General features: G+C 44.1%; 2 protein-coding genes across 3 annotated transcripts; one reads left to right on the top strand and one right to left on the bottom strand.

The window, feature by feature from the left end:
- Window positions 1-18,768: 18,768 nt before the first annotated feature.
- Syx6 (Syntaxin 6) lies at window positions 18,769-80,663 on the top strand. The gene is made up of 7 exons (XM_084585824.1): window positions 18,769-19,000; window positions 20,042-20,211; window positions 29,928-30,022; window positions 33,126-33,188; window positions 47,499-47,600; window positions 78,636-78,837; window positions 80,233-80,663. The coding sequence occupies exons 1-7, from the start codon at window positions 18,966-18,968 to the stop codon at window positions 80,307-80,309; spliced, it is 744 nt and encodes a 247-aa protein (XP_084441950.1). The 5' UTR covers window positions 18,769-18,965; the 3' UTR covers window positions 80,310-80,663.
- Window positions 80,664-94,162: 13,499 nt separating this feature from the next.
- LOC146172419 (uncharacterized) lies at window positions 94,163-97,025 on the bottom strand. 2 transcript variants are annotated; one of them, XM_084585949.1, is made up of 2 exons: window positions 96,837-97,025; window positions 94,163-96,354 (listed from the first exon to the last, which is right to left on the bottom strand). In XM_084585949.1, the coding sequence occupies exons 1-2, from the start codon at window positions 96,863-96,865 to the stop codon at window positions 96,081-96,083; spliced, it is 303 nt and encodes a 100-aa protein (XP_084442075.1). In that variant the 5' UTR covers window positions 96,866-97,025; the 3' UTR covers window positions 94,163-96,080. The 2 variants fall into 2 exon arrangements, 1 of the variants encoding a protein (XP_084442075.1); XR_014702560.1 differs by having other exon boundaries at window positions 96,216-96,354; window positions 96,833-97,025.
- Between the last annotated feature and the right edge of the window lie 31,658 nt (window positions 97,026-128,683).

Below are 128,683 nucleotides of genomic sequence, written 5' to 3'. Positions count from 1 at the left end.
GAGACGACGACAATGAACACACATCTTCAAATCTATGTATGCCGCAAAGAAAATAAAAAGCAAATATGTATATAAGCCTGCAACGGGGAAGAAAAAATAAAGTTAAAGATATGAGATGCGGCCGTCAATTACAGTCCAAGAAAACTCTGTCGCAGCGCCAGAACGGTAAAGCATTGCACAAGTGGAAACAAAACGATTGTATAATGTCCGCAAAAGCATGCTTGGCTTTAAGTTCCTCTTTTTTTTTTTTTTTTTGGATTGTTAACTTTCGGTTTTGTTTAATTACGTATGTTTATTATTTGCTCAGGTGCTTTGGTGTAAACATTAAGTCTGATATCCCTATGCGTGTATTTCGTCGTGTTAAAGAGAGATCTCGCCCCAAACAAGTGTCTCTGTACATACGCATGCGATCTTGAGCACGCGCGCTACGCTGTGGACAAGTATTCGGCAATAATAATACTGGCGCCATAGCGTTAGAACTGGAAGCGCATGCCGTTTATTGGAGCTCAACAGCGGTTAAGCACATTAGCGCTTGATGAAGGCGATGCCTGTTTAGCTGTGCGCCTTTCAGTGATGAGCACTTATTACAAACGCAGTGTAGCCCGGCCTCCCATCCTCGGCCCAGCACTTCAAAGGTGACCACGCGCTGTCTAAAAATAAATTCTGATCTCTGTGATTGTGCTTTTCGTTCGATTTCCCCTGGGTGGAATTTCGCCTTCCGCTTCTTCTTCAGCTGATATCCCCGATGTATGGAGAGCCGCAGAATCAGCGGATATGGCCAGCGCTGCTTCTTCACGGTGATTGACTACAGTGACTAAAAGTGCACCATCCCAAGCGATAGTAGCTTGAATACCGTGAACGAAATAGAGATTTGGCGACTGGCGGCTTGTGTCCAACTGAGTGTGTGGACTGAAAGTTCAGGTATTTACCAGTGTGCGTCGGTTTTCGATACACTGAGGTTCCAAGCATGGTTGTCTTTCTCTGTACGGGGACATCAATAAAAGGAATTTTTCCGCCGGCTTCTTTTTCCACGGTAAATTGCACTGATGGCTGAATTGAATTTAGATGAATTAGGAAAGGTTGCACATCTTCGCGGCGCATAATGCTGAAACAATCGTCCACATAGCGTAGGAATAGCTTCGGTGGTGGTTGGAACATGGAAATGACTGCTATCTCAATGGCTTCTAATGCGAGGTTGGAGCAGACAACGGAAATGGATGCTGTCATTGCTGTGCCGAAGCGCTGCCAGTAGAAAGCGCCGTTGAATACAAAATGCGTGTTGTTGAGGCAAAATCTCAAGAGGCGGAATAGGTCGTCCACGTCGAAGGGAGTCCTTGAAGACAAAGAGTCGTCTCGAAAAGTGTTTCCTTGCAGCACTGCACTACAAAGTCCACAGGGACGCACGTAAATATAGATTTCATGTCAAATCACACCATGCTTTCCTCATCTTCAATTTCTACGATTGGTCGCAGTGGTACACCTCGCTTGTGCACTTTTGGAACTACGTAGATTGCGGGAGCAGAGCCGTTGTGACAAAGAAGCTTGTTGTACAAGGGTTTCTTCTCAGGAGATACTTGCTACTTCAGTAAATAGCTTCTGCAGTTCCGATTCAATTTTATTTGTTGGATCACGGTTGAGCTTCATATAGACCAGCGTCATGTTTGTAAACAAAGGTGGCGCTGCGATCGGCAACGACATGGGGTGTAGGTAAAAGTAGCATCTGTAGTAAAAGCGCAGCGTGCCTACACTGCGCCTAGCGACGCTGCCTTCGAAATCAGTTCGCTCGTGCGGATATTCTGATTGGACGGGTAAAACTGCGCGAAAAAGACGGGACGTAAAACACACAGGCACAAACAAGTCGCAGACTTCAAAATATTCTGAAGTATTACTTCTTCAAAATATTGTGAAGTGTAAACTTCGCTTCTGCGTAGAAATAGTGTGGTTTATGCCTGGAGAGTATTTCTGCACGTTATCAGCCGATTACTGCTGGAATTACCTGGCCAAGAGCGCTGCATTGGCTTCCTTTCCTTGGCCTCAACAGCGCGCGGCTACGGTGCGTAGGCGACTGCAGTGAGTGATTAAGTTAATTTAAAACGAGAAAGCGCAATATACAAGAAAGGCTAATAGTCAACATTGCTCAACTCCCGGGCATATTCCTAGAGCATGCAAGGAGGACGACGATGTGAATGACTGGAAGTGTGGCTTCAAATGCCGACTCTTTTGACTGCGCGCCTTTCTATCTGTTTCAAGCACTTTTACTTAAGGAACAATATTATCGGCAATAGCGAACTAGAAATTACATTTCTAGCTCACTTTACCGCCAACTTAAGTGATAGAATTTCATATTTAATAAGAACTCAGTCTTTTAGTAATTGTAACACGTTCGCATAGTGCGCTGCCAACTTGTTTTCGCCTGCTCGATAAAAAACACGTTTGACGTCTGTCTCATCTTACATACGTAGCCAAGGTCATTCACAGGTTAGTATATACATGAAGGCCTGTGAGAATGCTCTCATTTTTTTTTTCTCTTTGCTCTCTAGGAGAGACGCATGAGTGCAGATGCAAATTAAAGTTCTCCACGATCGCTTGCAGCGAAATTTGCGCGATCTGCTGATGTTTTTGAATATACTTGGAAACCTTTTATTCGAATGCGCGTCATCTATTATGATTATTTTACACCCCTCATAGCCGATTCCACTTTGGGACATTATACTCCTTGTATACATATATACCTAAATATCCTGCTCGACCCGAGTATGGTTGTACGTGGATATTTAATTCGTACGTTCGTCAGGATCTTAATGACCTTCAAAACAATTTAAGACTATGAGAAATAACGCTGCGGGACTGCCCGGATCATAACGATGTTACTATAGAACCGGTGATAAGAGTCAGCTCGAAACTCGCGAAATGAAAAAGAAAAGCCACTTTACAATGAACTCCACGGGCCTGTTATATCGGCAACATCGCGCGGGAGTGACCGCTCAAGGTAACTGCAGTTACCTTCGCAGCAGCTTTTGTGTCTTTTTCTGTGTGAACATATGCACGGGCAATACTGCAGGTGAATGAAACTAGTGCAGCTTCTCTGCCGGATCATACGCACACGGAATATCGCGTCTAAACTTCTTAGGACTTGATAGTATATCAAAACGGGCACGAGCTGCAGGCGTTTATTGTTATTGTGCTCTTCGTCGTGCCACCGAAAAGTAATCACGACAATTAAGGATTGCAAACGAACTCATCTAGTTGCAGTGCAGAAGTGCAACGCATGTTAATCCGTCACCGAAGTCTACTTGTCGCGCTCAACACCGCTGCCTTTCGCTCTCATCTTTTCCGACCTCGAGAAACAGTTAAAACAAGTGCCATTTTGTTTTTTGTGCCTCGTGGTGCAATCAACCGCAGCACAGCTTGCAGAAATATCGGGAATTATGCCCGAAAACGCAGCAAGCGCCGCTCATCCACTGCAGACGGTTCGGGCTTTATCCTACACCACGAAAGTCTCTGCTGTCGCCAGCGCCGCCGCATCTCCACTGACGTCACGGGCTGACGCTGCGTCTTCAAGAAGTGCAGGTGCAGACATCTTCGCGATGTAGTCGGAATGGTCGAAAATGACGGTGGCGTTTCCTTTGTTGGTGGGTAAGATTGCGATTTTGCCGTTCGGCTGCAACTGTTCGATGGCTTTCTTTTCTGACAGCGACAGTGACCCTGTCTTCGCCTGCGACAATTTTCCATGGGCTCCAATGGCACGCGAACGTGCTTCTCTCGTCGACTGGGCTGAACCTGCCGAACCACTTGTTCGACCGCACACATCATCCTTGCAGGATTAGGGGCAGCAATGACATGAAGTTCAGTCCACGGCTAAGCAGGGAATGCTCAGCGGAATCCAGTTTCAGCGAGGAAAAATGTTTAGTTTGTTTGTAAGAATGAATCGTGAGTTATCATTCTAAAGAACCGCATTTGTTAAAGAAGCAAAAAGGAGGCAAGGGTTTGCACTTCTGATTCTAATTACTTTCTGACGATTCACATCACATCTGCATGTGAACAGTAGCGTTAAACGATGATTGCGATCTGTTCGCAGAGTGCAATCTCGCAATGGGCCGGACAGACAGCATCGGCGCGTGGTTGTACTTGCGTGTCTCGTTTTCTTGCACAAAGGTACGCCCAATGCCTTCTGTGCTAAACATTTCAAAACTTATCAGCCGCACGCGCTGATGATCCTATTCGAACGAGCAAGTGAGTAAGAGCCCACTGATGTGTCGCAGCTAGATTGTGACGGTTTTGCAAGATGCTATCCCGCACGGCACTTGCCTGACATGTTCATGGATGTACCGCACAGCTGGGTATGGGCGCATCCAGATAAGTAACGCACTGAGCGAGGTTTGGCTCGATGCGTCCAAGCAAGTTATCATCGAAGATGTTGTGGGGGCCTCGTGATTTTGCGCCCGTTGATACCTCGTCATTTTACGTCTTATTGTAAATTAGAAATGAAACCGACGAGGCTCTTCTAAGAAAACAAGTTTCAGGACATGCTTTTCTGATGAAGGTATGGGTGCGGTGGAGCTGCAGTTGCGCTTTCAAACATACCTCAGCCGTCAATTCACTAAATTTGCATTGTGAGCGTACTATAAAAGGGAAAAGTTCTCTATGTCTGCAGAATGTCCTATAACTCAAGCCGCATTCTGCACGAGTTTGACCTCCAGCTTAATAGCTCCACCAGTGCCTTGCATGCATCGGAGAGCTCGGCAACCACGCTTCGCTTACTGTTCATTTGCCAGGTGACAACTTTGCACTGCTTCACTCTTTCCACAAAATTCTTTGTTTCCCCAAGCTACCGTACCCGGCAGGATTTGGCACACAAAGGCTTGAGCCCTTTTTTCACAAGAATGGCTTTTGAGGCGGGGCAGGAGGCCTGAGACGGAGGTAGTTGACTAGTCCATTGTTATCTGCCCTAACCTGTCCATTAATTGTTATCTGGAATATGCCCCCCGAGGTATCGTTGAGGGCCACGTAGTTTCTGCTAATATTAGCACATACTACTTGTCAAAATGCCTTACTCTATACCACAGCAAGTTTTCATACGAAGCCTACGCTCCCCACAACGGATGTGCAGCATCGTTTGTGGGCGCATCTGGTACGGATTCATCGCGGCTGGTACGGATTCATCGCGGGCGTATCTGGTACGGTTGCTATAGTAAAACCCCAGATGGTCATTCAAAAATAAATGACATGCCATAATGACTTTCATGAAGCTGCGGAGAGCTGCGATCAACACTCAGCGCAACGGCGGAGCCGCACCGGCAGTTTCCCCCGGTCCTCAAAATGTCGTCACGCGATGTCTTCGCCAATCACAGTCGGCGGCGCGACCCGCGGTGAGCCCCGTCGCACGGGCTGCGTATTTCTGGTGAAAAAAAGGCAATTTTTTTTGCCTTACTTCAATCCGATATTCGCAGCATGAAAAACTTTCTCCTAAAACCCCGATTTTTGCATAAAGTGCCGCAGTGTCCCTTTAAGCCATCCGCTCCATTGTTGGTTGGCCCGTCTCCGCCGCTGCCTTTGTTACATGTCAAATTTGGGTAATTTGGGGAGTTTTTGAACCGTAAAAATAGTTACGTTTTACTTGATGCAAAGGTTACAAAAACAATATGTATAAGAAATTCGCCCCGCCGCGGTGGCTCGGTGGTTAAGACGCTTGGCTACTGAACCGAAGCACCCGGGTTCGAACCCGACTGCGACTGCAGTGTTTCAGTGGAAGTGAAACTGTGCGATGCTAGTGCACAATAAAAATCCTGAAATTTATCCACCAATGGAGAGAGAACAAGATAATTATTCACAATGAAGCACAGGATCCGGAGGAGCTGTGTGTTGCCTTTTGTGCTCGTTTAGATTTCGCCGTGCAAATCAGTACTATTTACTACTTACTTGTGAAACGTTTATTTCCTTCATCAAAGAGGGGGGACGCGAGCTGTAGAAGATGGTGAATGCCGTCCTCGGTTGGTCAGCAGCCCCAGTCCGAGCCGTCGCAAGGGCCAGCCGCCTAGCGAGACGGCGTGTAAGGCGAACACCCGATGGGGGAAGGCCTCCCAAGGCTCTTCGGGGGGGGGTGGTGAGGACTGGACTGACATGGCCACACCATGTGGGATAAAAAGCAACGACTCTATTCACAGTGCGTGGATTCAGGTTTCACATTTGGGTCGTAGCGAGCAGCCTGGGCCGGAAACCAGAAAGTGTTGGTCTGCAGCTGTAACAGAACGCGTTCGTCGGCCTTCGACAGCCCCTTCGCTTGAGGTAGGTACTGTTGGTGCAGAGCTTCGCAGTCATCAATCATTTCACGGAACCGCAGCAGCGGTCGACCTAGCTCGTCATCGGGGGATCGGAGGGGTGCCCGTAGGCTAAATGCGCGGGCAATGGCATCTGCCGCTTCGCTCCCTGGTAGTCCCTGATGTGCCGGCGGCCACACGATGCGCCTAGGCTGGGGTTTCACGTCGCGGACCACCTTGTAAAGCAACCGGTGATCCAGTGCGCCCACCTCACCGCGCATATAACTTTCACAGGCGAACCTCAAGTCGGTAATTACAGTTCAGCATTGGGTGGCCAATGAGCTTTCACAGTTGGGACGCATGGTGACGGTGAACATATGCGCACACAAAGGATAACAGTGATATTCCTGAAAGCAGCGAATGTGTTCATCTGAAAATGGGAGCACTGAGCACCAAGCTTACGAGGTTGCTTTGATGGTTAACTAGCACAGCTGTGACCCTGTGCCAAGCATCTCATCTCGATCTATGGGTAGAAATTTATAGAACTGGGTAACACAGGTAGAAGAGGCTCCCGCTGCCTCTGTTCAGCATCCCAGCCTGAGGGAGTGGAATCTTAAACCATGCATATGCCAATGCCTCGATCCTCGAAGTGGGTCCAGCGCCAGCCGATGATGAGCTGTGGTTCGGCGCAGCATGCAGGAAGTACACCTCGTCGGGGTTCACGTCTGTTGTTTTCTGAAATGATGACACATACCCACACAGGGGGTTCGGCCAAGAATTGCGGTGCAGAGGTATTTGTTTTTGAGATGTATAATTACATCGACGAAAATAAAAAGATTGACAGGAAAGAGAGAAAGAAAGTAAAATATGAAACACCGAAATAAAAAGGAGAAATCATAACGCACGCCGGAGGTACTGCGGGATGTGTAGCTACTGATAAAAAAATGAAAGCACATTAGCAAGGCAGACGTTTAGATTCTATTAAGTTTTGAATGTTAAACAGACCTGTGGCTGTAACCAAGTAGGCTTACGTCTTCTCTCACGCTCGTGGTGTTGTCCCCTTCCTGCTGCAGTCCTGGACCGGCTCCCGCTGTCTCTTTCTCTTTTGGTGTATAGATGATAGACGAATGGAGAGACGATGCGATAGGGCTGGTTCGCATATATCACCATCTTTGCGACAACGCATGGAGTTATGAATTAGGCCCGTGAGTGCCTGGGTCTCTTGGTCAAGAGTGAACGAGTGAACGTGCATTTCCGCTGGCCTCAAGTAGAAAATGAACACTATCTTTTCCTGCAGAGTGAGCTCAGGGCTCTTCTGGTCACGAATCCAAGAAGTGATTTTTGCAACCATATTATGACCTATATCTTTCAGAAATTTTGACATGCATATCCCCAGGCTCTATCGCTTGAAGCAGAGACAAGAGGTATTGCAGAATAGTAACCGTGACCTTTAAGTTTGGAGTCTGTATCCTCGCTAACTGGTCACGAGGAAAACAGTCCTTAAGGATGGAGAGAATTTTCTGAATCTTCGTCTTCAACGAGCTCAAAAGATCGCTTCCCTTTTATAAAAGACGAGCCAGTAGAGTATATGCATGAAGCCGGCCGTGCAATTACGTCTGCACTTGGATGTGTATCAGCTCACCCAACGCCTCTAGAAAGAGCTCAAACGCCTTGGAGGGGGGGGGGGGGGGGGGGATGGGGCATGAGCACTTTGATATTCCACTCCACTTCCACTCTGACTCTGAGGACTACAGCGCAGTAGCAACACAAACAGAACTCCTCAGAACGATGAGCCAACAAGTCAGCCACTACGCATTAAGCCATTTCCACTGTTCATAAAAAGCTAGAACATCATTACATAACTTTAGCTTTTGTGGCCTTAACATTTGGTTTTGCTCCAAATTCGTTTTGTCCAGTGCTTGATTGTGATACCCATTATTCAATCTTCACCTCTTGTTTTATATGTCATATTTTGTTTCACTGACCCATTTCGTCGTTCAAGTCCTCCTAAGATGTGTTATTCCCCAGACGGCACACAATGTCCTGCAGATACCAATCATTCACAGCCGAATATGGACATCCACCGGAGTTACGACGTACGTACGAAAGCGGATTTCCAACCCTGTATTCCCAGCGGACGGCCGCTGTATGTCTGCCGTTGGATTTGATTTTAACCAACTCTGATATAACTTGCAGTCGTCATGCTCGCCTGAACTACAGGCATACATAAACATGCAGTCCTGCTATTGGATCAGAGTATGTAATATCCTAACTGAAAAATCAACCGTGGTCCTTTGCTGGCCCAACGTGGAAGTACAACTCGGCCTCCCTTGGCCCGGGCTTGTCAACGGGGCTGGACCGACGTCGTTATTGGTTATTGGTCTTATACCGGCCGACCTAGTTGGCCTTTCGTTGGCTCTACCTATGGCCGACACCGAAATGCAACCAGGTCAACCATGGCCCAAGCTTGGCTGCTGAGGTTGGTGCGAGGTCGGGAGTGGTCATTGGCCTTACGTTGGCTGACCTATGCCGATTGACTCAAGGCCAGTAGCGGGACTTTACCTGACGTTCGACACTGGCCCTATATATGTTGACCCATCGCGACAAGCAGCCGAGCGTACCTTCACCCACGCCTGGCCAGCGAAGGGAGGGCCGAAGTTGGGATTGGTTATGGGCCTTACACCGGCGGCTGTCCACATAGGGCCAAGGTCGGATGCCAGCCTTGTATACACTGCCCAATGCTTAGCTAATTGACATATTTTTGGTTTGCTTAGCCACAGGAATTGTTAAAACTGAATTTGAACTATAAGTAATTTGTACATACCGGCGTCTTGACGAAGAACAGCGCGGCAGAAACACGTACGAGCGATAAAGCCAGTACAATGAATCATATCAAGATTGACATTGGAAAACAAAAACTGCTGTCACATTTTTGTCCAAAAGCTCACAAGTGTTGGCGTTATTGTTTCCTTAATTCGACCTTGATATTTCAAAGCAGAAATACGTTGATGCAGAGACGGGAGGGGGGGGGGGGGTACATTTTAAAAGCATGTACTAGGTCAGGACTGTCATATTGCCCAGTCTCCTGCAGATTTTCCCATCAATTATGCTATGACAACTGGCTCAATTAGTGCAGAGCAGCATTTGGAATAAATGGCCACCTAGAAATTTTGCCATGTACGAAACCACGCTTATCATACAGTCGTATTTCACCTTTGCCTCCGCGGACACATGTGCGGCCGCCAATGCTGAGAAACAATGCTTTGAATCTCAGCCAGGCGCAATACCATTTGCAGTATTGAGGGGAGACGTACCGATAGGGAGTTTTAGTAAAGAGAATACCGTCATCACTGAAAATTTGTGATTGCTTCATACAATTTGGATGAGCACGATGGGGTCCTTCCCGGTTAATATTAACACTACTAATACAGTATTGGCCAACTCTCTTCTGTTTACTTTTTTATGGCTATGACTCAAGCGTATCGCACAGTCTCTTCCTTCAGAGTCTTCCCCTCCGTGGACGCTATGCACTCGTACGCCAAGAAAAATGTATGCTCAATGCTAAAAAAATACTCATTGATACCACAAAACTGCGCCTGCTTAAATTGAGTTCAATGATTACATTTCATCGACGGAGAAATTCGTTGGGCCAGTGATAGGCCCTAAGTACTAATAAAAAAGATCGCAGCTAATATGCGGTAATGCATCAGCGACTGATTGTTTCGTCCGATATTCCGCCTATTTCGCATGACTTGCGGCTGACTCTATTTGGCCAATCTCGTGGGCTGCCAACCATGGCTCGACGGTGGACCTGGTATATTCTAGGCACTATAACCTGGGGCCCTGTTCTCGACACACAAGGTCGCCGTTCGAAGCCATCTTTTTTTTCTCTGATTGGTTCTCAGAACAGTCACGTGTTTCAAATTTCTGGCGCGAAATTTCGGTGTGTCGAAATGGCTTTTTGCGGTGACGTAAAAATGATGTGAGCGTGAGAAACAATTTTTTAGCAGCGGTATTCATGATACATGGAGGGTATATATAAGTAACTGTGGAGGGAAAACAGTTATATATGATAGAAAGGGATGCGCACTTACGCTTGTAATACGAATGGGCTGGAATGAGCAGCCCACTGTCAAGAGCCGACTCCTGAAATCTGATTGGCTGCCGTTCTGTGGCGGGAAATACGTCATGCATAAACATTTAATGGTGACGTCAAAATGACGTTTCATTACGCAAAGGATGTTCTGCCATTGCTGTAAATGACCAAAGTTGGGCGCCGCATTTTGAACCACTTTAGGCGACCGCGAAAAAAACATGGCGAATTCGACGTGCACTCAAGGCGGCTGTTAGCTCACCGCAGTTTGGTAGAGAGTTTGGAGGGCGGTGAAGTAAGCTGACACATCTTGTTGTAATTGCAGAAAGCACTGAAACGACGTCATAGGGGAACTTTTCAGCTGCGTCATCTTTTAGAGGATTAATAATGAAGCCGCAGATTTACAGCTGCACGAGGGTCGTAGCTACCCTCCCGTTTCAAATGCTTTGCTCTCATAGAGAAACCATCGATCCGCATCGTCGTTGCCAAGCGCAGCAATGCGGCCCGCTAACTCAAGCGGTTGATATGCGCGAGACGAGGCGCATTTTCAGAGAGCAACAGAAAGGAAGTTGGGCGAGTTGTAGGTTGTTCATGGTGGTTTCGTGGGCGCTCTTTAAAACAGAGACAAAGAAAAGAAATAAAGGCGCCAGTCCCATGTTTTCTTCTCTTTGTCTCTGTGTTAAACAGCGCCCACCAACCCTCACGAATTTCAGAGAGCACCGCGATGCTTTCTAATTATCTCTCTGATCGGTTCGTGAGTACAACCTGAGGGGTAATATGTTTCGATGGCTGTGCAGAAATTTCGCGCGACACTGCCTAAACACTGCCATTTTTGCCTTGCACTATGCACACACTTCAGGATTTTCAGATAATAGCAAGTAGCGATAAGATTGCCTTCCTGAACATACAGTGCCAAGCAGTTGAGAACAACAGCCAATTAAGGAACACAAGAACTCTGTATAAGACAATCAAAGATATCAAAGGAAGCGTCTGTGCTAAGATGGGCGTGATAAAGGACAAACGAGGCAAGGACCTCACTGAAGCCTCAGAGATAAAGAAGAGGTGGCAGGAATACACAGAAGAACATACAAGAAGGACCCGGATGTGCAAACCCAACATAAGACGGTTGTGATTACTGATCCCGAGTCGGGCATCCTGAAGAGTGAAGTTGAATGGGCCTTAGCCAGCCTTGCTAAGAACAAAGCTAGCGGAATTGATGGCATTCCAGCTGAGTTGCTTCAAAACCTCAACCATGACGCTGTTAACATTCTGCATATATTATGTCAGAAGATTTGGACAACCCTGCAGTGGCCACAGGATTGGAGGAGGTCAGTTTACATCCCCATTCCAAAGAATGGCAGTGCCAAGGATTGTTCTAACTACCGCACGATCGCGCTTATTTCGCATGCTAGCAAGGTGATGTTGAAAATCCTCCAAGGTAGGCTGCAGCAGTATGTGGAATGGGAGCTTCCGGACGTGCAAGCTGGGTTCGCAAGGGCAGAGGAACTAGAGACCAAATTGCCAACCTTCGCTGGATCATGGAAAAAGCAAGAAAGTTCCAGAAACCCATCTACTTCTGCTTTATTGATTATGTGAAAGCGTTTGACTGCGTAGATCACTGCAGATTGTGGCAAGATCTCCAAGAGATGGGAGTTCCAATTCACCTCATCTGTCTTCCCAGGAACCTGTATGAAGGGCAAGATGCCTCAGTCAGAACTGGGCATGGTCTTACCGATTGGCTTCCGATTGAGAAAGGAGTGAGGCAAGGCTGCATACTGTCGCCCTGCCTATTTAACCTATATGCAGAGTGCATCATGAGGAAGGCTGGTCTTGACGAGTCTTCAGCGGGAGTGAAGATTGCTGGAAAATGTATCAACAACCTTAGATATGCGGATGATACCACTTTAATGGCAGAAAGTGAAGTGGAACTCAAGAGACTTCTGATGTGCGTACAAGAAGAGAGTGAGAAGTTTGGTCTTAAACTGAACATTAAAAAGACAAAGATCATGGTGTATTGCCCTATCACGTCCTGGAGCATCAAGGGACAAGAAGTGGAAGCTGTGACAGATTTTCTCTTCTTAGGCTCCAAGATTACCCCGGAAGGAGACTGCAGCCATGAAATTAGGAGACGCCTGCTTCTAGGAAAGAGAGTCATAGCTAGCCTTGACCTCCTAGTAAAGAGCAGAGACATTAGCCTGCCAACCAAGATCCGTATAACTCGTGCTATGGTCTTTCCAGTTGTGATGTATGGATGCGAGAGTTGGACTGTGAAGAAGGCTGACCGCCGAAGAATTGACGCGTTTGAATTGTGGTGCTGGCGGAGACTCTTGAGAGTTCCTTGGATTTCCAGAAGATCAAATTAGTCGATATTGTCGACCATAAACCCTGACTGCTCATTGGAGGGTCAAATTCTAAAGTTAAAGCTCAGCTACTTTGATCATCTCATGAGAAGAGAGGAGTCGCTGGAGAAAAATTTAATGTTGGGAAAGGTTGAGGGTCGCCGGAGAAGGGGTAGGCAGCGAACGTGATGGTTAGATGGCATCCTCGAGGCGCTGCTGATGAAGTTATGTGATGTTAGGAAGATAGTGAGAGACCAGAATGCGTGGCGTGACATGGTCCATAGAGTCACGAAGAGTCGGACACGACTGAACGACTGAACTGAACTGATGCACGCACTGCAATTTTAATGAATTGAACAGCCTTTCCACGGTGGGCAAAGGAAGCAAAAATACTCACAGCTTCTATTTTAATAAAGGAATGTATGTTCCATGTACATGGCACATGTTGGCTTGCCACATGTGATGTGTTTCATATATAAAGGTTTCATTTAATATGCATGCGGGCTCCCCATTTGCTTATTTTTTAGAAAAAAAAAAGTACTCTGGAGCACGTTATTACGGTACGCTCTAATCATATGATGTATTTGAGTGACATTTTGTGTTGATTGCTTTTTTTAATACAATCTGAAAATATTCTACCTTCATTATTTGCATTTTATTGTTCCGACAGTAAGGAATACGCGCCCGCGGCGCCGCCTTAGATTCATACCATGATTTCCTCTATCATCTTTCGCTTTCTTTCCATATTGTCCGTTTATCCCCCTCTTCATGTGTACGGTAGCCTGAGAATCGCCTGATTATCTTTCCTGCTATTCTGTTCTTCTGTTTCGTACTCTTTCTCGGACATCTTTTGCGTTTCGCAAGACCTTTTCGCACCCCAGCGCATGAAAATTTAACCGACTAGGTGTAAGACCCAGCGTATGCTTTCCATTTTGTGTGTGTGTGTGTGTGTGTGTGTGTGTGTGTGTGTGTGTGTGTGTGTGTGTGTGTGTGTGTGTGTGTGCGTGCGTGCGTGCGTGCGTGCGTGTGTGTGTGTGTGTGTGTGTGTGTGTGTGTGTGTGTGTGTGTGTGTGTGTGTGTGTGTGTGTGTGTGTGTGTGTGTGTGTGTGTGTGTGTGTGTGTGTGTGTGTGTGTGTGTGTGTGTGTGTGTGTGTGTGTGTGTGTGTGTGTGTGTGTGTGTGTGTGTGTGTGTGTGTGTGTGTGTGTGTGTGTGTGTGTGTGTGTGTGTGTGTGTGTGTGTGTGTGTGTGTGTGTGTGTGTGTGTGTGTGTGTGTGTGTGTGTGTGTGTGTGTGTGTGTGTGTGTGTGTGTGTGTGTGTGTGTGTGTGTGTGTGTGTGTGTGTGTGTGTGTGTGTGTGTGTGTGTGTGGAAGACTCTCTCTCTCTCTCTCCCTCTGACCCTCTCTGCGCTACTTTCCGCGCTCTACACAACTCAAGCCGACACAATATGTTAGAAACTTAAGCAGACTTGGTGACCTGACGGTAGCTGGTCATAACACGGCTTTTCGAAAAAGGTAGGTAGTACTAACGGTCATTGATTCTTTGAGACTGCAAGCGTCGCCCTCAGAGATGGACATTACAGGCTGCGCCGGCATTTATTCGTCAGTGCTAGAGCTACTTTGGAAATCTGGTTGGTTTGTGGGGTTTAACGTCCCAAAGCGACTAAGGCTATGAGAGACGCATACTTTGGAAATCTGTCGATTCCTTCTGTTTACGACCAAGTCCTTAAACGTTTTTGTTCCTGCATTTAAAAGCCGCTGATAAGTGAACGTGAGAGTTCATCGGCGCTTATGAAAAGCAATGCTACTTTCCGCTCCCATTTTGCCCCAACCCACTTCGAATATTCTATTGCCGTTATTCACACTTGCGACCAGAGGAGAGAAGCTCGCCACTACCGATGTTCACGCTTGCAACTGTCGCCTTCTCGAAAAACGAGTTGGGAGTAGGAGAGCTGCAGGGCGATGACAGCGAACGTCGGTACCAGCCGCTTGCCAGACACTTCAGCTTTTTCAGGCGAGAACGCCGACGATGAATAGATTGTGTCAATCACCGTGGTGTCAATATAAAATGTTGCGCCTGTGTGAAAACCCATTTCTGAAAAGTTCATTATACTTACCGGATACTCTGAATACCTTTCCAATCTCCTCCCAGGCCATATCCTTCTCCCTGCCTTTGAATTCCGGGTGCCGTTTGTTGAAAAGGTAGGGGTATTCTTTAATTGCATTGAGAAGGTGCTCGATCGAGTACTGCGCGGGACCTCGCTGATTGGTGAAATGGTTTGCGACTAGTAGTCGCGCGACTAGAAATTCGAGCAGTGCCCGATCGGCCCGCGGCAGTCTCTTTTCGACCGATGCGACCATTTGCGACTGTCGCTTTTCGACCAAAACGGTCGCGCGACCGCTGCTAGTCGCAAGTGTGAACGGGCCTTTACCGTACGTAGCTGATGCCGAATGTTCGACCGCAAGTATGTCATGAGAATCATGACACACTAATACTGCAACGCCACAACATATTTCGTTCGCCTCACTGCAACCCGAGTCTTCCGAATCACGGAATGTAACGCAGAATATCGGTTCTCGCAGGAGCACCGTCGTTTTTCACACTTGGCGCCAATATATATAGTAGCAGACGACAGCGCGCTTTTTTTCTGTCACTTTATTTCTCTTTTTCTTCAGAATGCGTAACCCGATTGTGTGCTTACGTAACCTGGCATCTTCCTACTGCACACGTCACGCGTACGTCACAATTTGAACAAAATGGCGAATTGTCGCGGCGCCACCATAGCGCTGCAGTTGGCTCTTGCTCCTTGCCGGGCGCATCGTCTGCTACATGCGGCGCGGAAGCATGGAGCACCCGGCGTACACGTAGCTGTTACGTGCTGCCGTTGCACTCCACACAGCTGCATTGCAGTTATGACTACATTATGACAGTTTTGGCTTCGGAAGCATACATTACCTCAGTGAACGCTTTTGTGTGATCCGAAAATTAATGCCGTGAAACAGCTGTAACAGCGTTGTAGATTTGCTAGCCAGAACCAGCGTTCTAGTAACGTTCTGCTGTTCGGTTTCATTTCTTTTTATTACGTGATATGGTGAGGCGCAAGTCATTTCATAAAAAAAAAAAAAAATATGACGTAGCTGTTCATTGCGCAGCGTTCAGCGTGCTGTCATGCAATGTTTCGCTTCTTATTTAGCGTCCACCTTCTTTTCCAGTTTCAGTCCAATATACGAGCCATGAGGGTGAGGAATTTTGATTGTTGAGAATACTTTTGTCATTGAGCAGTTAATAGTCACGGCAGTGATATGTTGGGCATAAAGTTCTCATATCATGTGAATTGAGCGTTGATTACAGCTCTTCTGAAGTATGTCAGTGAAGCAAAATTGTGCACGAGGCTTCCAACTCAGAGCTAATGCGAAGAAAGGAGACATATCTAAGAACTGCAGAGAAATTCAAAAGGCTAGATGATCACAAAAACTAAAGCATCTTCAAAATAACTAAGCATGCGGCAGCTGACAAGAAAATGAAAAACGAAAAGATAATGAATGAATTAAGCCTTTATTTGATTGAAGGGATGACTTTCGGCCGCTGTTGGAGTAATGAAGGAGTTAGGAGGGATGGGAGTGTAGCTTATCGCTTCTTCACGGTTCTTCAAGCTGTTTCTCGTTGTTAAAAGGTAAGCATCTTAAAAGCTCAGAAGATGATCTATATCGGCATCTAAAAGCTAGGCCTTCCAGACTTGCAATGGCTGGTACGTCAACCTCCTGCCTGAACTGAGGTATGATATGTCGAACGGCTTCGTAACTGCATTTTTGTGAGGCGGGCAAGCACAAAAGCTTTTAAGCTTCTGAATGAGCTCAAGATATGCTGCCAACCAAGCATATAATAAGCTCATTAATGCATGCATTGAAGTGAATTCGCTGCAAATATGGTTTTTGCGGTTGAAGGTATACAAAATCACATGCTAAAAAAAAAAAGATGGTCAGGGGAAGTTAGGAACGCTAACGCTAATGTCCCTCTAGACACACACACACACACACACACACACACACACACACACACACACACACACACACACACACACACACACACACACACACACACACACACACACACACACACACACACACACACACACACACACACACACACACACACACACACACACACACACACACACACACACACACACACACACACACACACACACACACACACACACACACACACACACGCACACGCACACGCACACGCACACGCACACGCACACACACACACACACACACACGCACACGCACACACAAAAGATTATGCTGCACACTCAAATATTTCCCAAAAGAGGTATAATGTTCTCCTCTTAATTGCGTGTAACCTTGCAATGTCTGTCTATGTTGATGAAGTCATGTTCTGGTTGTTTGCTGCATTTGATTAGCATTCGACATTAGTGTTGTTGACAAAGTTGTATTTTTTTCTCAATTTTTCTTGTTGCGCTAATAAATAACTTAGGTTCGTGCAATTCACTTCTAATGCCCTTTCCGGCGCTGTAGATACCTTGAATATTGTACGTGTTTTTGTTTTAAAACTGCAGTCCAGTGCTAGTTGAAATTACATTAACTTCCCCTACAAGCAATAAAATTATGTCGTTTTTCTTTTCTCTGTGCATGTGTGTGTGTAAATGAGGAGGGAAATATATCAAGGGCGCGACTTGATTACTCGCAATATAAGTGTTTTGAATAGACTCATGCGCTTGTTCAGTCATTTCCTTTTGCATGTGCACACTCCCATTCTCACTGATTCCTCTTTTAGTGAACTCATTAAATGACTCTTCACATCTGACGTTGGTTTAGACGACAAATGAATATTTTTTCTTTACACATTGCTATATACGGGAGTGCGAGAATGCCGTTCCATGCCATACCTCGAAAGTGAGACATTAAGAAAAGCGCTTCTGATTAGGCGACGACGGAGGCCGTTTATGCGTAATCTGTGTTCACTATATCTTTTGACGCGAGTAGCCAGACTTCATGCACTGCATGAACAGGCTGCCCAGGCTAGCAGATTTCTGCGTGTAATTGAGGCAATCTGCGCAGCGCAGTAGTAAACGTGACACCCACTGCGTTACCTTCTAAGGTTATAGTGCTCCTATGCACTGAAAAGTTGGCTAATTTGTCTGCATGACAGGATCTATGCCCTGAAAGAACATACCTATTACAGAACACAGGCCAGGCAGTAACGCAAGAGTGAGCAAGCATTAACAAATGAATTAATGAAGGTAATGCGTTGCTTCATCGCCAAAGCTGTCGTAGTGTAGTTATAATTATACTGCAGCCATGTGCAGTGCAACGGCAGCACGCAAAAGCTACGTGTGTGCTGGCCGCTCCATGCTTTCGCGCCGCGAGTAGCAGACGACGCGCTCGGTGAGGAGCAAGAGTTGACTGCAGCGCCACTAGTTCTCGCGACCGCGACCGCCACATGGGACACTCTCCTCCGCTGGGCGGTATGGGGAGCTGTGAAACTGAGTTTGTTCTAGTAACGTTGCCCTGGCTGGAATATGCTTGGTTTTGTGCTAAAGCCACTGTGGCCTCCGTCGCGGCCGGCGGACGAGAGACTAGCAATATTTCTAGGGACCCTACTTTTACCGACGGCGTCGGTCGGCCGGCGGCCAGTTTCAGTTGGGATGATGCCAGACCAAATCGATGCGATGAAAACTTTTGAATAAACTCGTTTCTTCTTTTTTTTTTTTTTCACTTTGTGTGATGTTCGATCGGTGCGTTCTCTTGTCATGATTGCTTGGCAAAAAATTCAGTGGTCATAAAACATTTTGCATTAACAATGCTGCAGTGTAGATATAATTTCAGGCTGCGTAGACTTGGCGTAGACGCAGAAATCAGTAGGTTCAAAAAGAGCGAAACCGAACCTATCCTCCCGATAATTTAAAATGAGTCAATCCAATCCACCTAAAAAGACGTTTTTTTTTTTTGCTCTTTTTTTTTTGGCAACGTTTTGAGGATTCAGCTAGCAACAATGATGTACCGACCGCCGGCAACACTGGAGTTTGCGTTATGCTCTTATTTTTTATTTTTTTTTTTTGTTTAAGCGAGAACGTCATATAGCGTTCGTCGGTTCGTCTCGTATTGCCGAGCAATAGGTGGAGGTTGATAACTGCCTGTGCCGCTCCCTTCGTGCGGTATCTGTTGTTCTTTTGATAGCACCGAACCTGTCACAAGAACCCCGCATGCCACTACGGACGCCACGACTGTTATGAGTGGATCGCAAAGGCCATGAGTCTTGAGGATCCATTTTTTGTCGTTAAAGAGTAAGTTCCCTGTATGCACATTATGCCGATTGAATTCGGTGTGGCTTTCATGCTTATGTGTCGAAGGGTGCTCTCCGGTTGTTAGTATTTCAGTCACCTCTATTTTTCTTTTCCTAGCACCTGTGCTTGAGTATCGGACGATTAGGATTGGGAGGTAATCCGGCGGTAGGTGTTCGATGCAAAGGAATTCCATTCCGTTCATCTGCTGCGCAGGCTTTTATTCTTTGATCTTTCGTTGTAGTGTAGTGATGTTTTGTTCTTGGATCATCGCTGAGCGCTGCACCTGCTGCGATTCGCATTGTGTGCCGCCTGGAAGCACGTCTCAGTACGTGGTATAGACTCTAGAAAGCAAAACTTAAAAGCAGGAAGCACTGGTTTCAGCACTGAAATTGTCTGCTCTAACGCTGAGCTTTCAGTACTGCTGTTTTTGCGGGTAGAGTGGCCTGTTGACTATCCTGTTTTAACGTGGAAATACGCCGGAGTGATTGCCGTTATCGTTCAGCTTTTGTTTTCGAGAACCTCTTTTTCAAGAGGGTGCGATAACAAATCGAAAGTCCCCGCAAAGGCATTCTATGAGGCGCGATATTAGGCAACACCTCATACTATTGTAGCTCTATGCCCTGCTTTCGTCGTGCGTTGTTCGACTTTTGCTTGTGGGAAGACTACAAATGTCATTCTAAGTTATGGATATTGGTGTAATAAACGAACCTAAACATTCGTCGCAGTCGCTGACCAGCGTGTTATGAGATTATGCTGTAGGCGTTATTGAAGCGACTTACATGCTGAGGATAGTTTTACTGCTCCGACTGGCATTTTTTGAAGTATATTGATTCCGGTTTGATTTTTTTCGTATTGTTGATGTTGATGCACTTTAAGCATATTGTTTGCCTTATTGCTTTTTTCATGCTTCATTTCAGAAGTGTGCATATGGCTATATATTTTCGTCTTTATTTTTTTTTTTAGCCAGGAGTATAGTGCAGTTAATCTTAAAAGGAAATTCATGAAGTACTTGTGCTGATGCATGTTACACTTTATCCTCAGTGAAATCGTCAAGGCCATAGCCAACAACAAAACACTGTTTGAGAGGTGGAACCAGTACCAAGATCCATCAAGCTTACCAAGCAAAGAGGATATTGATTGGACCACGAGTGAGCTACGGAAAGGCTTACGCAGCATAGAATGGGACTTAGAAGATCTTGAGGAGACTGTTGGTATCCTTTTGTTTTATTATGCCCTTTCTCGTGACTTGATAAAGCAAAATAGTCATTTGGCTAACAGCTCGCTTCCTTTATTTGTGTGTGTTGTTGGAGTTTAGTGTACATAAACCTGTACTAAGGTGCTGTGTTTGTTTCTTAATGTTTTTTACTTTAATCTAATGCTTAAAAGCTGCAAAAGGATTGTCAAAGTCAGACATTAGTCAGTTTACATGACATATGCCAGGAATATGCTGCAAATTTGTAGTGATGCACATGTTATGCTAGTTACTATATTTGTACAGCCGCCCTGATTTTTAACAATACAGCGCGAGCGTCGACCAAACTGCTGCTCAGCGCCTTGTAACGGCGATAAGCGTGCAACATGGCGAGAGTTCGCGCACGCACACGAAGAGAGAGTGTCTTCTGCTACGCTGTTCGGATCACAAAGACACACGCCCTGTCACAATATCTGTTTGCGACGTTCCACATTCTTGCGCATGCATGAACTCTCGCCGTGTTGCACGCTTATCGCCGTTATAAGGCGCTGACCAGCAGTTTGGTCGATGCTCGCGCTATATTGTTAAAAATCAGGGCGGCTGTACATGCAAAAAGCAAATTAAAATCTCTATGACCATAAGGTACACCCACTTATGAGGCATGCAGCTGCATAGAAATCTGAATTGATATCGATAATCTGGGATTCTTTAAGGTGAACGAAAATTTATTTATGAAATGGATTTGAATTCTGCTTCTATTGAAATATGGCCATTGTTGCCAGGAGAAAACCTGTAGTAAGTGCTGTACTCCAGAGTGCCCTAGTCACTGAAATAGGAATGGTTCCCACAACTGAGACATAGCCTCAAACATAGGCTACCTTATTCCGCACTGATCATTATGCCATTGCTTGCAGCATTTATATTCCGCTTAATTGTTTTGTTATTGGTACTGTTTTTACTGTAAAATACCATACTTGTCATACTAAATGAGTAAAATCACATTTTGTTAGTTTCAGTGCTGCAATGTCTGAATTTTTTTGCTTACAAATACTGCCAATTCTTTTTAAGATGTTTGCAAGAAGGGGTTTTAAGTAAATGGCTTTTCACTATGCAGTACCACTTGTGCCAGCCTGATTTTTGTTATGAGCTTGTGTAAGACGGGTTCAAAACTGGATGTGTTTGAGGGCTTAGTCAGCTAGCATTACCACATGCATGAACATGTGAGTACATCCTAGAAGTGAGAAGTGATTTACTGTTTTGGTACATTTTGTCTGAGGTGTTCAGTGTATCAGAATGAACATCTTGAACATCTCGCCTTCTTCAGAACTTAAAAGGAAACAATGCCAGTCATAAAATATTATTTTGATTCTATGATCGTTTGTAAGTTACATGTAGCATTGACTTTTATTTTAAAGCTGCCGTATACATTTTTTCACCAACATCTGAGTATGCTATTATTTTGCATAATATGGAAACAAGAAAAATAATGCCAGTTGCTCAATATTTAGTGCACAATTTCCTTAAAATTTACATTGTAACAAACATGCACATGTGCTGATGCTTTCACCCGTGTTTTGTCATGTTTGTTACACTGTTTGTGCCCAATAGTTACCATGGTTTCCTTTGTTTTCATGGAAAGTTGTTTTTGATCATGTGATGGTAGCAGTTTTTATTTTTTGCAATTTCTACTGTTGGTACCACTGTTAAAGGAGTATAGACACATACATTTTCTGTTTCGGGATTTTTGCTTTAAATGATCTACGATGGTCCAAAACAGGGGGACTGTGACTCAAAATGCCCCAACGTGGCTCAATTAATTAATTATCATGGCATTTATCAGGAACAGTTTCGGTTTCGAGCTCTCCGAGCACGAGCACGCAATGACGTCAAAGATATGAGCGCGCCGCACGTGTGCTGCCTGTTGGCCAGACTGGCGACACATACACACACAATCTAATCACGCATACGGGTAACAATTTTCGTCTGTTTGTGATCGCGCGTGATCATCGTCGAGCAGCGTTTCAGCCTAGCATAATTAGTTCGACGTTGTTTCGCCCAAAGGCGCGGGTGTTATTGACATTGCCGGCCACCTTGATTTCGACCGGCTAGCTAGCGGCTCATGTAAAAAAACAGGAGCCAACAGCAGCCGATGGTCGCTTAGGGTAACAAACGATTCCAAGGGAAGGAAAGCGTAGTAGGGGGGCGGCAGAAAGTTAGGTGGGTGGATGAGGTTAAGAAGTTCGCAGAGGTCAAGTGGATGCAGTTAGCACAGAACCGGGTTAAGTGGAGAAATATGGGAGAGGCCTTCGCCCTGCAGTGGGTATAGTCAGGCTGATGATGATGATGATGGTGAACAGCAGCCACGAAAGCTTGGCAGTTGGCATGCAAGAAATATCAGCTGGTTAGACATGTTGAATGAAGGTACTGCTTACTGTGAAGATGCTGCTCTCTCAGCCTGATTTGCAGATGCTGTGAGCTCCAAGCTGGCGTCCGACAAAAAAAAAGTGTTTTAGCAGTAAAAAAAAAAAAATCATGGCCCAGTCAGATAACGTCGGCCATCGTGACCTGCTACCTCATGCCTGCTCACGCGCTGATTGGTCCCAACGCGGCAGGCCTGAGTGGCACCGTCCTGGCATGTGGCACCATCTGGCGCTGTCAAGGCGATCTGAGCATGCAAAGCGGCCCGTCGCGATCAGCTTTGATAGCCTCCGCTATCGGTAATCTATCGTGGATCACTGTTTATTCGCGTGCATAACAACTCCGTATAAATGACAAGGAATAACGAATAAATTGGGAGGATTGTTTGACCAATACCGAGTTGCTGGTAGAGATTACAGCGATACATTTTTTCCACATCCACTTTGCTGCTGCTGCCCGGTGTAACTCGCCTGGCGTCTGCTAGCTCCGCTCTGAAGGCACCTTGCGAATCAAGAATACATTTTTTATGTGATAGGCTTCCCAGTAAAGTGGTGCGAAAGTCCAACGCTTATTACATCGTTAGCCCATTCCGAAGTGCCGTCTGCTGCCGCTTCGATGTGAAACCAGGTAGGCCCAGCGCAGGCGGGGAGCGGCGGCATGGTTCACGTTTCCCGGCACGCCAGCGGGCGGCGCCGTTGCCAAAAGCTGCGCACTTGTGCAGGTATGATCTTGGGACCCGAGTACAGCAGGCAGCTTTAATGTACACCAGGTTCATGTTGCACGAGTGCAGCGTCAATGAAACAAGTAAATAAATTGTGCTTCCCCTTTTCGGAGTCAGATCTGTGTGTCCGTGCGCACGCACAATGTATATTCAAGCATTGCGCTTGAAAAACATGCGGACCGCAAAATCGATGCCAGGTGAAGTAGTTGTAACATGCAGCAACGAAGACAGTGTGGAAAGCCATCGAGTCAAGCAAGCAGAAGCATGGAGCTTTCTCTCGGGTGCCCGGTCGATACAGAAAGGGCAGACAAAGGAAAAATTACATCATAGTTTTTCACTCTTCACGCCACCTGTATGGAACTAGCCAGGCTGGGCTGTTAAAACCGAAACCAGTATAGGGGAAAGAAGAAATTCAGTTGGTTTAGTGGTCGTAAGTGAATACCACTTGGCAAATGTGTGTAACGTCTTGTACATCATTTACAAAGAATAAAACAGGCAACCAAAATTTAAGTGTCCATACTCCTTTAACTACCCATTAATTTAAGTCACTCAGTATTAATTGCAATAAGTGTGGGCTTCAACACTCAAGTAGCTTTCTAGTTATAAGATCATGGCGTAGTCATAAGTGTGGGACACTTCTTGATTTACAGTAGCAAACTAATATCTTGCAGTGTTTTGAAAGCTGAAGTGGGCGGTGACTAGTTTAGAGAATGATATACTGAACAGTTTATGAACGACTGATGCATGGGGGTTGGCCTATTACTATAGGCAGTGGTATGACAATCAAAAATTTATGCCGTGCCGAGCAGTTTCCTTGTGCAGGTAGCATTGTGAACTCTGCCCACAATTAACAGGAGCTGTACTTTTCTGAGCTCTTCATGGTCTTGGCTAGATAGTGTATGATTGTTTGGCTTTTGGTGAGCAGCCGTGGTTATAAGCAGCAAAATGACTGCTTGTTTATTCTGGGTCGCTTACGTTCACTGGTGTCTCAGTGGCTTTGACGTTTTCCTGGTCCCATGTTCTACGGGATTGAATTCTAGCACCAGTGGCCGCGTTTCAATGTATAGGTCTGAAGCTTTGCACCTTGGTGTCCTTCATAGCCCATGTGTTGCACCGAGATTTAAAAACTATGTACCACTTGCTGTCTACACTCAGCTAAGGGCTGGGCTTGTGTGTGGGCCACTCTCCCCAACTTCGAGAGCTGGTAGTTTGGAAAAACCATCTGCAGTGGGCAAGTGTATGTGTATATATACATTTGCTTGTGCGGCATGCACTCTTGGGAGGTTCCAGATGATGACAGCTAACGAATAGCAGATAATAAATGATCGTTGTTATCTTCCAGTATGCATTGCTGTACGGCTGTGCGCCATTTAAAGCAGAATTAAGGTGGCTATATTTGGTGTGGATAGCTGCAATTGATCATAAAGTGGCACTCGCAGGTCAACTAAGCGCATCATGTCAGCTTGCCTGCTTGTGTATTTTGAAATTATCGAGTGCTGTCCCCAGGCATTGTGCTAAAATAGTTGAAGGCTATAATTGCAGAAATTAGTTAAATTTTATAGGAATTAGACTGCCATGAATATTACTAGGGACAATTTTATTTATGAACAGGAGGAGGAGCTGAGTCCGAGCAGTGATGACAGCAATTGTAAATAAAGAACTGAAAGGCATCTGCAGTTAGGCGCCAGATATATAACATCGGCATCGGGCTGTGTCGTAAAAAAAAAAAGTTGTTTCCTTAGAATGAAGTTGCAAAATATAACTGAAAATTTCCACTTTCATATAGGAGATGCATCCTGCCTGAGGTATGAAAGAAAAATGCTGCCCTTAGTTTGGTGTACAGTATTCTGAGTGTTTCCTTTCAGATTTGCAGGTTCCTGAAAGTTTGGTTTCCTCGAACTGTATGCCATGAGCCTAGCATCGGCTGCCTGTCATCGCTTGTGCAAAGCAGCGCTTCTGCTCACTTGCCGCTGGCTTGTTCCTGCTGTCTACCGGCTTTTGCTCGTGCATCTCCTGCAAAAGCTTGACATAATTGGATCTGCCACTATACGCATGCTTTATGGAATAGAATGATAATCGGATGTGCATGCTATTATTATTGGAGGCAGGTTTAGCCATGCGAATCCTGATTTCTTTTCCTGTAGAATTTAAGTGCAATGGGTCATGGGCTAAATATCACGAAAAAAGACTGTTATACCAGTGTGATCAATTTCTGTCTGACAGTGCCCGCGCCTTTTTTTTCATGCATGAGCAAAGTTACGCTGCTACACGTCGTTCAGGATTCCAAACCTGGTATAGCAAGCGTCATTGGTTGGTATGGGCGGCATGGAATACGTGTGCGCTTTATGCTGCCTGTTCATTTCTTTTCTGCATGTCGTGTACTGTGCTGCAGCATGTCACTCTCTTGGCCCAATCCTGCTTGCTCTATTAAAGGCCACTTTACCTTTACAATGCACAAATGTCCTTTTCTTTTGCTTGTGCAGCACCTGTGCACGATGCTCCCAGTCATGCTTACACTGCATGCGCTGCAGCTCAAAAAGCAAAGTTACTGAAGTACAAAAATTTTCTGTGTACATAATTGTTCGCAGTGCAATGGGTATCATAGCATAATAATTCTCTGAAGATAGTAATCTCGTTTTGTTTGTATTTTCTCTCAAGTTTTCTAGCATAGCAGGGGAGTGGTAGTGGTTTGTCAGGTTTATAGTCCCAAAGCAGCACATGGGCTGTGAAGGGTGCCATGGTGGTAGTATCGAGATTAAGCTTGACCATCTGAATGATTTGTAAGTGCACTGTCATTTCAGTGTGTAGGAATGCTTTTGAATTCTGCTTCTGTCTGAATGAGGTGGCCTGTGTCAAGGTTTGATTGAACAACCTTAGGTTCAGTAGCCTAATCTCAAAAGCCTTCAAGCCACTGTGGGGATTAATTTTTGCAGGTTTGTTAACCCTTTCAGAAATGGCAGAAGTCACTAAGTGTGTAATGGTAGAGAGAGCGGCGTCTAGGCTACCATTTTGTGAATGAGAAGAAATGAAATTGTTATAGCCCAGCAGATACCAAAGAAAAACTGCTGACAGATGTTGTGCAAAAATCAACTTCTCTGTGCAATTTATATTTCTTTTTCGTACAAAGGCGAGCCTAGGGAAAAAAGATGGAGCTGTAATTACATGGACAATGCATATTACTTGTAGTATAGTACTAAGTAGCTGAGAAAGTAGTCATAAGTGTATATTCTAAAAGGTATCTTCTTATCTTTTTTTTTTTTTGTAATACTGTGTATTATGGAAAGCATGTCAATAAGATGAAAACAAATGCCAGCTGCTTTGTAAGTATTGGACAGTGACGCTCTCAGACATCATGTTTAGCTCCACTTCATATCGCAGTGCTTTCAGAACAAGCTAATTTGATGCTTTCGATGCGGGATTCCAAATTACTGCTTGAAAGGCGATTATTTTTCCCTCACTCCTCTTTATTCAATCAGCCCAGGCATAGTAACTAACCAAATTATGGTGGCGTCTCAATATTTTTATTGAATATTTGATTGCTTTGCCAAACTCTTGAGCAACGCCTAGAGGTGTAATTGGTTTGGCAATTAATGTAATAGGCTTTCAATTGCTCTTAGGAGTGTGACATGTGAGTAAGCATGTTTGAGAAACAGGCAACTATAATAACAGTATGTAATAGACTTTCAATTCTTAGGAGCGTGACATGTGAGTAAGCATGTTTGAGAAACAGGCAACTACAATAACAGTACTTTGTAGTCTGGTGTCGTGCCTCTTCCCACAACTACTTGGAGGCGCACTTTCATGGCTTGTCATACTGTAGCAAAGTTGATGGTATAATTCAAGAAGTGTAGCTTGTTAGACCAGTTTGTGCATAGTTGAAGGTGAAAACCAGCGAAAAGAGGACGCATTCATAAGAAAGGCGTGCAGAAAAACGACGCCAGCGCCGTCCTTGTGCACTTTTTCCTTGTGAACGCATCCTCTTTTCTCTGGTTTTCACCTTCGAAGTTGATGGTGCGACCATTCTTATAGAGCGTTGATCAATCTTCATCTCTTCCCTGTGCAACTGTAGGAATATCCTCCGCTGGAGAAAAAATGCGAAATCATAGCCTGTAACTTAACCACTGTGGCCACTACAATGTGGTAGGGATGATAAACATGCCAACACTACACAGCGTAGGCAGCGGACTCCACTGCTGTTTTCAGAACTGGCTGATGGCCTTACTGGCAGCACTCATAACATACAAGCACATACCTTCCGGTCAGAGTTAGTGGCGGATTTTGTCTGTTTGGAAACTGTATTATGCAACTTTTCCTTATTGGCTCATTTCAAAAAAGAAAAAAAAAAATTTCTTTCGGACTATCTCGAATTAAATGAGGGGAGCTGCTGTCAATATGTATGCACATGCCTCATGTGACAAATTGCTAATGTTTGCACTCAGTAATTTTTTTTTTTTTTTTTTACAATCTTCCAAACTGGAGTTTGTTTGGATGTGCGAAATGCATTTGGCTTAGCCTGTAATCCGAACGTAGTGTCCCAACATTCTGCTGTTTGTAGGGCTCCGTTGATGAGCCAGTGTTGAAAGAGAAACCGTTGGAATCTGAGGAGGAATTACTGCTGGCATGCGAGAGAGAATATAGAATGACGTCAGTTCTCTGATTTCTGTCCTGATATTTTGCTTACCATCTTACCTTGCCTCCACGTGCGAACTTGTTTGCTTCTTGATTTTATTGTAAGCAACCAGTGGTTGAGGTGTTTGGGCCGCACTGCTAGATGCTTTGTCTGCCATGCCAGTGCATGCAGTGGGTGAACTCACAGGAAGAGCTTAAAAACAAACTCTAAATTGGTTTCTGTTCTTGGTCCAGCTGACCTTTCAGGATTGGCATGCATTGCCCCATGCGTTTTGCTCACTTTATCTGGACTGACTAAATCCTCATTTTTTGAAAGAGGGAATTAAGTATAGCCAAGAAGCTGTATGCTGTTTCCACAGCACTTGGCATAGGTTTCCTCTTCAGTGCATTAATGAGCTAGGTATCATTTATGAATTAAATATATGCTTTACTGTAGAATTGTATGAATAGCAAGGCCACACCATGGAAGCGCAGTCTTCTCTTGTTAATGTGTACAGCTGCACCAAAAGCAAAACAGAGCATGCGAGCAGTGGTGTAATTGGCCCAGCTTGTCTGCCAGTGTGCCTTATCAGGAGATGTGAGTGAGAGAGCGTTGGCATATTCAGCTGACCTACATCTATGTTGTGATGCTCGTCTTATCGGCAGCCTGTGCGACGCTGCACTGCTATGGCAATTCGGCGGTGATGCTTGGTGGCATTGCGCTTTCTGCTTTGTCTTGAATGCCACTACTTTCAACCTATGGGACCGCCGATGGGGTTAAATTTCGACTTCATTTAACCACACTGCAGAACAACACTCACTGCCGAGCGTAGCGCAAACCACTGCAGCCACGCAGATTTAAATTGGTGGTTTTAGTGTCGAAGGATAAAGCGCCGCGCCGCTGAGCGCCACTGATAAGGCAAGCATTGCAGCATTGAAATGGGTCAGTGGCAGGTTCTAATGCACTCTTGCTCTCTTCTTCTCATCTGTTAATTAATAGAGCGCTCTGGCATGCAGCTTTGCCCAGTTGGGCCATCGCTTGCGTGCTCCATTTTATTTTGGGCGCACCTTTACACGCCTTCCAATTAAAACTCCAGAATCAACCACAAAACTAGTAAAGAGGGAAAAATGAATTATTTCTGAAAATCCTTGTTGTTGTAGTTATACTGTTTCGTGTAGCGGCAAGCTATGAAATGCAAGCTATTAAGTTATGAAAAATCTCTACTATTTGAAGTGTATTGCTCTGCTAAAAAAATGCAGTTTGAAGCACTTTGCTGGCCAGGACACGGTCTGTTTGCTACTAAGGCCGTCCTCGGCTTACAAATGACTAGCACGTATCTGTGTTGGGTGCATAAAAGCAGCAGAAGCTACTTTGCATGTGCATGCACCCCCCCCCCCCCCCCCTCTACCTGAAAAAGAAAATAGCCATCACTTAAGCATACGTCCATTGCTAAAAATGCAGGAAAAGAAATACCTAGCTAGGGAACTAGAGGTCTTTGTCACATATCTGCTGGTATTAACACGACAAAAGAACATTGGCCCAAGTAGGCACTGGGCATTTTCATCATGGCATTACCGAGGTGTAAGTATATTGAATAAGTTGTGTCTGTAGAAAAGTTAATAATTTATGTCATCCATATTAATGGCACGTGGCAATTTAATGGTTCTTGAAACCAAACCTTTTTCAGCTATTGGCTGGAATAAAGGATGGTCTTTATCTGCTCATGACTTCGGTGGGCAATAACATAATTGCAAGTGTAATTGCTTTTATTTTTAATTTCCATTAGTTTTCTTTTTTATATCTATTTAATCTATCACAGTATTACAGGTATATATTATGTTAGGCATAAGATGTACACACAGCAGCTTCAGCGCCGCTGTCAGTTTGTTAAATGGAACGCTCAGTGCTCAGAAGGCGATCATTTGAAGCTGAGTAATCACTTCTTTTTCTTCCGATAGCCACCCTTCCTTAACTGTTTTCCTTTCAGCTATTGTTGAAAAAAATCCAAAGAAGTTTAAGATTGATGAAAAGGAAATCAAAAGCCGGAAAGCATTCATTGAGCAGTCCAGGAATGAAGTCAAGGTTGGTTGTGCAAGTTTATTTTTTGATGACAGCTTCGTTGGTAAAGGCACTTTATATGGATCCCTGAATCTGGCAACTAGCTTGGCGTGATGCATGAATAAACCAACAAACTGTAAGCAGAATTGCATAATATTCATAGATGTCGCAGAGTCTCTCTTTTGTGAGAAAGCTAACCTAGAAATTACGCCCAGTACTATAGCCAAAGTACTATAGGGCATTTACAGCCATCAATGCCCAGTAGCGCCATGTCATTTTGTAGTCCGCTAAATTTTGGATTGAGACTGCCCTCTTTCTTGAGCTGAGTGGCAAAGCAATTACTCTCTTTGAAGTCAAGGTTATGAATGTGAGTCATTTTCTTGCCAGTCATGTGACAGGCACTGTTAAGGGCTTTGTCAAATATACCGGGGAAATGTAGTCCGTAAGGAATTGCACTAGTCACAGGACAGAGGGAAGCTATATATAGAAGGCCTGTTTTTGTTTCAAGTTTGCATTTTCTTCCTACAGGGCTACCTTCCTAATGACACAGTTATCAAGTGCCAGAGTCTGCAGATGACAGAATCTCATTCTGTACCAAAGCTGTTTTAGGACAGCATAGCAATTAGAAACCTTTTACACGTTCACAACTCTAAGCATTCTGTATAAGTTTGGCCAGTGTATGTTAATAGTGTTCCGGAGGGTACGAACCATATGTTCAAGCTGTCGTAATCATGATTTTACAATATGCTGGGGTGTAATAGGAGAACACATCTTCAACCATTTTGTTGACCACTATATGGAGCAAGTCAGATTTTTATATTTTGTTCAGGTAGGTAACTGAATAAACAAATGAGCTGTTACATTCTGGACGAAAATGATTGGGAAATTGTAGAGTGTCCCAAGAGGCCTCTAATTCATCATTGTTTGTTAAGACTTTTGTGTATACTTTAGGTTAGTTTTTTCCTTGTTGAAAAGACGGCTGACATAATGTGGAAAAAAGCCATGTTGGGACCTCCGCGTGCACCGTGCAGCAATGCTCTCGTACTGTTGAATATAGCTGCATACAACGGTGCTGGCATCAAAATTAAAAGTGCTTGCAGTATCAGTGTGGAGGCCGAAACACTTAAGCAGTATTCTTAGTTGACGATCGGGTGTTGGTGTCGAAACAAAGACTCAGAGTGCCAGCGGACAACTACGACCGCTGCATAGTGTTTTGGCCTGTGTATTGCTGAAAGCCGAATGGCTGGCTGGCTAATTGCTTCTGCATACTTGGGATTGCTGTGAAGTAGTAACATAGACAAGGTGACACAAATGCTGCATATAGCCACCACATATTGCGAGTGCAAACCACCGTGTTGTTCTTTTCATCACTGAATGCAGCCTCGTCGTAGGTGCTTTTGCCTCGGCACCATTGAGTACATCTACATTCACGAGTTCGCTTGAGCGCACTGCTGCACAATGTGCAAGCTGATTGTCTTTGTTTTTTTTTTTTTGTTTGTTTTTTTTTTAGTTTTTTATTTTGCTTCGTTTTTAGTGTTGAAAGAACTAGCACCTATAGAAAAAAAAGAAAAAACATCTGGATTAGAGGTTTTGTGGGGTTTTCTACAATTGTGTACTAGAATTTTTGCCTGGAACTTGTTATCTTAAATATGAATTTTTTTTCCAGTTTATTTAAGAAATTACCCAACAAAATAACTGTGGCTTGCTACATGGGATGGTTAACTACATAGTTGAGGTTGCGTTGGCTGATGCACCTGGAATATTGATCCAATGTTATTTCAGCTGAACTGTGTCTAGCACTAGCAAACGCTGCCCTAATGACATTATGCATTCTGAATTGCACTTAGGGTTTAAGAATATTTTCCGAGTTTGGGTAGTGTGGAAAAGCCTTGCAGGTTGAGTATGGATGTTGCTTTGCTCGGAATGCAGATGGTAGTATGCGTAATATGCAACACGTGAGAGCTGAGAAATAAAAGGAAATGTAACCGAACAGTTTGCTAGTATAATGTATTTTTTGACGTGTTGGTAATTGTAAAGTACATAGATGCGTGCAAGGGGTGAAAGTTTCATTGTAATTGCATTGGTTAGTGAAGTTAAAGAAACCTTGGCATTGCTAACGTTCCTGTGGAAGCCTGATTTCACTGGTCTGAAACTTTAGAGAAAGAACATTTTTGGCTCCACATTCTTAAAAAATGTTAAATCTGAAAAGCAGCCAACCTACGCACAAGTTTACCTGTCACCAAGTGTGATGTGATGTGCATGCCTGCTGTTTCTGTGCCTTGTTCTAATATCCCTGCTTTTTATTGCAGCTCTGAAACCTCTGAAGTTCTCTGATGTGGAAGATTTCTTGAGTGTTTGGCTCAGGCTGAATTAGATGGCATCATAAAGGCTCTATTCACATTTTGGGATATGTTGGTTGTGGCAAATTATTTTAATAATGGTTACGTGCTTAGTTCTGCCCATTGTTTAGACATACGGTTGCTTTGGTACAGCCTTCCTGTTCGTCGTACTAGGGATATAACTCTGTGAAGTTATAATGAATCAGACAATTGGTGGAACCAGTATGACTTGGTTGTTTTGAATTGTAACCAGGGCTTGCAGCTGATGCATGTGTGCCTTGGTATTAGCTGAAGGCTTCTTACTCATTTCCACTTTCTCATGAAACCACTTGAAAGTTTTGACATGCACACACTGCTTGCTTCTATGATGGACAGAGTATCAGAAGCAAGCTGAGCAATCGCTTGCGCCCCATTTGGTTTACAGAGCAAATGGTTTTATTCCTTTAGCACCATTCTTTCTCCAAGCCACATAGCATGCCTTGCAAAGAATACAGGGCTGTGTCCCTGCACAATTCCCGTACCCTAATCACAGCTGAAATACTTTTGTAGTTACCTCTTTAGTGATCAAAGTTTGCTGTTGGCTTTTATGGTACTGACCTCACCATGCAAGCTACAGCAAATCTTGTAAGTACTTATCTTGGTGTGCAGATCGCTGTGTCCTCAGCTTGGCCTGTTCAAGATTGAAGTAGAAATTGAAACTTAAACCTTATAAATTAAACAATATAGATATATAAATAATTCATAGTTTGGCATCTGAAACGGCTCACCTGTGCTTTTCGATTGTGCAGTGCATGAAAGAAGCAATCCTTGAAAGCAAGGCGAAAAATAAGAGGATGAGACCTTCCAGTATGGTAAGAAACATCGCTCATTATCTTCTGTTTGTGTCTTCTAGAGGCATGTACTAACAACTTGAAAATGGCCCTAGTAACAGCCTTTTCTTGTTCTAATCTCATTTTGTGTATTGCATAGGGTCATCTACTTCCATATTATACACTACTCTACACTGCCGGTGCTCCGTGAAGCACCTTTTTCAGCGCACCCAGGGAACTACCGCGCGAGTGCATGGACAGATGTAGGTGGGGCCTATGATGCATCACCTGCTAAACCATCACGGCTATGCCGAAGGGCACTTGCTTTGCTGCGAAATTAACTTTGCTCTTGCTACGCACGTACAAACTGAGAGTCCAGCTCAATCCTTCACAAGCGCAGCATTGGTGCTTGGCTCTGTGCAGCATATAAGGTAGCAATGAATTCAGCGTATTGTGTTCTCTTCCATTTTTTTTTTTTTGCGTGCTAGCACTTAAGTCAAGTAATGGGCAACACAGATAAAACTTGGTTCATGCTGAGTCAGTGCTTCGTGCTGTGCCAGCACTCCCACCGCTTAGCTGCTTAGCTACTCTGTGCCGAGCAGCGAGAATATTCCTGGAGCTCATGAATGTTTTCATCTGCTTAAGGCTACGTGCCACAAAGTCGGTGACAAATACTTGGTGAGGCCTGACATTTCAAGTGTGGGAGGTTTTCATTTTGGTACTAACCTAGAAGAATCTGACAGGTTGGCCACTTTCAAGGAAAGTTGTGAATAATTATATATCTTAACAGTGCTCCGGCACTTGTGCACTTGGGGAGGAACTCGGGGTAAACATAAAGCTGTGCAACTCAGTGTGCGCATCTCTTCTGGATAAGGGGGTGGCATTGTTTGACTGTGGCAGTGGTGCCGCCCATTTCCAGGCAATCAACTGTTGTCTTGAGCACTGTGCTTGCAAACTTTGCTGACCGTTGGGTCAGTCCCGCATGGTCCTTTTGACTACTGGGCAATGTCAGTGCATGTTAGAGAACCCCCAGATGTTTAAAATTGTCTGATGCCCTCCATTGTGGCGTCCCTCATAGCCCGAGTCACTTCGAAACATTAGATCCTGTAAACCAAACTGAACCAAACTTTCTTACACGTTATTAATTTCCCCCCGCAGGGGGCACCTGTTAAAGCAGGTGTTTGTGTGTTTTGTGCGACACCACGGACCCCGAGCACCCACGCTTAGCCGTGCGTGGCATCGTCGTGTCTGGGGAAAAGGGGATCCTGGTGGTTGAGCCGATGCCGAGTGTTTGGACCCTTAAGGCCCCTCGGTGGAGGCAACACACCACTTTGGCCCACGCTTCCCATAGACGGCACCTTCGGGCTGACCCACCCGGGGGAAATCGGCAGTCGCCTTTTCCTATCCTCCCCTTCATCTTTCACGTTCCTATCTTCTATCCTACAACTCTCCTGTCCTCTACTCTCTTCCGGTTTTTCCTTACTTCCAGGTGGCGAGGGTTAACCTTGTGTGGCTGACTACCCTGAGTTACGCCATATTAGGTTATAGTTACGGTGTACAGCTGACGTGGACAGGACTTGCCTGCAAATTCCTGCCCCGTCCCCTCGTTGGGCTCCATGGTGGGTGGCTGGCGCCGCGGCCGAACATCATACATTATTTATGGCTTCTTCCTCCAAACAAACTGATCGCCTTTCCAAGAAAAGGCGGACCGATGTATCAGCCCAGTTCTTTTCAGCAAAGCACGACACTTTCCCTAAATATCATGTGATCCACAGTGAAAGCCCTGCCAAACAAGCTCGGCTAATATCCCCCTTTACAGTATCTAGGTCTCTCACAACCATACTAGGCCCAGGATACAAAGTTAGTAAACTGGCTAGCGGGGATCTCCTGCTTGAGCTGCAAAGCAAACTCCAGTACAGCAACCTTCAGCAACTTACAACATTTGGGGATATCCCAATAACGGTCAGTGCTCACAGATCCTTGAACACAGTCCAAGGCGTGATATCAGAGAATGACTTCCTGTCACTCACCGAAGAACTTCTAGAAGGTCTTTCTGAGAAAAATGTAATCGGTGTACACAGGATCAAAATCCGGAAGAACAACCAAGAAATACCAACAAAGCACATAGTTCTGACTTTCAACTCCAGCAAACTCCCTGAATCCATTGAAGTCGGTTACATCAAAGTAGACATCCGGCCCTACATTCCAAACCCTAGACGTTGTTTCAACTGCCAAAGATTCGGTCATGGCTCCCAGAGCTGCCGTGGCCGACAAACATGTGCAAAATGTGCCTCAAATGAACACAAATCTGACGAGTGTGAAGCTGCGCCACACTGCGCAAACTGTGCAGGTGAACACGCCGCGTACTCACGGTCATGTCCTTCTTGGAAGAAGGAGAAGGACATCATTACCATAAAAGTCAAGGAAAACATAACGTTTAAAGAGGCACGACAGCGATATCTTGTTAAACAGGGCACTTTTTTGTTCACAGCCAAACCAAACTATTCCAATGTGGTGGAGCATGGGGGCAGCACACCACAACAGGATTTGGTCTCCGCCGAGGGTAAGCCTCAGGCAGGGCCATCCTTGCCCCAGGCAGAAGCAGCGAAAGCTGCCCTGCCATCGCAGAAACAGGGCACACTGGCCCCAGAGCCAACAGCCCAAAAGGCTTCTCCCCCAGAAGGGAAGCCTGCAACCAACACTCCTAACTCTTCCCAAACGTCCAAAGCCCCTGAGGCAATGGACACAACCCCTTCCTCGTCCACGCTGCAGCGGCGGCATAACTCTCTAGAAAGAAAACGGAGAGAAAAACCTCGTATAACAGGACCAGAAAAACCTGAAACCTAAATCCAGGTACATTCCAAAAAAAAAAAAAAAAATGGCGTTCCTTATACACTGGAACTGCCGAGGTCTCATAAACAACTACAACGATATAAAAGACATTTTACATTCATTTTCTCCTGTAGCCCTTTGCCTACAGGAAACTAACTTAGGACCACACCAAAACATTTTAAAAGGACACAACGTTTTTCGCTGCGACCGAAAAGAAGCAAATAGGTTATCTGGAGGTGTCGCTATTGTAGTGCAGAATGGAGTAGCAACACGTGAAATTAGCCTCAAAACCAAGTTCGAAGCTGTTGCTGTCTCTATCATTCATTATAAAACAATAACTATATGCTCACTATATCTCCAACCGCACCTAACTGTAACCCTTCATGATCTGGAAGAGCTTTTAGAACAACTGCCAGAACCATATCTGGTTGTTGGAGATTTTAATGCGCACTCCACTTTTTGGAGAAGCGATCAGACAGACACTAGAGGTCGTATATTAGAGGATTTTATATTATACAATGATGTCTGCCTGCTAAATACAGGAAAGCATACATACTGCTCCCCAAGCACGGGGAAAATGAGCGTTTTAGATTTATCATTTAGCTCCCCATCAATTTTTACTGATTTTAAATGGGACGTCTTTGACAATCCTCTAGGAAGTGATCATTTGCCTGTCCTTATCAGCCTAACACCCTCACCCTCCATCACTCTAAACAAACCCAAGCTGTGGAAGCTGCACCTTGCGAACTGGGCTCTATTCCAGTCTGAAGCCAGCCTGGAAAAGGTCTTTTCTGAAAAACTCAGTGTTGACGAGATAAATGAAAAATTTACGGCCTGCATCATTGACGCAGCACTTGTAGCTATACCACAGTCTTCAGGAGTGGTACTGAAAAATCGCAAAGTCTGGTATTCTCAGGAGTGCAGAGATGCAAAGAAGAAACAAAACAAAGCTTGGGGAACCTTTCGCAGGTACCCTACAAACGAAAACCTCGTAAAATTCAAACAGGCGAAAGCTAGGGCACGGTACATCCGCCGAAACGCTGAGAAGGCTTCTTGGCAAAAATACATATCATCAATAAATAGCTCAATCACATCAAAAAAAATGTGGGAGCTTGTTCACAAACTGGATGGCAACTTCTCCCCGTACACAGTCCCCTTTCTAACATCTCCTGGCACCCAAACAAACTTACAGGAACAGGCAGATATTCTAGGCGATCATTTTTCTGCAATTTCAAGCTCACTACACTACCCAAAATCTTTTATAACATACAAAAACAAGGCCGAAAAACAAAAACTGCCAACAAGTGGAAGTACTAATGAAACATATAACAAGTTAATAACACTACAAGAAATAAACACTGTTCTATCTGCCGGCAAGAAGACTGCACCTGGCCCAGATCAAATTCACTATCAGATGCTTGCACATCTTTCTACACCTGCATTAGAAGCACTTCTGAAATTTTTCAACAAAGTATGGGTATCCGGGAGTATTCCTGAGGCCTGGAAAAAAGCTATTATTGTGCCTTTCCTGAAACCAGGAAAGCCACCAACGGCCCCCAGCAGTTATAGACCCATAGCTCTCACAAGTTGCCTAGCAAAGTCTTTTGAAAGTGTTCTTAATACCAGATTAGCCTTTGTCCTTCATTCCCAAGAACTTCTAGACATACACCAATGTGGGTTCAAAACAGCATGTTCTACCACGGACCATCTAGTCCGCCTTGAAAACACTGTTCGTGAAGCATTTATTCACAAACAGCACTGCCTTGCCGTCTTCTTTGATATGGAAAAGGCGTATGATACTACATGGAGGTTTGGCATCCTCCGTGACCTAGCATATTTAGGCATACGTGGTAGGATGTTAAACTGTCTAAAGGACTTCTTGTCAAATCGCTCATTCCGTGTGCGTTTGGGCTCAACTTTTTCAAAGAACTTTGTACAGGAGAATGGCGTACCACAGGGATGCGTCTTAAGCACAACTCTCTTTATAGTAAAAATGAATTCCATAAGCACAGTTATCCCGAAATCCGTAATGTATTCAGCTTATGTTGACGATCTACAGATTGCATACACATCCTCTAACGTATCTACATGTGAGAGACAGGTGCAGTTGACCATAAATAAACTAGCAGCATGGGCAGACACAAACGGATTTCAGTTTTCTCCTCAAAAAACAGTGGCTCTCCTATTCTCTCTCAAACGAGGCTTACAAACAGATCCTACACTACACCTGAACAAAACGAAATTACCGGTGAAAAACGAACACAAATTTCTAGGCGTAACTTTTGACAAAAAACTCACCTTTCTTCCTCATATAAATGTCCTGAAGAAAAAGGCTTCCAAATCTCTAAACATACTAAAAGTTCTTTCCCGTAAACACTGGGGCGCTGACAGGACATGCCTTAAACACATTTACAGATCTGTCGTACGCTCCACCTTAGACTATGGCTGCATAGTGTATGGGTCAGCTAGACCATCATATTTAAAAAAACTAGACCCGGTACATAACACAGGACTTCGACTCTCATGTGGAGCATACCGAACTTCTCCTATATCCAGTCTGCTTGTGGAAACAAATGAACCTCCTCTTGAAATCAGAAGAACTTCACTTACATGTGCCTATATATTTAAAATCAGATCTCTGCCAAAGCACATCTGCTATTCTCTAGTAACTAAATGCCCTTCTAGAACACTATTCACCAACAAACCCAATGCAGTGAGACCACTGCTCCTAAGATTTGAGCAAATGTGTCAAGAGGTTGAGCTACCGGATTGTTTACCTAGCATTGCCAAAAGACCTAACCCTCTGCCTCCTTGGTACCTGGTCCCTGAAGTTTGCGACCTCTCTCTTACACAGTTCCAAAAAACAATAACCCCACAAGAGCACTTCATACAAGAATTCCTTCAGCTGAAAGAAAAATACAGTAACTTCACAGACTTTTACACGGATGGCTCGAAAACAGATCATTATGTCGGAAGCGCAGTTGTTCAAGGCGAATGGGAGGAAATAATGAGACTTCCACAGTGCGCGTCCATCTTTACTGCTGAATGCTATGCTGTCTCTGTTGCCATAGAGAAAATAATGAAAGAAAACCTCAGGAGAAGTATTATTTACACAGATTCCCTAAGTGTAGTCACAGCCCTTCAGACAAGAAATGCAGTTATACCAATACTTGGAAACATCATACACAGCATAGCAACACTTACAGATGAAGGACGAAGCATAAAAATTTGCTGGGTACCCGGTCATGTAGGAATCCGAGGTAATGAAAAAGCAGATAGGTGCGCTGCCAAAGCTCGAGACAAGAAAATAAAACAAGTGCAGATACCATCTCAAGACTGCATGAAATTGGTACAGAGTAGACTGATACAAAAATGGCAGTCCACTTGGAACACTGAAACAAATAACAAACTACACCTCATAAAGCCTGTAATAGAAGAGTGGAAATCGAGCACCTATCTTGAACGTTCCAAAGAAGTGGCTCTATGCCGTCTTCGCATAGGACACACACATTTAACACATAGTTTCATTTTAACTAAACAGGATAAGCCCCTGTGTGATTCATGCGGACACGAGCTAACAGTCATCCACATTTTAATCTCATGCAGACAACTTGAACAACTGAGGAAAAAACATTTTACACAGTTTTACAAACAACACATTCCTCTTCATCCAGCTTTGCTTTTAGGTGAAAATGCGCTTGTTGATTTGCCCTGTGTTTTCAGGTTTTTAATAGAAGCAAACGTCCTAAACAGAATGTAAGTTTAAATTACATAAATACAACACTCTTAACCATGAAATTGGCGCATGATAGCCTAAGTTGCTTATGCGCCACTAAACCCAACACAACACACAAACACACGTTATTAATTTCCAAGAAGAAGACTATGACTGGCTGGTTTGTTCAGCTTCTCAGAAAATAGTGGGGCAGCACTCAAAAGTTGAGATGCGAATTTCTTTGTTGTTCTCTTCCACCCTGCCTGGTAAATGCTGTTCTATTCATTTTTCTTCTTTCACTACATAGCTATTCAGAATACCGAGCCTTTCAGACTTGTTTGCATCTGCCTCTACTGTGTCATATACTAATTTATGGCACCCACCTTTGAGCTGATAAAGACATTCAGCTATTTGGCAGGAAACTGTGACGGGAAGCAGCTGAGTTGTCGGAGTGCCAGCTTAGCATGGGGTTCTGACTCATGCATGGACTAAGTTTTACTTGTGACAGCCTTTACTTTCACAATTGCACACAAGAAAGAAAGGAAAGAGGATGAGCCAGTGCTACCTTACGTGCTAAATAGGACCAAACGCCAATGCTTTCCTTCTTGGGTACTGTGCCGAGCTCTTGAGCTAATGGGCACGTAGTGAGAATTTCACAGCCAGCCAAACACTCTTTGGTGGAGCCACCATGCTTTGGCAGACGGTGCACCCCCTCCCCCTTCCCTCCTTCCAACCTTTACTGCTACTGCCACTGCACTTGTGTACTAGTTGCCCCCCTAGTGCAGCTTTAGAGAGTTGTTGGAGTGATTGCTCGAAACTGTCTTACATATCCAGCACCGTGATTGACCAAAGCGATCGGCATTTCTTCTTTCTTTCATTGGCTGTTTGCTCAATGTTTGGCACTATCAGTTCTGTGCTTTGCAGGAAGCTGAAAAGTGTAAGCAAGAGGTTGCTTGCGTACTTCTTTTCTGCAGCCCGTAATAGCGTTGCTTTGCCACGGTTCAGTTCTTAAAAAACACTCCGCTATTGGTTACAAGCGATATTCTAATTTGTAAGTTGGGGCTTTTGGTGAAATCTGTCAGTGCGTCTTATACAGCAGTATGCTTTATGTATTGAGTAAAATAATTGACTGCCTTGTGCCATCTTTTGCTATGGCCAGTTTGAAAAGAAAGTTGGTATGTAAGAGTCCTTGGGATGAATTGAGGTTTTCAAATGTTATCGGTCGAGTCTCACAACCTCTACGCAACTGGGCTGATTGTGGCGGCACCTTGAAGACTTTGCTGCCGCTGTATCCAGTTGACCTGGTCTAGCCATACTCTCAAAAGTTTAAATTTCAGCATTACATCCATTTGTCTGGGGTTTTGGCTTTGCGTGGCACACAGTCTGATTTGAGTGACAAAATTGTCCAGGTCTCGCAAAAAGCCACAGGAGCACTCTGAAGCAAACAGAAATGTCACACTGCAGAAAGAGGTCAGGCTGGCCAGAGCTAGAGAATTGTCTGCGGATGATGGCTGCTTCAAGCGTGTATTTTCATTGCACACTGTGACGAAGGAATCCTCAGCATGCTGTGCTCACCAAAAGAACATGTGCATGTTATTCACTGCTTCGACGTATGAAAGATTTTTCTTTTTTTTTCCGCAAAAACACTGTTCGCAGAGGATGCAACTTACAGACTAAAATATGGTTCATAGCTCACAAAATGATGATAGCACAGATTGGCTGCACAGTAAGATGATAGAAAAAAACAAAAAAAACAACAACAGTGGAGTGCTACCATGACATAGTGCTCTGATACAGGCTTGAACCCACTTGAAAGCCGACCATGAAGTGTGTGGGGACTGTCTGAGGAGGGCCCAGGACAGTGAGCTGAAAACAGTAGATCCCCCAAAGGCTGATAACTGAGCATTTGACTTTGTTTACAAAAGTGTTGTTGTGTGAAGTTTCACTTTTCAGTGCATTAGAACTGCAAGACAACATTTTTTACCAAAGTGGCTATAAAGGTTTCCTGATGCATCCATAATACAGGCACTCTCTCTTCTGCTTGAAACACTGCAGATGAATCATGTATTGCATCTACTTTTCTACTGAGTTATTTTCTAGTATGCTCAGCTTTGATCTTGCTCAAGTCTGTCATGTTTTGTCAACCTGTCTTTTCTGTGACTACTCTGAGCAAAACCCTAGTTAGCATCAATTGATGGAACTAGTCTGGATGATACTGTGCTACAAGGCTTGTGTATTTGGAATGCCATGAAAGTAATGCATTGCTGATATATGAGAGTTAAAGTGGTTAACACGTAAGGAGCATAGACAGGAATATGGTGAGGTGTGACATGCCAGGAAATGCGTGTAGCACCCCTGGTGCTTAAGGAGCTGTTACCAGCTTGGCGATGACACTGAGGTAGAAGACATGACATAAGGTCTGCAGCAAGGTTTATGCTCCTATTTAGTGTTTCAGTGCTCTGAAGAAGTGAACAGCCCTTCTAATCTTAGTTGCTATAAGAAAATCCTATTGATTCAGTCTTGTACAACTGATCCGCAAGTTCGAATGATTAAATGTAACTAAAGACCTACTGAAAACCATTTGCATCACAGTAATTTTGTTTAACGAACACCTGCATTATTGTCTATACGTGTGAGATTAAAATTAAGCTACAACAACATTTTGCGGTTTTGCGAAGTACTTCCTTTGAGCACTTCGTCGTTAATGTCGAAGGATTGCTTTAAAATAGTGCGTCCATGGCCCTTTTTGCTATGCGATCAGTAACAGCAGTGGTGCCTCTTCACAAACTCTTTTGTCGTGTTTTCGTCGATAACTGTCAGCGATATTTCGGCGATAACTGTCAGCATCGAAAAATTGCTGGAGTTGCTCTTTAAAGATAGTCATCGTGCTTGCTATCATAGCATGCTCACCTGAGGTGCACGGGTGCCATGTTCTGTGCAGTTCAAGTTCAGGGAGGTGTATTTGGACAACCGCTGGCTTTCACGGGTCATTCGTAGACTTGACCTCCAATCCGAATTACCCAGTCCAAGCCAGTTCATGTCCAAATTGATGACTATCCAATTCTGTAGACTTGCTTGCCCGTCAGGCAAACTTTGCTCCTAGTTTGAATTATCGATATTATTAAATAACGGGGATTGAAATAACAAAGTATCAGTGTATTTTCACTCGTTTGAACACTGCTGTCTGCTCTCTTGGGCTTGAAGAATGACCAAGTGAATGCGAATGTAACGTCAAAATACTTAACTAACTTAAAAGGATTAATGTAACAGCTGTCCTGTGGCAAGATTTCTGTTTGATTTTATGAATGGCTTCTCAAATGTATGTCTGCAGTTTTAGCACTGCTGCTTTGATGTTTTGCATGCATCTTGGGCTACAAAACATTGCTCATACACTTGAAGCTTAAACAAGCATTTGTTTTTGCTTAAAGTTTGCAGTCTGTATTGCTATCACAAAAGAGAACATTGGAGAGTTGAAAGAGATGCAAAAGGGATGCAAGAACAATCCGAGCAGATGTTGCATGCTTTGGCTACTGTGTACACACACAGTGCTAAGGGTCTTACTTTGGTGTTTCTTCATTTCATTGCAAACATTCTGTACATTTATTTGTTTATTTAGTGTTAACACCTCAGATTTCTCTGGAATTGGGTCTTACATGAAGGATGCTCTGAGTGTTTGCATGAAGGGAGATTCAGTGGCAGCCTTTGGGGGATTAGAGTGATGGACAGTGTAAACAGGCTGATTGTTTTAGTCTTCTGTGGTTTTGCGAGGATGAGCGGATACGAGCGATAGTATGTGCTAGGTGAGCATTGAGGTCTTTGGGGTGGCTTGTGTGGCTTGATGGGCAGACTCAGAAAAATGACTGCAGCATCAATTTATGTGTTAAGAGTTGTTAAGGGGAGATGCTACTCGAAGACACTTTTTCTTTAATATTTGACTTAGAGCTATGAAACTCTGGTTAATAATTCAGTTTTTTATGCTGATTTCAAATCTGCAATTAGGTTTATTGTAAGTTGCATAGTTTTTGTTCTGTTCAGTGACAGTGTGTAAAATATACACTCTTTTGCCCCCCTTCTTTGTCATACTAAACTTCCATAAACACACATCGTTGATGGCTCATTTTCATCCATATAAACTGTAGAGTGCCAAAAACTAATAATAAAGTACATATTAAGTATGCTAATGACATGAAAAATTTGAACCTGGCAAAGTCTACATTGTCAAGACACCACCATGTGGTAATTATTTTTTTTTTGTAAATATTTGATCAGTATTTATTCTTGAAAGAGATAATGGCACTCCTCATACCTCAGAGAAAATGTGTGCAAAATTTCATTCAGGTATGAGCATCAGAAGTACCAAAAACATGAAGGGCAAACACTGAAAATTGCCCAAAATTGCATTTTGAGAAAAATGCATTTGAAGTTAAAATTGCATGTTTATTTAAAAAAGAGAGCTTCAATTCCGATCAAACTTTGGAACAAAAGAAGAAAATTGTCCATAAAGCAGCCACTGGCACTAGAAACTTCCTGCAGCATATGTCGCTCCCTCATGACCCTTGCGAGTGGACTCAGACATGCGCTTTTTTTCTTCAGTGTGCGGCGATTTGCGTTCGCTTCCGCAGTCAGCTTCAAGGACATTTGTTTCTGCATTGTTATTTCTCTGGATGTGCCAAGCTATGATGCATTGGCTTGTGGAGTCAAATAATTGAGGAAAATCGCACTAGCTGCTCATATCCAATTCCTATAAAACAGGCCGCCACAGCAGCTTTGACGTTGACGGCGAAGCTTACATCCGAGCTCCCGCTGTCAATCTCTGCTCGCATCCCTGCACGCCATAACTCGCCGCAATCAGTATGTTGTGGAAAGCACACATTGCGGGCAGGCAGAGTTCTCACAGAGTAGTTCAAGAAACGAAGCGAGTCTGCGCTTTGCGGCCGGTTCCCGAATACTGGAAGTCCTGAACGCTGGCTTGGGCAAATCGCGCCGCCCACAAGAACGTTCACCGCTGCCAAGTCAGTAACTACAGATGACGCCTCATCGCAGGCTATTTCCTCACCTTAGAAATGCCCAATCTTTTTTTCCGAGGCACTCACACAATCTAACGCCACTTCAAATTCCTCGGAGGCATCTGAAACGCTGGAGGGATCGGCGTCGGTTCCACTAGGCCTAACTGCCACAGGTCGAGTTGTCACTGGACGAGCCTTCTCTTTCGATTTTCGCCAACATCCTCTATATTTGTGAACAGAACGGTATTTCACTCCTCGGTGACTGCGCTGGTTCAATTGTGCTTCATCCATGACGAAGATAAAGTTGCTGAACGATCGTCACTCGGAAACGCACCTCGACGTAGCATGGAGCCAGCAAGTGGGCTTCGCCACATGCGCGCGCGCGGCGGCCAATGGCGAGGCTCGATTCGTACCACGTGATTTAAAAACGAGTCGCAGCGCTCGAAAAACGCGACGTAGGCATGCTTTTTTTTATTATTGCTTGCGTTTTAGACGCCGGTTAACTGTGGTGATTGGGAGAATGCGGCTTGGCTGATCTCCTCACGTGATCCGCAACGGCGATCAACTGCGCTATGCCGACCGCGGGACGCTCGAAGATAGCATACTTTCGGTCATTTAACTGCCACCGTGCGCTCTTTAAACGTAATTTCAGCCCATTTCCTGTTTAAACTCAGCTTTGATTTTTATTTTCATGAAAGTAGAGATACTAAACTTGACAAAACAAGTAAAAACAAAAAATCAGTCATTTTCGAAAAAACCCGCGTTTTTCGACCCGCATCTCCCCTTAAAAGGCAAACCCTGAAGGTTCAGTGTCTGAATTCGATGTTAGTAACATGAACCTGATATTCAAGTGTGCGTGTGGGGGGGGGGACACTGGAGTGATAAGGGTTCAGAGAGATGTATCTGGGTGCGTAATTTTAATGTGATAGCGTTAAAGGCCCCATTGTCCGAAACCCTTGACGTCGGCATTGGCGTTGTCTGGTCAATGGGTTGGATTGTGTGAACCACGTGACTATGTGACATGGCCAAATTGGCAGACACTGCCAACTCCGGCTTTGCCATTGAGTTGGGAGGGTGGGACCGAAACCCAACTCTCTAGGATCCTTGCATCCCAATTTAGACATGCTGCACCTAGGCTACGTAGGCACATTCATATGGCTCGGTTAAAGCGGTGCTTCATATCTGTGTTAGGTGGTCTTTCGCATACCAGTGTGGTAGCTTGCGACTGTATGAGTACATATATGTGGGATAAGAGGCATATATTAAAAGATTACTGAATGAGCTAAAGCAGCAAGGTGAACGTATGCGAACGAGGATCCATCGGGAAGCCAGCAAGTGAGAGTCATTAATACTGTCGCATCAAACCCTTAAAAGCAGAATTTTCCTCCCAAATTTCTTTTACCTATTGAGGGAATTTGAAAAGTTCAGTTGAGGAAGTTCATAAACTGAGCATACCCATTCAGACTTTCTTTAATGTGAGGTATTTATTGTTTTAACTGAGGTAGGGGCACTACATGTGCTTACAGATAAAATAATGTGGGCATTTCAAACGAAAAAGCTGATCGTTTTCATCCTCAGTACAGCCTTTTTGGCATTATATTATGCCAGCTGAATACACACCGCATCTCATGCATGATTTTTTGGGCCCTTGTGTTTGAGCCAAGGTGCCATATGCTTGTGTCTGCATGTGGCCTTGTACGTACTGAAACTTATTTCACAATAACATTTGTAAGCTGTCACATACTGCTTTGAATGTAGATTGCATTGCTACATTCCGTAATACCCAGAGTCATTGCTGACCCCCTTCCCCCCCCTCCTTAGGCGAAATATTGATTAATGCTAAAACCACTGAGTCATCACCCAATTCAAGGAAATGCAAATTATGGGGCTCGCAATTTCCAAAAGATACTTTCCAGAGTGTCGTGACCACACAAAAAAAAAAGAAAAGAGGAGACAGAAAGAAACAGTTTTGTTCGCACATTCTCCCAAATTTTCACGGCCCCAAGGTTAAAGGAATTCTTTTTTTTTCCCTGTGTTTGCTTTGAAGCACCTCACTGCAGATTGTAACTCGGATGCCTTTCACGCTTGGCTAATGCTCAGTTGCTTATCTTCAGTAGGGTTAGTTGTTGGGCTAGTTGGTATTCTAGATTTAAGGACATAGTTTTCAGTGCAAAGGCACTCGGCCAATGGAAAGAAGAAGGAATACTTCTTTTTTCCTGTCTAATTTTTGGTTGACATTTTCCTTTTTTTTTTTCTTACTTCGTTCACTTTTGGGTGCAGGTTGATCACAGTCATGGCTTGAAATTAAAGTTGAGTGTACCTTATGTCAAGCTACTCTGGATGCAAACAGAAAGAAGTGCATATAATTTAGCTTTTTCTAATTTTTTTGTTTGGTCCACAAGACATTGCCCACTCAACTTTTTAACTTTTTCTGTGTTTTACTGAGGTGGCCGGTGGGGGTTGTGGGGGGGGGGGAAGAGGGGGGTTGGGGTTGGTGGTCGAATTAAATGTGCTGAGTGACGTAGCCATGGGAGTGTTTTGGTGTCTTCCCCCCCCCCCCCCCCCCCCCCCCCCCCCCAAAAAAAAAAAAAAAATCTGAGTGCTGTGTCCCCTCATCTTACCGGTCTTTCTTTCCCCATTTTATTACATTTTTTTTATTGGTGGCATATAGCGTATATCACCCTCTGAAAAATATTTCTGGCTATGCCACTGGTGATGAAGTTGCGTATCTGCCAGGTGTGTGCAATGTTTTGCTTGTTTGTGGTAACATTTAACTCTTAGTGTGCCATGTGCCTACAGGAGCTGTTCAACTCATCACGGACAGCCAAGTACACCAGTCTAAGAAATGAGGTTGAGAGTCCTGTGCGTCGGCTTCTGGATCATACCCAGCAGCAGCAGCAGGTTTGTGAACGATGGTATATTCGGCATTTTTAGAAAGCCTTTATGTCTATGTACAGCTTGTCTAGAAGCCATGAAGGTTAATGCTGTTCTTGTCATCATACTCGAGCACTAGCAATAAACAGCAATTATCCAGCTCTAGCCAATAGTTTTTCTGACTGGTCAAGCTTCTCTACTAAGGTTCCTAGTGTTCACTTTTTTCTTTTTCTTTAGTTTCTGATTCAGCAACTTGTGTCCTGAAAAGTGTTAAATTGAGATATCACTGTAACTGCTATTCTGGACATGGACCGTTTTGATAGCTTGAAAGAACTAGTAGCTGCGATTAAATAAGCTGGTGATATGAGTTGCATAACCGGATAGTACTACGGTTAGTAATGTTTTTTTTTCTTTTTCTTTGGATTGAAAAAGGAGTGTCCGCTCTTGATTGTCAATGATACAAAGAACCCTGCCGTAGTGAACCCTGGTATAGTAAAAGCTTTGATAAAGTGAAATGGCAGCCTCATTTTGCCTTCCAGTAGGCTACTTTTTTTTTTTTTCATTTGTAATATAAAAATGTTTAACAAAAATATGGTTAAGTAGTAGTGGTACACAACTTTTATTCAGCCAAAAATTACAGACTAAACATTTTGACTCATCCAGCTGTGGCGATTTACATGTACTTCTCGTGGAATGAGGACATTGCGGCCTACGCGCAGTCTGCGATCGCAGGCCAAAATTCGAAATGCAATGAGTACTAAAATACCTGAAAACTGATTTTTTTTTTTTTTGAGATGGCTTACCCACAAGACTTGTGAGCTGCTAGGAGAAACCAACCTATTAAGGCTCTGTGGTGAAGCGTGCAAAGCACTTGAGGAAAAAACAATAATTGTGGCTATGGACGTGTGGTCCTCTGAGAAATTTGACAGTATAAGTGCAGTGTCGAGAATGAAAAGGGAAGAATGTTCACAGCACAGGACAGTGCAAACCACGAGGCAGTGGCAGTAACAAGTGGAGGCACAGTGCCTCTGTGTGGAGGGATCTACTGTGATCGATTTTATCATGGTTTTCTTTGCCATTGTCTCCTAATTGACATGGAGGCTGTAGAAAAGAATGTTATGTTCACACAAAGCTTTGGTTTTTGACATAAAATCAAGCTCTCGTTATATATTCGTAGCTGTGTTATACTTGCAGAAACCCAGTACTTTCACAAGACGCAAATGGCGTTGAAAACAGAATGGAAAACGTGATCACTCTAAGTAATTATAGTTTTTGGTTATGATTTTTCAATAAAGGGATGGTAAGAGGTGGATGGAAGACATTTCTGAGTGTTTCTCGTGCAAGCCGGTGCTATACGTCCTGTGCACCTTCTATAGGGGTGCCAGTGAAAACCGCCCAGCGGTCGTATTTCAAAAGTCCTTCCGGTATACGTGTTGCCACTGCTCATGCGTCGCTGCGAGGATTGCGAATGGACACGGTGGCGATGTTTATTCTTTTTTCAGCTCCTGCCAATTTTTTCTGCGTTTACCTGAACCATAAAATTGAGGTTGGCCTTTGTGTAGAAGTAAAAACATTTATGATGCTGCGGCCATCTGATAGAACCTTATGCGTACTAGCGCCACATGCTTCCTATACAAACAAGCGATAAATGATCAGTTTCATTTTTGAGCCCTGCTTTACTGTGGGCATGCTGCATCGACTGATCAAATACTCAACAGAATAATCACTGTCTTTTTTTATTTCTTTTTATTTGCCCCGTCTTTGCTTTGCAAGCTTTAATATGTGCTCATTGTGACTTGCCTCGAACCAATATATGAAACATACTGTGCCACCCGCCATTGTGTCGTGCCAGCACCGCTCTCTTACAGGCATATCGCTTCATCGGCTGAATTTACAAAGCTTCAATGCGATGTCGCTAAGGTTCCCGTGATGCAGAAAATTCGTCATTGTCATCGTTGTCAATAGAAGTAAACGAAACATTTTTATGGAAATTTAGGAACGGTTGGAAATGTTCAGATTGATGCTAAATTTGGCAAGGAAGTTCCTTTCTTAAGGAAGATAATTGAGCGAAAGTGAAAACTGAGTCAATTTTGAGTGGGGATGGAAGTCAAACCCAACACTTTTGTGTTGCGAGACAGACACACGCTCAAAGATCACAAAGGCTTGCTGGTTCAAGTTGAATAATGGTAGACCCACTAAATTCGCGATGTGAGCCAGTTTCGACAACGCAATTGCGTTTTGATCTTAATAGCCGTTGCTTGAATAAGCGCCCTCATGTTTAAAGCATACCCCATGGGCTTAGCCATAACGATGGATTGGATGACACGTTTCACAGCATATACAGTTAGAAATAGGTGAAACGCGGTAAAACGAGAGCTTACCTTTTTTGCTTCATAAAGTATATATGCTGAGGTAAAAAAACAAAATATTAAGAGATGCAGCTCTTAATAAGCGCCGCTTATATGCCATTAAATGCATGTACCATGCGCTTGGAGCTTTGTGTTGAATCAATTAAATCTCGACCCTGACGCTCATCATATCCGTCTTTACTTTGCACTCGGGACCTACGAATGATTTGAAAAATTAAGCATCAAAAATTGTACACCACTGCACTAAGTAAATGAACTATTTTTAACCAACATATTTTGTTCCTTGTACCTAAACATGAATGGTAGCAATCGTCAGAAAATTCACGATGATGCACCGATATTGTTTGAAGTGCTTTCATATTGAAATATGAGACAGGAATGACAAGCGGCTTATTAATGTGAAGTGATTTCTACGTTCTCAGTCGTATTGCTTGCCAAGCTGTGACGAGTAAATATAATCTCCAGCACATTGTTTATAGCTTTCGAATATTTACCCAAGGGAAAATCTTTTGCTGGAGATGCCCCGTAGATTGTATCACAGTGCGTTGCCAGCGGATGCAGTTTATGCAGCGATGCAAACGCCGCAGAAAATGAATTCTTGCCGCGAGGTCTGCATGTATGGAAACACATGGCTAGCAGACGACGCGACCGGTTCTGCTCCCGGCTTAATACGAGACATTCCTCAGAGTCATGAACAAATTATCTAGTGAAGACACTGATATAGTAAAGTTTTTGCTGGTCCGAGCGACTTCTGTAGATGGGGTTTGACTGTACAAATCTGGAAGCTGCAGAGAGCTACAGGTGTTTTATGCTGCCGAGTTTTGTGCCCGTTCAGATTTTTATATCTCCATCTCTGCTTGCCATGGCTGTTGCTCTGGCTTCTCATCTTACCCAGCAGACCGTGTCACCCTCTTTCCATGTTTGTTGTATCTCGCCAGTACATGCTGTGTACTTAATCTCAGTGGCCCAAAACCATCAAGATGTTGTCTTTTTGCAGCAGCAGCAGCAGCTCATAAGTGCAGTGGTTAAGCTAACTGTGAGCATCTCAAAAACAATGAAAAAAAAGGTCCATAAATTCGTAACTTGATTCAAAATATGGGGCTAGGTATTTTCTAAGTCGGGTGGTTTAAGGAAAGAAATGAGCATTGTATTCATAAAAATAAAGGTACTATATATTACTTTCAACACGTGCCAGTACTAGTATTGCAACTTCCCATACAGGCACATCGCTTTCTAAGCTGCTGTGCTTGATTCATCAGGTTACTTGACTAGACAAGGGAAAAAGCACCAGCAAAACTTTGTTTCCAGATTCTACCTTTCAAGAGAATTGAGATGATTAAATTAATCAGAACTCTATGTAACGAACCTCCATGTAGCGAATTCCTCGATATTGTGAAGTTTTTCAATTCCCCAACGCCGCCCCCATTGAAGTGCGTGTTTTTGAAAACTCCATGTAACGAACATGTCACGGGGGTTGACTTTGTTAAAACGAACTTGTGGCGCCCGCTGTCTCTTAGCTAGCGCTGAATTACTGGAAATTTGGCAGAACCCCAAAAGTTTCAGGGTGATAAAACATGAACTGAAGTGAGAGGAATGCCTATTAGTATAGCAACAAGCGACTTCAGTTAATACAATGCACTGTGTTTCAGTGCCGACACCGCGTCTGCATGGCAGACGCAGCAGGCTTCACTGCTTTCGCTTTTGGAACATGGCACTACAATAGTTCATGCTTAAAAGTGGCAAAAGTTAACAGAGCAAAGAAAAATGACGTGAGGTGAGCAGTGCGCATCCACCGCCGCAGCGCGGTTTCTCACAGGCCCCCACGCATCGCTAGCGGGAACAGCAAAGTGCGCCGGTGAAGCGAGGCAATCGGTTCCCTCGACCGACAGTGGGGGGCAAGCGGGAACATGCGTGAAGGCGCAGACAGCTCTTTGCTCGGCGGCGGCGCGAACGTGTGCTCTCCCTCAGACCGATTTCTCCACCTCCTTCACCCCCTTTTTCCGCTCGCTCACAGACGTGCCGCGCCAGCTACGGTGGAGGCTGCCGCTGCAGTCATGCCGCGCTATCACCACGATTGCAAAACATTTCATCGCTTCTATAAATTTTAGTAATTCTAATTTACTGTAAGCACTTTTAGGTGGTTTTCCTTGCATTCAATTCTTAATTTGGCTTTCGTTGTGCATCATCCTTTTAGGTCTTCACGCGAAAACTGCATATAATGAAAACCTGGATGTAACGAAAAACCACGAACATTTTACAATTTCGTTATAACCAAGATTAACTGTATTTTGTTGTTCCTAGCCTGACATTTACAAACGCAATACAGTCTTAACCCGGATTAATTAAACTCTGAGGGAATAGCAAACTAGTTTGATATACCGTATTTACTAGCATAATGCTCGCTTTTTTTTTTTTTTTCTCGGAAAATTGATGCTAAGTTGGGGGTTGCGATAATTATGCGGGGAAAATTTTCGAGCAAATGTTTTGGAGTGCTAAAAAGCAAATTTAAATAGGTGTGAATCTGGATTCTTAGGTCAGCTATTATAAATATAACCAAAACATTACTTTCAAGCAGAACTTACCCTTGTTATAAAAGTACAGGGTCACCAAAAGCACAAATTGCTAAAGCACTTTATTTAACGCACGTAGCCTCATCATCACTCCCCGCATTCCGTGGTATACGGCTCACAGCAGACCATACAGTTCTACTCTTGATCAGAGACTTGATTGGAGTCCGTGTCGACACTTCAATCGCTGTCTCCGTTGACGCTGAAGTGCCTGCTGGCAGCGTGGTTGCTATGCTGTAGCACATACTCACCTTTCAGCCTAAAAGCAGCTGTATAACTTGCGTACCACCCTGCCGCGATGCGTCACCAAGAACATGGTAGATGATGGAACAAAGCAAGTAATACGGACTAAACAAAGGAACAATGAAAACGAGACGCGGAGACACTTCGCAAAGTGGCGACGACTATGAGCATCATGGAGGTAAAAAAAAAAAAAAAAAGGCGAGCATAACCTATGATGATAATAATGATCTACCCAAGCATGCTATCGCCGCCTGGTAGCGCGTGCACACGAGGCTAGCTAGGATTAGTAGCACTCCAAAGATGGTGCTTGTTACTACTAGCAGTACTCTCGCGATGGTAATATTGGTGGTGTGATGATTATGCGAGGCAAAAAAAAAATCGCAATTTTTGACGCCCAATGTTGGAGGTGCGAGCATTACGTGAGTGCAAGCATTATGCGAGTAAATACAGTATCAATGATTGAATATGTAACAAACAAGGGAGGAAGGGCGGCTCTGTTTGTTTCATTCTGCTCCAAACTACTTTTCCTACTCCATCCTGCTCTAAAACGTAGTATTGCTCCAAACTAGCTGTCTTGGTGTTTTGCTTTCAAATTTAGCGGAATACTGGTTCTTTCCCTGTTGTTGTGAGCCACTGTATTGCCCATAGAAAATGTAGTCCGGTCAATTCATTTAAGCAACCATGAGAAGCGCAGCAGGTTGGGGGCATGTTGAGTTATGCGTCCTTGATATGGAGGCTGCCACAGTCAAAACAATGGCAGCACATGGGTGGCAGGGCTATAACACATCTCGTGCTGGGCCTAATAATCATAAATCTAAGAAGCACGGAGCATTGTAAAGATTTGTTTGTACGTAAATTTAAAACCAGCCACGGACGATTGGAGGGAATTAATTGTGCAAAAATGCTGTGCGCACTTGAATCGCCGGTGGAAAGAGCAGTGAGTGAGGTAGGTACTATAAACTCTTGTCAACTGTTAGGAAACTTGTCCATCTATAAAAAAAAAAAACAAAAAAAAAACGAGCTGTTCTAATGGTTTTACTGTGAAAACAAGCAGGTACTTCACTGTTGCTCCTCTTTGACATAACAAGTGTATCAAGCCTACTTCAGGCAAAAGCATACTTGAAGCGTTGTATGGGTTATGCCCTGAAAGTGCCAATGACTGTAAACCTTCTCACGGGTGTTGGAAATCCATACAGGGCATACGTCAACATTCTGAAAATTGAAGAAGCCTCAGCATTGCTGAAGCAAAAACATGAGAAATGGCTGGCAGAAGGCAGGGAAGTAAATACCATAAAAACCCACGTTAAAATTGGGTTTCCCAATTTTATCATGTCAGGTTTTCGCCTCTTATTATATATGGATCCGATCAAATTTCAGCCTAAATTTGCAGTTCCGGCCACATTATTTATCAACCCTATTAGCATCAGACTCCTAGCGAGAGCAGGCGCTATCTAGTGATGGCATCAGCTGACTGTTTCGATGGTTTCGGTTTCATCACGTTGGTCCCGCAATCGTAGCAACTGCGATCGTTGCTCACGACCGGAAGCATGCCAAGCACACCTCATACAAACTCTCGCACCTCATACGAGTCTCTCATGGCCTTTCCATCCATGCTGGCCATGCCCTACAGCTGAATCGCAGACGCTTGACCAGCATTCCCAAGGAGCACATCAGCCACACTTTTGAGAAATGTGGGATACCGACCGAACATGTTTAGAGGTTTAAGAGAACTTGTTTCTAGGCGAGTTGGTTACATTCCATTTTTTATATTCAAAGACGCGAATAACATGGCACAAACACTCTGAAGACGACGGGAAAAAGCACCACTTCCAACTGTTTTATTGAACACATGAAACATACATATGTAGGCTTTATCGTCATATGCGCAAACATATCACCTAAGATCAAATTTAACATGATAACCCACACTCAAGAAATTTCTCTTCTGCTATGTACAGTGCAATTGATGTGTCACCTACGCATGAGCTGGCTTTTCTTTTTTTATATAAAATGCTTCGATCAGTTCCCTAGCTGTCTTGTCTCTACTTTTGCCAAGAATGCTCACGTCAGAATAACATGGCTCACAATCACAGGACGAGCACTCTGTAATATGCTTCAGGAAATGCGTGCCTTCCTTCATTTGTTCCACATTTCGTTTATGCTCTCTCGGTCACTCATTTATACACCGGCCAGTCTGTCCTTTGTAGAAGTGACCGCAGGACAGGTGGATCTTGTAGACCACACCTTCAGCGCATTTCACATAGGGCCTCCTGTGCTTCGTTCCGCAAACCTCGTTCCTTGCTTTCTTTCTCAGTGCGGGAGCAAAGTCCTCCGAGCTTTCTTGGTGCTGAAAAAATCACCGGTACTCCATGGCGGTTAGCAACCTTTTTGAAATTGTGGGCCACTTTGTGTATATACTGCACCACAACAGGTCTCGCCCTTCACAATGGATGTCTGGCCTAGCTCTACCAGTAGCTTTCTTTATTTTTTTGCAGAAGGCTTTCGGCCACGGCTATCACAAGCGAACGAGAGAACTCAGTGGCCAAGAGCCTAGCCAATTGCTGATTAAAACTATCCCATAGTTTGTGAGAGCGTGACTTTCTGAGCGTGGAATCAAGGCATAGCGAAGCAATCTCTCTTTTTACAAGCTTAGAATGTGAGGAATCAAATGGCAGTAGCTGCTTCTTTTCACGTGGGGCGTAGAACCAACACCACCGATCACCACAGAACTCAATTGTCAGGTCTAAAAACTGTAATGAATCCTTAACAGGCAGTTCATTCAAGCCCTTCTCCATGGTCTCTGAATAACGATAAAATACTGTCCACAGTTTGCTGAAAGCTAAAATTTCCTTCTTTGGTTAACAAAATAATATAATCATCGACATGTCTAAAAACTTTAGAAACCTTGTTTTTGGGTAAAACCTGCTGCAGAACTTGGTCAATCTGTGATAAAAAAAAATGACATAGCACAGGTGCCACTCAAGATTCAATACATATGCCTGCTTTCTGCAGAAAAAGCTGCTGGTCGAATGTGATAGTGGTGAGACCTGTCATTGGGCCGTATATACACCAAGTGGCTCACAATTTGAAAATGGTTGCTAACTTCCATGGAGTACCAGTGGTTTTTTTCAGCACCGAGAAAGCTCGGAGGCCTTTGCTCCCACACTGAGAAAGAAAGAAAGAAATGAGGCTGCGGAACGAAGCACCGGAGACCCTATGTGAAATGCGCAGAAGGTGGGGTCTGTGAGATCCCCCTGTCCTGCGGTCACTGCTACATAGGACAGACTGGCCGGTGTATAAATGAGCGAACGAGAGAGCATGAACGAAATGTGGAACAAATGAAGGAAGGCACGCATTTCCTGAAGCTTATTACAAAATGCTCATCCTGTGGTTGTGAGCCATGTTGTTCTGACGTGAACATTCTTGGCAAAAGTAGGGAAAAGACAGCTAGGGAACTGATTGTAGCATATCAAAAAGAAAGCCAGCTCGTGCGTAGGTGACATCAATGGCTCTGTACACGGTGAAAGAGAAATTTCTTGAGTGGGGGTTATCACATTAAATTTGAGCTTAGGTGACGTGTCTGTCTGGCGAATGTGAGCTGCTCTTCGAGCGAACCAGCACCGGCACATGAAGGTTCGCGGCACTATTTGACGCCTGTACGAAGCTGCGTTGGACACAAAAGTGCGGAGTGCATACGATTCACGAGACAACCGCGAAAGGTAGCACAAATAAATAATTTTGTTGATCTTTCCTCACTCGCGTTATACACAGATGGGAACTTTTTTTCCTGTTTTTCCTATCTTGAAATTATATTTCGTATTATATGCGGGCCTGTATTAGTATATGCGAATTTTTGTGGTAAGCTGGAGGAGGAAGAGGCCACCCTTTGGTACAGTTTGTCCTCCCTTCTGAAGGCACTACTGACCAGTACCCAGGAATTTATCACAGATGGCTTATTGATATGAACTAGTGATGGTGCTTGAGTGCATTAGAGTGGGCTAGGCTCCAGTATTCACTTGAATCTATCAAGTCAAAATAGACCAACATTTTAGTCAAACTTGGTGCCCATTTATGAGGTGCGCAGGCATGCACAGGCAAGCACTCGTTCGGCAAGCAAGCAAGCGTTCGTTGCTTGTCTGTTCCGTGTTGTTGCTCAGGTCAGCTGCATTATTTTAAACGTATATACATTTTTTGGCTGTTTGTTCTCCATTGTCAGAAATACGTGCGTAATAAGCAAAGCGTTGAACCTTGAATAAAAAGGAATAAAATTGTTTGTTTTTGCATGTCAGGAATATAAAATGCAAATAATCAAGGTGTTTGACCTTATAAATGTGCTCCAAAACATAACTCGAGTGCTCCAAATCTCTTGTTTTATTGCTCCAAAATACTTGTGCCTGCTTCCACCTTTGAACAAATGGCAATAGATGAGCTTACCTGTAACCTGGAGGTGAGAATGCATTGCACCTATCCTGGTGACATAATACGCTTCTTGGTGTGATGGGCCACCCTTACATGGAAGCGAAAGTTTTGAAAACAGTTTTCCAGTTTCACGGGGTGCCTATGAGGCAGTTTTTTGGTACAGAGCAACCATAAACATCCTTGAACAGATCGTGAAAGCGTGAAATGTCATTTCAGAGTCGCAGTATTTTTTAAACACTGCGAAACACAGGGGGGTGTGAGTTGGAAGGGCGACCCATAGAAACGTATGTAAACACAACTAGCGCAGCGTTTTTCTCGTTTGTCGTTAACCATTGGCAAGAGTTTTGAAGAAATGCGTGACAAACTATGCTACGTCATTCCAGAAGAAATCTGTCTTTAAAACGCTGCTAGAAATATGTGTTGTGCAGCCATACCTACCGCCAACAGGCTCGTTATCACCTGTATGTTCCTCCGGATCCCACAAGCTTCTCTTGTAGCTTGACATGCTGCCATATGTACTGAATTTCTTCAAAATATGCGGCCTAGGGAAAATTATGTTCAAAAACCACTTCTCAAACGTCATGACAAAGGAATGGAAGGGAACGACTTACTGTAGCAGACAGCAGTGGAGATGATGCTCTATACGACCGCGGACGCCGTTGTCATCCGTGGAAGCGGTATGTGTGAGCAGACGGGGCATTTTGGTCGTCTGCTAATGCGCACGGTTCGTTTTATCGTGCTATGTGAGGACTGCCTTCAGAAAAGTTTGTATCGTTTAAGCGGCAGTATTTTAGAGGTAATGTAGCCTGTACAATGGCATGACGGATGGACAGGCTGTTGCAATTGCTAGAAGAACCCAGTGGGCAACTACTTTTTCAGGTGCATGCCGGTCTTTACAGTGCACATTTATCGAGGCACCTTAGAAATTGATTGGCTTCAAAATGACCTAGCATACTCTGTCACACTTTTTCTTTAAAACATTAGCAAACATTTAACCATATGCCATGCTTATTGGTGCTCTCCGAAACCGGAAAATTATTTCGGTAAGCTTTCCTTGCCGGCGTCGTTATGAGCTGTGCTCCTGACTTGTATCCCTGCACATTTCGCAGTGTTTTAAAAATACTCCGCCTCTTTAATGAGGCTTCGTAGTTTCGCAATGTGTTCTACGATGTTCATAGTTACTCTGCACCGAATGATGACATTGCAGGCGCACCATAAAATCGAAAAACTGCTTTGAAGTCTTTTGTTTCTATGTATTTCTACGGGCGCTAAGTGTTCTTTTCACCCCCAGTTGGCCCAGCCTGGCAACAGCAGTGTTACCACATCTTGCTTACATCACAGATCGGTGTTTGTTGCACAGCACAGCATTTTCAGAGGGATAACATAGGTATGTGTTCGATATAGCCAATAAATTGAAGTATCCGAGTCCAGTATATCTGGGCTCGGCTTTGCCAAAAAAAAAAAGGTATGAATGCTAACACCTAATTTGTAGAGAAATGCTAGTATTCGCCATAAACTAGGGGTTTTAATTATATGGACAGAGATCAGGAGAACTGAATCTTTTTGAAACGATGATTAAAAATGATATAAATTGATCAGGACAGTGGTGTAGAGGACACAATACTACCAGAGCGCTTCGGTACTTTTACTGCTCACGACACTTTGCCGAAAGTTTGATATAGGGACAAGAGAGAGTATCAACCTGCTAGGGGAGCCTTTACCTGTCTGAGGGCATTGGAGTGACATGGCCGCTGGCACTCTGCGAATGTTAATAGTGTCGAATGATATTAAAAAAATATCAGGAAAAGGATCAGACCTTGGAGCGAGAATTTCGATGGCAACAAATGCATGGTACTTGTGCTGTGTTTTAGACTGTTGTCATAGAAATATGTTTCTTCCGTGTTCCTGAAGCACCTTGTAGTAGAAATCTGTGTAAGATCCAGTGTCCTTCAAGGACCCTGCCAGATATTGGTTCTCTGAATGATTGCAGTAATTGCAACTCGTGACTGCGCATGTTGCATCTTCCGTGTCTCTAGTGTGTGTATATATGGAAGGCAAACTACCTCATATTCATTGGACCAGCAGTTAGCTTCGAAGAATGTGTGCTACGAATGCACCAGGCTGTAAATTACCAGGGCTTAGATTTACTTCAAATGGCTTTTCAGTGGTTTCTGTCTTGCGTATGCTTACTTTCTCTTCCTGCAGTGCCGTGCCGTGTATAAGCTTCGTTTGTTCTTCATTATTTTGTAGCTTCCATAGTCCTTCTTACTGGTTTTATTTCGTACACAAGTTGTCACTTGCACTGAATTATTTTTCTTTCTTTCTAACTTTATTATTCACCCACATAGGTGCATCTCAGTCTTCATTAGGTGCTGGCCGCATCTCCAGTCACTGAGTCTTATGAACACTTATTTTAAACACGGGCATGGAGGAAGGAAACAACTTAGGAGAGGCCCTTGCCATTCCCAATGCATTGGAGCAAGTGTGGCGGAAGTGACGTCAAAATTTAGGTTTAGCCAAGTCGGGCCATTAGCAACGGCGACGCTGTTGCTATGAAAACTCGGGCCACTAGCAACAGCATTGCTAAGGCCCTGAGGTACGTGAGCGTCGCGGAGATAGAAAATGCAGAGGATAAAGGAGGAGGATGCCGGCTTCAAAAAAGTGACGTCAGGGCCTCTCCTAAGTTCTTTCCTTCCTCCATGAACACGGGTCTTATTGCTCCATCGAATTCAAGCTGTTGGAGAGTGGAGCTCCATAACGGTGGCTGAGAAAGCGGCAACCTGCAGTCATGAAGAAAAATTTTGGTTTATACCCGAAAGTTTCTCGTAGTAAATGTGTACATACCTTAATGTGTAGTTTTCGTATTACACTAATCATTCTCCTGGATGACTGAGGCCAAATGCAAATGAGAAAATCGAGGCAGACCTGCTTTCAGCTATCCGAGTTGAAGGAGATGCTGGTGGAGTGATCTTGTTTATTCATGAAAACTCTATTATTATTATAGTAGGTCACAGAACTCTCTTGCAGAGGTGTGACGTGGCTACTCAACTAGAAGCCGGCTAGCTCCTTGGATGAACCCTTCTCCCCCACTAGCCAGATGTAATGTGTACACACATTCACCTGAGTGATTGTGCTTGTTTTGTGGTGACGAGATGCAGGGGGCTTCTAAAAACCTAAGTGGTCAACTTCTGATGTGGTTGCCACAAAATGTGATGGACAACCCATATTAGATGAAGAAATTTAAATGTCATGCATTATGCTTTCTGCTGTGTTCATGTAGACTTTGAAGAATCGAACCTTGTCAACAGTGAACTTCTGTGTGTAGTCTTCTACCATTTTCAGAAGGCCGAAGAAGCAGTCAAAGCCACTTGCTAACGGCATTTCATTCTTATAAGAGTCAACCAACTTGACATCTAATATGCATTCTTTAACCCTTGATTGTCGAACATTTTCGAAAAAAATTTGCCTCCAGTGTTAAATTTTTTTTTATTGCTGATTTTAAACATACAAAATTGTGGAAGTCCAGATAAATAGGTGAAAAATATTTAGGGAGAGTATTACAGTCAAAGCGTCAATGAAATTAACTAAACGGGAGAGCAGTGACACTCCGTGACTGTCGATAAGCTGAGATAGCACCAACAAATATAAAAATCAGTCTTCACGGGCATCCGCTAGCATCGCAACAAAGATAGAAACCCAATTTCACATGTCTACTGCGATTGCGCAAAGGAACCAAGACCTTATGGGCATGCCACCACAAACAGTGCACAGCATGATGGTCACAATCAGTTTTATTTTTCTCCACAAGATGGTAGCATAGGATATTTTTAATATACTTCCTGTACATTCTAGAAAATGGCAGCACCTCCCAGTAAGTGCATCTTTTCGGAAGGGTGTGAAATTTCAAACCCATGCTCAACACAGTACGCGTAAGGCAAAATCCTTGCGGCATGGAATTTGACCAGATTACCATACAGCAAACGCACTTCAAAGGGTTAAAGATCGGGTGCAGCTGAAGTATGTAATCTTTTTAGATTTCTTTGCGGTCCTGAAGGGTACAAGTATGCAACAGGACACCCTCCATGGTCCCCTTCATTAGCTGCACCATTCTTCATAGCAGCTGTGTCAGGCAGGCCCGCACAAAGTACACACAACCTCAAAGGTCTTGTAGTTCTTGATGACAGTTAGTAAACTTTGCTGTGTAGGCGAGCGGGCTCCGGAAAATATGCTTGGAGGCTGTTGAAAATCCTCACCGTGGCTTGCAGCAAAAGTTTTCAAACACCGCATTACAACGTCACAGCCTCACCTTCAACTAGCCATTGGTCCACACAAACAGTGCCATTTACGTCGCAGCACTTATTGCACTCACACTTTTGGGGAGTCACATGTAAGGCGAAATGTTGTGACCGGCAAAAATATTGAAGGACTCTGGTACAAGCATCTTGTTGAGCTGTGCAAGAAATCACAGTGGAGAGCCAGGACAGTGTTATACAGGTTACACAGTTGGGTCAACTTGTACCAGCTGAGTCAAATTACGACTGTTGTGAGCCATCTCTTTGCTGACCCCAGAAAACTGTTGAGTTGTTGGACAGTTGTTGCTGAGGATAAGAAGCTGTTTGACAGGTACATTACATTGTGAATATTAAAGATTAACCTCAGGTTGGTAAAATTAATCTGCAGCAGCCGTATGCAAATATAAAGTTTTTGAGTATGAAATGAATACTACAAATAATAAGAATTGGGTAGCGAATTGAAAATTTTTTAATGACTTCAAATGCTTTCAAATGGTTACAAGTGTATCAGTAAGGGTGGCTTTGACTGAAGACACTTTTCCGCAGAATGTTGCAGTGAAAAGAAACAAAGATATATATATTGCACGCAAATTTTCTTTTTGTCTATCATCAGCATAATTTACCAATATGAGGGAAGGGAAATCATCTATCAGTAACAGCCCTGAATTTTATTTTATAGCGTAATATCTTCTGCAATTCTTAACGGTTGCATTTAGTGAGAAAAAAATGAACATGCTATCACAGTTTTACCTAATGCTGACATGACTACAGAGCTGATTTGGTTATCAGTAAGAAGTTTGGTTTTGGCAATCAAGCCTCCTCCTATGTCTCTTACTCTTGGTTTCCCATTCACTAGCCTCCCCACACATGGTTGAAGTAGAGAGCATTCGATAACTAGTGTACCATATTTTTGGAATCGCCAGAATCAAGGCACACAGTTTTGCGTCTCAACATGCATGCCTAGGTCATTGGAATTCTGCTGTTCTCAAGTCTCCTCGCCCAGTGCAAACACACTTTGCTTGTTTGATTCCTTCCGCAGTTTAATTTCTACAGTTTCTGTTTACCAGCATGGTTACGTGGCTAAGTGATAGTGCATTTGGTGGGCTTGATCGTATCAACGTCCCACAGCATAAAATGGCACAAAATGAAAGCACAGAGCAATCTCCATTGATTAGAAGGCGGCAATTATCAACATGTTCAGCCTGTCTTGTGCATCATTTACAAGGCACTCCTTTCATGTCATGGTCTGCTGTGGTTTGCGTGCATTTGAGCTGTGTGGCCGAGGTAACGAAAATGGGTACTCGCAGTAAAGTCGCTGCCTCATGCTTTCTTTTACAACAGCCCGTATCGTGTTCTACACGGGGGAAATGGAGAAAAATATTCTGAACAATTCTCTCCCAGTTCCCTGTAATATTGTTAAATGGTGACAAGCAAAGAGGACAGCACAACATGGTGATAGGGTGAAGGATGATTTAATGGTTGGCTTAGTGCGAGGGCTCCTCTCACGCCACTGCCGATCTTCTTCTTGTAACACTTCCTGGGGCCACCGAGCGATCGTCCTGATCGGTTCGTTTGAAGTTGATGGTGACGTGATGGTGAGGATGTTCAAGGAAAGACAGGAGTGAATGACTTGCTTGCTACCACGATGTCTGATGCGTGGGTGATCCGCCTCCCCTGGAGCTCTTCAACCATCCGCCAGCAAAGCATCCATGGGACTGATGCCTCAAGGTCGCGTCAGGCGGCTTGGGCGGGGGTTGCGTGTTCGTGTTCATTGGTTCCCTCGGGTCATTCGGGTCCTTCGTCTCGGTTCTGGTTGGTCTCTCTGTTCTTGTCTTCATATCCAGGCCGGGGGCTGGGCGGTGGTAGATGGTCGGGTCTGGACTGGAAGGGCTGGGGCGAAGCTGCTCGGCGATGTCCCTGGGCCCTCGGCCGATGGTCCCACCGGCTTACAGATGGCGTCGATACTCCAAGGCGAGGATGGGGATGACGTACGCTGCACCTCCAACCAAAATGTTACGTGGTGAAAAGCAAAGAGGACAGCACAACATGGCGATAGGGTGAAGGATGATTTAATGGTTGGCCTAGCGCGAGGGCTCCTCTCGTGCCACTGCTGATCTTCTTCGTAACAATATTATTCCACCAACGATCTTCTTCTTCATAGCAATATTATTCCTCCAAGACTAGTTTTCAAAGCCCATTCTTGGGCTCCATAAGACTGGCCATACATTGGCAAGGGTGACATATTTGGCATATTCGTTTGGTGCATGTACTGTAGCGAGTGAATTTGAGAGACTCCTGCTAAGCTTCATGCAGGCGCTATCTGATGAAGCACTCCTGCTGTCAAGGCCGGTGCAGTCAGCCACCTCGTAAAGCACTTCGGTCTGCTGTCTGGAGTGCTTCCTCAGATTGCGCCTGAATGCAGCTCGGCATGATCTCTGCACATACTCATAGAGGTCTCTTAATTTTGCTCACAATGATGCTGTATTCGACTGTACGTTGGATATTCGGTGCACATGTTACAGGTTTCTGGAATGTACATTGGGGGCATGCTGAATGCGAGCTCGGTTGGTATGTAACGGTTGCAATTCAGGTTGTGCACTGCAGTAGTGAAACTGTGGAGCCCTTTTGACTTTGTTATAACGAGATTCAAATGTAGCTGTGCCACGCCCAGAGCGGTATGAAATGCATTTCAAGTAATTTGTTACTTGTAGTAAATTGCATTTTCATGGCATTTTGTAATATTGACCATTTTTGGTAAGGTTTAATTTAATGTTCATGGTAATCCAATTTCTTTACTCAGTAATTTACTGCTAGTAATGAAATGCTCCCTCTTTCAAACATGAGCAGTAACTACCTGTGTACAAGAATTTTAATTTGGTTGCAAACACTAGCTCGAGCATGAAATATTTTTTCATGATTCCCTTTTGTGAGCTGTGAGAAAGACTGCAAGGGCATCTTGGCATGCATGCCCAAGAGGCCTGTTTGCGGAGGACTAGCTTTGTGTCCCACAGTTTACACTTCTTTACAGTGTCGTGTCAGCTCTAGTGGACCTGAAGTTTTGTCCCCTCAGAGCGCAAAAAGGAAGCTGTGCACATGGAGTTCATTTTTATTGCCCTAGATGGTCAGTTGATAACTAAGCAGTTGTACCAAGAAAGATGATATACAGAGCAGACTCCAATTTGTCGAAAACTGTCCGAGGCAGCTGGCGTCTGAAGGCAAAGCTTGGATGGGTGTCTAATACTGAGCAGTAGTCGAGCTTGTGGTGGGCAGAAATGGACTGCGTAGGACGGTTCAGGAGAAAGCGGAGCACCAACAACTGCCGTGGATGTGGGTGCTGGGCCTGCCTGCACACACAATTTGTAGAAGGGTGTGGGACCACTTCAGCCTTAACAAACCAGTGAGAGAAGGGGAAATAGAGTTGGCAAAGAACAGGAAATGCGTTGCCAGGCTTAAAAAACGCTAGCGTGTGAAGTCACTGTTGGTGACGTGGAGTTGCTGAGTGTACCTTAAAGGCAGTATGGTGCGCTCTGTGGGTTGCATCAGGGAGAGTGGTGATGTGCGGTGATGATGATGGTAAGCGGGATGCATCCGATCTACGAGGTCCGTGAGCAGGCAGCTTATGTAGATACTCTTCTCTGACTTGAAGCCCTGACAGGGGGGGCTGCGGTCCATCTGCAGCTGAGTGCGACGATTCCAAAGGAAATGAGGTCCCATCAATAATCAGCTGATCGCAATAAGCGCCTAGAAACGCGACGCTGGCAAGGAGGAAATGGCGCAAGTGGGAAAGACGTCCAGTTGACATGCAGATAGATGTCGCATTCAGCAGGACTTCAGTGGCGAACGATGGCATGGGATCTGGGGAGCAAGCTTGCTTAACACCAAGACTGTCCGGAACCCCATTGGATCCACTGAGTGCTCGAAAGCAGCTATATCTAAAGGTTCGACGAGAACAGGTATTACAGCAGGAGTTTTAATATTTGCTTGAAATCCGGCTGGTACGGCAGAGGTATGAACGGCTGGGTTTAAAATGCTGGGCAGAATCAGCAGGGAATGGGTTGGGGATGGCAGCTGTGTGCTGTGCCTGAAAAATGCTGGGCAGAATCAGCAGGGAATGGGTTGGGGATGGCAGCTGTGTGCTGTGCCTGAAGTATGCAGCCGGAGACTAGGGCGGAGCTGGTTCAGGCATAGATGCTGGAGGCTGTAAAAGCAGGTCTGCCACATCGTAGAGCAGCAGCGGGCAGTAGGATGGCAGCACACTGCAAGCAAAGCAGGCGAGTAGGCACAGAAAGTCGGGCAGGAGAATGTCGCAGGGGGCTGTGTGTCTGAGCAGCTGGATGGTGATTCCATTCAAGTGTATCGCAGCATCCAGTTGGGCTAACCACCCATGGATGCCCGCAGGCTGGAATGCCGGAATCAGTTGGTCAAAAGTCGGGTCCTGCAAGCCATGAAATACCACCAGGCTTGAAGGTGCACTTCACTGGGTCACCACTTGTGGAAGTCGCCTGGCAGGGCGAGCGCGGCCACATTTATTGAAGGAAACCTTGAGGAGCAGCGACGGTGGTGGCAGCGTCTGGCTGAGCGAAAATTCCAGAGTATTCTGAAGCTCGCATGCCGGCACTGCCTCCTCTCCTTCAGCACGCGGCCAGTGCTGGCCACTCGTGTCGCTACAGTTCCTTTAGGGGAAATTGTTTTTTATTATACGGTGCACTGTAAAAAGGTTATTTTTGGCAGTAAAAAAAATTAGGTGCGCAGAAATTTATTTTTGTTTATTACTATTAAAATTACATAATTACTTCTACTGAATAATTCAGTTACTTTTAAATTACTTTCTAGTTTCCATCCATGCAAAAATAAGCAAAGCTAGTAATCAAAACACCCCGCAGGGTGCATCTGTTAAAGCAGGTGTTTGCGTATTTTGTGCAACACCACGAACCTCGAGCACCCATGTTTAGCCGTGTGTGGCATCGTCGTGTCTGGGGAAAAGGGGATCCTGGTGGTTGAGCCGATTCCAAGTGTTTATCATTTATACTCTCGTTATGCAGTTTGCTATAGTAGTAGGTTGCTTACCTTGGTGACCTGATTGCATTAGTACACTTGCGTTGACAGTACTCAACTGTGAAAATGCTCATTCAGCATTGTACTAAAGATGTTAAAAGATAATAGGGATAAGATGGGGTAGTTGCACTCACATAGTTTCCAGAACCGCAGAGTGGTGATGACCACTTTGGCCCAATTCGATGGCAAGTTTAGGCTTCTGCCTGAACCTTCTTCAGAGTGTATTCGTCCTGCACTATAAGGGACACTGGCTACCCTTTCTAACGGGAAGACCGTGACGTGAAACTCTAGTGCATTAAATCCTCTGGTAACTGTCTTCCAATGGTCAACAATTTTGGCATTTATCCAGGGGTCATGTGTAAACTGCAGATCATGTAGCGTGTTCCTAGCAATTTTTCTGGACGTCTTGTAGGATAATGTGCAAAAGCTGCGAGCTAGAGCGGCCTTCTGCAGGTGCCTGAATCCATCCTTTTGGCAGGGCAGCAAGTTTGAATCTAAGGAGAGGGCACATTTCATATGGGACTCTCTTCTCCAACCGAAGCCAAAACTTGCATATTGAGTAACAAAGCAGATGCCTCATACAGAAAGGCCATTCCCAGGTGTTGCAAACATTCTAGGTTAGGTAGGCGCTTTGAGCTTTTGGCTCTTCTTTCTCACGGTGTCAGAGCTCTTGAGGAACGACAAAATCTGGGGGTAATGCTTCACGGCATCAGTGACAAGCTGATGGAAAACCATTGGTAGGGGGGAGGGGAGTTGCACTGTGTACGCAGCCCTTTTGTTCAAGATCTAATAAACAATGAACAATGTTGAATTCAATTTCAACGTTTTCCATTGTTTATTAGATCTTGAACAAAAGGGCTGCGTACACAGTGCACCCCATCCCCCCTACCAATGGTTTTCCATCAGCTTGTCACTGATGCCGTGAAGCATTACCCCCGTGAAGCATTGCCCCAGCATTACCACAACAAGGAAAGAGGACTTCTCTAAATGGCTCACCGACAACGACAAAGCCTGCTCCGGTTCCTTACCGAAAATAATTTACATGAGTTTCTATAATATGCCTTATGGCAAGCTTGCATAAAAAAAAAAAAATTCAACTTGATATTGCAGCTGCTGGCAGCTTTTTGTTGGAGCCGTGATCCAGTACTCTCCACTGCGATGACTAATCCTTTTGCCCAGGAGCTCAGCTGATTCCAAGGGTCCATCGCCTTAGATTGAAGAAAATGGTTTCGCACATTAACTGTAAAATTTGTACTAAGGAAAAATTTTCCTATAACCGAGTAAACCTTCTGTGCTTAGGTGCTTGGTCAAACCCACTCTACTCTTTGAAAGAGAAAATGAAGTCTTGCTGCCGTTTTTTCATCGCAGAAGTTTAAGAGATTGGTGATACTGTTCTGAGGGCTGGCTCAGCATTTAATTTTTTTTTTTAAAGAAAGAAGAAATGTTTCTCGGTGAGAAGTGACCATCGGCTGTCCTTACCATAGCCCTAAACTGATATTTTTCGGCTTGAACTGATCATTTTTTCTTTACCTCTGGATGTTTGTATTATGTATTGGCATCTTTCAGCTAAAACTGGAAAGTACCAGCCCATTTACAGCTCCACCCCGTACTTCAGCATATACACTAAGAGAGTGCCTAGTGTTGCCGCTAATGTTTTCCCAAAGAAATGTAAAAAAAAAAGTGCCGAAGAAAAACAACTGCTGGTAAAATATTCATTTCATGCACTGGAACAGACAATAGATAAAGCAAGCCACACCATCCATTCTCATTTGTGTATATTTGTGCTATGCTATTAAAATATGCATGAAAATAATGAAATTCTCCATACTTTATCACTGATATCTGCCACATACCAGGTGAAGCAATTGTGATCGGTTACTTATCTGTGACATGTAGCAAGCTGACCACACCTCACACTCTGTCCCCATAAGTCCGTCCAAATCTCTGGTTCATGTGTTCCTCCTGGCTTAGGGCAGTCTGTTGCTTGGGTAGCCGATTCATATGAGAGCATTCAGTTACATTTTACTACAATGCTGATATGGTTTATCTTGGAGAAAGTCCTTCACACAGGTGTTGCTATTACAGTAAAGCACATAGCAAGCACAAAATAAATGCAGCCTTAGCGCTAGAACATTTCACACTCTTCAAGACCTGCCAAAGTTTGCGGCTTCTGCTAATCAAGTGATGTCTGTGAGCCTTGCCAAAGAGAAACCTTACTCTTAAGCTGCTGCGGCCTGAAATTAGTGCAACTTTTTTTGCACTACACAGTGCCTGCTTTATGCCATGGCATGGGGGACAATTGAAGCTGTTTGTTCTGGCTAGTTGCAGTTTCTTGAGAGTATTCTGTGTTGTAGGGAACGATTGTTCAGACTGAAAATGGAGCATAATTTTTCAGGCAATGCATTATATGTAGTGCTGCTTGTACAGAAATACCATACTAATTTTTTTGTTTCTCACTGTATTGAATATTGTCAATCATAATTACTTATTGCTTGTGGCGTACTCAAGGAGGAGTTCACCGTCTTTGATGCCAACATTGTTTGTTGCATATTAACATTTTTTGTTGTGCTTCAATTGCTAATAAACCGCCGCACTGATGTTGTGGTTGTGGCGCTTGACGGCTGCTCCCAAAGATGTGGGATCGAATCCCGGCCGCAGCAGCCACTTTTCAATGGAGGCGAAAAGCAGAGCGCCTGTTTGCTGTGTGATGTCAATGCATATTAAAGAACCCCAGGTGGCTAATATTTTTGGAGCCCTTCACTGTGGCATCTCTCATAGCCTGAGTCTCTTTAAGACATTAAACTCCATAAGCTAAACTAAACTAATTGCTGATGGTTCATTGCAGTATTTTGATTTTAAGTAATTATTGATACATTGCATCTAAATTTTGCCAGTGATTCTCTAGTAAGGTGGAGTTCTAAAGCATAATTTGAGGTGAAGTAACATGGATTCAGGAGATACTTGGTTAGCTTTTCTGTACTGTGATATACTGAGCAGTCTCATAAATCACTGAATATAGAGTGGTTGAAATAAATAATAAATCTTTCTTTGAAGAAAGCTGTCAGCTGCGGCAAACGTCAGTCATTTTAGGAACCATGCCAGTAAGCAGAGATTCACCGATAGGACTTGTAATTAGCAGTCTTTCGGCTAGTGCCAATGTCAAGTTTGTAGTCAAATACAAAATGATGCCGTATCAGTTCTTGAAAGGAAGAAAGAATCAGTCTCTGAGGACCCTCAGCATGAGGAATTCCAGTCTTCTTTTCTTGCTCAAAAGGGAAACTGAATGCAGCAGGTGCCCAGGAAAATCATTGCAATTACAGTGTCTGCTGGTGATGCGTCACAATGCCTGCGGTGCCCAATTCAAATTGCCTGCGCTACTGAACATCATGCACTTTCAGTTGCTTCATTGGTCATAAAAATGATGGCCACATAGTTAGCGGTAGCCATCCTTTTTCTTGCACCAAGTGACAAAGCAGGATAAAGAGCATGATGCTAATCTCAACATGCCTGCACAGCTTGTGAAAGTAATCATACATGGCAAAATTACTTTTGAAAAGTAATTAAATTACATTACTCACTACTTGTCCCAAAAAGTATTAAAATTACATAACAATTACTTCTACTGAATAATTCAGTTACTTTTAAATTACTTTCTAGTTTCCATCCATGCAAAAATAAGCAAAGCTGGTAAACAAAACACCCCGCAGGGTGCATCTGTTAAAGCAGGTGTTTGCGTATTTTGTGCAACACCACGGACCTCGAGCACCTATGTTTAGCCGTGCGTGGCATCGTCATGTCTGGGGAAAAGGGGATCCTGGTGGTTGAGCCGATTCCAAGTGTTTGGACCTTAAGGCCCCTCGGCGGAGGCAACACACCACTTTGGCTCACGCTTTCCATAGACGGCACCTCCGGGCGGACCCACCCGGGGGAAATCGGCAGTCGCGTTTTCTTATCTTTCCCTCCATCTTTTGCTTTCCTATCTTCTTTCTTATAACTGTCCTGTCTTCTCATATCTTCATTTCTTCCTACTTCCAGGCAGCAAGGGTTAACCTTTGTGGTTAACCACCCTGTGTTATGCCATATTTGGTTATAGTCGGGGTGTACGACTGGCATGGGCAGGACTATCTTCCAAGTTCCTGTCCCGTCCCCTTGTTGGACTTCGTGGTGGGTGGTTGCCACCTTGGCCAAAAAACATACTATTTTATGGCTTCTTCTAAACTTTCAACCGATCGCCTCCCTGCGAAGTGGGGGCGCACCGAGTTCACTGCTCAATTTTTTGTGAGGACTGCAAACAGCTTTCCCCGATACCATGTAATTCATAGTGAGCACACTAAAAAAACTGCAAGATATGTCTCCCCATTCATTGTGTCAAAAACTCTAACCGATGCCATAGGGCAAGGATACTAAATAAAGAAACTAGGAAACGGAGACCTTCTTTTGGAAGTGCTGTACCGCCACCAGTTCTAGAAACTCTCAGTGGTCACTGCATTTGGAGACTACAATTGTTATAAGCCCGCACCGTTCATTGAACACCATTCGTGGTGTCCTCTCAGATAATGACCTCAAATACATGACCGAAGAAGAGCTTCTGGAGGGACTGAAAGGTCAAAACATCACAAACGTCTGCAGGGTAAGAATCAGACAAGACAACAAGGAAATCGACATCAAACACTTCATCCTCACCTTCGCTTTGACCACTTCCAGGCTGTGTGCAAGTGGGGTACGCAAAAATCAGCCTCAGACCCTACATCCCTAATCCGCGACGTTGCTTCAAGTATCAAAAGTATGGTCACGGTGCACAGAGCTGCCGAGGCCAACCCACCTGTGCTAAATATGCCGCTCATGAGTGTGAAACTAAAGACTGCAATGTTCAACCACTCCTTTGTGCAAACTGTGAGGGCACCCATCCTGCCTACTCAAGAAGCTGCCCAGTATGGAAAAGAGAAAAAGATATACTAACCCTCAAGGTCAAGGAAAACATAACATTCAAAGAAGCACAGACAAAGCTTGATAATCAAAACCCAACATACTCCGTTGTGACACAGCAGGGCGCAGCATCACAGCGGATTTCAGCACCTGCCCAGGCCACGCACAGTGAGCCAGGAGCAGCACCATCTGCGCCCTTGGTGGAAGCAGCTGACGCTGCTCCGCCACCCGCAAAGCAAGCCGCATGAACCTCTCGGTCAGCGGGCCCCAAGGCACCGTCACACGGGGTGAAGTCTAAAACAGACTTATCCATCCCCTCTACACAATCTTCCAGCACATCTGACGATGTGATGGATACAACCCCACCTCCGCTGCAGCGGCGGCAGAGCTCCCTTGAGCGTAAAAGAAGGGACAAAATCCCTATTACAGGTCCAAAGGATCAACCAACTTTAAGTTTTTTTTAAACATGGCATTCCTAATCCACTGGAATTGTCGTGGCCTTTTAAAAAACTAGTGACATAACAAACCTTTTAAATTCACTGTCCCCTGTGGTCCTTATGCCTACAAGAGACCAATCTGGGACCTCAACAAAAAAAAATCTTAAAAAAGCACAACAAAGTGTTTCGATGTGACAGAGAGCAAGCAGGTCGCCTCTCCAGAGGCGTTATTATTGTTGTGCAGAGCAGTATTGCAATGCGAGAAGTCCATCTCAAAACTAATTTCGAAACTGTTGTAGTTACTGTTGTTCATTTTAAAACAATCACAATATGTTGTGTCTACCTTCAACCTCATGTCATTGTAACCCTTCACGATTTAGAGGAACTTTTACAACAGTTACCTGAACCATATATTTTAGTTGGAGATTTTAATGCACACTCCTCCTTTTGGGGAAGTGAGCAAACAGACAGTAGAGGACATATTTTAGAAGATGTTTTGCTTTGAAACAATGTCTGCCTCCTGAATACAGGCAAACAAATGTATTGCTCCCCAAGCACAGGAAAAATGAGCTGCTTAGACTTATCAATTTTTTCACCATCAATTTTTACCGATTTTAAATGGGACGTTCTTGACAACCCATATGAAAGTGATCATTTACCTGTCATAATAAGGCTAACATCCTCACCATCCATCACTTTAATCAAACCACGGCGGTGGAAACTTCACTTGGCAGATTGAACACTATTCCAGTCCAAAGCCGACCTCATAAAAGTATGTTCAGGAAATCTCAGCATAGATGAGCTGAATGAAAAGATTACCGCTTGTATTATTGGTGCAGCACAACTGGCTATTTCACAGTCCTCGGGAGCTGTACAGCAAAACCATAAAGTGTGGTATACACTAGAGTGCAAAGAGGCAAAAAGAAAACAAAATAAAGCTTGGGGAATCCCCGCCGGGATGGTGCAGTGGTAAGACGCCCGACTACTGTGCCGGAGTACCCTGGTTCGAACCCGACCTCGGCTGCTGCGTTTCGATGGAGCTGAAATGAAGAGGCGTCCGTGCGCTGTGCGATGTCAGCACACGTTAAAGATCCCCAGGTGGTCGAAATTACTCTGTAGCCCTCCACTATGGCTTCTCTTTCTCTCTTTCCACTTTTACTCCCACCTTCTTCCCTTCCCTTACGGCGCGGTTGAGGTGTCCACAGAAAACAAGTGAGATAGTTACCGCGCCTTTCCCTTCCTATAAATCAATCAAGAATCAAAAAATATTCCAGAGATATCCCACACATGAGCACCTTATAACTTTTAAAAAGGCCAGGGCTAAAGCACGGTGCATTCGCTGCAAAGCTGGAAAAGCCTCATGGCAAAATTATGTGTCATCAATAAATAGCTCAACCACATCTAAAAAAAATGTGGGAGCAGGTTAATAAACTAAACGGCAAATACTATCCTTTCACGATTCCACTTTTAACAACTCCTGGTACACAAACGAGTGTAGAAGAACAAGCAAACATATTGGGGGAACATTTCGCTACAATTTCTAGTTCGGCACACTATACACATTCCTTTATAAAGTATAAAATAGCAGCTGAAAAACAGACTCCCAATAGCTGGAGGCACAAATGAACCCTTTAACTACTTAATTACACTTGAAGAAATTACTAGAGTACTAAATGCCGGCAAACAAACTGCACCAGGACTAGATGAAATATACTATAAAATGCTTGCTCATTTGTCTCAATTGTCAGTAGATGCATTATTGAAATCTTTTAATAAAATATGGATATCTGGAACAATACCAGAAGCCTGGAAGACAGCCGTTATAGTACCACTCTTAAAGCCTGGGAAGCCTCCAAACTCCCCAAGTAGTTATAGACCAACAGCCCTGACTAACTGCCTTGCAAAAGCTTTTGAAAGCATTGTAAATATAAGGCTCATGTTTGTTCTTGAATCCCGGAAACTTCTTGATACCCATCAGTGCGGCTACAAAAAAAAAAACATGTTCAACTATTGATCACCTTGTCTGACTGGAAAATACTATTCGAGAAGCCTTTATTCATAAACAGCATTGCCTTGCCGTCTTTTTCGACCTCGAAAAAGCGTATGACACCATGTGGAGATTTGGGATCCTGCGTGATTTGGGAGAGCTTGGGATTCGCGGCAGGATGCTAAAATGTATAAGCGACTTTCTTTCTCAACGCTCATTTAATGTACGTCTCGGTTCTACTCTTTCTAAAACTTTCATACAAGAAAACGGTGTGCCTCAAGGATGTATTTTAAGTACTGCTCTGTTTATAGCAAAAATAATCCCAAAATCTGTTATGTACTCCGTCTACGTAGACTTTTGGATTGCATGTACATCCTCTAGTGTGTCAACATGTGAGAGGCAAATACAGCTCACAGTAAATAAACTGGCAACATGGGCAGATAGGAATGGCTTCAGGTTTTCTACTCAAAAGTCTGTAGTTATTTTGTTCTCTCTCAGAAGAGGACTGCACACTGATCCCACCATCAACCTTAATGATGTTAAGCTACCTCTAAAGCACGAACATAAATTTCTAGGGCTAACCTTTGACCAAAAGCTTTCATTCCTTCCCCACATTAACAACCTAAAAAAGAAAGCTCTAACAACCTAAAAAAGAAAGCTCAAAATCTCTCAATATACTGAAAGTCCTTTCAAACACTGGGGATCTGACAGAACATGTCTTTTAAAAATTTACCGTTCTGTGGTGCGCTCATGTTTAGATTATGGCTGCATAATATATGGATCTGCAAGGCCATCATATTTAAAACGATTGGACTCCGTACACAATTCAGGCTTGTGTATTTCAACTGGTCCATACAGGACATCCCCCATAAACAGCTTATATGTAGAAACCAATGAACCATCACTTTACAAGCCGAAGAAGCATGCTCACATGCTCATACATTCTAAAGATTCGTTCGCTGCCAAACCATATCTGTTACCTAATAGTTACAAAGTGCCAATGTCGAGCACTGTTCACAAACCTCAAAAAATAAAACCACTTCTGCTCCGCTTTGAAGGGAAATGTCAAGTTTAAGGCTTAATAGACTCATTACCTAATATTAACCGAAAACCCGATCCACTTCCACCATGGTACCGCCTGCCGTCTGTATGTGACTTCACATTAAATCAGTTCCAGAAAAAACAAACACCACATGAACACATATTACAGTAATTTTTAGCACTAAGTGAAAAGTACAGAGAATGTGTGGCATTCTATACAGGTGGTTCAAAATCTGCACAGTACGTTGGAAGCGCAGTGGCCCAAAGTATTGGAATAGAACAATATGACTACCGCAGTGTGCATCCATTTTCACTGCTGAGTTTTATGCAGTCCTTATGGCCCTAGAAGAAATCAAAAATGAAAACATAGAGAATAGTGTCATTTACACTGATTCTTTGAGCATACTAACAGAATATAATCATAAAAATGTAGGCAAATCTTTTTGGGGACATCGTACACAGCAAAAATACAGCCACAACCCAGGGACATACTGTAAAGCTTTGTTGGATTCTGAGTCACATAGGAATTGATGGAAATGAAAGCGCTGATATAGTATGCGCTGCACAAGCTCTACATATAGAATTAAGAAAGTGCATGTTCCCTGTGAAGAAGCAGTCAAATTAATGTTGTCTAAGCTGAGAGATAGATGGCAGTCTAAATGAAATAATGAATAAAATAAGCTACACTTAGTTAAAACCTGTCATATCTGAATGGAAGTCATGCACACACCAAGAACGATTCACTGAAGTCATCTTATGTCGCCTCCGTATTGGGCATACACACCTTCAGTTCAGTTCAGTCGATTAGTCGTGTCCGACTCTTCGTGACCCTATTGACCATGTCACGCCACGCTTTCCGGTCTCTCCGCCATATCATTAATGGTATTGTGACTGGCCATAGGGTTTTCTTGGCAGGAAATACTGGAGTGGGTTGCCATTACCTTCTCCAGTGAATCACATTTTGTCAGAACTCTCTGCCGTGACCTGTCTATCTTGGGTGGCCCTACACAGCAGAGCTCACGACTTCATCGAGTTTCGCAAGCCCCTCCGCCACGACAAGGCAGTGATCCATGAAGGGGACACACACCTTACACGTGGTTATATTCTTAGAAAAGAGGGAATACCAACATGTGAGCTTTGCAGAGAAACAATCACAATTAATCATATTTTATGTTCCTGCAGAAAGCTAGAACTAAAAAAGAAGCATTTTTGAATATTTTATACAGAATATATTCCTCTTCACCCTAGCTTACTCATAGGAGAAAATGCTCTTGTTAATATATCATGCGTTTTTATGTTCTTAAAAGATGCAAACCTTCTTAACAAATTATGAGATTTTTAACCATATTTAATAGATCTGCTGCATGGACACCAGATCTCACCATGTGTTTGGCGCCTTAGATGCTTATGCGCCATAAAACACAACACACAACAAAAAGTAAACAAAACAACTTGTTCTCCAGACGCGAAGCACACATTCTTTCGTCTTCCCACCAAATTTCGTCCCAGAGAGCTTTTCCTTCCCTCTTTCCTACAGCTCTTGTCATTACAAAAACAAGACAACAGCAAAAAAAGAAAAAAGCAGAAGCATGGTAGAACGATTGTTAAGTGACCAGCGAACCCAAAGTCTTGCTGGCCCCAACCTGTCTCTGCCATTTGAAGGGCCCGAAAAAGCTAGGTTATTTATTGCTTCCGCAGTTCCAAGAATCGACGTCGCCACCTTGTGCTCACTGCTCAGTAATGCGCAAGCCACGATGGCTCACGCCATGGACCCTTCAGCCTATCTCCCCCAACTCAAATCCTCCCTCGCCCGTGGTGACGAGTGTAACCAGGCACCACTGTGCCCTAGCCAGCGCAACAGGGAGTGCCACTGCGCCGCGCTCCCAACTAGTTTTCAACCAGCCTTCTTGCGCCATCTCTCCTTTCGGCATTCCCTTGACGTCTCGTGGAGAATGTTTGCCATTGGATAGCTGCACTAAGTGACCCTGCTACACACAAGGTCTCAGACGCACTGTTCTGTTCAATTCTGTCTCCTTTTGCTAACCCGTTACGCTGGCTTCGGCTTGCCGCACATCGTTCTTGCTTTCGCGGTGCTCTATTTTGTTGCCTATTGAAGGAGTAGTGGCAAACTTTAGTAAAAGTAATTTTGAAAGGAAATAATTACTTTTGCTTTGAAATTACTACCAAAAAGTAATTCATTACATTACTGAATCACCAAACCAAAAAAGTAATTCATTTGCATTACAAATTACCAAGAAAATTGCAGTAATTTTATTACTGTAATTCAATTACTGCCATGTCTGAAAGGAATTTAAATTTGGTTCCACGTGCATTGCAATAGTTCACCAGCAGATGCTGCATTTACAATAGATTCCTTGAGCATCTCATGCGCTCATTTTCGGTTTTGAGTGGGTTAAGACACCAGATTTTGTGGTGCTAAGGGTATTTGTAAAACAACCTTTTCCTTCTTTCTGAATAGTATGGCATCATCGTTTGCATAGCTAATAGAACTTGCCGTTTGCACTAACTGCCACACTGTGTTCATTAAAAGTTAAGTAGTAAATTTCGGCTGCCTAATTAGCATGCTTTTTTAGCCGATGTTTGCCGAGGCTAAGATTTTGTTCCTGAAAAGGCTTCCTATTTGGACGATCCTGTCATCAGTAATTTTTGGTAGGGCTCGCTGAAATACCTGGCAGATTGCAAGGATTCGTATAATTGCAGCATTTTTATTTGAATCTACTGTTCCCAAGGATGCAGGATCGAATCCCGGCCTCGGCAGCCGCTTTTCGATGGAGATGAAAAGCAAGGTGCCCATGCTCTGTGCGATGTCAGTGCACAGAACCCCAGGTGGTCGAAATTTCCGGAGTCCTCCTCTACGGCGTCTTTCATAGCCTGAGTCGCTTTGGGACGTTAAAACCCCACAAACCAAACCAAACCATTTGTTTAATCTTTAAGGGATGGACATATGGAATGCTTTTTCGATCTTGTTTCGCTTGCTCTGCTTTGATTAATGGTAATAAATCTTTATTTGTTGAAATAGCGCCACTGTTAATAAGGTGCATTGTAGTGTAGAGGTCAGGATAAATTTCTACTATCCAGGGATGTGCTCTGAAATCTTAGGGCACTGGTTTTTGCATGTCACCTTCATCTTTGTAGCCACTGAGCCACACTGTGGGTGCTTAGTTAGCTACGCTTTGCAGGATTGTATTGAAGTAAGCTGCATAAGCATTATTTATTTGGCATTAGTGTTGGTATGTGAATCAGTGTGGCATGCATTGATTCAAAAGGATTGGCCGATGAGGCAAATGATAGCAACTTTTTGTCATATGTGGAGGTCCATTTGAATGCCTGAGCAGTGAAGAGACAAGAACATGGGAATGAGTTGTCGGCATCGCAAATGAAGCAGTGGCTATGCTGTCCTTGCCACATTGGAAGCAAACAGCTAGCTCACATGTATTCTTTGTGGTTGGTGGTGACTATTTCTCATTGTTTTGTCTTGTTTTTGTTCATTTGTGACCTAACTTGATGAGGACCTCCTAGTCAGGTTGTAGCAGTTAGATTAGAAACATTTTATGTATATGTGCATCTGCAGAAGAGGGAGCTAGACTGAAAAGAAAAGTGGCAAATTGTAAACCTCATTTTTGTGTTGAAAGTCATGGGCACGTGGCCTATGACCTCAGTACCTTTGAGCTGAAATTTTATCCTTCCGTTTTGCTATGTGTGCAGGAGCTGATGGTTGCACAAGATGATGAACTGGAAGGCATCCAGACGTCTGTAGGCACTCTCAAGTCCATGAGTAAACAAATTGGCAGTGAACTGGATGAGCAGTCAGTAATGCTGGATGACCTCGGGCATGACATGGACAATGCCGAGTCCAAGATAGATGGTGCGCTCAAGAAAATGGCCAAAGTCCTCCACATGTCCAATGGTAAGAATTAGTTTTGTGCGACAATTTGAGGTGATGTTTGCATTGCTGGGTATTTTTTGTTGGTCGTCAGAGTGGTGTGTTGTCTGAACAGGTACTGCTTGCTCTTTGATAGTTGGACCCAATGTTCTTAGATAGAGACAGTTGAAAAACTGTGCTGGCACACTGCGCTGCGAAGTGGGACCAAACGATCACTGGTCCAAGCATGAGTTGATCGCAAAGCGACTGCAGCGCCCCTCTCCCACACTGCGGTAGATGGGCGAGGCCATAGAGCTAATATGCAGGCGGAAATTTAAAAAATGCTACTAACCCTCTTCTATTAGCAATGCCACGGATAATAAAATTGCGTTTGCGTTTTTGAACACACTTTTGTATGCATATGAAAGCCACCGCGTCTGCTGACGCGTCTTAAGCAAGGAGGTTGTAGACGTGTCTCAAGTGGGTTGTCTGCCACCTGCCTGCTTGAGATACATCTGCAAACATGGTGGCATTTTATGCGTACAAAGATATGTTTAAAAAATGCAGGCGCAGTTTTAGTTTCCATTGCGTTGCTGAAAAGAAAGGGTTAGTAATATTTTAACGTTTCTTTTAGAAGGTAACATCTTTGCCATGTTGGGCACTGCAGCACTTGAGCACTGTGCGCAAGTATGATGCCAACTTTATTGCTGTAGCAAGCAGTCTTGCACATAATATTTGGCTAAACGTAGCTGACCTAATAATACCAGGCACTGATTTTTTTTTTCATTTAGTATGTTACATGTTACTATTCAGTTGGTTGCCTTTTGCTGTAAGGTTAGTCGTATCATTTTGGCAGTGCAACAGGCTTGCTTTCCATTTTGAGGATTGCTTTAGGAGAATGGAGAAAGGGGCCAAATAAAAACTGTTATAAAAATTGATTTCAGGCAAGCCATGTTTTGAAGATGCGTAGGGTTTGCAATTGGCAGCCATATGCAACTGTAAACCTTTATTTCTTGTCCTTGTATAGCCCACCAGGGTTTGTTGCGAGGCAGAGCTCTTTTGATATTAGTGCTAAATTTGTAAGAGAAGTGTGCTACCATGGCATTCATTACTATCCTTGAATTTATTTCATCCATCATGGATGCTGTTTCATTTCTGCTCTGACAGCTCCTTGACAGCTTTCACAGAAAAAATATCTGAATTCTGAACTTGCCTACAGTCAGTGATATTGCCTACAGTCAGTATAGTTGAAACAGCGATTTTGTCACTTATGTGCACTTCTATTTCTTGCGTGTTGGCAGGCTATAAAATCTTCATTGGTGCATTAGAAGTCTGTGCGAGGAGTCAGTTCTAAAAAGGGGAATGCAGTTGCATACAGTGCTGTGTTTATTTATTCCTGGTTTTTCGCAGTGCACTTACAAGCTGCGCTTGTTTTTGCAGACCGTCGACAGTGGATGGCCATTGGAGCTCTTTCAGGCGTTATGGTGGTTGTTGTGGCACTCTTTTTCCTCCTCTAGATGTAGTGCGTGCCACAGCTTAATGAATTTTGCAGCTTGGAGGACACTTGCAGATACCAGAGGCATAGAGGAAGCATGACACTGAATATTATACGGTTCTGAGAGAGGGTGCCACTCTCGTATTAAGGATGTACATAACTTACCCACGCACATGGCCGCCCACATACACCGTGCTGTGCAGTTAAGCATTGTACTCTTGCATGTCATTATGTTTACATTGTTACACTTTTCATGTGCCATAGGGTAAACTGCATCTGTTTTTCATTTTTGTTCCTATCTATTCTGTCTTCAATGGCTTGGTCTACATTTATGAATAAAAATGATAAATCTAGTGTGTTGCATAATAACTTGGAAGCATTAGTTTGTGTGTGGTTCTTGCTACAGCTGAGCATGAAGTGGCCTGTCAGGGTGCTATGTATTTTACAAGCAGATGGGAACTTACTTGTAAAATTGCAGTTCTTTATCTACCCTAACTTTGAAGCTAAAAACAGCTTCCAGAACATGATGAGGAACCCTACATTTCTTGGCTTGTCTCTTCCATGCAGACACATGGCTTCTCAAAATAATACCCAAGTTCAATTCATAAGCTGTATTAGGCGCGAGGACATACTGTGGTGCCCCGTCTCGGCAGTGCTGCGTGATGCACTAAGTGGGATAACACGCATTGAACTGCTGCTGTGCGATCGTTGCCTATGCAGCTTAGTTGTGCGCTAATGCTGTATTCACATATTTATTTATTTACACTTCGGTTTGGGCCTGTTTAAGCTTAATTTAAGGTATTAGGTCCACTTATTCAGCAAGAACGCACTTCATCGAGTCAGCTAGCTGCTGACTCGTGAGCCTGGCCAATAAGTTTACTTGGACGAGGACGCAGACCGGCCAGCATTGTTGTTGCCATTATGGAAGGAACTGAAGCTTCCACACGATCAGTCAGCAGCAAGGTGGCAGTGAATGCCAATTATAAGAATTCTTTAATAGAGGAAGCAGAGCTGCCTGGCGCCTGACAGATGCAGAGCGCCTTCGAATAGCGCCAGCGGAAGCGGTGCTGTTCACCTAGCTCCCTTGAACATAGTAGAACAAACAAGTTAAGAGTGTGGGGAAGACGTGGTTTATTTTGATAGCAAGTGTGAAGAAGTGTTTCCCACCCAGCTAATTTCTGTGCTCATACTACCATTATTGACACTCTTTGTTCGGGTGCGCATATTTGTTTTCCCCATGCAAAGTAGCTTTGCTGACACATAACTCGGCATATCGCAACATGTAATGCTATATTTCCCATTTATTTACGTACTCTGGCATTTTAAATTACATCAGCACTGCAGACACTGTCTGAGATAACTCATCATGCATACTGCTGCCCGTGACTGCAGAATTTTTGGTTCACTTCAGTGAAACTTCAGTGCCAGGCCTTCATTCAGAAGAATAAGCCTTTCTGTCTTTCGCACGATCCTTCCTTGTTCCAGGAGCTTACTGCTCCGTGAAGGCAGCATCTTTTCCATTTTGCCCGCATTATCTCTTTGTTGGTTTCACAAGTGATGAGCACAAGTTAAAATGCATGCGCCGTTCCTTTTGCCGCTACTCACCAAACTGTTTAATGCGAACTCCATGGACGAAATATTGCTCGCTGAAATGTCTGCTGCACACATTTATTTATTTATTTATTCAGGGTACCCCTAAAGGCCCTCCAAAGGAGGGTATTACATAGGGGGGGGGATACAATTGTAAAAAAAACACGATGCAATTAGCAACAATTACAATAAGAACCGTTATATAACATCAAAAGAGGAAAGAAAAACAACACCAAATATTCTACACATTTCCGTCACAGCGAAGTAGCTCTTGGAATTTTTTTATGTTAGTTTCTGTAGCGATGTGCGATGGCAAGTTATTCCATTCAATGATAGTGCGAGGTATGAATGAATTGGCATAAGATGATAAATGACACTTTGCACGTTTAACTTTGAAGGCATGATCAAGTCGTGGGAAAATGACATCAGGTGACTGAAACAAATCACTGCGCAGTAGTGGATGGGGATAAAGCTTATGGAAAAGTGTTAACCGAGCGTGTTTACGACGACATGATAAGGCTTCCAGTTCAGCACGTTGTTTTAATGCTGTGACGCTAGTGAAAGGTGAGTAGTCTGAAAAAATAAAACGCACAGCACGGTTCTGCAAGGATTCGATGTTGGTGATAACATAGGCTTGGTCAGGGTCCCAAATAGCCGCAGCATATTCAATTTTAGGGCGTATTAGAGTGATATAAGCAAGTTTTTAACATGGATAGGAGCGTGTTTGAGAGTACGTTTAAGAAGACCAAGTGAACGGTTAGCAGCAGCTAGGGTGAGGTCGATATGGTGATGCCATGTTAGATCAAACTGAAGGTGCACACCAAGGTATTTGTAAGTGTTTGTTAGTTCAACAGCATTGTCATTGAGCATGTAAGTGGTTGAAATGCGAGCGGTACGACGGGTGAAAGATATAAGTTTAGTTTTATAAACGTTAACCAGGATGAGCACCATGAGCTTACTGCGTTCAGGTCCGATTGTAGGAATTGGCGGTCACTGTCATTAATAATGTTACAGTAAATTATGCAGGTAAATTACGCAGTGGTCATGAGAATGACCACTCGCTTCTTTGCTCATTCAAATCTTGAATAAGGAAGATTCAGTGAGCTCATTTTTCGGGTAGCAACGGGAGCTTGCGCCGGGTGCCGTCGCATGCGTCCGGATACAGAGCAATAACAGACCCTGTAAACAGCTTAAATAAAATTAGCAACCTCAGCAACGATGCAAGATCAAAAAGTGCAATGCTGGAACTCGTTAAGCAAAAGTACTGAAAAAAATGCGACTATTAGCTTTTAAAACACACAAATTCAACCGAGCGTCTGCTCTAGCAGCAGTAAGAGAAGTCACGTGATCCCACTTGCTCCCTTCGGTTGATGCTAGCACTGTTCGCTCCAGTGGTGGCACTCGCACTCGCAATAATAGTAAAACAGCCTGCTGTGATCAGTTGTCAATCCCGAAAGTAGGTAACGGAAAGGTGGGATTGAGGCATGCATTTAGAAAAAAAAAAAAATCCTCATGCAGTATATAGTTTGGCCTCGAAATGGACCTTTTGCATCTGTGCATATTAGGGATGTGTGAGTATTGAAATATTCAAATACAAATCTAATGTGAAAATGAGAAAAAAATGCCTTCGAATATCAAATATCTGATCAGTGACACGATTTTGTGTATCAATTTTTTGTACAGGTAGGACCTGCATGAAACCAGTTGGTGCTGTCATATTGCTGTCGAATGTAGTAAACTCTTGTTAATTCGACCTTCAAGAGACTGGAAAAAACATCCAAATTACCTGACAGCTCGAATTATCGAGTGGGCCTGAAAAAAAACTGCCAAAAACCACTTGCATATCACAGTGATTTTATTTGATGAACATCTATGTAGTGGATGTCTGCATTTGAGAGGAAGCTGAAGTAAGGACGTTTTTCCCCACTTTTGTTGAGTGCATTGCTTTGCCTTCACAGAATGGCCCCTTCGCATTTTGAAGGTACTTCACTGCACAGCCCACGCGGTCATGCATTACAGTGAAGTGCACAGTGTGGGGAAACTACGGTGAATTTAAAAATTATCGGTGTATTCGGCAATTTTCAAATAGTAGTTTTTTAAATACAAATATGATCGAATAATAAACCTTCGCCTTAAACTTTTTGATAGTATATATTACTCATGCACAGGTACAGATCACGAAAAATATATGCCCCTTCCTACCTATATATCAGGAAGTAAGGACCACGGTCATAATAACCCATTTCGTTATTCATTTTTTGTATGTGCGGCTTGCAAATGGAACACGTTGCCAGCTGCAGTTGTTTTTATCAACAACAGCGGTACCTTTTTCCACGCTTTGACTGAATCACAAGCTTTGTGAGACTGCGTGGTTTTGTTTATGTGCATTGTTTTGAATTCCTTTTTTTAAGCTTGTACCCCCCCTGCTGTAATGCCATAAGGTGATGCAGTTATGCAGTAAATAAATAAATTTGAAATTTAAAATATTCGCACACATCTAGTGTATATGCATTTTGTACATCAGTTATAAGTTAAAGTAGTTCAAGCAAAACGACTAGCCTGGTAAATTAAATGAAGCTCTAGCCCTGTAGTGCTGCTGTTTATGATACCAAGAAAATGAATATGACCTCAGCCCAGTTCCTTATAAGTATATTTTTAGGTAGTAACTAGCAAAACCTTGTCAGTTCAAAGTCATTGGAACTGAAAAATGTTTGAATTAAGTGGGCTTTCAAAATAACTGAACACTGCAAGAAATGTGGCCCAGGCAAAAAAGTTCATTGAAAGAACACGCTGACCATACCCTGCGGTATTATCTCTGCTTGGACAAACTGTGAGGTAAGCCTCCACATTTGGTTGCAGTAAACGACTTGGTGTAGTTGTTTTGGGTTTATTTAGCAGTATAAATCTGAGATTGGTAATGGAAAATTTGTTCAGTATATTAGACAACTGAATTGATGACACAGCAGCCATGGAAAGAGGTTTGCTGTTGTAAAGGCTTTTCTTTTTTTTTTTTTTTTTGGAGGGGGGGGTGGGGGGCAGTCTTTGTCAAAAATATACAGCCAAAAGGTTTGCTTCTAAACCCTGTAATGGGGCTTGTTGCACATCAGCAATCACAATCTTGCAGGTCCTAAGAAATGCCATACTCTCCCTTCTCAAGATTAAAGTATTCCAGGCATGCATACAGGAACCTCATTACAAGGCCTACAAGCAAACCTTTTGAGATTGTATTTTTTGATGGACTGTATTCAGAGCATGCACTGCTGTCTAGTGAGTATAGTCAAAGCCATTTCCCTCTTCAGAAGCTCAGAAAAGTGGGAGGAAAAAAAGATTCGGGTCCATCTTCACTGAAGCATGCGGTAAGGCACCTTCAGGCATTAGCAGCACTCAATTTAAGAGTGCAGCCAACATGCACAAGCATCACGCTGAATGGGAAGGGAGTTTCAGCGTTGCTCTGTGCTTCACAAGTTCCTACATATTGGACATTTCCCAGTACACAGCGAAGAGTGTGGGATACAACAAAACATTTCTGTTGTGCTTTGAAGTACAAATTACATCCCAGATGTTTGATAAAATTCTGACAGTTTGCTCTGGACCTGGGGAAGTGGGGGAGTATACTACATTAAAATTTGTATACCATGCATTGCTTCAACAAAATTGCACTTTTCTGAAGCTAGGCGAATTGATGGATGCTGTTGAGATGTAAACAGCACGATGGGGGATTGATGAAAATGATTCGCATACGCTGTGCCTTGTGTTTTCATATTTTTTTAGCCTTGTCTTCATGCTGTTCATATCTCGGTGTACAACCAACTAGCTCTACTTTCACTCGTTTGGTAAACATTGGAAAGAATTGCATTCTGTTAGTGATGAATGAGTAATGAAACTTGAGCGCATTGAAATCACGCCAAACAAGTAGTAATAACTGAACAAGGCTCAAAAAAGATTCTTAGTGGTCAGAGTGAGAAGCCACTGTGTGCCTTCCCCACTGAGCTCTGGGAGGGCATGCGCAGTGAGGCACCCTAGGTCTGAGTCAGCACCATTTTAATTTTTTTTTTTTTTCATTGCTTTTGCACGCTTTATTTCAGTTGGTTGCTGCTACCCAGATGGAGCGGCTTCTGTCATTGATCTCCGAAGCTACTTGTGGCTACCCCATTTCTGTCACATGGCACTGCTCGGGTGGCACTCTCCCCCAGGGATGTAGAGGAGGCACGGACACTATTCTATGGGAAATAGTACGAAATGAGGATGTGAGAGGGCTTTGCACAGTCGGATTGACCATATCTGGTTGGAATTGAAAATTAGAGGGGGTGCTGTCTGAGCTAACCAAGAATGCTCCTTTTGTCCTGTGCTGTCAGAAATTGAATTTTCCTGCCTTCTCTCTATCATTGATCTACTTCGAAACTGCGTTTGGTTTGAACTAAGTTATGCTAGATACCTGAAAAATGGTCAGTTTAAAGAGACACAAACTGACTAATACTGCGTGGTGATGTCACGTCCAATGTGGCAGTGAAGTTGATGAAATGTCACCAACAGTACGTATCAGCAGCCATATTGCACATGTTAATGGGAATCTTTGGTGTAAGCAAGTCTTTTCGGCATCTGTGCATATAACATCACTGTCTAACACTGCTGGTAAAATTGTGTGTCTGCTCATAAAGCATTTGTCACCAAGTTGTAAACACTGCTGGTAAAGTTGTGTGTCTGCTCATAAAGCATTCGTCACCAAGTTGTATGCCATCATCTATAATTGATTTCTGCTCCAGTATGATTGAGGTTTAAAATAGTGTGACCCTATCAGTTAGGCAGATAGGGAAATACCTGTGCTATCAACACTGTAGTTTTAAGAGAGCCATTCTGCAGAAAACTAGGCATAGTTGTCAGCATTGTGTCAAGAAACCCCCGATTGCTCACAAGAGTTATGACATCACGTGGAATTGAATTTGATTAAAACATCAAATTATGATTATAAGATGGCAACATTCTTTAAACGTTATTGAGAATGTGAGAATATAAAGTGAAATAATTGTGCTGAAAAACAAATGGAGTAAAATAGGAATAAAACTTGGAACCATTGGTTCGCGAGTCGGATGGGCTACCCTTAGACCATTGAGGAATGTTTGTGTGACTTAGTTAAAAAAGGCCTTGTGTCTCGTGGTAAATAAAAAAAAAATGGTGTTTGCATCTGCGAAGTGAAATGCATAGGACCGCAGGTTGCTGAAGCAATGCTATCGTGTCATGCCCTTGAGACAGAGCTTAATTGTCCCCCAAATTTTCACTGTGACTGCGGTACGCAAATCTCAGTTGCAGGGAGTGACATCTATACAGCCATATTTATTGCAGGGTCATCGAGGTATTAAAAACTGCAGCAGACACAGGCCGGAGGGAGGTGATGACACAAGACGGTGTCCCGTTGTCCTGCGTCTGCTGCAGTTTTTAATATCCTGATGTCTTGCCAACTGGCCTACTTATACTGCAGAGTGCAGTCTTTAACTGTGTGTATTGGGTGGTGCATTGACGAACTTTTTGAAGACTAAATTTGCTAGTACCCTAGTAGCTTAGCTGCATAGAAACTGAAGAAATTATTTCGCTAGCGAAGGCTGTTAACTGTACAGCACTTCATATTTCATGTGGCAGGTGTTATAATTCAGTATCCTTTGTTCAAGTTCGGGAAATCCTTTCATGACTACAGTGCAGCTCTGGTTTGGTTTGGTTTGTGGGGTTTAACGTCCCAAAGCAACTCGGGCTATGAGAGACGCCGTTGTGGAGGGCTCCGGAAATTTCGACCACTTGGGGTTTTTTAACGTGCACTGACATCGTACAGCACACGGACGCCTTGCTTTTCGCCTCCATCGAAAAGCTGTTGCCGAGGCCGGGATTCGATCCCGCGTCCTTGGGAACAGTAGTCGAGCGCCGTAACCTCTGCGTCACCCCGGCGGGGTACAGTTCAGCTCTGTGTCCATGTTGTTCACTTCAAAGACTGGTGAAATGAGCGCCCCATTGTTGTGGCTGGGTTTACCAGTGAGTTCTTACTCTTCAATGTTTCTGTTCTAAATTTAAAACTTGTGCTTGGAAGGCACGAGTGCATTTTTTGTTGTAGAATGCATGCTGTTTCAGCCAAAGGTACTCAAAGGGACCTGCTAGGCAACAGTTACATTGTACTAAGAGCTGACACACATTTGTGGAAGCGTTCATTTCTAGGAAGTAAACATACTTGCAGTAAGTTCTCTTAGTTCGAGCTGTATTCCGCTAGGACCAATTTGCTTTTTTGTGCAATGGTTTAAACTTTCAAAATCATGAAAAAGGTTTGCAGCAAGGTCAAGAAACTCATAGGAATGAAATGAACAAATCACAGACATCAATAAGGAGATCAATTTTAAAAGAGAATATTGATGCAAAAGAATGGGCCTAGTGTGCGAGGCCCACTGTTTTGTTAGCTTGCAGTAAAATATCTGCTGCAGCAAATACCAAGTTGACCAACAGGAAGCTTGTGAGTACTTGCTTCATATGTATTGCACATTATGCTGCAAGTCTTAAGAAATGGGAATTGTTGAAGATTGCTGCATGTAACTAGGGCCTCTTGTTTTCAGGTGAAATCTTTTTTTGGCATCTACGGCCTAAGGAAGTAAATTGAATGCGACCCAAAGTTCCTCATTGAATTTGATGCATATAAATGGGTCCATATTTAAAGTGGGTTATAAAGTAAAGGAATGTAGAAAGTCTCAAAAAGGTTTATACGAGGACCTGCTAAAAGTTGGGCCATTCTGTAATCACTTATGACCAAGATAACAAAATAGTCCTTAGAGATTGATGACAAAGATTCCTCTATCCAGGGACATGGGAGCTGGTGGTTGGGCGGGGGGGGGGGTGGTATATGTACCGAGCGTGGAAGTTAGTTGTGCTCTGTACAAATGTCATGTATTTCTTTGTTTTGTCCCGTCTTCTTTGCACAAGCAAGTTCCTCCGTATTTCCGCGCTTCCATAATAGGGAATTTTATGTTGATGACACCCAGGAAACACTAAAACATGCATGGGTTAGAGATGCTAGGTGTCATTTTGGTTTTCATAGAACTGCAGTTTTCACAATGAAAGGAGTCTGGCGCAGGTAGCATGCTGGGCGCAGCTTTCTTGTTGGCTTCCTTTTGCGCATAAATGTGAGAGAGGGCGAAGAGTGAGAGATTACTTTCTGTGTATACACACAATAAACAAAGGCGCATGTTTGCATCGTCCTCACTGAAAATATACTTCTGACATCACTGCCTCCATCCGCTAAGAATTTGGTGAGAGCAAAGCTATGCTAACTTGTTGACGTGCTGATGATGCTTCTGCAGTAAGAGTAACAGGCAAAAGTGCTTTGGTTGAGGTGTGTCCACATCAATGTGGAGTGCCCTGCGTTAGCATTGTGTAGCTCTGCGAGGTGGTTCCTGTGCATTGGTGTGCTAAAATGTCAAGGAGACGTAATGAATTTAGGACAGGTATAAACAGGCCATTTGGCATGTAAATCAGATATAAGAAAACAAGAAAGTACCAAGGGACCTTATAAATCCGTTAATTATTCTGATTTCTCTTGCCAATTAATACTAGCATTATATAAGCATCTCACTGGCGCAAAATGGTGCTGAAGCTAGCACATGAGTGCTTTGTCCGCATGGTTCTGCAGTGATCAAAACTTGATACTAATTTGAATTTGTGACTGCATTTTGCTTATAGAGTAGAACCCCTTTATAGTGAAGTCACTGGGACCAGCAAGGATCTTTACTATATCAGGGTCTTTACTTTATCAGTTGCTGGTGATGACATGGTCCTGAAGATGCTGTCTGGTAGTTGAATGTCCACTTGCTGAACACGTCTTGTTGCTTAATGAAAAAGAACCCTCTGAAATACCTTCCATCTCTCCCTTATCTCTCCATGCAATTTTTTTCAGTTATAAAAATTTTGTACATCTTATGGAAGTACTTTTTAAGCATGAGGACAATGTAGCTACAAATACAACCAAGTATGGCTTAGTATGAAAACCAAAGCCTTGCATGAACACGTTGTCACTTTTTGCTGTTTCTGGTCTTTAAAAGGCAATCAATGATAAATGCGCGTGGCAGTCAAGTGCTGCAAGACTGCACATGCTGCACCTCCATTTTTTGCCACCGCTGCCTTATGCTTTGTGCTGCACAGTGCTGGGAATGCTCGCTCATTTCTTCCCCTTAACTATTTCTTGGTGCACTTTTACTCTCCTTTACTTTGTGAACGGACCGCGCCGCTTCCTTTCCATATTTGTTGACAGTTTTTTTTTTTTTTTCCCTACGCGCTGCGTGCTTTCTCTCACGGCTCCAAGGCCTTCGTAAAGCAGGCTTCTCCTGCATGCTGCTAAGCATAGTGGTAAAGCCACTTAAAAGGACACCCGGTGTTATTTTTTTGAAATACAAAAAATTATTTTCCTCGCGATTCTAGGTAGTGCGCGGGCGGCGATGTCATATCGTGGGAGTTGTCGCCGCGGCTAGGCGCACTTTACTATAACCGATTTTCACCAAAAATATATTTACTATAAAGGAGAGGAATGTACAGTTGTCTATAGATGAACTGGGACTTCAGTTTCACTTTACTATATCCGGGTTCTTACTATATCCTAGTTTACTATAGCGGGGTTCTACTACCTGTTACTTTCAAAAACCAGCCATATAGCTTTACTGGCAATGTTATCCCTTGCCGCAAATATCAGAATTCCTGAATGTCTTCTAGAAAAATAAATTCCTTTCCAAATATTGACCTGGAAAATGGCTCTAAATTTCTGCCTCCTTCCTTCCCTGTCACAGACAGGTGATGCTATTGAAAAGAATATTTTTTTACAGTGCTGGAGGTCAGTTGAGGCTATAGAGGGAGAAGGCATAGTATTCAAACAATATTGACTTGAGCAATGTAAAATGTGCTGTCAAAGGAGACATGGAATTGCTTAGGAAATACATGTGATGGCCAGGAGCATGCAAACGCAGCAAACGGCCTTGATGACGGTGAATTTCTGTCGCCTGCACACGGCATGCAACAGCTTGAATTTTCCATTTTGAAAAACACAAATAAGCTTGTGTTTGGAAGATGCTTCTGGCATTCCCATAGCAGTGCAAATGTCTTTTATGTAAACAGTAAAATCTCATTAATTCAAACTCATTTATTTCAATGTACACTTTATTTGAGCAAGTTCTTTGGCTTCCTCAGCATCAGGTATATTAAAAAGGTTTTCCTTAATTCTAATTCCACACAACGCAAACAGATTTTGAAGCCTTCATTGTGTTCAAATTATCTACTATGCATGCACAGGAAGAACCTAAGCATCAATAATGAGCATCATCATCACCAACTTGGTTCGATAAGAATGGGGCTCCCCTGATTCCTTTCAGTTATAGTTGATTTTTGCCAGCTGTAGCCGTGTTATTCCAGCAAATTTTCCAATCTCGTCACTGCACATGATGCTCTGCCTCCCTGATCACATTTTCCTTTTCTTAATACTTATTCTGCTACTTTAATAGTTTCATAGGCCGTCGTCAATCCTGCATATCAGGTGTTCTGCCTGCGTCCACTTTTTCTTATCATTGAACTTGCATTTCCTCTCCGATTCGTGGCACTTTGTCTGGACATTACATTCATTATCTTCCTTTTCATGGCACGTTACACTGTTCACACCTTATTTCTAGCACTTTTGCTGGACTGCAAGATTTGGCCCAGCGATTGGTGCCAGCAAGATATGTTGGCTACTTATTTTGGGGGGTAGGATATGGGAGGAGGAGGATACCACATCCTTATTTGCCTGTCAATTTCTCAAGACTCGTATCTGCTGTGATTATGTGGTGATACACTGCTTACCTACTTCTGGCATATTCTTACCAATCAGAAATTGTTGCTGCTTTGCCCAATTTTTCAAATCTCATTGATTTTATCCATATGCACATTTAGGCCTGCTTTGCCCGATTTTTCAAAACTCATTGGTTTTATTCATATGCACATTTAAGCCTGCACATTACATTTTGCGTGTCTATCTTCTATCATTTGCTGCAACTTTTGTGCCAAGACTACATTGTTGGCAACTCATAGGTTCCTGTTGGTAAACGAGAGGTTCTCCATTAATTGTTCTTCGGCACTATTTGCACTTGGATAACAATTCAGACATTGTCTCCCTTTCAAACAGCCTTTTCTCGCTTCTCTTATATGCACTGAGGTTGATATGCAGTCATTGGTAAACATTTTTTAACAAGTTTTGTATGGCTGCTTGATGCCTTAGCTACACAATACCTTCACGAGTGCTGCTATTTCTACTGAATAAAATGTTTCACAAGTCCAGTTGCATCGTCACATAGTGCTTTTAGAAACCTGCCTGTTGTCTGGGCTAGTTAAAATCCAATTTTATTTGCAGTTATACTTTGACAAATTCCCTGTAGATGCCCATGCGACATGCGAGTGCGACACTAGCGATATCTGCCGCGGCGACGCAGAAACCTGTTTTGAGCTTTCGTGGCAAGAGTGAAGTATTTCCAACGCGTTGGAAATTTTTCACTTTGTCGTTACTCGCCACTCAGTTCACTCGCATGTTGGTTGAACCAGCCATCACTGCACATTTCTCCCGACCTTGATAACATTTTGATGGGGTATACCAGGGATCAGTCTGTACTAGAGTTATAAGGCACATACCAAGATGCAAGCGTTTTGAGTATTAAGTTTCTCTCCACTTTCAGAATACGTACAGGCCGTTTCGCATTTAGAGGGAATCTGGGAGCGTGCGACGGCAGCGCTTTACAAAGCGCTGCTGAAGACAGCTGGGGAAAATTTCTGGTAAAGGGGCATGCATAAGCATCACTGGCTGCTCCTTCTATGCACGCACCTTGTGCCACTCATTCTTACAAGCCATCAACAGCACAGACTATTGAACAACGACAACAATATGCTCCCAGTTTGCCGCTAAGTGTGAAGCAGCCTGTACAAGCAGTTGATTCTGCCCATTGTTCATCCTAGCTTTTACAGCTTTATTTCTTCAGTTGGTGCTACCATTTCTATATCTTCTTTGTCAAGATTTTTAATCTCTAGATGGCTTCACTGTTACACAACTCAATAAAGATTTCTTCTGCTACCTACCTTATCCATATAGCTAGTGGTAGTCTCATATACATACGTTACTGTGGCTTGGTTTTGTTTATGGAGTTTGTCCCAAAGCAACATTATCCCAAAGCGTCGGACTATGAGACACGCTGCAATGGAGTGCACCGGAAATTTCGACCACCTGAGGTTCTTAACGTGCACCGACATCGTACAGCACACGAATGCCTTGCTTATTACCTCCATCGAAAAGCGGCTGCTGCGGCCAGGATTCGGTCCCGCATCCTTGGGTATAGCAGTCGAGCACCCTAAACATTGCACCACCGCTGCGGGGCACATATTTTATTTCTGTAGACAGAAGTAAATAGAGCATATTATAGCCTTTAACCAAATTTAATCACTGTTAATAAAAAAATTAGATGTACTATATGCATTGCCGTAAGTGACAATGGGCACAGTTCAGCCCTCAGTGGTTAGAGCACTCGACCACAGAACCCATGACTGCAGGATCAAATCCCGGCTGTGGTGGCTGCTTTTCCATGGAGGTGAAGAGCAAGGCGCCCCTGTAGGGTGTGATGTCAGTGAGAAAGCCAGGTGGTTAAAACTTCTGGAACCCTCCACTGCGGTATCCCTCATTGCCTGATTAGTTTTAAACGTCAAACCCAATAAACCAATCAGTTTCTTACACATGCACTATGTGCCTTAATTTGTGCTGAGAAATGTGTGACAAATTACAAAAGTTTAGCATATTGTCTACTCATGCCACCACCTGTATGCACAACATCTGCCAGAGCATCTGCCAGAGCCTAGTTTCCTCCTGGATGCCTTCAGGTTTCCTCAGCTCCCTGCACACTTTCCATGATTTTTCAAAATATGAATAGTCTTTTCTTCACTTTCGATAGCCATGCTGCCCCTACCTTAACTTCGGAGTTCGAGATTTCCGTTCTTCTGCCATTTCTTTAATCAGGTCCTGTTTTCTGCGAGATTGCCTGCGTGGCAGTTTAGTTGCATTTTCTTCTGCTCCTAGAGCATAACCTGCAATTATTTTTGTCGGGTTCTGTTTACTTTTTACATGCACAATAAGCAATCGTGAATAAAGCGAGCCTATTTAATGTCACGCATATTATTTTCCGAATAATTGGAGCACATGTTCCATGTCTAATTCCCCACAATTAGTAGCAAACTGTTTGGCACAAGTCTTGCAGACATCAAGTGTACCTTCTTCCATATCCTTTAATATATCCACAACAAGGAGAGTAGAAGACCATGCAAAAATGTGAAGGAAAGGCTCCTCCGACCACAACAATTTTGTTTTTCAATGAATGACTGAAAATCCCTTGTAACACAAAACTGCAATTACAAATGCAGTCCCTATGTGCAATATCAGAGGAGTATGTTCTGATAGTCGCTTTAAATTACATACAAGGACAACAGGGAAAAAAATCACAGGCGTGCATGCTGTATGTATAACAAGAAAATGCATAGTGTCGGGAATGATTCACATGCAAGTATTTAAGCAACTTGTAGATAACTAAACTGTTGCAGATAATACACCCTCCAGAGGTAGCTAAAACCAGTATAGGAACAGCCAGATATCTGACGTACCAAGGAGTCAGGCCAGATGAAACGTTCACATGGACGTGCAAGACTTCACATTTGCACAGTTATAAAGCTGACAGTCTCTGACAGCACAATATCACTATAGAATTTTAATGGGATTTCTACAATGATGTGGCACATCACTGTTCACTACTTGGAGCGTAAATCTAGGTCAAGTTTCTTTACCTGTGGTCAGTGGTTTTCACATTGCATGCGCGTGCAGTGGCTTGAGTAGGGCAGCTTGTCACATTACATGAAGCTAGATGCCTCTTTGCAAATATCTTCAATGAAGATCAGCTTGATCAGTCTGCAAGTGACCAAGCTGGTCTCCTGACACTCAAAAGCCATATTTGATTAGCAATTTTATAACTGTCTGTGCTACTCTTTCCATGCATTTCTTGGTACACTAATTAAAAGGCAATAATCCCTGGATAAAAGGGAAATAGACGAAACAACACACCCTTCCTTTTCAGAAAAGCAAGGCTGAGGCAATAAAACTTCACACATCGGCATTTGAGTATTGCTAAGCAATACAGAGTCTAAAGTGCCTCCACAAAAAAGTTTTATCACTGCATCCTAGACAGATATTCATGATCAATTTCTACATTTCAAACCAGTGCCAAACACTGTTTAAGGCCATCATGCATGGCACAATGTGAGCATGGTAAAGTGAAAATCCCCTAGAGTCATGTCATCATGTACAAAAGATGATGGTTGCAATCCAGTGTAAAGAGAACAGATAGGCATGATCACTTTCAACATGCTAAAACATAACAAAGGACATGCTGTTTTCTCTACCCAGCAGCACATGCACTAAGAATGAAAACACTAAAAAGTGCAGTCATACGCTGCTTCCATTGTCACAGAAAAGAATTAATGGGTAAATCACACTTAGCATGACCACTACTCATGACTGTGCACGTGCTAGGCACCATTGCACTCATGCAGTACTGAATTTATGCAAAGTGACAGGCAACACAAAGCACTACCTTGAGGTCCCTCTGCTTGTGTGCCTCTCTACCTTGATTCGTGAGCGCGTTAAATGCAATGGCACTTCACAACTGTGCGACAACATGGAGCCATGCTTACACTACATGATTCATCCTATCTTGTGCAAAAAAACTGAAAAATGGTGCCAAGAACAACTGTCTATATACACACACACACACACACAAGAAAAAAAAAAGCATATGCAGTGCTAGGTTTTACGCAGGTGATGATGCCCTTCGCCATAAAACAGGTCGCAGCGACGGATTAGCTTTGAATGAATAACTGATTTAATGCATCCATTTATGGATATTCAGGGACTCTGTAAACAAAGTTGGGGAGACAGATCAGTGATCCTAAAGCGTCCATGAAGTGAACAGTTCCAAGAAAGACTAGATTAGGTCTGCTCAAAGCAGCTGACCATAGATCACACTGGGCGGAACTGTTTAGGTAGCATGCTTCCGTTTCGGAAAAAAGAAAAAATTTTTTTTGCTGCCTTCATGCCACGATTTTTGGTCACAGTGCGGGATGTAACACAAATACAGCACTACATGATGCTGCAAATCTGGCTTTGAAACGACTGCTGGTCCGCACGAACTCCGTCCGCTACGTCAATATAAGGCTTCCCAGTGCCACTGTACGCGTAGCACTTCTTGGTCTCTCCATAGGAAAGGAAACTCGAAGGCCGCTGTTTCTCCCGACGCTCCTGGAACAGCACTTGCGCCGTGTCTTCATAGCGCTTCTTGATATCTCCCACAGATTCAGCAATGCCAGGGATTGGGGCCGCCTTGTTCATTCCCTCTGGTACTAATGGCAGACAGCTGAAAAAAGAACCACTGGTTGAAGCTTGCTGACCCGGCATTGCTCGTATATGCACAATTTTTGAACGGTGAGGCGGTCCGATAGAACTGCTACAAGGGCGATGCCTCGAACTATGGAAGCAAGTTCATGAAGCTAACGCCGTGACATGTGCAGGTAGCGACCGTCACAAGTCTAATATTCTCGTGTGTTGTGCAGACACCTGAGTCAAGGCTTGCATACTTTACTTAGCAAAGAGTACAAAAATAATCAACGATGGCCGACATGGCTTGCCGCAAAACACAGTATCCCCTTTCGCTGTCAGACATCCTGATGTTCACAGACGATGCCGCTTAGTACAAGAAATTGATAGCATATAGCAGCACAGAATAATTAAATTATATTAATGAAGCAGGAACTAACACTAACGCTGGAAACACAGATCTTACACGCTGCCACCAAGCATAACAAACACTTCGGAGACATAAAGCCAAAACATACCTACTCTTTTCGTCCGCATTCAGTGTACTGCATAAGGAAACACTTTTCGCTTAGGTTTTACTTATTTTTATAAGCGTGCACGCATTTGTATGTGCACAAGTTAGCAATAAAAGCATGCCGAAAATTTTCTAAAATGCTCTAAATGGGCACTAAACATTGGCGTCTGCAGCCATTACGAACATTGTTGCCAGCATTTTAGCTATATCGGCGAAACAAAATTTAGTTACCAAAATAATATATAATCGTATAATAGTTTCGTAAATTATTTCTTGCTAAAAGTAAATAGATAAACTGAGCATTAAGTCAATTTATTTGATAATTATGATGTTTTTTTTTCGTTACAAACGTTCGTTCATTTCATAACCGAAACTACAACCTATTTGGAACCTGGGATACTTGGACCTAAGAAATGAAAAATACAGTTTGTTTCTTATATTTCCTACCATACAATCTGTAATTTCATGATAACACGGGCTGTTTGATTCTTATGTTGGTTTTTACATTGTTATCACGGAACTCCATGAGCGCATGAGGACAAGTACGGCTTAGATACAAATACAACGCAATAACTTGGTGCAGACAGGTGCTTAGGCAAGGGGCCCTATCCTCGACAATTCACAATTTTGTTCAAATTGTGACGTACGCATGACGTTTGCAGTAGGATGGTGCCAGGTTACGTAAGCACCCAATAGGGTTACGCATTCGGAAGAAAAAGAGAAATAAAGTGACAGAAAAAGCACGCTGCCGTCTGCTACTATATATTGGCGCCAAATATGAAAAACGACATGCTCCTGCAGGAACCGATACGCTGCTGTGCATTCCGTTTTCGGAAGCCTCGGGTTGTAGTGAGGCGAGTGAAGTATGTTGTGGCGTTGCGGTATCAGCATAGAGAAAGAGATTGTATCAGTATGTCATGACATACTTGCTGTCGAACATTCGGCATCAGCTACGCACGGAAAGGCTGCACGAGTTTCAGCTGAAGAGCAAGAACGGCAACGGAATATTCGCCGTGGGTTGGCGCAAAATGAGAGCGGAAAGTAGCATTGCTGTTCGCTTTTTTCAAATGCATGAAACTAAAACGTTTAAGGACTTGATCGTAAACAGAAGGAATCGACAGATTTCCGAAGTAGCTCCAGCACTGACGAAGAGGCGCTGGCTCAGCCGGCATGATCCATGTCTGAGGACAACGCTCGTAGTATCAAAGTATCAATTATTGTTAGGTACTGGCTGTGCTGCCCACCTTTTTCGAAAAGCAGCATTATGACCAGCTACCGTCAGGACACCAAGTCTGCTTAAGTTTCTAACAGTTTTGAACATATAGTTTCTAACAGTTTCTGACATATTGTGTCGGCTTGAGTTGTGCGGAATGCAGCGCAGAAAGAGAGATGGAGAGAGAGAGAGAGAGAGTCTTCCACGCGGACACACACACACACACACACACACACACACACACACACACACACACACACACACACACACACACACACACACACACACACACACACACACACACACACACACACACACACACACACACACACACACACACACACACACACACACACACACACACACACACACACACACACACACACACACACACACACACACACACACACACACACATGCGCGCACACACACACACACACACACACACACGCGCGCGCGCGCACGCACACACGCACACACACTAAGTGGAAGGCATCAACACAAAAAACAATAAGGAAGGAAAGCGAAAGATGACTGAGGAAATCGTGGTATGAAGCTATGGCGGAGCCGCACGCGCGTATTCCTTACTCTCGAAACGGTAAAATTCAAAACAAATAAAGGAAGATTATTTTCCGGCTGTATTGAAAAAAGCAATCAACACAAAATGTCACTTAACTACATCATAGGATTAGAGCGTTCCGTCATAACGTGTTCCTAGAATACTCATTTTTTTCTAAATAAGCAAATAGTGAGCCGCATGCATATTAAAACAAAACTTTATATATGAAACACATCAGATGTGGCAAGCAAACATATGCCATGTACATGGAACATATATTCCTTTATTTAAATAGAAACTGTGAGTATTTATGCTGCTTTTTCTACCGTGGAAAGGCTGTTCAATTCATTACCATTGCAGTGAGTACGTAGTGCAAGGCAAAAAAGGAAGTGTTTAGAGCCGACGTTTAAAACAGTCTTTGGTGATCCCTCGCTGCCTGTCTCGCGAAGTTCCTGCACAGCGCCATCGAGCCATATGACTCATCAGGTTGTACTCACAAACAGACCAGACAGATAATTAGACAGCATCGCGGTGCTCTCTGAAATTCATAATGATTTGGAGGGCGCTGTTTAGCACAGAGACAAAGAGAGAAAAAAAAACGCGAGACTGGCGCTATTATTTCTCTTCTTTTATTTGTCTCCGTGGTAAAGAGCGCCCACGAAACCATCCTACAACTCGCCCCTTCCGTTGCTCTTTGAAATGCCTCGTCTCGCGCAAATCAACCGCTTGAGTTAGCGGGCCGCATTGCTGCGCTTGGCAACGAAGGCGCGGATCGATGTTTTCTCTATGAGAGCAAAGCATTTGCAACGGGAGGGTAGCTACGACCCTCGTGCGGCTATAAATCTGCGTCTTCATTATTAATCCTCTAAAAGATTACACAGCTGAAAAGTTCCCTTATGACGTCCTTTCAGTGCTTTCTTCAATTACAACAATATGTGTCAGCTTACTTCATCACCCACCAAACTCTCTACCAAACTGCGGTGAGCTAACAGCCGCCTATACTGCACGTCGAATTCGGCATGTTTTTTTTCGCGGCCGCCTCAGGTGGTTCAAAAGGCGGCGCCCACCTTTGGTCATTTACAGCAATGGCAGAACATCCTCTGCGTAATGAAACGTCATTTTGACGTGAATATTAAATGTTTATGCATGACGCATTTCCCGCCACACAATGTCAGCCAATGAGATTTCAGGAGTCGGCTCTTGACAGTGGAGGGTTCATTTCAGCCCATTCGCAATGCAAGCGTAAGTGCTTCCCTTTCTATCATATATACCTCTGTTTTTCCTTATATATACCCTCCATGCATCATGAATACCGCTGCTAAAAATCCGTTTTCACGCTCCCGTCATATTTACGTCACCGCAAAACGCTATTTCGACACACCGAAATTTCGCGCCACAAAATTTAAACATGTGACTGTTCTAAGAAGCAATCAGAGAAAAAAAATGGCGCCGAACGGGGGCCATGTGTGTCGAGAATAGGGCCCAAGGTCGACAATCGTCTCAATAAGGACGGACGTTGCAACGTCCGTCCTAAGGATGCAACGTAAGGATGCAACAATAAGGATGCAACGTTGAAGATTGTTTTTCTTCTTTTTTTTTTTTTTTTGTGGAAGCTATAGGCTGTTTTTCGTAAAGCATGGATTTATTTATGTTGATACTATACTCGGAACCAACAGGGCCCTTGGAAAAGTCCCTTTAGTGTAAACATTCATAAATGAGGTCATGGCATCCCCGAGCTTAAATATAAGGACCGTGAACTGTGCTTTTACTATCTAGTGTAGTGTTGCCGTCAGAATATACGTAGGTACATGCGTAATGACAATTCGTCTCAGATACGACTAACTCTGGCCGCACCACTCAGCTCAGCGAAGAAGGAAGCACCGTGAACACGCCCCCGAAGTTGAAAAACGCTTCCAGCCAGTGCTGAGATCACAGATATAAGCGTCTCTCAGCACCCGCAGTACAACAAAAAACGCAATACAAATTAGCAGGGCTCTTGAGCAGGGCAGGCAGCGCGTTAGTACCTTTAATAGCGACGTTGCGCGAATTAAAAAAAAAAAATAAACTTGGAATGTTTGAAATTTCGCGTGAGGTCGCGCGGTTGTGGCGTTATCATCCTGTAGACCAATCAGGATTTAATTTTGAATATGTGGTGTTCGCGAGGTCATGTGATGTGGTTAATTGACGTCATGACCCTGCCAGCCAATAAAAATTTTCTCCGACTGCCGTCTGCGGCGATGGCGGCAACTTTTCAGTGATCTTGCCGGTAGAGATGCGTGAACGCATTCGGGTCAAACCACTCCCCGAGAACATGCAAGCGGATCGCCACGAACGTCGGAGGAAGGCCAGGGCGAAGACGTTAGGTAAAAAGTATCAAGGGGATGATAGTGCCCTGTATGTCGATGCGGCAAAATACAACATTAAAGGAAAGGAGGCTTTCGCTGTGAGCGCGGTGAGCTAAACGGTGAGCATCTCCCGCAGGGTAGCAGCTACGGTGGTCACGGGCCGAGTAGAAGGGGCAGAGAGGCCGCAATAGCCCTAGGAATTGTTCAAAACGGAACCAGCACTATTCTCAGTGATTCCAAAACGGCCCTTCGCAACATTGCCAGGGGTCGTATCTCTGCCACTGCATTCAAAATTCTTAGTGCGTTGCCAAACGATAGGAACGTAGTGGACCTCGTATGGGTCCCGGCTCACTCGGGCGTCCCGGGGAACGAGGCCGCTCATCAATATGCTCGAGGTTTTGTCAGCCGAGCTGGCGAGCGGATCTCTGACGTGGGTGCCCGACGGAGTGAGACTCTGGATACCTACCAGGCCATTACCACTTACTACAAAGAGCTCAGGGCGAGCCTGCCTCCTCTGCACGTTTCGCTCAGCCGAGACCAGGCTACCACGTGGCGGCGGCTGCAAACGCGGTCGCAGCCAAACCCTTGGACTTATGCCAAGCTCTTTCCCGATATAGTAAATCAGTACTGCCAACTGTACGGCGAGCCTGCCACCTTAGACCATATAATCTGGGACTGCGCGGAGGATCCGCCTCCGGCAGATCTAGTACCATCTCCCTCGCTCGAACACTGGGAAGCTGTTCTCGCCAGCCGGGACCCAGACGTCCAGTCCCGGGCTTCGGCAAGAGCGCAAGAGGTCGCTGACAGACTTGGACTGCCTGCCACCTGGAGCAGCTGAATGCAGCCCAAGGCAAATACCAATCGCTGACAAATAAAGTTCTCTCTCTCTCTCTCTCTCTCTCTCAGTGGAACGAGTGAAAGCATGAGTAAAAGAGTGACTGAAACTAAGTAAACGCCTATGCGCTAACCAATGGCCTAGGATCAACCATGCCCTGCATGCGAGCCGGCATGGCAAAAAATAGAACTAGAAACACGGTGAGTGTCATGCAGCGTCGAAAGCGAAGCTGTTGCGCATGGTTGTGGATCGACTATAAGAGCAAGTCATTTGCGAAGTTTGAATATCTTGCTAGGAGGGGGGGTTGCTCGTTGAAATGCGCGTCGCCTGCCCCGTACTACATTCTAAGCGCGTGACAGCGTCTTCACTCCTCGGCGCCCCCTGGCGAAATCCTTTTCGGCGGCTTCTGGGTGCACCCAGCAACATCTCACATCGGACCGATTTTCGGAAGTCCCGAGGATCAAGTGGAACCAACTCTCTAAAAGGTGCGACCACCAATTTGGTCTTTACGATACTTTGAAGTTCGGAGCAACAACGCCGCCAAGTTAAGCCTAGCGTCCGAGCCTAGCGTCCGGCCTAGCCGCCCTCGAGGGAAGACCCTCGGAGCGTGGACGGCATGGACTGGCAGGGCGAGGAAAATCAGAGCTACCAGCCGAACTCTGACACTAGTAAGGACGGAAATATGGAGGCGGTTGAGGCCTTAGAAGAAAATTCATGGTTCCGCCGACAAGGAGGCAGATATGTGAAGGAATGCGACGCAGCGTCCCAAGCGAAGAAGGAGGCACCCGTGAAGGGGAGCGAAGGGACCGAGGTCGCCAAATCGCGGCAAAAAGCGATAGGAAGGTCACTCGCCGAGAGATCCGTAGCCACGGTCAGATCGAAAATACCGAAGGAGATGTTCCGCGTAGTGCTGCGACCGCACGGCGGCGCCGATCAGCTGACAAGGAAAGCGGGACCGAAGCTGCGCCAGGTCCTGGTTACGGCTGCAGGCCTCAACCTGAACGGGGAAGACAGATTCATCGCCAACCCGAAGAATCAGTCCCTACTAATTATGACCCCGGAGCTCGGCAGGGCGAAGCGGTACGAGCAAATTACGACCATAAAAATCGGGCCAGTTGAGATAGACGCAACTGCTCACGCGGCCATGCCGGAGGGCGGCAAGGGCGTCATATACGACGTTCCGCTGGACGTCACGGAGGAGGAAGTTCGGCAGGGACTCAGAGATAACCCTGGCTACATTGGAGCGAGGAGGCTCGGGAAAAAGTCTAAAACCGTGCTCATCATTTTCGAAGACCAAGAAGTCCCGCGAGAGGTGTGGTTCAACGGATTGCTATACCGGTGCAACCTCTACAAAAAGAAATTCGATGTGTGCTACGCATGCGGCAACCTAGGACATCGGTCGGACGTCTGCCCGGACCCCACCAGCCCTCGATGCCGAGGGTGCAGAATGCTTAATCCACCGGAGGGGCACGAACAAAATTGCGAGCCGCAATGCCTACTGTGCGGCGGCTGCCACCCCCTGGGGCACAACCGCTGCAGAAGCATGTACCGGACCCCGCACATTCTCAAAGTCCGACAAGCAGAGAAAGAAGCCACCCAGGCTCAAAACAAGCAGCAAGAGCCAACGAAAACCCGGGGCAGATCGAGAGGAAGAGGCGACGCCGCGGGCACAACGGGCCGTGCGAGAGACTCCAGCGCATCCGTCACCAGAGATGAGCCCAGATCCAAGAGCAAGAACAGGGGGCCGCCACAACCACCGCCACCCAAGGACGACAAGAACCACTGGCCGAAGCCCGGGGAGACGCCGGCCGGACAAGCAAAGACGAATGAAGAAGTTAACGCAGGCGGTAAGTCGGTCAGCTTCGCTAGCGGGGTCTCCAAAGAAAAAAAACTTGGAACTTTCGGAATTACAACAGACTCAAGCCGAGCATAGCAAAGAAATCAGAATCATTAAAGAAGACATCAAAGAGATTAAAGAAACCCTCAAATCCCTAGTCGAGGTAATTAAAGAGTTAAAAGAGGCAAAAGCTACACCTGCACCGGCACCTCCGATGCTCAGGCCGCCCGTCATACGGGGCCCCGGTGGGGCAAGCGAGAGCAATTGTGGCAGGGACAGTGACGACTCAGATGAAATGAATATCGATCAGGCTAGACCCGCGAAACGTAAATCAGACGACACTAGTGTAATTGGACAAGCCAGAAAGCACGTGGCTTTTAGAAAATTAGTCAAGGATGAAATCATAGACTTCGAATTGAACCTGAATAAGAAACTTGAGGCGAGATTTGGAGTGCTAGAAAAGATGCTTCAAGCCCTTTGCAACGCATCGGGTATACAATATCAAAATCATAATGGATCCCAAAACGTCTAAAATTTGGCAATGGAATTGCCGGTCGTTGTCAATGAAGCGATGGCTCTTGCAACAGTACGTAGCTAACCAGAACACACAGCCTTTGGCAATGGCTCTGCAGGAAACGCGAGGTGTATGGAAGCTTTCGGGGTACAAAAGCTACGATAGCGGGAAGGGAAGTAAAACACAGGTCGTGACGTACGTCAAAAACAACGTCGCCGTCGTCCAGCACGAAGTAGGTAACAGGGAGACCGAAACGGTCTTTGTGGAAATCCTGACCGGTAAAAAGAACAGAGGCAGCATATTTCTACTCAATGTGTACAGCTCCCCGAAGTGCACGAAGGCGAGGTTTGGCCCGATATTTAAGAGAGCGATTAGCCTGGCAGGTAAGAACCCACTAATAATAACCAGCGATTTTAATGCCAGACATCGAGAATGGGGTTACACGACCAGCAGCCCGAAGGGTCAAACGCTGTTGGAAGATATCACTGAGTCAAACCTCTACATCGCTAACGACATTAGATGCCCGACGAGTGTGGGCAACAGTGTGTCAGCGGACACAAACCCGGACTTGACTCTCTGCCATAGAACTGGCATAGTCAAGTGGACGAACAAGCATCAGGATCTAGGTAGTGACCACTACGTGCTAGAGGTAGAACTAAGTAGGAAAGTGAGCGTTAAGCGCGCTGTGTGTCGGACGGAAACCCAAGTGGATTGGGATAAATTCAGACAGATCAGAGAACGGGAAGAAATTGGAGATATAGAGTGCATTCAAAATTGGGCCGCCCAATTAATTACCCATGTCAACGAGGCCACCGAAGAAATTAAAGGCGAAGCTCTGCCTGAGGCGATGGATAGCAGGCTATTCGGCATGTTCAAAAAGAAAGAAGAGCTAACGAAGAAGCTCAAAAAGCAAAAGTGGAACCGCAATCTCAGGAGAGAGATAGCCAGACACAACGTCGAAATAGAAAAATACGCCCGGAAACTCGAGTCGCAACGTTGGGATAACAAATGCGACGAGATGGAGGGCACCATGAATGGGGCCAAGACGTGGCAACTGCTCAGGTTCCTGATAGACCCGACTAAGTCCAAAACGGTCGCCAATATAGAACAGGTCAAGGCGAGGTATAACTTTAAGGGTACGGACAAACAGCTCATTGACAAGCTCAAGTCCATGTACGTAGCTCCCCCCGCCACAGCGCATTACAGAGATTACAACGGACCGGCGAACAGCGAGCTTGACGCGTCCATAACAGTGGCAGAAGTCAGAGCGGAGCTGCACGGCCTAAAAAGACGCTCGGCCCCCGGGCCGGACCTCGTTAATAACAAGATGATCGCAAATCTGGACGACGAATCGATCAATGCCCTAACCAAATATTTAAATCAGGTGTGGGAGAGTGGTCAAGTACCCCAAGAGTGGAAGAGGGCTAAGATCACCCTAATCCACAAGCAGGGATAACCACCGGGCTTGGAGAATCTCCGCCCAATATCACTAACATCCTGCGTAGGCAAACTACTTGAGAAAGTTATTCAGAGGAGGCTAACCAAATACACCGAAGAGAATGATGCGTGGCCGGCTGAATTGGTCGGATTCAGGCCCGGCCTTTGTACGCAAGATACCATGCTCAGACTACATAACGATGTTGTCAGAGACTTCAGGAAAAAAATACGAAAGCTATTCTAGGCTTAGACCTTAAGAAAGCTTTTGACAACGTCAGTCACGACGCCATTCTCGACGGGCTCGCTGAGCTTAGAGTAGGCGAAAGAACCTACAACTACATTAGATCCTTCTTGCGAGACAGGACGGCGATCATCAGCTTTCAGGGCTTATGTTCGGAGGAGTTCCCGCTGGGTAACAGAGGCACTCCGCAGGGGGCTGTGCTCTCACCTTTCCTTTTTAACATCGTAATGAGGAAGCTCCCCAGTAAGCTTGGCCATCTCGATGACTTAAAACTAAGCATCTACGCGGACGATGTCACCGTCTGGATGTGCGAAGGGAACGACTCGTACATCACATCCAGGCTCCAAGAGGCAGCAAATATAATCAGCTATCACGCAGAGGACGTAGGTCTATGCTGTTCGCCAGAAAAATCGGAGCTCCTGGTAATGACCAGCAGTAGTGGGAAGATAACTCCAGATATCAAAATTAAAGTCAACGGAAACGAAGTCCGGAAAGTAGATGAAATTAGAATATTAGGTATGATTATCAACCGCAGGGGTAGTAACAAAGGCCTGATTAAGAAATTAAAAGATCAGGCGGAGCTCGTAGTCAGAATATTTAAGAAGACATCCAACAGAAGGAGTGGTCTCACGGAGGCTAGTAGACTCAGACTCGTACAAGCTTTTGTCACGAGCAGAATGTGCTACGCGACTCCATTCCTAAATATCAACAAGACCGGAGAACACAAATTAAACACCATAATTAGGAGATGCACGAAGTGCGCTCTAGGACTCCCCATAACTACTTCTAACGACATTCTAGAGAAAATGGGGTTGCATAATGAGTGGAAAGAGCTGGCTGCGGCGGTCAGGCTGTCCCAGAGAGAGCGACTCGCAGGAACGGCGGCGGGTAGGCAAATCCTCGATTGGGTAAACCTACTAGCGCCCGGGGAAGGCGAAAGTGTCAGAGAAAGCATAGATCGAGAAATCAGAAAGCATCTATACGTCTCGCCCATACCGAAGAACATGCACCCCGTACACGACGAGGGGAGGAGGAAAAGCAGAGCTAAGCACCTCGCTAACAAATTGGGCAAACTCCCGCCGGGATCGGTCGCCTACACCGATGCAGCGATCGGGAAAGAAGGCGACGTAACCTCGGTCGCCCTATTGGACACTGGGATCGCCATAGGAATAGAAAGAAATCGAGATCTACCGCCGGTAGAGGCGGAGGAGATTGCAATAGCCATTGCCATTGCACGACCAGGCGTGAAACACGTCATCAGCGATAGCAAAGCGGCGGTTAGAAATTTTGGCAAGGGTAGAGTCAGCAATCGTGCTGCAAAACTTCTGAACGAGTCGTCTCTCGCCGAAAGCGTGACCATAATCTGGACCCCAGCACACGCCGGTCTCGCCGGCAACGAGGCTGCCCACATGCTCGCCCGCTCCTCGCTACCTCGGGGTGCTGCGGACGCCTCCACAACATCTAAAACCAAAGAATGTATAGGTACCTTTAGGGATGTAACCGACAACTTGAAGAAAGACCGGAGGATATATCCGCCACCGGTTAGATCCCTGAGTAAAAAGGAATCGTACGACTGGAGAAGACTCCAAGCTCGAAATTTCTTTTCGCCCCTGTGGAGGAGTTGGACGGGTGCCAGAGGGCGGAAGAGGGACGGTGCAGAAACCGAAATTTGTAAATTTTGCGGCCACGTGGCAACATTAGATCATATAATATGGAGATGCGTTCGTGCCCCAGGGCGCAACGCGATTAAAACTAGCGATGAATGGGAGACCACGCTAAGAAGCTCCGACGAAAAAACACAGCGATTCGCCGTCCGCCTGGCGGCCGAGGCTGAAGACCTCTTCTCCTAGACGAGGCCGTGTGTCCTCTGGCCGCGGTGTGACAGACTGCCTCCCCGGACGCCTGCGTGCGGACACGTAGGTGGCTGCTGCACCATATTCGGCGGAAATAAATGTTCTTCCTCCTCCTCTAAGCGCGCGAGCATGCACCGCGCTACTTTCGTCTTCTATCGCGCTGCATGGGATATATATATATATCCCATGCAGCATATCCCATATATATATATATATATATATATATATATATATATATATATATATATATATATATATATATATATATATATATATATATATATATATATATATATATATATATATATATATATATATATATATGTATGTGTGTGTGTGTGTGTGTGTGTGTGTGTGTGTGTAGCTTTGCGGTAACACGTTGTTGATGGACACATAGCTGGTCAGGTGCTGCCTCGAATGAGCACGTTCGTGCGGTCAGTATCACAGAGCCGTGCTATATGGTGAAACCATTGTACGCCAAGTACGAAGGCACCCCCTCCCGCAGGGGATATATATATGATTACTGTGGGAAACCTGTCACCAGCGGGTGGCTGAACAACGATTAATTAGGTTGTTGGCAGCAATGGTATCAGTGAGACCATAACAGGTCCGGAGAGCCGTAAAGTAGCGTGGTCGCGGTGCTTCGAAGAATAGGTGCGCATGACGTAGGTTTTACGAAATAATTACCACTTTTGATGGACTTGCCATTTTTGGCTGAATCAGACGCACATCGGATATAATAAGCGAAGTCCGAGTGACCACCAGGTTAGTTTTAAGTGGGGTATATATATATATATATATATATATATATATATATATATATATATATATATATATATATATATATATATATATATATATATATATATATATATATTATGCAGCAAGGCGTCTTGTATAAAAGAAACTCCCAAGGCCAAGAAAGAGCTTACCTTCTGGTAGTACCATGCGAGCTCCGTGCGGATATTCTACTTGCTTGCCACGACGAACCGACGTCTGGTCATTTGGGTTACTCAAGGACGCTTGCTGGAGCCCGCAACATGTATTACTGGCCAGGACTCTCCGCAACTGTGAAACGCTATGTAAGAAGCTGTCGCGAATGCCAGCGCCGTAAAACACCGCCCCTGAAGCCTGCCGGATTTCCCAAGCCCGTTAGAGCACCACGTATTCCGTTCGACCAAATCGGCATGGACCTTCTTGGCCCTTTCCCTTTGTCGCAGGCGGGAAACAAATGGATAGTAGTCGCTACTGACTACCTGACCCGATACGCTGAGACAAACGCAATCCCTCATGCCACAGCTTCTGAAGTAGCAGAGTTTTTCATGCATAACATAGTTTTGTGGCATGGCGCCCCTTCGTATGTCATTACCGATAGAGGGACAGCTTTCACTTCACAGCTCATCGACCACATCTTTGAGTTGAGTTACACGACGCATCGCAAGACCACAGCGTACTATCCGCAGAGCAATGGTCTTACCGAAAGGTTAAATAAGACGATTGCGGACATGTTGTCAATGTACGTCGATGTGCAGCACAAGACCTGGGACGAGGTGCTGCCGTACGTCACATTTGCGTATAATACAGCCCAACAGGAAACAACGCGCTTCACATCATTTCGACTTGTGTACGGGCGTGAAGTTCAGAGCATGCTCGATTCCATGCTCCCGTGCCCAGATGATGACCAGCTTCCCCCAGATGCCCAGCAGTATGCCATCCGCGCTGAGGAAGCCCGCCAGCTTGCCCGTGTGCACATAGGGCGACAGCAGACCTCTGACGCGCACCGCTACAACCTCCGGCACCGCCAGGTTCACTACAAACCTGGGGACCAAGTCTGGGTGTGGACACCAGGTCCATGCAGAACGTGCCAATATATATATATATATATATATATATATATATATATATATATATATATATATATATATATATATATATATATATATATATATATATATATATATATATATATATATATAAATACACAGTGTGCCCAAGCTAACTTTTGCCAAAGGTTAAAAAATGAAACACTATGTATACAGCGGCCAGCCATCTGGCATTTTGCAATTAACTAATTAGGAAATAAGATAATTTTTCTCAATTTACTATCTTTTGCCTTTATGCAATAAATGGATCTGCAAAGTTGGAGAGCACCTTCTAAAACCCCCTTTCATATATTTCCGGTAAAGAAAGCTTCACGTGTATCGTTTTTCCAAGTTCTAAAAAAAAAGCCCGCTAAATACAAAAAAAAAAAGAAAATCATGTGACTGGTGCATTCGTGCGCCGCGATTCTGCTGCTCTCAACCGAGTTTTAGTGAACGAAATCAGCTGCGGCCTTATATTCACGACCTCTTCGCAGCGGCAGGCTGATATGTCTGCGGTGGTTCTTCGTCCGCTTAAGGCAGTCGGCGCACATAACGGTGCAAGTCGCAGCCAGCTCACCGCACTGGCTGCAACCATCGCCAACATATCAGCCTACCGCTGAGACTGGGCTGTCGAGCCACGGCCGCAGCTAATTTCGTTCACTGAGACCACGATTGAGAGCACCACAATCGTGGTGCATGAATGCGTTAGTCACGTGATATCTTTTCTACTTCGCGGGCTTTCTTTAGATATTAGAAAAACGATACAAGTGAGGCTTTCTTTATCGGAAATAAATGGAATGGGGGTCTCAGAAGGTGCTCTCCAACTTTACAAATCCCATTTATTGTGTAAAAACTTAGTAAATTAGAAAAAAAATATCTTAATTGCTAATTAGCTAATTGCAAAATAAAACAATGCCTGTGGTGCGCCAGATGGCTGGCAGCTGTATACAAGTGGTTTCTCTGGTCTATCTCAAATGTTTTATGTGTTATATATATATATATATATATATATATATATATATATATATATATATATATATATATATATATATATATATATATATATATATAGGTTCATCGATTCAAAAGAATTTGTTCCCAAGATCAGGACTTCGCACGAAACGCAAAACGTATGCGGGAAGTCCTGACTAAACAACGGTACCCGCCAGATATTGTTGACGACGCCATAAAAAAGGCATATGAGCTCAAACGAGAGGAAATACTGGAGGGACGTCCACGAAAGGAAAACATAGACCGTCGAACAAGCCTGGTACTCACCTACACGAGTAACCCCCCCAACGTGAACAAAATCCTAAAGAAACTTTTCAACATTCTAGAACAGAGCGAACGTCTCTCCAATATTTTCACGACTCCTCCCCAGGTTGTCTACCGACGACCGAAAAACATCCGCAACATCCTAGTCCACTCAAAAATAGGTAACAACCCGCGGTTGGGGTGCCGGCCTTGCGGAAAGAGTAGATGCCAGATGTGCAGGTACATGCAGACATCAAGCTGCGCAACAAGCACAGCGTCAAATTTTAAGTGGAGAATAGATGGTAACTTTGATTGCGATGCCTCAAACGTTATATATCTCCTAGAGTGCGGTGTATGCCGCATGCAGTATATTGGTCAGACAGCTACCCCTCTACGAATGCGGTTTAATAATCACCGTGCTCATGTCCGCTCTCTGCCCAACCTTCCTTTTTCAAAACATATCAACCAGAAACAGCACTCATTCGACTCAGTCAAACTAACAGTTCTTCGGGGGGGGATTCAATAACACACGGGAGCGGGAGCAGCGTGAGTCATACTTTATTTATAAGTTTAGGACAATTAATACTGGGATAAATGAAAACATTGGGGCAATGTCGTCCTTACGAGCCCTTCAAGTTTAATGCTAAGCACATATATCAATCATTATCCCTTTACAGTTTTCCTCGTTTTTTTTTTTTTTTTTTTCCTTTTCTTTGATACCCTCCACATCCCACTGCTCATAAAAACCTTCTTCATGCTTGGCGCTCACATCTTTTAGCGAAAACCTCAAAGTATTTCGCCATTCTACCGTCCCACATATTTATTTATTTTTTTTTCTTCTTATTCTTTCTTTGAGGTTCATCGCTCGCCGCGAGTTGCTCGAACTTTACTCGCCGCTGTCAGGTTCTTCCAACCAGCAATGTCCACCTGGTTGTGGAGCCTACTTGTTATCACAAAGTGGAGAGCGGTCAAGTTGCGTTTGAACACGAGCCACAGGCAAGTCGTAGAGGGAAAAAAATTGTAAGAGAGGCTTAACACGGTGCTGCTAATCTCTCTAGGCAAGATGAAACCACGAGCCAATGTTCTCCGCTGTTCTTAACAGGCTCACCGTTTCTCCGTTCTTTTACTTTCTTCGCGAAGAAAGCACGCTGGGTGGCACGGCGGAAAGCGAGCAAGGAAAGAGAGTTCATGGTTGCCGCTAATGAGAAAAAGTTTTAATTAATGTCGAGCGTTCTCAGAGATAGCCGCTGTAGGGAACGAGGCCAGAAAAGGGCGGAGTCATTTATTAGCCCAAGGATAACAAGCCGGCCGGACTTTGCGCTGGCTATCTCGAGACGCGGTGCCCTCTTCAGACAGCCAAATAACGCGGCGCAATCAGAGTCGAACGTGCCGCACCTCCTCTGTCGGAGAAATGGGGATGACAGTGCATGCTCATCGAGTTACTTCAATTTATTCGGAAAAGCTACAATCACGGACACCACATTCTGCTCCCAATAAGAACGGAAACCCAGAGAACTGCCATAGTGCTGTGACCACCAGATTTTCCCCAATAATACTGGGCTAAGAGAACCCTTCCTGATAAACTTTGATGAACTGAGCGATAGTTTGAAAGCGGCACTATGGTCTTCTTGAAGGGGGAACTTGCCCGCGGCTGGTTGGATTAATTGTCAGTTCATTACGCTTGCTAGCAAGTGAGGCAAGCAATTACTTTTTTGGCGATCTTTCGTGAATACTAAAAAAAAAAAGGAAAGAAGCAATCTTGCTCCACAACTGCTGACAAGATCTTTTATAGAGGGTGTGTTGAGCTTTTATAAGCTCAACAAACCCTCACCTGAACAGTAGTCGAACCTACATTACCGATACCAAATCTCATCTTGCCTTCGAATTGCAAGCGAGCTTAAACACCATAGAAGCTTTACCTGCCAACCCCACGTATAGATAGGTTCAAGAAGTCCTGCAGCATTTAAAGCAAGTCAGCGTTACCCTTAGCGTCACACAGGCTATACATGCTGTTTGTCACCGTTACACAGTGCATATACTCATTCACTTAGTCCAAGACAACACAGATCTGATTAACATCGCAGCGGATGGGCTTCCTCGTGCAACAGATGTGCCCCAACCTCTGCATGGTTCTTTGCCACCGGATCCACTTCTGACGCATTTACCGTCTTCTGCATCCCTCAAGCAGCGTGCTACACGTGCTGTCATTCCCCCAGTGTACGTAGCCTCTTCCCCCAATCTATCAAGAGTGGAGGAGGTCTCTCTGAGACGGCTGAAAGTCGGAGTGGCCCTTACAGCCGCAGTTCGGTACCTGTGGCAAAGTGAGAGGATACCAGTTCCGGAAAAAAACGCCCGCACTGCGAAACACCCGCTTGCAACACCGCTGTCCGGCATCTAATATGGACATGCCCTGGAACTTCGCCTGTGCGCAATGCTATTCTGCAAAAGGCAATACTTTCACCAACCAATGAGTCTCATTTGCAGGTATGGATAACGAAAAACATTTATGTTCGTAGCCTGTGTGATTTTTTACATATGACTGGACTGCACACATGTGTGTAACGCCGCCCCTTATAGTACCACTTTTATGCCGTGTAGACAACTTAACGTCATCAATAAATAAATAAGCAATACCTCGTTCTTGTGGCCGCATCCCGGAAGAAACGTTAAAAATAAAATGCGCGCGCGCGCGCGCACGCACGCACGCACGCACGCACGCACGCACGCACACGCGCACACACACACACACACACACACACACACACACACACACACACACACACACACACACACACACACACACACACACACACACACACACACACACACACACACACACACACACACACACACACACACACACACACACACACACACACACACACACACACACACACACACACACACACACACACACACACACACACACACACACACACACACACACACACACACACACACACACACACACACACACACACACACACACACACACACACACACACACACACACACACACACACACACACACACACACACACACACACACACACACACACACACACACACACACACACACACACACACACACACACACACACACACACACACACACACACACACACACACACACACACACACACACACACACACACACACACACACACACACACACACACACACACACACACACACACACACACACACACACACACACACACACACACACACACACACACACACACACACACACACACACACACACACACACACACACACACACACACACACACACACACACACACACACACACACACACACACACACACACACACACACACACACACACACACACACACACACACACACACACACACACACACACACACACACACACACACACACACACACACACACACACACACACACACACACACACACACACACACACACACACACACACACACAAACCTACCCCCATCGCTCACTCTTTGCATATAAAACCTACCCCCATCGCTTGCATTCACACTCCTGATGAAGGCCAGCTTCTGGTCGAAACGTCGAGTCCAATAAAATGTTTCTTTAAATGAAGCGTACCCTTCGCTCTATGATTTTTTAAGCGGCCAAGTACGTTAAATGTTCTCGCATATATATATATATATATATATATATATATATATATATATATATATATATATATATATATATATATATATATATATATATATATATATATATATATATATATATAGCATAAGTAAACATAAGTAAATAGAGGTACTTGATTGCTAGAGGTTACATACAAGTGAAAAATTGCTTCATACTGTTTCCAAGTTTATTTGTAGTCGACGTTTCGGCAGGAGCCCTGCCTTTCTCAAGACTGAGGGTACATGATTCTTGTTCATCTTCTTATAGCGTTGGCAAGAGGTGATACAAACAGAATATGGGCTCATACAGGTGAACCAGCTGGACACACACATGCACACACAGGTGCGGAGAGCAGGCTAGGCCGAAAGGGTCATCCACCCAAGGCACCGGCCGTCGGGAGTCATCTGTATACAATACACAATACAGGCAGCCGCGGAGCAACCTTGGAAAAAAAAAAAGAAAGGTGGGGAACGTGTTTGCTGCAGATGGTGAGAAAATTATTTTTCTTGTTCTCACTAAAAGATGAAAGCGCCAAACGTGATGAAAAAAAAAAAAAAAAAGGCTCCACAACCAGGTGGACCTTGCTGGTTAAAGAACCTGACAGCGGCGAGTAACGTTCGAGCAACTCGAGACGAGCGATGAACCTCAAAGAAAGAATAAGAAGACAAAAAAAAAATAAATATGTGGGACGGTAGAATGGTGAAATACTTTGAGGTTTTCGCTAAAAGATGTGAGCGCCAAGCATGAAGAAGGTTTTTATGAGCAGTGGGATGTGGAGGGTATCAAAGAAGCGAAAAAAAAAAAAAACGAGGAAAACTGTAAAGGAATAATGATTGATATATGTGCTTAGCATTAAACTTGCAGGGCTAGTAAGGACGACATTGCCCCAATGATTTCATTTATCCCAGTATTAATTGTCCTAAACTTATAAATAAAGTATGACTCCCGCTGCTCCCGCTCCCGTGTGTTATTGAATCCCCCCTGAAGAACTGTTAGTTTGACTGAGTCGAATGAGTGCTGTTTCTGGTTGATATGTTTTGAAAAAGGGAAGTTGGGCAGAGAGCGGACATGAGCACGGTGATTATTAAACCGCATTCGTAGAGGGGTAGCTGTCTGACCAATATACTGCATGCGGCATACACCGCACTCTAGGAGATATATAACGTTTGAGGCATCGCAATCAAAGTTACCATCTATTCTCCACTTAAAATTTGACGCTGTGCTTGTTGCGCAGCTTGATGTCTGCATGTACCTGCACATCTGGCATCTACTCTTTCCGCAAGGCCGGCACCCCAACCGCGGGTTATTACCTATTTTTGAGTGGACTAGGATGTTGCGGATGTTTTTCGGTCGTCGGTAGACAACCTGGGGAGGAGTCGTGAAAATATTGGAGAGACGTTCGCTCTGTTCTAGAATGTTGAAAAGTTTCTTTAGGATTTTGTTCACGTTGGGGGGGTTACTCGTGTAGGTGAGTACCAGGCTTGTTCGACGGTCTATGTTTTCCTTTCGTGGACGTCCCTCCAGTATTTCCTCTCGTTTGAGCTCATATGCCTTTTTTATGGCGTCGTCAACAATATCTGGCGGGTACCGTTGTTTAGTCAGGACTTCCCGCATACGTTTTGCGTTTCGTGCGAAGTCCTGATCTTGGGAACAAATTCTTATATATATATGCATATAGGCCTAATGTATTCCCAATTTGCTGGTTTGGATCAACCTAAGAGAGAACAGCAATTCGAGACAAAGACAGCTTGCATAGCTTCTTTGACGCCAGCAATAATTGAGGTGCATTTCGAAAGTAAACGCAAAGTATCATGGTATAATCGGTACGGACATTTACGGTTCCAAATTTTCTTGCTTCATTTCAATATACGTCCGGTCATTATGTTGATGCCGCCTAGCTATTCCACAAATTATCTGCGCTTCGGCATTGGTGATTGTTCGCAATACAGCAAAACTAATGCCTGATGCGTATGCATTACATGAGCGTAGAAAGTGATTGTCCCGAAAGGTAAGCGTGTGGTGTCATGGTTAATGTGCAGACTTTTTATAAGCTGACTATTGTGCATATATATAAGCTGTGTTCAGTTTAACGCTCGTTTGAATGAGTTTAACTCATCATCAGCTGGACTGTACCCACTGCAGGGCGAAGGCCTCTCCCATTTTATTCCAATAATTCCAGTCCTGTGCTAGCTGCATCCACTTGACGCCTGCGAGTTTCTTAATCTCATCCACCCACCTAATTTTCTGCCGCCCCCTGCTACGCTTACCTTCCCATGGAATTGAATTGGTTACTCTTAGAGACCATCGGTTACCCTCTCTTCGAACTACATGTCCTGCCCATGCCCATTACTTCTTAATTTCGGATAGAATGTCAGTAACTTGAGTTATTTCTCTGACCCACTCTGCATGCTTCCTCTTAACGTTACACCGACCATTTTCCGTTCTAAGGTCCTCTGCGTTGTCCATAACTTAAGTAGAACCCTTTTCGTTAACCTCCATGTTTCAGCCCCATAGGTCAGTCCAAGTGTTAAACACTTTCCTCTTGAGCGATACCGGTAAGCTGCTATTCATAATATTTTAGTACCTTCCTAATGCGCTTCCTCCCATGTTATTCTGCTTGCTATCTCCCTTTTGTGGTCCGAGTCTGCGGCCACTACCTGTTGTCAGTAGACATATTCGCCTACCATTTACTACGCTTCGCTACCTACATTAAACTGCTTTTCCTTTCCCAGACTGTTCGGCATTACCTTAGTCGTCTGCATATTATTCTTTAGGCCTACCTTCCTGCTTTTTGTGTCTAGATCATTTATCATGAGTTGCATTTGGTCCCCTGAGTTACCTAACAAGGCAATGTCATCAGCGAATCGCAGATTAATGAGATATCCTCCATCGATCCTGATGCCTAACTGCTCCCATTCCATGCCTTTGAATACACAAGCAAGCTGTACGTAAATAGCACTGGGAAGATCGTGTCCCCTTGCAGCACAACTTTCTTAATTGGAATTTTATCACTTTCTTTATACAGAACTATGGTTGTTGTGCAGCCACTATAGATATCTTCCAGTACTTTCACATATGACTCACCTACACCCTGATCTCGCAACTCCTGCATGACCGCTGAGGTTTCCATCGAATCAAATTCTTTCTCGTAGCCAATAAATGCTGTGTGTAGGGACTGGTTATATTCAGAGCACTTTTCTATCACCTGGTTTATAGTGTGGATATGATCGATGGTAGAGTGCCGTTTCCGAAATCTTGCTTGATCGTTTGATTGATTAAAGTCTAAGGTTGTCCTGATCCTATTAGTGATTACCTTGGTAAATACCTTGTACGTAACTGATAGTAAGCTGATTGATCTGTAATTTTTCAAATCCTTAGCGTATGTTGATATCTAACTAATAATCAACTACTTATTATATATTTCATATGTTTGCCGTTCTCCGAAGTGCCGAAACATGTTTAACAGTAGGTTATGGATGCCTTTTCCTCACAGGCTGCCAGCGGGCCACTACGGCCTGAACACAGGCATAGCGTTCTAAGCATTGTCTCATTTAGTATTACGTGAGAGCGTATGCAGCTCGTTGGGTCGAAAAGCTGCCACCGTGCTGCCCAGTTTCGGCTCGGGCTTTGTCGCAAGTGCTTGGTACGCCGTAGGAAAAATGGAGGCTTGTATTTGAGACGGTGTCCCTCCCTTTCGGCGCGGTCAGGTGTCCGCGGAAAGGGAAACATACTGCGCCTTCCTCCCCCCCAAACGCTAACCTAAAAAAAAAAAAAGATATATGAAAAATCGCGGAATGAAAAGGCAGTGTTAAAGGTGCTATAGTATTTACTTCTAAGTCAAAGCTTGAGCGTCCCCTCAACTTTTTTTTTTTTTTTTTTCAATATACTACAAAGCAGAGCTCAGAGGAGCTGATTTTGCGGCGATCTTGTATTATAATAATCGATGTCGAAACGCAAATGAATTTGTTGAACAAGTGACATCAGCACAATGACTGTACGTATTGCAACTGAGCAAGAGTTATAACTAGAAGTAGCGGGTTCCAATGCGCTGACTTCGGAAACGCCTCTAACCGCCGGTCCACGCAGCTCACTGTTCAGAGGGACTAAAGTTCTAACGGGGAAGCTTATTTAATTATATACGGTAAGTGTTCACGTAAAGTGCAGGGGCTTTATGTTGAGGTTGTGTGCTGTGCATGCCTTTGTGGTGGCAAGGTCATGGTTCCTTATATACTATAGTGCACGCGCAGGGGCATAGCAAGGGGGGGGTGGGGGGTCAGAACAACCCTCGAAATTTTCTGAGCGCTTCATACCCCTCTCCCCCGACTCCTTTCGGCCATTTCCCTTCAGTTTTTTTCCGACCTTCCGATATATTTCTGCCTGCACCACTGCACGCGTGCTTCAAATGCAACGGTGATGTATTTGCAAATGCTTTTTCGCAGCGTCAGCAAATATGTAATAAACGGCCTGTCAGATTTTTTATTTGATGCTTATGCCTTCTTCAACTACTGCTTATTAAGTTGTCAATAAGCGAATAGTTAGACTTTTAGTTCTGCTAGAAATTTGCAAGGAATAAAAAGTAACCCATCGCCTTCCCCCCCCCCTTTTTTTTTTAATTTCGGTTACCAAGGATTTATCTGGACGATTTCCTACGTGTTGGCAATAGTGCAAGACGCTTCCAGTGTCTGTGCTAAAGAGTTCACGGTATGGCGTGTGATGGACCTTCCGGAATGATGCTGAACGCTTGGCTAGCTCTATTTAATAAAATGGCGCCCTCTTTCCCAACACTTAACATCCTGAAACACATTATATTATTGTGAAACGTTGAAATTATCTCCACTTCCTTCCCATATTCTCCCATTCCTCCTGGAGTACTTCAGTCGATCGGATTGGGCGGATTATACCAACGGGAACCAATGGAGTAAGCGCACTTTTTCGCGAGTCTTACAGTTGCGGCAACGCTGGTTGGGTGGTTGGCCTGAAAAAACTATGCCACATACCCAAGCACTGGCTTAGGCCTCCAATAAAGCAGTTTTTATCCTCTTCGTCATTTCCAAGTTCCATGTTAGAAACAAAATCATGATAATACATTTGAGGCATGCCGATGGATTAATCAGGCTGCGTAACTAATCTGTCTTCTAAATAATGACATATTACAAACAGTTAATCATAGCATATTGCCTCGACTTGAAATGTTATAACATTGGGCTTCTTTAATAAAACAACGTGAAATGTCCATACAAACTGCACTATTTTGTAGCACCCCGCAAAATCTACCTTGAAATTATGATGTTATCAGTAATATTATTGTAAAAATTACGCGAATAACCTTATATAAAACAAAAAACAAAAGAGAAAAACTGAAGTTGTAAGAAAGAAGTTGTAATTCATTAGGTCAGCCTAAAAATCAGAAATAAACAGAAATGCAGATCCTGACAAAGCATTTGATCGGTTTTCTTTCCCACAAGAACTCCTTGGCACGTTGAAAACGAAGGTAGACTCTATCTGAACATGCATGGCGCATCGCCGTATACCTATCAATCATAATTCTGGCATAATATACTGGGTTTGACAAAATCCCGGGAGAACTTTGGTATGACGAGCTTTGGGCAGAAAATACAAGGGTCACAAAATAATGAAGCAAACTGTAATGTTAAAACCGAAACGGAACGCCAGTGTGCACTGCAACCAAGATGTATGCATTGTTTGTTGCCCAAAATGTGGCTACCTTAATACGCTGGGTCAACCTGCCGCTGATACGTACCAGATGCATGTGGCGGCAGTGCTTGCCTGGTGCGAGGCGCGGAGCCTATGCGTCATCCACGTTCCTCCGCGCCCAGCTGCAGGTGGTGTACTGAACAGCTATTTCCGCGCTGGCGGGACAAGGCGAATGCCTCGCTTACGTGGTATCGGAGTGCAAAACGCGGTCCCATTGCGGCGGTGGCGCTTATTAGCATATGCAGATAGACAGTCGTGAATTCTTAATATCTATTTGCAAAAATTTTTGTTTAGCAATTTGGTTCAGCGATTCTAAGTTTTATAATTTTACTTGCACAATAATTTCAGACCTTGAGCGCTTCAGCTGGGTGCAGTTTCCGCGAATTTAACCACTCTCCTATGTTTTTTTACCCCTAGAATTCGAAGGCCATCAACCGTCTAGTTAGGGCCAATGCTTGTTTAGGCTTAATAATTTGCCGCCCCCCCCCCCTTTTTTTTTTAGAACAAAAGGGGGTCTTAACTCGCCTAAAGTTCGTTTAAAATGCTATCCACACTCTAGCGCTCGTCACGAACGTTGTCCGGTCAGATTGGGTGCCATACAAACGCAGCCTGCACCACATAGCGAGATCATCGTTGCCATCCTAAGGCAGGCACACGAAGCGAGTGCGTCGCGTTATTGGTGTCACCTGCAGTGCATGTGAGACGAGACCAGGAAATGGAGCGTGAGAACGCGGCTATCGTAACGGAAGTTGCGCAGATGCCCGTCACATCTCTCTTTCTCTCTCTCTCTGATATATACTCGTCCCTGCTCGGCACAGCACGAAACACCGCGCGATGCATAAATCGAAGAGGCGCAGACCGTAAATGGCGGACTGGATTTTGCCACTCTCGGTGGCATGCCGATTTATAAGCTCTCTAATGAAGCTGCAGTTCGCGTGCTGCTGTCCTAATGCCAATGCAAATACAGGATATATTTTGCGTACTTTCTCTTGTGGTCGGCCGGTGGTATTGCCCTTCGTGCGGAAACTATCGCTTAAAGGAACATTTTAGCTTTCAAAGCTGTGCAGAGACGAAAGACGAAAAAAAGAAAAAAATATTTGATAAAGAGCGAAAGTGTACGTGATTGGCTTCTCCATCTTGGTGCATCGGGCTTAGTTGTGCGCCACTGGCGACAGAATAAAGTAGCTGAGTGCTGCATAGCACACAGACGATCGTCTTGGCAATATGATGCACGCTCGACAGAGTGCTGAGACAGAGATGCTTAGTGTAGGAAATACATATTCTTCCCAGGTAGAGAGTTCCAAAGAGAAATGGTTGAACAGGTATTAATGCAGTCTTTGTGATGAATCGATGAATCGGCTGTGCATGCGATATATCAGGCACCATGTGAGAGTTTGACAAAATTCTACTACTTCAACATAATTGCTATATAAATTCTCGAAAAGGTTCTGTAACACGTTAACGTTCCCACAACTTGATTACAAATTTTGTAACATTGTTCAGATGACCGATGACTGCATCTGGCATGGGAAAATGTAGCTGTAGGACACGATCATCATTTAAATGTAGCTGTGGAAAAATAGAAGCAGTAAACAAAATAAGTAGCATTTTTTTTTCAGGTTTGCAGAATTCGGTGCTTCCCACTGCTTTGTCCTCATGCGTCCTTTATTATTCAAAAGACAGTCGGTGAATGAATGTCGAGTTTGTGCTGAGAGCCAACGAACCGTTTAACAAGGGTTCGTTTGGTTATCGTGTACAGATAGCGGCACTGATTATAATTTCCAGAACAAAGAAATGTCTCATGCGATGGACGCGGAAGAGAGACCACGAGATGGCCTTCATTGTGATGGAGGTTGACTCTTCCGGCGATAAAATAACATTATTCAGGCGCGAAAACAGGAGTTTAAAGCAGTATTTCTTGTGTGCGTGCGTGCGTGCGCGTGTGTGCGCGTGCGTGTGTGCGTGCGTGCGCGTGTATGTGTGTGTGACACAAGCTAGATATATTTGTGTCACACAGGCTCTAGCTGCGTAACACTGCTCCACTCACCCTTATGGCTGGAAGCGAGAGGAACTACAGAAAAACCAAATGACATCCGCAATTTTTCACGCTTCAAGTCTGAGTAATTAATAGTAACCGACAAATAACGTCTTATTATACAGTAATAATAGTGCAATTCGTTTGTTAAACAGAGCCGAATTCAAAGTTAACTGCGGGCAAGCTTGGAGTGCTGTATTAAGCAATACTGATAGCAATTACAGTGTGAAGGGCCTTTGGGAATCATGCATGTTTCCGAATTTTGCGATCCTTTTAGCACTGTTCACTTGCTTTGAAGGTTTTCTTAATACGTTCAGTGTACATTTAGGATCCGCACCAAATCGAATCTGCGCTCTCAGCACCTATCTCTGATTCCATACTTTCGAAATAGATATAACTCGAAATAATACAATACGACCTAACGTCCTCTGCTGATAGATACATATCTTTAGTTAATGTTATCCGAAATGACGTCAAATATAGTGTTATAGGTATAGTTAAGCTTGATATGCCTCTTCTTGCTATAATTACCACGTCTACATATGAGCGCTGATTTGCCTTTTCTGTCGCTTATTAAACATGCCAGGAGGTTGTTGACAAATGAACTACGTTTATTTAAATATCTTTGTGCTATTCATTTTCACCCAGTTTACGTGTATTCCGCCGTTGACTGCCATTTAGATGTTCTTGGACCCAGTCAAGCCATTCTTAACAGCTTTCAACCATTGCATCTCTCCAGAATGCATTTTATTTCCTGGAAAAACGAAGGCAATTGAGTTCAACTCAGTCACTTTCGTGCAATGCTTACTCGGAAACGTGTTAGGAAACGAAGAAAGTTAGGTATAGTTTCTTCGAATTCCTTACGATTTTTTAAATCATTAGCAGATTTTGGAACAATTTAATCGGCATACAATGTCCCGATTGATAGTGTTATTGCAGGAGGCAGCAATCAGTTTGAATACAAAGTGGTTACACTGAAAGAAAAAAATCGATTGCAACCTTAAGAAAGTTCAGAGCACCTAACACCCTTCGACACTCAATTTCAAAACTGAGGGTTTATAGTTATCGAGGCACCCAGCTAGCTAGACACCTTTGCTTCCTTTCGCGAACTTTGAAAAAGTCAACCTTGTGACACCGTGGCGCTGTTAGGGTGCCTCTAGGTTTATTGAACAGTTGCTAAGTTGTTCACGATATGTACACCTAATTTGGTTTGTAGTGATGTGAGCGTTCTGCTGAATGATATAGATACCTCGATGCTCCTCCTGTTCATGTATGACTGCAGTTTTCGCAGTCACAATATCAGCTAATTACTTAATTTCGACTGACAAGTGGCACTTCCTCTCAGAAAATGCCTTTTTACGAGCCAAAGTTGAACAAAAATATGTATTAGCCTTAGCATCGCGAACAGAAGTTAAAACTCTCCACAAACCTCTTAAAAAGCCTATATATACTTTGTGCTCTAATTAAAACACACAACACGGATGCAAGGAAAAAAATACGTAAGTTCTGTTCTCGAATTATGACAATTATGACCAGGTTCTGAATTTCCATAGTTGATTTTGAGACAAATGCAGAGGTATTTAATTTGTCTATTCGTTTATTTTTTCTTTTAATTTCTTTCAAGAAACGCGGAGATTATAGGAGTCAGATTGTTTTGGCGCGAAAAATTAAAATTTTCTTTTTTTTTTTCGCTCCGAAAGTTTATATGTGTCTCATAGGAAACAGTGTTGCTACCGACAGCTTTATGATTTTAACGACTATAAGAGAATTTCGCTGGCGTTTTCAACTTCTATTATACCGCCTGTCTCAGGGAAGCCCTCCAGTACTAAGGTAAAAAAAAAAAAAAAAAAGTGCGTTTAGAGGCATGAACATGGCTTCTGCAGCATAGTAATACTAGTAATCGTGGATAATAGAAAAGAAGGAAAATAGCTTGCTGAAAATGCTGATTAACTGACTTCCGATAAGTAATTTCTTAACTGTTACAGTTAGGCTCCATAATGTTGTTGGAGACGCGTAACAAGGCGTAATACTACAAGCCATATCAGTTTTTATAATTCATAAAGCGCGATTACTGCTGGTGCTGCGGCTCAACAAATTTTGACCATCTCGCGACAAAAGGCGATTGCTTTTGAAAAGCGCGCGTTTTTGGCGCGCACAAAGCGACGCCCATATGGTGCCTCGATGCCTAAGTGAAAGGCATCGAGGCGCCCTAGACGCCCACCAGTAGACGTCACTCAGCGGCGCACGTGCCTCGGCACCTTCTCGGTCCCACCTGCGTTTTAGTATACCGCTAGGCGATGCATGCACCATTGAGTGACTATGAGTGACATGAATTGGAGTGTGTTGCGCCCGCCAAAGATGTGCCACCACCAAAAGGGCACGTCTTTTGACGCGTGGTGGGCATTTTTCTTTCTGCGCGGCAACGGCGAGAGTAATCGCGTTTTCAGAATTTTTAAAAACCCGATTTGTCTATTGCTAACAGCAGGCTACAAATCTCTAATTGCAACCAGTCGCCTAAATATAATAGTTGGAATTCCATCTATATAAAAATGAGTTAGCCAGCTTACTGCTTAACATTATTCACCTGTTTGCTGTTGTCCGCCGACACTATCTATACCTCAGACGGGGACTGACTCAGTTGCAGAGGTTGAGGTCACACAGAGGGGGTTAGAACATTGTTAATACTAGCAGTTTGGAACTAAGGACGGAACTCGGTGGTTTTGGTCTCTTGCTTCACCTTTTCCGACTTTGAAGATTTTTTTTTTGTACAAACACTTTTTTTTTTTCTAAATACGATACGCAATCAGCGCTGCGGCGACCCGCTATAAAGAGATGAGCCACCATCACCATTATAGAAGCCGTCGTTTCACCTCAAAAAGTTCATTTTACTATTCGCAGCAGGCAATTCCTTGAAACACGTAATATGCAGGCGTGTATTGCCCTTTGCAAAACACAGTGATTCCTGATGCGCCACAGAACACACTGACACTATTTTGACGCATTCGCTATATACACGAAGGCTAGCAAGAACAAGTCAGTAGCATGGAATGTCGGGCTACTGCAGGACATGCGCCGCCAGAACAGTATTGCTTTAACAACTTCTCTCACTTCGTACTACAAGAAATCTAGTGCATGACGGGAGATATCACTTTTTGCTTGATTAGAGCGTAAGGTTTTGGTTTTATGGAGCCAAAAACAACCTGTAAGCCATTTCCAATGTTCGATGCATTTTCACTTCTACGTTCGGGCTTCACCCATTACGAGGATGACCCTTCATTATTATATGCGGTTCGCATAGGCGTATTATTTCTTAGAGTGCGGCCGTAATGCTTAGCCTAGGAATTGCGACAGGTGCCAATTTTCCCCTTCTCTTTGGCCCCTCCTGATCTCTATATGCCTGCACATGTCACGAGCCCGCATATAAAAACGCCCATTAAAGGATTGTTCATGGACGAGACAGGCATGGTAAAATTTCTTGGCTGAATAACAACAGTCGGTGGGCATAACGCGCGCTAGCCATGTATTGAGCTGGTGTGGAATGTTCTAACAGTTTCTGCTAATCTTTCCGCTATTTGTTGCGCAACTTGTAGCAGTTTGTCATATACGAAGATGTTTGCGAATACATGAAAAGAAAAAAAAAATAAGCACGGGAGTTTATAGATCCGACCCTATACAAAATGAGAGCATTTCATATTTACCCGAAAATACAGAGTTCTGGTCATATATAGCTGGAATAGAGAACGGATATGAGCTTCCTTACGCAGAAACGAAAGGGGATCAATCTATGCAGCCCCGCTGATAATTCGGCATGTACTGGGTAAGGAAGCGACGACTGCACTTGCTCCATCGGTATTCCTTTTGATATCTTGTTGCTGTGGAGCACTATGCAACGAATGACTTCCTTTATATGAAAGCCCTGAAGCATCATTATGTTCTTCTGAAACGTGGTGAACTGGAAAGAACACGACGAAGTTTTCCCACTCTGCCATACTCACCACCACCACCACCACCGATCCAGCGTCACGTGATTCCCCACTTACAAAATAAATCGTTTTTGAACATTGTACGCAACAACATTCAAGCCCTGCGCGCAGTCCTGTAGCAAATTCTTTGTAGATCGTGTTACATTTTATCAGTGGTAACGGCAGTGATTCGAAGTTTATCGCCCTAACAAAAGACGGAACTTTTTTTACAAGAACTTACAATCGCTGTTGCTTTCGAACCATTTTTTTTTTTAGTGTACGGTGTTGGAAATTTAGAGGAACAGTCTAGAAAACTGTACTGAGTTTCTGTCACTAGCAAAATCCGTCTGTTTGGCATTTCGGAGGCTTGTCTGCCGGCCGGCAAAATACGCATTTGTTACTGAGATATGGTTCGAATCTTTTCGCCATCTTTCTTTTTTTAAACTCAGTAAGTTCAAAGGATGTGGGCACAGAAAACGCCTACATAGTCATTGCTGGCAGGTGAGCAGTGTGGTTTAGCAGGAGCCAAGATGAAAGCCGCCACCGGCCGGGCTTTGCAGACACCTTTTTATTAGTCTCATCCTTTCATCATCGTCATCATCATCAGCCTGACTATACCCATTGCAGAGCCGAAGCCTCTCCCATATTTCTCCAATTAACCCTTCTGAGCAAGCTGCATCCACTTGACCCCGGCGAACTTCTTAACCTCATCCGCCCACAACTTTCTGCCGCCCCCTGCTACGCTTTCCTTCCCTTGAAATCCAGTTTGTTACCATAAGCGACCATCGGTTATCCTCTCTTCGCACTACATGTCCTGGCCATGCCCATTTCTGCTTCTTGATTTCCCCTAGAATGTCAGTAACTTGAGTTATTTCTCTCACCCAATCTGCACGCTTCCTATCTTTTAATGTTACCCCTACCATTTTTCGTTCCACAGCCCTCTGCTTTGTCCTCAACTTAAGTAGAACCCTCTTGGTTAGCTAACGTTTCAGCCCCATACGTTTCAACCCCACGTTTCAGCCCCATAGGAGTACAGGTAAGATGCAACTGTACGTTCCTCTTGAGCGATACCAGTAAGCTGCTAGTCATAATCTGCGAGTGCTTGCCAAATGCTCTCTATCCCAATCTTATTCTTCTTGTTTTTTTCCTTTTCATGGTCCGGATCTGCGGTTACTACCTGCCCTAAGTAGACATATTCGCCTACTATTTCCAGTGCTTCGCTACCTAACGTAAATTGCTGTTCTTTCCCGAGGCTGTTCAACATTACCTTAGTCTTCTGCATATTGATATTCCAGCCTACTTTTCTACAGGTCATCAATCACTATTTGCAGTTCATCCCCCGAGTTACTTAGCAAGGCAATGTCATCAGCAAATCGCAGATTACGGATAGGTTTTATGCGCACAAAAAGACTACACAAAAAGACAGGGGAGACAGGACGGAGCGCAACTTTCAACTATCCCCACAACGCATATAACCAGATTACTGAGGTATTCTCCATCTACCCTTATCCCTAACTGCTCCCATTCCAAGTCTCTGAATACTTCCTCTAAGCAAGCTGTGAATAGTACTGGGGAGATTGTGTCTCCTTGCCTGACACCTTTCTTTATGGGAATTTTGTTACTTTCTTTATGCAGAACTATGGTTGCTGTGCAGCCACTATATATATCTTCCAGCACTTTCACGTACGGCTCGTCTACCCCCTGATTTCGCAATGCCTGCATCACCGCCGAGGTTTCAACTGAGTCAAATGCTTTTTCGTAATCAATGAATGCTATGTATAAGGGCTGGTTATATTCCGAGCATTTTTCTATCACCTGGTTGATGGTATGGATATGATCGATAGTAGAGTACCGTTTCCGAAACCCTGCTTGATCCTTTGATTGATTGCAGTCTAAGGTTGTTCTGATTCTATTAGCGATTACCTTAGTAAATACCTTATACGTAACAGACAGTAAGCTGATTGGTCTGTAATTTTTAAGGTCCTTAGAGTCCCTTTTCTTATGAATGAGGATAATGTTTGCATTCTTCCATGGTTCCGGTACCGTCGATGACACTAGGCACTGCGTGTACAGGGTGGCCAGTTTTTCTAGCACGATTTCCCCCCCGTCCTTCAACAAATCTGTAGTTATCTGATCCTCTCCAGCTGATTTCCCCCTTTTCATAGTTTCTAATGCTTTCTTGACCTTGTCTTTCGTCACTGGTGGAACGTCTGACCGTTTTTCCCTACCGCCAATCTCATTACGGTCCTGACTAATTTGGCTACTGTAGATATCTGTATAGAACTCCTCGGCTACTTTGACTATCTTGTCCATATTCGTAATGACGTTGCCCGCCTTGTCCCTTAGCGCATACAATGGTTTTTGCCTATGCCCAATTTCTTCTTTACCACTTTAAGGCTTCCCCAGTTCTTCACAGCTTGCTCAATTGTTTCCATGTTATACTTCCTCATATCGGCCACTTTGCGCTTATTGATTAGCTTTGATATCTCTGCCAATTCTATCTGGTCTGTTGGATTGGAAGCTTTCATATCTGGAGTTTCCTAAT

Source organism: Amblyomma maculatum, unplaced genomic scaffold (genome assembly GCF_055883805.1).
Source record: "Amblyomma maculatum isolate TAMU_Amacu unplaced genomic scaffold, ASM5588380v1 scaffold_13, whole genome shotgun sequence".
Lineage (NCBI taxonomy): Eukaryota > Metazoa > Arthropoda > Arachnida > Ixodida > Ixodidae > Amblyomma > Amblyomma maculatum.
Note: the sequence above shows the minus strand (reverse complement) of the source record. Positions and strands in the feature narration are given on the sequence as shown.

Coding starts and splice junctions, on each gene's coding strand:
- Syx6 (XM_084585824.1), top strand. CDS start 18,966: ATGAGTCTTGAGGATCCATTTTTTGTCGTTAAAGA. Junction 30,023..33,125: donor AGTCCAGGAATGAAGTCAAG/GTTGGTTGTGCA, acceptor TCGATTGTGCAG/TGCATGAAAGAAGCAATCCT. Junction 33,189..47,498: donor GGATGAGACCTTCCAGTATG/GTAAGAAACATC, acceptor ATGTGCCTACAG/GAGCTGTTCAACTCATCACG.
- LOC146172419 (XM_084585949.1), bottom strand. CDS start 96,865: ATGCAGTACACTGAATGCGGACGAAAAGA. Junction 96,355..96,836: donor ACTGAATGCGGACGAAAAGA/GTAGGTATGTTT, acceptor TTCTTTTTTCAG/CTGTCTGCCATTAGTACCAG.